The sequence below is a fragment of the Epinephelus fuscoguttatus genome, linkage group LG18, assembly GCF_011397635.1.
Source record: "Epinephelus fuscoguttatus linkage group LG18, E.fuscoguttatus.final_Chr_v1".
Taxonomy (NCBI): Eukaryota; Metazoa; Chordata; class Actinopteri; order Perciformes; family Serranidae; genus Epinephelus; species Epinephelus fuscoguttatus.
In genome coordinates, this window is record NC_064769.1 from 8,342,884 (window position 1) to 8,454,785 (window position 111,902).

General features: G+C 39.8%; 1 protein-coding gene and 1 long non-coding RNA gene across 5 annotated transcripts; one reads left to right on the forward strand and one right to left on the reverse strand.

The window, feature by feature from the left end:
- Positions 1 to 41,681: 41,681 nt before the first annotated feature.
- Positions 41,682 to 89,921, forward strand: tnca (tenascin Ca). Of its 4 annotated transcripts, XM_049604190.1 has the most exons (27): positions 41,682 to 42,020; positions 53,740 to 54,304; positions 55,591 to 56,904; positions 57,289 to 57,552; positions 59,803 to 59,918; positions 61,546 to 61,699; positions 68,504 to 68,773; positions 69,828 to 70,013; positions 70,107 to 70,196; positions 70,402 to 70,665; positions 74,567 to 74,842; positions 76,266 to 76,538; positions 76,706 to 76,978; positions 77,092 to 77,364; positions 79,611 to 79,919; positions 80,948 to 81,220; positions 81,494 to 81,616; positions 82,765 to 82,908; positions 83,053 to 83,172; positions 84,298 to 84,441; positions 84,540 to 84,670; positions 85,781 to 85,913; positions 86,288 to 86,439; positions 86,602 to 86,698; positions 86,791 to 86,952; positions 87,885 to 88,048; positions 89,787 to 89,921. In XM_049604190.1, the coding sequence occupies exons 2-27, from the start codon at positions 53,824 to 53,826 to the stop codon at positions 89,895 to 89,897; spliced, it is 6,297 nt and encodes a 2,098-aa protein (XP_049460147.1). In that variant the 5' UTR covers positions 41,682 to 42,020; positions 53,740 to 53,823; the 3' UTR covers positions 89,898 to 89,921. The 4 variants fall into 4 exon arrangements, with proteins under 4 accessions (XP_049460147.1, XP_049460143.1, XP_049460144.1 ...); XM_049604186.1 differs by lacking the exons at positions 76,266 to 76,538; positions 76,706 to 76,978; positions 77,092 to 77,364; positions 79,611 to 79,919 and adding exons at positions 71,032 to 71,433; positions 73,098 to 73,520; XM_049604187.1 differs by lacking the exons at positions 76,266 to 76,538; positions 76,706 to 76,978; positions 77,092 to 77,364; positions 79,611 to 79,919.
- Positions 89,455 to 92,321, reverse strand: LOC125905898 (uncharacterized). The gene is made up of 2 exons (XR_007451717.1): positions 92,117 to 92,321; positions 89,455 to 89,982 (listed from the first exon to the last, which is right to left on the reverse strand). It is a non-coding gene; the product is annotated as an uncharacterized LOC125905898 (long non-coding RNA).
- Positions 92,322 to 111,902: the final 19,581 nt, after the last annotated feature.

A 111,902-nucleotide genomic window follows, 5' to 3' on the forward strand; every position in this document is an offset into this window, starting at 1 on the left:
TGGCATTTTTTGACAGTTGATCAGTTTGAACTATTTTGAGGAGTAATGAAATAGTCAAGTGACAGGCTGCACGCCTCCAACTTAACCTTTGACTGTGCCCCACTGTTAGCAAACTCATGCTGTGTGCAGCATAAAGTCAGATACCAGTTGCTCATAGAATGATGGAAAAAGGTCAATTCTTGTCTGACTTCTTTATTTAAACCATAGTAATTTGTTGTGCTGCCGCCAAAACTCTGTGGCATTTAGTGTTAAATCTAGGGCTGTTAATGATTAATTTTTAAAATCATGAAAACTGCTGAATTTCAATAGTTGATTGCAATTAATCGCGTTTTTAATCCCATGTTAAAACTCCATTGTTTTGCATTTCAAAACAGTTTTCAAATCCATATTTAAAGCAATTCCTACCAGTGTCTTGATAGAGAATCTTACAACTGCAACTAACTTTGCATTATGATCTAGACTTGTAGATCTGTTTCTTTCAAATCAGTGCTGCACTGCTACAACAGTGTGATCTTGAAACCATAATCTAGAGGTAAGAGACAACTTTAATGTGCTTATTCTGTCAAATAGTGTTTCCTTTCACTTTTTCACTCTTGAAAGGATTACACTGGCACTGTCTGTGCCAATTGTCCTCACCTTCCTTGCAATGTCCCATTTCTCTGCAACTTCAGAGAAGTGCTGGGCACATTTTAGTGTCGTTCTTCTGTATGTCAAACCTTTAATGCAAAGGAGTGCAATGTACAATCAATGTCAGTATGGCGTGCAGTTACCCTGAGATAATTGTGATTACTCACTGACTTTCAGGACTTCCAGTTAGTTGTTTTCTCTGATTCATACAGGCCCTGTATGTGTGAGACTATTGTTCTTCATGACGATTTGGCATATGACTGGTCACAACATGCCATCCTGAAGAAGAAGAAGAGTCTCTTAGACTCAAGTTTTCCACGGTGTTGACTGGTCTGCTGTCAGTGGCCACCCATTTTTAGCAAGTTCTGTAGTTAAGTCATTCTCTTTAGTTTAATCCACACGTCTGTGGTGCTTCCTGCACTACGAAATAGCGCTTTACCAGCTTTGGCGATATGGTTGCCCACTGACATCAGTCTGATTAGCTGCACCTGTGTGCTTAGCTCGTAGGTGGTAACTCAAAATCGAAGTACTTACTGATATTCAAGTCCGTTTGACACAAGGTGCATATTACTTTTTACGTGTCAAACTAGCCATCTGGGAGTTTTTAAAAGTGAAATGAACCATTCAAAAGCACATGATGTTGTTATTTTCCATCACTGCTGCAGCAGGAAGCAGGGAGCCACTTCAGCAACTTGACTACAGTGCGTTGAAGGGACAAATAGCAGCACGTAATTAGCGTTATTAAAAAAATATATAAAAAATGCGTTATGTTCAGACCTTAATTGAATCACGATTAACACATTAATGCTGACAGCTCTAGTTAAATCTCATTTTCTGTTACCACAGTAACTACAGGAGTTGCCAGATCAACTAAGACTGGAATCTTTAAAACTGCCACTGGATATGAACTTAAAACCTTTTATAAAGACTGCCTTTATTAGACAGTAGTACCATCTTTTTTTTTTTTTTTTTTTTTTTTTTGCTTCTGCGCAGGGGACAGCCATGGCCCTAATGTGTTCAGGTTGTCCATCCTGCTCTTGTTATCCAATATTTCAAGAATACCTCGACGGAATTTCCTCAAATTTGGCACAAACATCTGCGTCAACTCAAGGATAAACTGATTCCAATTTGGTGGTCAAGATCACAGTAACCTTGCGTCTATATCATGTTTGTGAACATGATAACTCTGGAAATCCAGGAGGGATTTTCCTCAATTTTGGCACAAACCTCCACTTGCACTCACGGTTGAACAGATTTGATTTTAGTGGTCAAAGGCCACACATTTTTGCCATAACTCAAGAATTCAGAGGCTAATTAGGACACAAATTCACACAAATACCTAACAGGATAAAATAACAAAGTGATAACATTTCATATCCAAAAGGTCAAAGGTCAACTTCACTGTGACATCTTTATGTTCTGCAAAAACACATTTCTGCCCATTGCCAAACGTCATATCTCAGAAACAGATGGGAGACATTTGGTCTGATACTGAATTGGTGACTCTAATCTTGGGTGTCCACCTCAAAACTGTGCTGATTGTATAGATCTTCTATGCTGCCAGGTTGAAAATGTGTGTGAAGCATCCATGTTTCAGAATTTGTAGCTTCTTTGCAGCAACATCCATATTTGAAGCATTGTCTCCTGGCATGTTCTGGACATTTGTTGTGCAAAGTCGTGAAATCCAGAGGAATTATCCAGTCATCAATCAGAGTTGTTTCATGCTAGATCTAAACTGTTGTGTCTAGGCTTTCTGTAGTGATGATCTAATCTCACAACGACTGATTCATCAGATTGTTTTTATCATGAGGTTTATTCTGGCCTTAGTTTCCTTTCAAAAACTTGCTTACACTTTAGCTTTGTCAGCTCTAATTTATTACCTCTAAAAGTAAAAGTCTGGTGTTGCATGTGAAGTTATAAATTACAGTCACTGATTTCAGTGCCAAACGGCACATCTGCAATACAATACCAATGATTCCTGCTGGTGGGATAAGAAATCTTAGAGAATAAACTCTGCTACTGCTGGAGTCCAGCCATAGATGACTTATTTGAACAGCACAAAGAGCTCAGCATCATCTGGTACAATATTTTTACTATCATCCAAAACATGCAGCAGTATTATTCTTAGTCTAAAAGTTTACTGATTACCAAAAATGGAGAGTAGGGGGACTCTTGTCAGCAAGTTTTAAAGCATTTGCACTGATGCTCTGTCAGAGGTTTCCCTGGAAACCAAATATTTAAAGAAAATAGAAACATCAACCTTTAGGGATTTTAGCTTGAATCAAGTTCACATAGAGGCACTGGTGAGAAGTTACTATCTGGATTATGTCAAAACAAGTTAAGACCAGCTTGCCAGTTGTTTTGTCTGTGAAACAGAATTCAAAAATGTACAATAAAACACTTTAAGCATAAATTGTGCATTCAGTCTCCAGTTGTTCCCAGTATCCAGGCTTAGCAAAATGACAACATCCCTCAAATGAAACAGATCCAACACAACCAGTTTAGGCTTTTCCATGATTTTGCTCTCAGAGGGGGGAACCTTGAAGCCTTTGGCAGCAACGTTACATGCAGGCCTGTTTTCTTGTTTGACTGTGACCACTGCTGAAGTTACATAATACTAATGGATCAACATGCATGCTGCCTTTCCAGTGTGAAAAAAGAAATTGAAAAGCATAAAATAGTTTACTGCCTCAGCGTAAAATGTATTTCCTACATAAATGCTTTTACATCAAATCAAACTGCATCTCTCTCTTTCGCAAAATATGTCCATAGCTGCAGTAAGGAAACCTATCAATGGTCACATGTGTTTACCAATAAAAATGCACCAATCCCTCTTTTTTATGCCTCTGCCGGTGACAGTTGTGGCCAGAGGCATTAGGCTATGATTTAGGGTTGTTTGTTCCATATTCGTGAATGTGATACCTCAAGAACACCTTGAGGGATTTTCCTCAAATTTGGCACAAATGTCACTTGAACTCAAAATGAACTTATTAGATTTTGGTGGTAAAAGGTCAGTGGTCCTCATATCTGTCCCATTCTCATGAACAAAATATCTCAAGAACGCCTTGAGGGAATGTCTCCAAATTTGGAAAAAAAACATCCACTTGTACTCGTTGATGCACTGATTAGATTTTTAGAGGTCAAATCTCAAGGTCACTGACTTCAAAAACACTTTTTTGGTCATAACTCAATAATTTATACATTACAGAATTTCACACAAATCCCTTTAAATATGAAGTGATGACCTTTTATGTCCACAAGGTCAAAGGTCAGCTTCACTGTGACATCATAAAGTTGTGCAAAAACACATTTCTGGCCATTATTCAAAGTTATAACTCTGTAAAAGAAGGAGAGACATTTGGTTAGATACTGAATTAGTGACACTGATTTTGGGTGTCCACCTTGAAACTGGTTGTATAGATCTTCTGTGCTGCCGGGTGGAAGATGTGTGTGAAGCATCCATGTTTTAGAATATGTTGCTTCTTTGCAGCAACATCTATATCTAGATTACTAGGTGCATTACTTTCCACGTTTTAAAAAAAAATTATGTTTTTTATTTTTTGTGTGCGAATTTTGATTACTTTTGCACCAAAGTGGAGCAGCACTCCTGTTTTTGTTGCATTCAGTACTTTGACAATAAAGGCTTTCTATTCTATTTCTTTTTTTAATGCACATTTTCAGTCTGCTCATACAAAACAAAACACTAAATGTAATGCCAACATTTTGAAAAAATCTTGAAAATATCGCAAAAAAGTTTTTCTGCTTGAGAAGTGGAAAAATTGGTGTATCAATAAAAGGTAGATGCGACAGAGTGCAATAGAATCACATTCAGCAAATAAATAATGAAGTATCATTACCGTCATTGCACATGCCACTACAAGCTCTATTCATTGTCTCTGATTGGAATTTAACATGCTTGTGTATGCACACAGCACTGTTACCAAAACTCACCCGAGACAACATAGTCGTAATAACTCTCTTTTGATTGTCCAGTGTGCATTTCGTAATTATACATTCATTGTCTTCCTTTGTTTGAGGTTTGACTAGCGCTTTTTCAATTGCGTCACCTCGTTGCACCCTCTTCTGCAGTGGCACATGACTAGAGAAGTAGCACATCTACTGCTTATCTCCACGAACCAACTCCCAGTATTTGCATAACAGTAGTGGATGGTAAAACACATAAATCTGCATTTTGCAGATTTTCTGAAAATTTTGTTAAAATATGTGCTACGTTCAGATGGAAATCCAACTATTTCTTACTGCCACGGCTATATATGAGTCTAGACAGACATGGATGTAACCTGCAGCTTGACTGGTTAGCAGAGGCAAAGAACGGTGAGGTGATAATTCTGTTTTTTTCCTGATACCTACACTCAGGGTCTAAACAGCATGTTTACTGTTCATCCTGGCTACTGATCAGATACCATTGAATTGTTCATAATAAGAGAAAAGTGACAAATTCTGTCATTTGAAAGGCTGGAACCAGCATGGTTTTGCCTAAATAAATAACTACAGTTAATGCTGATTAATTAACAAAACTGTGCTGATGATTGTTGGTGCCATTCTAGGCCTCTCCAGTGTCAGCTACACTGATAGAGAAATCACTGGGAGGTATGGTGGGTGTCATGCTGTAGACACATGACTCATGCATGGAAATAGACTTGAAATTTGTCCATGTGTTCCTTTTAGGAACATGAAGTCAACTGATGATACTCTGAGGTAACATTTAACATCCTCAGAGTTCAAGAGAGAAAGGAAAACTGGTGAAAAAGACGTGATTTACTCATCACCTCCCTGTATCCAGATAACCCCTGAGGTGGAATAACATCCAACATTTACACTGAGAGAAGAGGGGAATTCTTCCTTTGGTCCTGGAAATTACATAAGTGTTAAACACTGGCAAACAAGCATAGAGGATTTCCCCAAGCTTTTTTTGTTTGTCTTGACTAGAGACATAACTCAGTGGGCCAAAGATTATCTTTCAAAGAACTCCTTTGGGGAAAAGCTAAGGAAACAGATCAAAGGTGCCATGTTTAACTCAAACATTCAACGCTTTAATTTCTCTTCAGCAACACAGAAGTTATGCGTTTTGATGTTAGATGGGTGGCAAGTCAAACCAAAGGTCAAAACATTTTTTCTTTTCCCTCTGGCCCTAAATCGTTTTTAAACTAAAACCCTCTTATTGACTGACCTTTAACTCGTCTTCATTCAGTCTTTTTAGCTTGCAATATTTTATGTTCAATCAGAAATAAATTGGCATTAATGGCCTAAATTCATTTCAACAATGTGATGTCATTGCAAATAATAAATAGGAGAATATTAATTTCCAAATGAAATAATACCCTTCATGTCATAAAGGCTCTTGTATGGCACGGTATTATGGTCAAAATGGCAAAAAAGTTGTGTTTCACCATGATCTTTTCCATTCTTGGGACCCATCGGCTGTACTGCCGCCTGACTTCCGGCAGACGGCAATACAGCCTCTGGGGGCAGATCCCCGATTCTTTGGCATTCTGGTTTGATTTGGGCAGAGGAGGCGAATTTCTGTTTCCGACTTCCGTTTATATATAAGTAAATATGCTGAACCATTGCTGTAGCGGCTAAGCCTAACACTTAAAGCCACTGAGGGGCTGCATAAACAGGCTAAAAACTTAATCAACGCGCTTGCTACCGTACGACTATAACTTGTGTCTAATGAAACGAACAGCGTCTAGTTGCGCGTCTTCATTGGATGCTTTCTTTATTTCTCACCATCTCCAGGATCTTCAATAATGTGCAAGAATCCATTTAGTGCAGATAAAGTCCATATTTATTTCACCAAACAAACAAGAAAACGTGACGGAGTGGAGCGGTCGAAAAACTGTGTGCTCCTCCATCTAGCAACACCTGACACCTGTCAGAAAGTTCCTACCTATGTAGGAAGTTACACCCAACACAATGAGGACACCGGCTGGCTCAATTTGGTGCTTACATACCTTCACATAGAAATGGCTCCTACACTTGCGATGGATTCAGAGTTTTCAGTGACGCCAATTATGTTCCGCCTCGTTAGTTCACCGCATGGACTGTTTAAACTGCAGCCGGCTCAAACGTGATTGGTCAATATCACGCAGACTACAAACAGCCTACAACTGGAAACCAAGGCTCTTCTGTTCTTCTTCTGGAGGCAAGATCTCTGGGGTTTGCCTACAGACTCTATATACAGACTCTACATTCAGTGAATGTAGAGACTAGATCTTTTCATGTTATGCACAATATTTTCAATGTCGTAATGAGATTTTTCTGAGTATTACTACATCATCACTTTATCTTGTGTATATATCGTGAAACTGCCGTCTTTAACAAAATCAGTGTTGCTCATTAAAACAAAAAACATCTGTGTTCGAAAAACATACTGAATTTTATCATTAAAGCAAAAGACTCTAAGTCCAGATTTTAATGAGAAAAACTTTTTCCCTATTTTAATCTTATCAACACTTAAAGTTAGGGATGTACTGAACTTCGGGCTACCAATACCAATGTTTAAAATAACAATTTGGCCAATATCCAATACCAATACTGATCTGTTTTATTATTGTTGTTGTTGTTAACTTTATTTTTCTTGTTATTTAGTCCCCCTTTTGTGCCAGGGAAACAAAGAAGTCATCAGTATATAAAAAAAAAACTTAACTGTTTTAAAGTCAATCAGCCTTTCACTACACTACCTTTGAATAAGCGCAACTTCAGTTGTACGTAGTTATGAAACAACCTTCAAAATAACTTCACACGAAAAACCTTTAGAAAAATTACTGCTTCAAAAGCCTCTTACTATATATAATATATGTTTGTATTATGATGTATTTGGGTTTCTCATCTAAAACTACATTTCACAAGGTAAGATTTGAACACATCATGAGAACTTTATCATTTACTTTTGCTTAACACTCATTTTTACTAAGTGCTTAAACGCATCATAATGCACCTCAGTGCAACCTCCATTAGCTGTTTGTTCTGGCGGGAACTGCCCATTGGTTCGACTGCCCATTGTTCCGACCATATTAAACTCATTGTTCCGAAGTCCGTTCTGAAATCATCATGATGCCCTGTGGTTAAGGTCTGGTTAGGTTTAGGCACAAAAACCACTTGGTTAGGGTCAGGAAAAGATCATGGTGTGGGTTAAAATGAAAAAGAAAGTGGCAAACACATAAGCTGTGAGACTGCTGCGCCTCAAGCCAGTCGCGGTGCACCATACGCCTGCCGCAAGCCGTTCAGCACCGCGGACAGTCAGACTAATGGGATGTCGAACCAATGGGCTGTCGAACCAATGACATGGACCCGTTCTGGCCACCGGCTGCTAACAGCTAACGTGAACCAGCTCTCCCCCTGCTGATTTCAACACTAATTTGTTGTTCACAATGTAGTATTATCAGGGAAAAATTGGGGCGTGTCCTCTGAAATGTTGATGGTGAGCTATGTCCTTTTGTCCAGATGGTGTCCCAGGGAAGATCTCTATCTCTCCCAGACATGCACTCTGTTATCCCCAGGGTGGAGGGATGCCATTGGTCTTCTGCCCTGCTTTTTAGCCTGCGAAAAGTTGCTGTGACAAAATGGAAAAACATCGGCCACTGCCATCCGTAAATGTTATCCTATTTACCGATAGGCTGATGACAGTCAATAAACCTAATATCAGCCGATACTGATATGATATGTTGCTGATAAATCGGTGCATATCTAGTCTCTGTGTGATAAAATATGTCAAACATATGTCATAAAACCAGTATCAGAGTATTTTTACATTAATATGCCTGTTTTCTCTTTCTGTAAAACAGTTTTAAATGTTTGATGACTGGTCGTGCCCACAGTGGCGTTTACAAAAGTTCATCTAATCAAATGGTTGTAGTGGCTAGCTAACAGAGCAATATGGAGAGAGATAGGAAGAGATGTATGTTTGAGTATCTGTGGGCAAAACCTTTGTTCTAACTGTCAAAACAATCTCTCCCTCAATCTCTCCCTCCAGGCCAGGGAAGTTTGAATGGAGCCAACAGTCCACTGCAGCTCTGTATGGCACTAAACTCTTAGCCTGCCCACTTTTAAACGGTCCAATCAAATGCAAAGGATTTAAATCCTTCTTGTAAGTGTACATCGCTCAAATATTCTGTTTCATTAGGAAAAACATCACAAAGCAGAATCTAAAGACACTCTAACTTCCATTTCACAGGGATGTAATCCTTTATAATCTGATAAATTGGAATGTTGTTTCACCAAAAAGCTTCTATATTATGTCTAAAAATTTACGTATTATTAATCTTGATTTGCTGTTTTATATGTTACTCATTATTTGTGTGCCTCTGAGTAATTATTGTATGTATTTTATGTCAGATTAGATTGGAAACAAGAGGCTGAACAGATTTGTTGATTTTGTGGAATAATGGGAAAATTTAAAAAAAAAAAATCATTAAAATATAAAAGATGTTGGTTATGTGTAAAGGAAAAAAAAGAAAAATTGCAAATATGTTTTTGTCATGGTGGCAATATTGCTGCAATATTTGAGTTCAAAATGTAATTACATGCCCATGAGAAATATTGATCTCATAAATGTCATTTACAAGAAACCTGACATGTGCATCTGTTCATGTGAAACATTTCAGATTAATTAAAAGATTTCATCAAATCCGTTTTAAATGATCTTATTCATTGACTAGCCCTGAAGTCTATTTGACAAAGTGCAACAATCTATGAACAAATAAAATAAATCAGCCATCTTTTACAAGCCATCCCAGTTAACTGGTGGAGACAGTAGATTATACAGAACGTGCAATAAAAGTAGAGATGTTTGGTATTAAAACTTCCATCCAAGTGCAGGACAGCAGCGTTCAGACTGCTGTACCCAGACAAGCGTGCCAGCTCTAATCCCTCTCTGTCTGGAAGCACTGACCTCTTTTGTTCAGTTGATGGCTTATTACCGGTATTGATTTTGGCTCCTTTATTTTACAGACTTCCTGCAGGGAGGCAGATGACCCAAGCACATATCAGCTACTGTTGGCTACACCAACAAACGTTACTAATTTCTTCTGCTCAAGATTAAGTCATTGTTTTGGCTTTTAGTTTTGCTTTTAACAACAGAATGAGAACTCCATTGATGGATAAAATGTCTCCTGTTGTGTTACTGGATCATGTGTGATGCTCTTGGATTTAATTCTGCATATGTTTTTGGCTTTGTCTTCTGGAGGACACAGTTTCATCTGCCCCAGTTGAATCTGAGCTGAAGTGGACAAAACGTCTTCTACTGTAAGTGCTAAGAAATGACTGGCTGACTTGTTTTTTTCTCCAATATTTTGGGTAAATGGACAAAATTTATATTGTTTATCATAATCCTTTGGTCTTACTCCGCTGATGATGTATTAATGCCATTGCTGAATAAATCTGAAAAGGAAAAGATTAAAATAAAGGATACATTTGTTCAGTGCTGTGTCAAAAAAATTGTACAAAGAATATTTAAAGATGAGTAAGTGTATGGTTATCCTCAGTTGTTGAATGAAATTAAGTACATTTACCCAAGTGCTATACTGAAGAGCATTTCCATTTTATGCAACTCTGTACCTGTACTCCACCACAGTTTGGTAGCTAATATTGTACTTTTTACTACACTAAATTAATTTGACATCATTAGTTACTTGGTAAAATAAGATTATTAATACAAAATAGAAATCAACTAATAAATGATGATGTAATGTTATGGGTTAAGCTATCCAAAGTAGCCTATATAAAGTAGATGAAATAAACTGCACCACAGTTACATGTTAATTCATCACTAATTAAAATGCATTGATATATATACTGTTTATCAGAGGTCTCAATGTTTTTCAGGCCAGGGACCCCTATAGCTCAAAGAGACAAAGCAAGGATCCCCTACTACATATATTGTAAAAAAATAAGTTGCAGTTCAGATAATTATCCGAATAATTTTAGTTCTCTTGTTTTTGCCCGTCTGTAACAGTTAAGTCAGCAGCAATTGTAGAATGGCTAGATGTGTTAACATCACTCTCTGCACATTCACTGGTGGTGTCTGAGGTTTATGGTCTTTTGCTGGTAAAGTTCCCAGATGACCTGTTGTGACTCACAAGAATGTCTGTACACTTGGAATAGTAATACAGCTAATTTGCATATGTTGCAATAGTAACTGTTGCTTACTTACTTCCCCTTTGCATTATAGATATGTGCTGTGCAGTGATTTAGTGTTAGCTGGCTCACATGGTTGCATAAGGATTATGGGTAACAGTTAGCCTGTCATTAATGTTGTGTACTGTAAATTAAATGTGTTTACATTTTATGAACGGGTTGATTTATCTTTGCTAATAATATCTTTTCTTCATGTTAACGTGTTTATGCTAACGTAACATTAACTGCCTTCTTCCATTACAAGACACACGACCGTTAAGCAGATAACGGCATTCTATTATGATAGCGGCCGGCAGAAACAGATTGCTGACAAGCAGCTGTTGTTCAAGGACCGTCTTTGTGAGCTGCTCTACACCTTCTCTCTCTGACCCGTTAGCATGAGCTAGGAAAGCACAACGTGATCTCGTCCGTACTCATCATATTTTTCCACTTGGCCAGAAGCCCAGCAGAAGTGGTTAACATCTGATGCTGGGCCATTAATCTTACACTGTCACCAAAATAGTTTAACTTTGATGTTCAGCCTGTCCCTAACAGTTTGCTAACATTAGTCATGTGATGCTAATAGTTAGCCCCACCACTGTGTCTGTGTGACTGTGTCCCAGGCACAGATCTACGGTAACTTTACTGTAGCAGAAGTTTCATGATAAAGATAAATGGAGAGAGAGGTAGGGCAGGCAACTGAAAGCGAAGACTACCACCACCCTGATGCAGGGCATCCATCTACAGAGTAAATATTAAAGCTACTCAAACACATTTGCTCACCTGACAACAAGACTGTAATTTCAGTTGTGGACCAAACCGCACACAAAGTACTTAGTAGAGTCTTGTACATTTTCATCTGCTTATTGTATAATGTTAGTAACATCAGGAAGTCTGTAGGTCAAGGTAATTTGTAACGACAATCGTGTCCACATTGGGCAAATCAGTCAAGTTGTGGGAAAATCACTTTTCTTCATTTTGTATACCAAATCCATCATGAGTTTCAATTTTCTGATTATACCTGCTGCCTGCAGGTTCATGCAACCTTTTAAGCAGTTGTTATATAGTCATGCTCCTGTATTTCCAATCCACACATTATATGGATTTATCACTTCCTGCCCTCCATCTGAATTTTGTGCGTCGTAAGAGTCATATGATTGCAAACAAGCTATACAGTGCGTGCAGCTCTACACTGACATGACATTCTACCCATTTTAAATAGTCAAATTTGCATTAAAGTTGCAGTGATTGGACAAAGTTCGCACAGATTTTGCAGCGGGCATTAATTCGCAACATGCCAACACCCTGAAGGGACTATATAACGCTGATAATCACTACTAACAATATTTAATAGTGCTAATAATCAAAACAGGTGTGACAACCCTGCTTTTTTGAGCTGTCTACTGTATTCAAGTGAAGTATTTGCACACCACAGTTTGCCTTGGATGGCTGGAAATACAAATTAGAGTGTTTAGAGGGCCCCCTTCAAAGAGGTTTTTATCTTAGATCTTAAGTTGCAAAATGTATTATTTCATAAGCTACGAATATTGTCAAGACAAACACCAGTACATCTGTCATTATCCAATGTCTAATGACTTAAAATATCCTATACTTTTAGAGAGTAGAATTATAGAAAACAAAGCTTTACAACACTTGATGTTTTCTAGTTAATAACATTATACAAGAACAGGGGAAAGTATAGCCCACAGCTGTACTGTAACTTTGTCTATTGTTTAGGAGTTGTTGAAAACAGCAGCTGGCTGATGTGTTCGGAACATCTGGTTTAGACCAACGACATCCTCCGTTCAGGCTCCCTGCCTCGCTGAGCTTTCCCCCAATCACTCTCTCTGTTTGAGATGTTTGTGTTTCCTCACCATGGTTTTAGAGACGGCAGTCGTTCTCCTGGAGATGAAAGGTGGCTTGACGCAAACAGAAAACGATGCTATATGTCACCCAGAAAGTATTTTAGAGTGCAAACTGTAGGGGTCAAATCTCAGTATTCGCAGGGTACCAGAAACCAGTTTGTCACTGTAACACTTTTACAGAATGAGAACTGGTAGAAATAGTATTCTACCAGCATACCAAGAAATTGTCAATAGTGGGCATTTATAAGAACAATGATAACTAGGGCTGCATTATTTTCATTTTTGATTAATCTGCTGATTATTTTGTCAGTGTGTGGTCTATAAATGACAGAAAACTGTATAAAATGTCACCCCCAGTTCCTCAGAGTAGATGGTCAGTCTGACCAACACTTCAAAACCCATGTTATGTTAAATGTACAATAAAAGCAGGAAACCCTTATATTTGAAAGTTTGAAAACATGACAGTCAACTGATTAATTAATCAACTAACTGCTCCAGCTCTTGACAAGGAAAGTGCACTCAGTAAAGTGCAGATCTCCACAAGTCAGCGGCTCAATGGTCCCAGAAGCTAATGAAAATACACGCCTCATCTATTTTTGATGGAGCCCCGGCACATTGCACGTTCTCCTGCTAACATGCACTGTTTGTGAAGTATAGATACAATTTTGTTATGAGGATGAATGTATTTTTAATATGTAAAACACAGCCACAAATCTTTCATCCATGTCGTTCATAATTGGACTTTTAATGGTAGTAACTTTGTCTGTAGACTACAGCACAACAACGTAGAAAAAAGTGATGTGAAATTGTTAAAGTTGCTTTCAGGTCTCCAATCAAAGATAATTTTCATGTTTTCAATTTTGGTAATTTTTTTTAAGCCTGGTCAGCCACTAAAATAGACTAAAATATCTAAACGACTACTTGATGGATTGCCGTGAAATCTTGCACAGGCATTCATGTAAATCCTACTTACTTTGGTGATGCCCTGACACTTCCTCTAGCACCACTATGAGGTTCAAAAATAACTAGTCAAATATGTTGACCAAATACCTGCAAAATTAATGACATTCCTGTCAGCCTAGGCTGTGCTTTATGTTTATGTTAGCATGCTAGCATGCTAAACTAATATGGTAAACATTTAAAACATCATACCTGCTAAACATCAGTATGTTAGCATTGTTATTGTGAGCGTATTAGCATCCCAACATGAGTATTTATTGTATACGTGAGACCGGGAAAAATGCCAGTCACTTTTTGTTAGAGCTCAGGATGACATCTTGTTTTGTCTGGCCAACATTCTAAACACTACTGTAGGCTATATATTAAATTTCAAATGACTTGACATGCTTTTATTCAGTTAGTTCTACTTATTGTGCAAAAATGCCAGATGAGTCACTATCACCTCTTTAATCATCCATTGCTTCAGCTACAACCTCAGCAACTCATCACTGAATGTCTATTAGAGGCATTATGTTTACCGCTGAGTCTCCCTTAAGTTCAGGTTGTAACAGGATGACTGAGTGAAGATCATCTATGAGTAACATGGAGATGTTCCACTTCCCACAGCCACCCACATCTAAAGGCAGCAGTACAGTTAGTTGTCATGGCAGCAGCAGATTGTTTTGGTTGGTTTGGGTGGGTGAGGTTGAGGCTTTTAATGAGGGAGACATTTTTATGAGTCCACTTTGTCATCAGAAATGTCTCTTCTAGAAGAAATAGGACACACTGACCTGATGTCAGTGTCACCACAGAAAACCTTTAATTCAAATAGTGTCATAAAACACTTAATACATTAATAATACGGTGGTTATTTATCCCCCAAAGTTTAATTTTATATACTTTTTTTTAATCCCTCTGATGGGAAATTCAATTTTTTCACTCTTTTGTCATTAACACACAGGTCCGAAAGACACACATGCACAAACAGGACCTATACATGCACAGGGTGGAGGGATGTCGGGGTGGTGGGGCTGCCTTGGTTGGGCGCCCCGGGTGGTTGGGGGGTTCAGTGCCTCGCTCAAGGGCACCTTGGCAGTGCCCAGGAGGTGAACTGGCACCTGTCCAGCTACCAGTCCACACTCCATATTTGGTCCGGACGGGGACTCAAACTGGCGACCCTCCGGTTCCCAACCTAAGTCCCTATGGACTGAGCTACTGCTGCCCCAATATATGCCATATAGATGTAATATATATATCATCTGAAAGCTAGGAACCTGGAGATTCAATTTGGATGTGGCTCAGCACTGTGTGTTAAGATTTTCTAGTCATAAAACTGTCTTTAACATGTTTTGGTCAGACACCAACTGAAATTTTGGAAGGGCTTAGAACATTATGATGGAAGTACATGATGGCCAGTGCCATGCTAATTTATGCCTCATACGTTGTTGCAGCATTATTTGGGGTGATACCATTTGTTACACAGTTTGGGTGATACATTTAAGCATGGTTTACCACTTAAGAATCCATACAGATGGTCAAAGATCCTTCCAAAATATTACATTAAGACATCAAGGCCTTGAAAAATCCATGCTGTGATTTAAACACTTTTGACATTTGTAAGTTTCTGTAAGAATAGCTTTTTTTTTGGCAATTGGATGTTGAGAAACGACTTTATTGTCCATATACCTATGAAAGCGATTCATCCTCTGAATGCCCAAGGTCTGTAGTTCGTGGTTGTAAAGTTTCATGAGGCTGTGATTATCCTAGAGGCCACAATAGGTCATTTTATAGGTCAGTGATGTCAGTTTCAAAGAAATTGTCTCACTACAATGAACTAGCTACTATAGGGGACTAACATCATCACACATGGATAAAAATGGCCTCGCTGAATCCACCAGAGTCTCATCTTTCCAGTCATACCCAATTTATGTAATTCCAAGATGGTTTAGAGACCCCATATGCAGAAATATTCAAATACCATAAGTGAAAATAACACATTTATACTAAGTGAAAAAAAAAAATCTTTCTCTATGTGTTGCTAAAATAGCTTAGCCTGGTGGCTCTGACAAACTGTAGCTCATGCTTATCATTCACTTGACCATTCATGGAATACTGCTAACCTAAAGTCCAGCTCACCTGCCCCTCCGGAGTGCAGACACACTGTTGCCATCTCCTTGCTCGTCACACACACCACAGGAAACGCTTCTGTAGCAGTGTCAATACAATCCACTTATCAAATCCAATCCAATCCACTTTATTTATATAGCACATTTTAAAAACATATAAGTTTATCAAAGTGCTGCACAGTGATTTACAATACAGAAAAGCGTAATGAGGATTAAGATAAAGATACAGATAATAATGATAAAAATAATTTATTATTACTTATTCCCGACAGTGTTAACATTTAACTTTGTTGTGTCCTGTATTGTGCCCATATGACTGACATGGCATCTTAACCTATACCAGCTCATTCTCATCTGCATTTCTCCAGGATTTGAGTTGTTTTGTCTCTGCTACTGGAATTACAGGGTTGATTCACGTCAGCCTGATTTGTTCCAGTTTAGTTTTAGTATTTTTTTCCTTGTACTTGGATTTTGTTTAACCTTTTCCTTCGGTTTTTGTTGTCTGTCTGTTTTTGTTTCTCTGGAATCAGCTTGCCAGTAAAGCTTGCCTTTTGTTCTGTCATCCTGCCTGCCTCATGCTCTGCATTTGGGTCCTTCTCTGAACTGTGAATTGTGACAAGTAAAGCATTTTCCTGGCAACACTCAGTGAGTAAAACAGTGGAACAATGGAAACAAAAGACTTGAAATGGCCATCGCTGAATAACAGACTCTTTTTAGTGGGTTAGATTGATCAAAAATGTTTGTTGGCTTCAGTTTGTTGTGGGTTAATTAGCATGAAGCATGAGTGAAGTAAGCCAGAGAAAGAGTTTGACGAGAGGTTTGTCAAACAGAAATTAACTTCACCACACATATTGGGCCCCTGGGTTGTGGTAAATGCCACATCTCATGATTCTGACAGTTTTGAAGAGGATTACAGTTTCTTGATCTGAGGTACAGATCTCTTCCACAAGGACTTTAAACTACTAAACATCTGACTTCATCTCTGGAAGAACTTCACTCGTGTACAGCAGGAAGACTCGGTGGTTTGGTGCCTGCCACAGTCTATGGCATGTTCACTGTTGCGTTTCCCTCCTTGCAACAAGGCTTGATTTGGCCCTGAGAAATGTATGAATTGGAACTTAAAGGTATTTGAAACTTTAAAGAATAGATTCACATCTTTTGAAGTCTATTTTATTACCAAAATCATCTGCCCTCATGTACACTGAAAGACTTACTGGTTGCTGTAATATTTCCCTCATGTCTACGCTCTTGTGAGGCCTTCCCTGACATCATGTCATGTAAAAATGCTGTCTGAAGTTCAACTAAAGCACACAAGGGGCCTTAACGTACGCTCACACATGCGTGAAACTGACATTGGTGAATAATCCACTCCTGTTTGCTTCCATTCAGCGCAAGTGAGGGAGGAAATAAAAACATTTATTTCCAGTCGCAAAGCAAATTTGCATCCTTGCATCATCTGGAGTTCAACTTTGGTGAACTTTGACTAGCAAAGTTGCAGCCTCAACCAATTGGCAAAGAAGTGTGAAGAAGGCATAGGTTGCTGTCTTGTCTAACCAGCTGACATTATATGATACTGGCCATTAAAATACAGCCTTCCCCACATGAGAGATGCTGCCTGACAGGCAGTGAGTTTGATAACATCATATTTCATCATCATATTTTGTGGTATTTATTAGCAAGCTAGCTAATATTAGCTACCAAGCTAGCTTTCTGTGTGCTTCACATCTGGCACTGCCCACATTCAGAAGAATATTGCATGAGCAGGCGATGGTCACTCTCTTGCTTTCGCTTCCTTGGTTTGTATCAGCAAGAGACACCGTGGATTGGCCCTCCACAGATAGCATGTGAGCTGTGAGGCATGCACAGAGGTGTCTGTGCTCAACCTAGTGTTAGTTGTAATATTCTCTGAAATGCAAGGCAGCGTACAAACAAAATATTCTGTGGGTAATCAAGAGGTCAACAAGTGTTACCACAGGGTCGTTACCAGAAAAGTACTGCATCAGTAATTCTAACTGCTACTTAACTTACCCCAGGTCACCACTGTTTCCTTGAGGGTGATTTTTTTATTTTTTACTTTTTACAGTGATCTGTAACACACCCTGTGGCAAAAAGCCTCTTCTTTCCCAAGTGTGGTGAGATGTTTCTCTCTAATAATTTAAGGCAATTTAACTGTCCCTGTTGTCTCTCAATGAAGAGTCATAGAGATGTCTGTACAGGTGAACTTGCTAGGCTAGTCTTCTCTCCGGGTTGAACTAAAAAGCACAGTGTGCTCAGTGAATGCCTAGTTAATAAAATTCAGAGGTGTAAGACCAAGAGTCGAAGAGCTGGAACAACTTTTGGAGCCTTCGCATTTGACGCAAAAATGGTTATATGGAATTTTCTGGCGTGCAAAGCTCACCCCAGACAGTACTATAAGTTAGCAAGTTTAAACACATCATTGGGCAGCCTCTAGCTCACCTGGTAGATTGTGTACCCCACATCTTGTAAGCTGAGTCCTTTGCGGCGGGCCGGGTTCGACTCCAACCCATGGCCCTTTGTTGTGTGTCACCTCCAGCCTCTCGTCCACCTTTCCTGTCAGTCATACGCTGTATTATCAGTGAAGGCAAAAACAAAAAACGCCCCGCAAAAGAAATAATAATAATAAAAATTTGTAATGACCAAACCGAATCACATGGGTGCCTTCCAAAATTACGGCCATTTCCCTCTTTCTGTTTCCCTGTAAAGTGTGTCTTGTTTCCAGATGAGCCACAGAGAAGGCACCATAAAGCTCGGCAACACTGTACTTAGGCATAGCAATGCTTTGTGCTAAATGCTAACATCAGCACACTATCATGCTCACAATGTTAATATTAACATGTTGACTCGTAGCATGTTAATGATCTGTCTTAGTAAATGGGATTAGTTTTGCAGATACTTGGTCCCAGAGCAAAGTATAAGACATAATGTAATATTGACATGCTGCTTGTGGCACTAGATGAAAAGTCAAAGGTCTACCAAAGTTATTACATTTCTTCCTGAAGGGGAACAATAATGAGTGCACCAAATTTTGTGGCAATCCATCTAACAGTTGTTGAAATTTTACTAAAAATAAATGTAGAGCTAATGTGGGTACCAGAGGAAAACTCAGGGGATTTCCAAAATTAGTAAGCTTTGTCATCTTGGGACCATACAAATTTTCATGGCAATTTCTCCAGTGGTTGTTAAGATATTTCACTTTGGACCAGTTGACACTGCCATTTCTTTTTCCAGCCTGCTGGCATGGCTAAAAATACATACTTTATTAGCACTGGTTAAACTTGGATTGGATTTTTAGGGCTGTGGCATTCATCTCACAGCAGCAGAAAGGATCTCTTCACTGCCAATGGACAGGAGCCACCAATAACTCTTTTAATGTAAAATAAAAATGTGAATCTATTCTTTAAGCTCTTTGCTTTCTTATCGTTCTGAGTGAGAGCCAAGTGATAATAGCTGTTTATAAAGTTTTGATTACATTCCATTTGCTCTCCAGTAATCAATCTGATTAATGGACACTTGGCACAGCGATGTTTAACCTAAAGTAGACATGTTTATCCAGTAGTTGACCTGATCTAATGTTTCCAGTGGCTTGTTAAGCATGACATCACCTCTCCTCTTCCCGGCTGTTGTGTTTAGATCACAAAGCAGCTGGGTCTTGATAACTCGCTGACCTCACTGTTTGAGCCATCCCATCAACAAAAATCCATCTTCATCTTAGCTCATATGTCTCACTCTGATAGTTGGTGACATTCTACTTGAAATTATTAGAGTTGTCTCTTTCGTATTTGGTATTAAGTACATGAAAAATCTCTTTAAGACAAGGATCTCTCCTGTAAACAGTAAAATGTCAACCAACTGTTTGAAACAATAACACTGAAGTCTAGTTTCCAAATTTAGAATTACTCAAAGGGGTAAAAAATATTGTTTATAAATCCAAAGCTGAATGTTTTATTGCTCCAGTTTTCCTACAAATGATGGTGACTGAGCATTTTTGAAGTGTTCATCTTTTGGTGAAAATATGTGGAGTTGGAGAGGCTTTCTGGAGAGTTGTATGTGGTTGTGGGGAAAATACCCTCTGCTGATTGGCACCCAGTTTTCTTTCTCTTTCTCTGCTAAATTTGTCTTGTTAATGACATGACCTCATGTTGTAAATATTTAGTTGTACCTCGATCTGTTGTTGTTTCCTACCTCTTTTTATACAAAAAGGATCATGAGCAAAAAATGTTCATGGCATTGACGCATCTAGGGTGCTGAAGTTTCCTCCTGTCGTGACTTTGACTCATTCAGGCTGCAGCCTCCTCTACCTTTAGGGCCCAGACACCTAAACTGGCTAACCCTAACTGGCATCAAAGAACTAATGGCGACGAAGACCGACTGCTGTTTTCCCTGTGTTTCAGCCAGAAAGTTGCACCTGGACACACTGCAGACTTCAGTCAATGGCAAAACCGTATGTCCATTCTGTGCCTGTGTGAGAAGAAATAACTCTCCATAGCAGCAGAAGGCAGTATTCTGCATCAGCATTAAAAAAGGGAAACCAGAAGGACCATTTTAAGATGCCAGTTAGCCAGTTAGAACAGTAACAACACAACCCGTTGCTAAAAAGAACAAAGCAAAGTTATCGTGCGCTAGCAAACAAGAACACAAACAATTACAAACCTTTTCTCCTAAAGAGCTCAATGGCAAAAAAAAAAGAAAGAAAAAATGTCATACAAGAAGTTTGATTTGGTCTCAAGCTCTCTTTGCTTTAGCTGTTTATTGCTTTTCTCACTTCCATTTTTCTTCTCATGCACTGAGTTGAACTGCCAATCAGAGTGATGTTATTCACAGACAGGCTCTGCTGTTTCCAATTCAACAAGCTGAATCAACTGAAAAAAAAAAAAAAAAAAAAAAAAACCTGACAAGGGCGGACTACTGCCAACGCCGCGGGACACACTGCAAAATCTAGGGTGACAGCACTCACAGATGGCCAGAAGCGGACCGATGGCTGACCGTAGGCTTGTTGTGTCAGGGCCCAAGAAGCTAATGCATTGATCCAAGGAGACCAGCTGACCAACTCACACTGCATGTATGCCATAACTTTTGAAGGAACAAAATAACATGTCTGAAGCTGCCAACACAGTAGAATCGACAGCAGATGAATAAACTGAAGAGAAGGATCAACTTTTGTACTTTCCTATTTAAGTTATGTTGATGGCATTTGAAAAGGCAGACCCTAGCCTTTAGAGCACAGTGGATGCCTGGACGATGTACATGATTCTTGTATTACCATACAGGTGCCACAAGTTGGCAGTAGCTACAGTATTGAAATACCATATGGGAACATAGTCACCCGTTGGTTTGTGGATTGCTGTTTTGAAGCCTCAAGTTTGGGATTTCAGCTGTCAGCACCTTGGCTTTTTAGGGCCAGAAGGAACCATACTTGGACGAGAAGTTGTAGCTCTGGATGGGCAAGGGGTGGATCTGACTCATAGACTGTAGCAACGCCTCACAGACAGCCACACTAAACAGCTTTACGCAGCTCGGGGATCGACTGTCACTTCAGTCTTCTCCAGAAGCGTCATCTGACTTGTATCATGATGTGTCTTTATCAGCTGGTAGTATCCCGGAGGCATGACCAGCCTGGCAATTCGACAAATTTGCCAGGCTGGTCACGCCTCCAGGAAACTTTATACGCTCAATCTATTTTGAGTAGACAAAATGAACCTAATTACACGTTCAGCTTCTGTAGCATCAGTGCTATGTGCAAAACAAAGTTAACACACAGCCTTGCTGTAACCTTCTGCAGTTGAGGTAAATAACTACTCTATTTGAGAATCTACTGTAATTAGTTTTGCATGACAACAGTGAAAGATCCTGTGGTTACTTTGTACCCATCATCCAGAGACCCAGGCTAACATTAGTGAAGTAGAGCACTGAACTCCACCTGCGCCTGTACAGCATTATGGATTATAACAATGGCTTTCCCCAGTCAAAAGTTCCCAGTAATTGTTTCCTTGGCACTAAAGTATAGTACAGTGCAGAGGCCAGACATGCTGTCATGTTTCCAAGTTGTCATAAATGCGTGGCTCAGTTTGGCTCCAGTGACTTTAGTGTATGAATTTGTAATACATTAGTAACTTTGAGTGATGTTGTGATGGTGATGCAGATGATGTGTGAAGTCGATGTCTTTCCTGCAGATGGACAGCGACTGCAAAATATCATCTCCATGTAATGTTTGCCACATTACATAAAGGGTTTAGTTTCCATTGTTAATCACACAGATGAACCAAATTTCATTCATCTCATCTGACAGAACATCTCATTTATGTGTCCTCAACCTTCTTTTATCGGACATAAAAGGATCTCCAAAAGATAATGATCAGTTGCAGACACCCCTGTCCTTCCTGTCAGAGAAATGGTTGGCTGTGCTGCCTCAATGTGACCTGACAGCTAGTTTGAAATACGCAGTATGTACATGATATATTTATTTTAGGCTGGGTGTACACTTCATGCCCTCGATGCAGCAGAGCCAGTGTTGACAGGTATTGATGGCTGGACGGCTCATCTGCACATCAGACGAAATAATTTACTTCCAACTGTTCTCAGTTGAATGTGGTGCAGTTGGTGTGTTAGTGCTGCAGTATTTCACTCCACTTAGCCATATTTACTGTTAGTATTTACTCAAAAATGGAGTTTGTCTTGGTAAGTCTTAGAAGTTAGCCCCAGATAAGGAAATTTCTATATAGATTGGCCGCAGGGATTTTTATTAGACTATTTCTCACATGGTAAAAAAGCACGGACCTCACAGTAAAAGACGTCACAGGAGTGAGAACGATCATTTCATGCTCCCACACATTTTCCATATGTTCTTGTCCAAGTGGAGACCGCAGAGTTCCTGCAGCTGTGTGCATGAAAGCGCTGAGTAGCTGCTAACTCAGGCCAGACTGAGTGGCCTCTGTGAAGAGCAGCCATCTCCCACAGTGGGGGAAATGTCAGCTGGATGGAATGAGGCAGGCCTGGAAACCGGGGAGGCCCTGCAGCTCTGCAGAGAGTACCAGTGTTATAACTTATCCAGGACTGATTTCAGCTGTATGCCGTAACTTTTGAAGGCACAAAATGACATGTTTGAAGCCACAATATTAAGCTGCCTACACAGTAGAATCAGCAGTGCATGAATGAAGTGAAGAGGAGGATTTCTGTTGGCTGCCAGGAAGATGTCCACCCTGTAATTTTAGTTATTCGTGTCTTTAGATACAAAAGATAGAGTACATCATATTATGGCCTGTTCCATGCTGGGTTTTAAGGCTGATAGTAGTATTAATATTTGGCTGATAATGATATATTGGCTGGTAGTAATTTTTGATCTTGATACTTTTTTTTTTTTTAACTATTATTTTTTGAATTGTGATACAGGTCAGAGTTAGCTCTAATGGCCAAGTAAGTGTGTGCACATACAAAGAATTTGACTCTGGTTTTTGCTGCTCTGTGTACATACACGGAAACAGATGCATAGCTTAAACAAAAAGAACATAGTTGAACAAAGGTAAAGCTATATAAATTTATATAAAAATTATCTGTATATTCATTCATCTTCTAACCGCTTCATCCTCTTGAGGGTCGCGGGGGGGCTGGAGCCTATCCCAGCTACATCGGGCGAGAGGCAGGGTACACCCTGGACAGGTCGCCAGACTATCGCAGGGCTGACACATAGAGACAAACAACCATTCACACTCACACCTATGGACAATTTAGAGTTACCAATTAACCTAGTCCCCAATCTGCATGTCTTTGGACTGTGGGAGGAAGCCGGAGTGCCCGGAGAGAACCCACACTGACACGGGGAGAACATGCAAACTCCGCACAGAAGGGCTCCCACACCCGGGATCGAGCCGGCAACCCTCTTGCTGTGAGGCGAGAGTGCTAACCACCAGACCACCGTGCCGCCCTATCTGTATATTCATATATTGTATATGAAACAACACCACAGGAGATTGAAAACAGTAATGCGGTAGTGAAATGCTGCAGAGAGAAAGGGTGCTGGAATAGATAAATACTACTATATCCCTTGTCCACTGTAATTATCATCTGTGTGCAGGAGAACCGTTAAAAATTCCCATTGCCAGCAGACGTACATGGCTCTGCAGTTTTGTTGTGGTTTTTTTTCTGGTGTGTCACGCTCTATGTCACAGACAGACTGGAAAACAGCTTAGTGAACAGTAGAAAGCAACATGTAGGCCAGGGAAAATGGCGGTGGGTTCTTCTTTATATATATATATATATATATATATATATATATATATATATATATATATATATCTATATATATATACATGTAAGGGATAATGTATAATGAGCCGGTGAATACTGGGAAAATAACTCCCGACAGGGGAATAGAACCCCGACGCGCAGCGTATTCACCGGCTCATTATACATTATCCCGCTTATTACACGGCTAATTATCAGTTAAATAAATAATGTTGTCTGCCTCTGCGAAGTGCATTAAAACCGACCGGATTCGACAACTTTTGGTGAAAGTTTTGTACTCAACAAGGCTTAGTGGACTGAACCGAGGCATAAAACTCGCGTAAAATGTCATTAAGCATGACTGCCGAGTGTGTATTCAAATCCGTCTTCTTTTGTTTTTGGCAGAGAAAGTCCGTAGGTATTCTTTTTCTTCAGCGGCATCCGTTAAAATCAGCCACTTCTGTTTGTTTTTTCCCTCGGAAGTTGTTTGACAGCTGCAGTGTTGCAGGGCAGCATCCCTAGCAACGCTGGGCTACATAGCAACTGTGTGTAATGACCGTTGCTACTAGCAGCGGTCATTACACAGTAATATCAGACCGCAGAATGCCGCTACTGACCAATCAGAATACAGCATTTAATAGAGCCGTGTAATAAATATACATACATAATATAATATACATAATATACATATATATATACATATATCCCTACGCAGGTGTCATATTTCCATCACAGCCGATGAAAGCCAATTGGAGCCTTAGCCGATTGTCATTTTTTTGTCATGGGATTATAACATTTTCCATTAAATACAAAAGCCAGATGTTAGTGGATGTTATCCCTCCAGCTTTACATCATTATATGATCTGCAAATTTGTATCTACTGTAACTTCTAGCAAGATCACACCCATTCTGAAAATACAGAAGCTTTACAAGTTTAAATGTAGATGCATTTTGCTGTAAAGATCTAGTCCTCTACTACTATTCAAGCCTGTCTTCTACATGGATAGTACTGTTTTGCAAAAGGAAGTATAATTCTTGCAAGTGTTACCTTCTTTTGCAGCTGTGTGCATATTGTAGAACCTGAAACTAAATATTTGCAAGTATATGCCCTGTATGTGAGCATTTTATGACTTGACAGACACATTTATTGTAAATGTTCTCCTCATTATGTATATAAGGCTACTTCCAAAGCTCACTTGCTGTTGTTGTTGTTGTTGTTGTTGTTGTTGTTATTATTATCAAATTATAAGGCTATTGGGGTATTTCCTGTTGTAACACAACAAAATTCAGGTATACCCTAAGTTTATAAGGATCTCCCAAAGGCTTGCAAGATAAATCACTTTGCTTTAAAGGGTCACACACCAAAAAATATTGAAACACTTGTTTAATTCATTCAGAGATATTGAAATATTGCTCAATACTATAATATTGCTGTTACTTAACAGTTAGAAGCTGAGTTGTTACATAGCAATATTCCAAACAGAAACAGAGACGCAGCAGGATTGCAGTTGGCATGAATGTCATCAACACCCGAGAGAGGATTACAGTCTAATGCAGTGATGTAAACACCAAAAGAGACGTTGGTATAAACGCGATATCTGAGTTGAAACATTCACAGCTTTATTCTGCTGGATTTTTTTTGTCTATCAGGACTCTGTTGATGTATTTTTGGACACTGTGCATCACTTGTTCTAAACAGCTAAGAAGATTTGTTGAGGGGAAAATGCGTGTTTCCACTTCTTGGGTTGGCAAGCTTCTGTGTAATTGTGGCAATATTTGGGATACTGTAGACTTGAGATTGCCAAAAAAAAAAAAAAGGAACTATTAAATCCGTCAATGTTTTCTGTAAAGATTATCAAGTTATTTCCCATTAAGATATCACAGCAAATGGAGTCAGAGGTAATGGGTTTATGTAAAACTTCTGTCTGAGGAGATTAGATCTACTGCTCAGTTGTCTCTCTTCATTTCAGGACACTCTTTGTGTGCTTAATAACCTCTGAGCATCTTCATTTTACAACACTGAGTTCACTGGAGCATGCAGCTTGAACAAAAGACTCTCCTAATGTAGTCGATGCATGTCTTTTATTTTTCTTTGTCTGTTTTAATTGACACTGATAATTTCCCCTCCAACTCAATAAGACCATTAACTCAACAAATTGGATTGTGTCGACTACAACAGGAGACACATGTTCCTTTTGTAGTTTGAATGTCGGGGCAATATCCTGAATCTGTTGAGCTGTTCAAAAAAGTAGTCATGATGTTATTGGAATATTTTTATGTGGAGTCCTTATCTAGTATGAATTAAGATAATATATTTATTAGCCATCACTTTGGTCCAAACTGAAATAGCTCAACAATTATTACATTTATAGACATTAAATTTTGTACAAACATTCCAACACATTCTCACTCCAACGTTATGTTATGTTATGTTATATGCATTGTCTGTTTTCAAAATACACTTCCCTTTTCACAGAAAGTGTACAGTTTCCATACAGTCTCTTTCAAAATAAATGCACTATGTTGGCACAACAACGCCAAATGATGTTTTTTCCCCTCTAACAACAAACACGTGGTTACGTTTGGCCAACACACACATGTAGTTGGACTTAGGCAACAAAAGCACATGGTTAGGTTTAGAAAAAAGAACAGGGTTTGGCTTTACAATCATACAGGAAGTGAACACTAGCCTCCCAGTTGAAAGTCGGTGTATGTTGGACCCATCCACAATCCCTCCTACTCAGACTTTCGCCCCCCTTAACTTACACTGTCATCCTGCCGCGTTTCCCCTGTTACACTGTTACACAATAAGGGTGACAGGCTGCATATCATGCCAGTGTCAAAGGGCAGCTTTTTTTTGTCTGTGTCTGACGCCAAAAGTCACTGCCTAAGCGCCGGTAACTGACAACTTTGGAGTGAGACCAGGTTGAAAATTCATGTTACCCAGAGGATGAATCAGCTGACTTTGGTGATCCCCTGGCTTTTCCTCTTGCGCCCCCATGAGGTTGACATTTGTTATTTTTAAAAGCTTTGTATGCAACATTCACAGCATTATATAACAGCAATCAATTTCAATTTCAATTTCAATTTTATTTATAAAGCCCAATATCACAAATCACAATTTGCCTCACAGGGCTTTACAGCATACGACATCCCTCTGTCCTTATGACCCTCACAGCGGATAAGGAAAAACTCCCCAAAAAAAAAACCCCTTTAACGGGGAAAAAAAACGATAGAAACCTCAGGAAGAGCAACTGAGGAGGGATCCCTCTTCCAGGACAATCCACTATTTAATATAAGATACTGTGGAGTAATAGCATCCTGAGCAGAGAATGAAGTCTATCCATGTCATGTGTTTGTTGTTATCTCAGTTATCATCTCTCTGTGATTTGTAGGGGTGAGATGGTCAGGATGTGTGTGATTGTTAATGCATGTATGCCACACTACATTGTAATAGAGTAACCACCTCCATGTTGAGAACCATGTCAAGACAACTCATACTCTGAATTTCAAACAGTTCCTATAAGTGAAGTGTCACATATACTCTTGGATGGATTGCCATGATATTTTCGTACACAAATTCATGTTTCCCTCAGGATGAACTGTAAAAACCATCCCAATTCCTTACAGTAACTTTTTTTAGAGCCAACATTAGGTCAATTTTCACTTTTTCCAACACTTTGGTTTGTGACCAAATACCTGCTTAACTAAAGACATTCCCATCAGCCTCAGCTGTACTGTTCTTTATTGCGTATTTGCCAGTACTGGCATGGTAAAATGCTAAACTAAGATGGTGAACTTGGTAAATTTTATACTTGCTAAACATGCTAATGTGTAGCACATGTAAACATGCCATCCCAAAAGAGGTTGATTGAATTAAATAACCTGCAAACTGAATGGATTTTTATCCTTTGTTGGAAGTATTGCTTCACAATATTGTAATTAACAATTAATTTGACAATTACTTTTTCCATTAGAACATTTATCAGTCAATAAAAATATTAGAAAGTGTTGAAAAATGCCCGAAATTACTTTTCCAGTTTGCTTCTCTGGTCCAAATCCCATCCAAAACCTAATGATAATCAATTTATTGCCACATAAAATTTAAAAAAAAGTGGTTAATACTCCAAGTTCAGAAACTTGAGCAGAAAAAATCTTTGACATTTTGATTGAAAAAATTCCCTCAATGAGTAATTGCTCTTCAAAATGTATCACACACTGTCCAAACCTATGGTGAAAGATCTACTTAGTAAGATATGACACCTAGAAAGGTGAACAATATTCAGATTTGAGAAGATGAAAGTAAGTGACGTTTTGGTCATTTTTGGAAAAAACCCTCACAAATGATTCACAAATGAAGGGCAGATCATGCTATTGCCATAATTGGAAAAATAATATGACATTCAGTAGGCTCACATGTTATTCTTAGAAGTTCTTGCTAATCTGGTCTTCTGGGCATTTTCCACATACACAAAATCCACATACTATGCAGTTGAAACACATTACCTGCTTAATTTTACCCCATGCTTATTATGAATATGTTAGTATGCAGTTGTGAACAGAACCGTTGTCTTGCATCAGTGAACATGTAACTTTAAACTTCACATAAACTTTGAATTGATGTCATCTCCACAGAAAGTATCAGCTAACTTCACAAAAGTGGTTACATATTAGTGAGTCAAGCCCCACTGAATGCAGCTGACTGCTGGCCTTATGTAATGCATTTGAAATACAAATTATATGTGTCTGCTTTATGAAAGATGAAAGCAGCTCTGTAATCCTTCTCATCACTCTGACATTAACTGCAGTGGGGAATGACTGATCACTGATCTTATTAAGGATATCGCACCCTGTGGTTGATGAAGCTCTAACTCAACCCAGCCAAACACAGCTGTTAACAGAGGGTCACATTCAGTACGGATCATTCACTAGTGTCACTGTAATCCCTAAACTAATGCCTGCAAGAGCAGATCCTCTAATCTGTAAAGCGCACAAGCTCATTAGAGCTACCACACTGAGACAACAAAGGGGAGCGATCCCCATGCGGAGTTTGCCGTCTGTGATTTTGGTTGAAGCCGCTCTTAACTGTGAATGCAATCAGAGGCTCTCAGCAGATGTGCTGGCGAGAACCAGGAGCGACCTGAGAGGATTTTGCGAGGCCTTCAGAGCCATATTAGTTCATGTTTGTGTGAGCTGTGACATCTCTGGTCTGTTCAGTGTCAGCACATGGCCTGTAGCTGACTCAGTCAGACTGATGAGGATGTAACACCACATATGAGGATGCATGGCTCTCCATCTTTCTGTCTTTTTTGCCTGTACCACAGTTGTTTTATTGTCGTTGATATTTTCAACATGATTAGATGTTAAACAGTATTTTGAGGTTTCTGTGGTGGAAGATGCACTCAGATCTTCTAGTTCAGAGAAGGTAGTAGTACCACAGTGTAGAAATACAAGTCAAGCACTCAAAATCTTACTTAAGTGAAAATGCATAAGTAATATACTTAAAGTACCAAGAGTAAAAGAACTCACTATGCAAAACAGGCCATTATATATTAAATTCCTGGATCATAATTATTGATGCATTATGTGTTCATTACTTTAATTTATTTGTTACTGTTGTTTATTTATTTTTTACTCATTTTATTTGCTGTATACACTGCTGGGTAGAGAATCTCCGCCCAGGGATCAATGAAGTTTTATCTTAATCTATAATGTCACTATGAATCTGCAAAGTAAGTTAAGCCATTAGATAAATGTAGTGGAGTAAAAAGTACAATATTTGCCTCTGAAATGCATCGGAGTAGAAATACAAAGTAGCACCAAAGTACCTCAGAATTGTACTTTATGTTAAGTCATGTACGTGTACAACTTGTAAGCTTGTAGCTCGCTGTCATTATTTCACAACCAGCTGTGATCATGAAACAAATTGTTGGCAGATATAGTTTCTAACAAGTGTCTTGCAAGTGTCACGGGTTTATAGTGGATCATTAAAACTGATGAGGTCATTTAAGAAGTAGCTTCTTGCTGTGTTGCTGCTGTGTTTATGAGATACTGACAGTTTGCTGGTAATAAATCTGGTGACCCCACACTGGAAAATAAAACACACAATCTAAAAGTCAGAGGGAAACAGTTATGAAACAATATGATCTCAGACTATGACCTGCTATTCTGTTTGGGTTTAAGTCATCAGATTAGCCAAAAGTATCTAACTCCCCCTTGGAAGTTTTCATTTTTATTGTTTTACATTGAATATATATAGTGTAATTAATGTGGCTTTTTTGACTCTGATTAATCTGTACTCTGTACTCTGCAATCATCTTGTCTGTGTTTTTTGCACATTTTCTGAATGCTTACATATATAGATAACGGAGCAGCAGCCTACCACCGGAAATCATGGGGACAGGACACAACCATTGGACATGACTATGTCATTCAAAAAATGACAGAATTGAGTAATATAGTAAAAATAATTTTTTGTTCACATGACGCATGTATTCAATAGCCTTACAGGGTGCTATCTACAATGCTGCCTCTATTAAAACGTACAATATTACAACCTCCTCCACCGAGGCCTTTTTTGTTCTGGAACTCTTGACTCTGTCCCCTGGTGCCATCTATTGGCTGTATCTATTTCATCACAAAGGACACATGGAGGTGTGAGGACGATGACGTTTACAACATTTGAAACAAATTTATCTATTTTTGTACAACAATGAAGTATGAATGAGTCCTAATGCTGTGCTCAAACTACCAACGACAACACAACAGCGTGACTAGCTATATTATCGTCTGATTGCCATTGAAGTATTGCTAAGCGCTTGTCAATGTAGTATGTAGTCATGGGTTTGTATGTGCCTCCTACTTGCCATGAAGCACCTCGACTGAATATCATCTAAAGTTTTTATCTTGTCAACAAATATTAGGGATGCACTGAAATGAAAATGTGTGGCCGAAGCCGAATAAAATTTAACGCTTGGCCGAATACCGTTGTTTAGTTTTTCATTAGTTTTTGCAGATGAACCCCCTCCAGATTAGTGTTGTCATGGTACCAAAATTGGGACCCACGGTACGATACCAATGAAAGGGTTCTGAGTAGTATCAGGATACCACAGCGAAAATGAGGCAGATGTGCCTTTTGTCATTTATAAAAAGATAAATCACTTTTCTATAATACATCAATGATATTTCAATGGAATAAATTACTTATTGACTTATTCATACTTCAAAAACAACATCAATGAGTGATGAACATAGGGGGGATCAAAATAAAATAAATAAATAAAATAAAAATCAAGCAGCCACCCTCTTCCCCTGACAAGTAAAGAACAGTCCCTCCATAAGTAAAGAACAGTCCCTAAAGTGCGGTGAGGTTTGTGGGCCGTTACCTGCCACAGAGAGAAATGTGAATGGCTCGTTTCTCCTCTGACACGTCACATACCTGTGTGCTGCCATGGCTCGGCTGTCCAGGTACTTTTGGGCAGTCATGACGCCAAGAAGAGGACATTATTGGAGCCGGACTTCTCCGTTGCCAGTAAGCCGTTATCTTGCGCCGCGGAGCACTATGGCCGCCGTATTTGACAGGAATACGTATTCCTGTCTGTGTCTGTGACCCCCGTTCAACCCACAACTGGCGGGATTCACCTTTCGTTTCTGCTGCTGGTTGAAATCTGTACTCACACAGCATGCTGAATGATTTATTTTGCTCACACAAAACTATTTTTAGTCGCAAATGCAAGTGCGGTGACGGACGGAGTAAAATATCGCCACACTGCCGACATTTTACTCTGTCCGTCACCGCGCGCTATTTGATTGCGTTATCAAAACACGCCGCTATTATTCGGCCTTGCTTTTCACTTATTCCACCGAATACCGAATGTGTAGTTTTTGGCAATATTCGGCCGAATATATTCTGTTACCGAATATTCAATGCATCCCTAAAAAATATCTGTACTATGATCAATGTCCGAGCCATATTTTAATGACATTTCCAATGGTCCAAGGACAGAGGGATGTCGTATGCTGTAAATTCCTCTGAAGCAAATTGTAATTTGTGATATTGGGCTTTATAAATAAAATTGAATTGAACTGACCCTGTTGCACCGCCATGCACAGAAAGCTAACTTCAGCTAACTGTATGAAGTTAAAACAAATAGTTTCTTTTCACAGTGAGGTAATTGAATGTTCTGGAAAGACTGGGAGTCCTTGGTGGCAACTTTCACTAAAGGGTGATCACACATTTTAATTATAGGAACTGCATATGCAATTCTATCGATTCATTTTTAGAAGAAACGTGAAACAAAAACCTTCCCCACTTATCAAAACTAACATAGAAACTAAAGACTATTCAATATTTTCAGCTGCTTTTACAACACAAAACACTGAAAGTTTATTTGCAAGTCAGACTGGTCCCCATTCTTTCTTCACCTTAGTTTTGTACTCTTTAACTTGAAAAGATCATTTACATTTACCTCCTACTTTAAAGCCACCCAGTAATCCTAGAGCTTCATAATTAAACATTCTGTTAGTAACCATGTAAATGTTTCACCTTAATCCATGTCTATATAAAAAAGACTCTTTCATTGTACAAGTCTTTATTTTTGGCAATGTAATTAGTCGTATGGCAATTTAATACTTCAACATTTTCCACGTTGTTACATATAAACATAGTATTTTGTACATATAAACTGATCAATTGTTTGGCAATTAATAAAAAAGTTTAATGGTCAAGTTTTCTCACTTTTTATTCATGTTTGAAAAAGTTAAACATTTGCTGACCTTACGGTTCATTTTAGGTAAACAGTTGAGACCAAAATAACCATGAGCTATTGAGCTCTATGATTACAACCCTGTCCAAAGGTCAGACTGGAGACACTTTGCTTTTCTTAATACCAGTTTCAGCCTGTTGAGATTACAGAGGACTGGACCAAGCAGCATGTCAGCACAACTGTATGGATTGGAAGACACAGCTGTAATTCTCCCAAGGTGTATAAACTGTGTAAACTACCAATAAATGTTTAGTCTTAGACAAGCTGTCAAAGCAAGGGGACACATTTATTGTAGTGCATGTAATAAGAAAACTTAATCTTTTCATTTTTTAAAAAGAATCCCATGCAGACTTTTCAAAAAACATTTTCATGAACTGAATAACTTGTGAGCGAATGTCTTTCAAGTATTGCTACAGATTATTTTTATTGCCAGTTAATCTGCTGATTATTTTTTCTGATCAATTTGTTGGTCAATAAAAATGTTAGAAAATAATGAAAAATGTCCAAGGCTGCATCTTCAGGTAGCTTGTTTTGTCCAAACCCAGTGCAGAACCTAGAGATAATTATTTATTATTAGATAAAATCATGAAAAAAGAGAGTAATTCTCAAAAATGAGAAGCAGAAGGGGAATTATTTGACATTTTTGGCTCATCTTGAGCCACAAAGTTATAACTGTTTCTTACCATTTCATGGTCTCGGGTTGTTTGTTGTACTGTATGTTAACGGGTTGTCCGTCCATGCTTATGTATGTATGTATGTTCGTCTGTCCGTCCCAGTCTTGTGAAGGTGATATCTCAAGAACGCCTTGAGAGGATTTTTTTTTTTTTTTTTTTTTTTTTTAATAATTTTGGGGAAAAAAAGTCCACTTGGACTCAACGACGAACCGATAAGATTATGGTTGTCAAAGGTCGCTGTGACCTCGCATCCATCTCATTCTCGAGTACACAATATCTCAAGGACACCTTGAGGAGATTTCTTCAAATTTGGCTCAAGCATCCCCTGGACTCAAAGATGTACTGATTCGAATTTTGTGGTCAAAGGTCACTGTGACCTCACCAAACATGTTTTGGCCATAACTCTAGAATTCATACATTAATTATGACATAATTTCACATCAATGTCAAAGGATAATGAAATGGTGACATTTTACATCCAAAATGTCAAAAGTCAGCTTCGCTGTGACATCATAATGTTCTGCAAAAGCACTTTTCTGGCCATTATTCAATGTTATAACAGAAGGCAAAACATTTGGTCAGATACTGAAGTGGTGACAATTGGGTGTCCACCTTGAAGCTGTGGTTATTGTAGTGATATTCTAAGCTGCCAGGTTGAGGATGTGTGTGAAGAATCCCCATTTTAGAATATGCAGCTTCTTTACAGCTACACTTTAAGCATTGCGAACTATCATGGCCACAAATGACCCCGGACAGACATGGATGTAAACTGTAACTGCAACTTGACTGGTTCACAGAGGCATATAACCGTGAGGCAGTAATTCTAGTTTCTGTTTATTTGAAGTGTTCTTAAACCTTTCATTTCTTTCTGCTGTACTGAAGCTTTAACCATGTTCAGACTGAAATCCACATTATTATTTCACTGGACTTGCATATGTCTGTATCTGGTTATGAATCAAAGCTCAAAATAAGGAACTGGGGCTTTAAGTTGGGGAAGATCTGTATCTGTAACACCTACTTTGTTAAACCAACACAGGTGCTCTTGTGTTTGAGATTAGAGGATGGTTTTGGTATGAGCCATCTGTTTGGCAGATTTTACTCACAAATGTGTTTGACTTTTATATGTTTTTACCTTTATTACCTCACATTTTAGCCATGCAGGCAGTGAGGCTGTAAGGATTGCAAGACTGAAATACTTCAACTATTTTCTGGGTGCAACTATTATTTAGACATTTATGTTCCCCAGAGGATCAATTGTATTGACACTGGTGTTCCCCTGACTTGAGGGTGGGAGGAGGGGGGGATATTTAAACACTCTTTTTGGGGAGTTCTACACTTACTTCTAGCTTGTCCTATTCGTACCTCAGATTGCATTTTGTTGCTTTCTTGGGATTCTCTAAACTATGCTGCACTATACTATACTAAACTTCACATTGCTGTATTTTTTTTGTCTCTTTCTCCTCCTCTCTAGTGCTCAGCTCTTTGAGCTGCATCAATGCTTATTTATACTCCCAATAGGTGGCACTAGTGGGCATGGCCAAAAGTTTCACACGACAACAAATGTAACAACAGTGGAAAGGGTTAGAAAATTATACCTTTAAAATAAAGGCAGCATTGTGGATGGCAGTGGTCTGTGCAGCCATACATCCTGACATGCAGCTCGGGAATTCTTTTCACTATATTAGCTCTGGTCCTCTCCATTATTTAAATTTCTTTGTTGTCTCTGACGGTTGTATCTTGCTTGAACTACACTACACTGCATCCAAGATCTCCAGTGGTACTGCTCCTTTTCATCCGTAAGCTTTCAGAAAATGTGCACAAGTACAGACAGAAGGCTTCGTCCATCTCTGTATCTAACGTTGAGTATAAATAAACCCATTAGTGTCCTTAGTCTGTCTCTTTGTGGCCCCCTCTCTCTTGTCTCCATGCTCGACTCTTTCCATTTCCCTGTTGTATGAGAAACGCCGTCTGAATGGCCACTTAAAGTTGACACTTGTAGCATTGGCTGGTAAAAAGCACGTCACTGCACATTTTACGAATTGAGCACCTCATCTCAGCATTGTTAAGTTGGAGCCACAGATATATTCTGATCCAGTTAGCCTAAAACATGTCTTTAGACTGCAGCTTTTTCCTCACTAACCGTTACTTTTTACGTTTGAGGAACCTGAGGATTAACATTGTTAAAGTTGACATCACTGGCAAAAAAGTACTAGATATGCGTGAATTGATGAAATTATGCGCAATACCAGCAGTCCCACACTGAAATTCAGGCCCTGAGCGCCACCAGCTGGTTGACATTTGTGCTTTGGAGTAAAATATCTTGACAACCAACAACTGTTTAGACAGTGCCAATTTTAATCTTTCCAACACTTTGACCTGCGAAAGTGACATTTCAATCAGTCTCAGCTGTACTCTGTGCAGTACTGATGTCAGCATGCTAACAGGCTAAGCTAAGATGGTGAATATGGTCAACATTATAGGCTACCTGCTAAACATCAGCATGATTACATTGTCAGTGTGAGCAGCTGTAGACTATTAGTCTTGTTAAGTAGCAGACATTGTTACATAAGTGTTTTTGTTCCAGCGGTGTTACACATTCTTCAGATTGCCTTGTAATCATAACTTCCATTTTGTTTATAGCTGCAGTAGCAATAACTTGCAAATGTTCTATGGTGTGTGCCTGAGCCCCATGAGCTATATTGCAGTGTGTGTAGTTCATGTGAAACACATGTGGAGTCTTAAATTAAAAGGGGGCCACAGTGTGACCTATTTACTTGGTTCCACACACATTGTCTCATTCTTCAGAGCCGAACCCTGGGGTCTTCTGAGACTGAGGGAAAGATTTGATTTAAAGAATGGTGACAGATTTTATGAGTTTATCCTCTGCCTCTGTGAGTGGACCCTCCTCACCACGTACTTGAACTCTGTTTCAGACATGCATATATTTCCTGTCCTGTAATACAAGATCTTGAGGCACAGACAGTTATTGCCTTTGTTGCCTGGTTTACCTAACCGACCACACGACCAATGAAAGGTGACAAATCTACTTAGCTGTTTTGTGCCGTTAGATTAGTCAGGATTTGTTGTTTTAGTTTGATGCTACTCTTTCCTGTCAGTTTCTAAAAACAAGGCCAGATCTAACATTTTTGATTGGAATTTGTTTTTCTTTAAGAATACAGAAATGCAGGTAAAATCTTTAGATACACATTTAACATTTTGTTGACAAACTGAGGCCATAATAATAATGCATTTGTATATTCGTAAAAATAATTACAAATGGCAAAACAAATCAGTGGTTATTTATTATCAAACACTGATTTTCATCAGACCTGAAACAATTAAGCAATGAATTAAGTGGTCGGTCTTGAAAGTCAATTAATTGTCATTTTCAAGTGAAATTATAAAACATGAGGGTTTGCTGCCATTTTTTGTCCCATTTGATAGTAAATCAAAAATATTTGGGATCTGGAGTAGGGATGGATGATATGGTCAGAATCTTCTGTCACGGTATTTGTGATTGTATATCACAGCAATCATATATATTGTGATAACCATACCATACTTTATCACATTCAGTGATTGTCATCTTTTATTTGGAACTAACATACAAACAAAAAACACCTGCCTCATCTGAGACAATACTTGACTTAAAAAGAATTCTTTCAAAATGGAAGCTTTAGGGTTCTTGAGAACAATAACTTTAACAAGTTTCTGCATTTACACCTTTACTTTCCTCCTCTGTGTCTGCCCAAATCACATATGAGGCAGATGGATTCATGAGATCACCAAGAATTATGCAATAATCACAAGATATGAGACTCCATCCTTGATTTGTTACAAAGCCTGCCCCATGGATGTATAAGGAGAACTGGATACAGTATTCATTTATATGAAGGTTGCACAGCGGTGCATGAGGCCAAAAAAGTTTGACTTTCAGGGTATAAAATTATCCAGCTCTTCTGTGTCGTTAGGCCCGTATAGGGCAAGCCCACTAGAGACTTCCACTGTCTCCTGTATCTTGTAAGTATCTTGGTTTCTTTTTAGATGAAAGTATGTCTTTTTTACTAGGTTCGTCAGTTCTAGCAGACTCAGCAAGTAGAGCGTTGGGAGGTATTATAGGTAAAACCAAAATGCTGAAAGATATGGGTTACTCTACATATTCAAAACTGTATCAAACATGTGTGTGTCCTGTTCTAGATTATATGTCAGGTATTTGGAGGTTCAAAGGGTTTCAAAAGAACATACACATTCATAATCGAGCAATTCGATTCTTTCTAGGTCTTAAATATGCACCTGTTTTGGCATTTAATGGAGATATGTGAAATGAGATGGAAAGTTAGTATGGTGAGATTATGGAACAGGTTATTGGATTTAGCAACCAACAGGGTTGCCAGTAAAATATTTCTCTGGGATTTTTTTGTTGGAGGAGAATGGGTCTCAGAAATATTTGATGTACTAGGTGAATGTGGACTTGAAGTTGATTACTTTAAAATGGGAGCTGTAAAGGTAGAGGAGTTGAAAAAACAAATCAGGACTTAACACACGCAGTCATGGGCAGTAGAAATCCTGCAAAACCAAAACTGAGAACTTAGGAAAGATTATAAATGTGAAAAATATGTTAAGTATAATTTGTCTAAAAGTAAGAGGTCACTGTGTGCACAGTTAAGATGTGGTATATTACCACTACATATTGAAACTGGAAGATACAGAGGTGTAACTGAAGAGGACAGAATCTGTGAATATTGTGAACTGAATGAGGTGGAGAATGAAATTCATTTTATCCTATATTGTCCTTTATACCATGATTTACGACAAGTTTTGTTTAGAAGTGTTTCTGCTCCTGATTTTGATTCATTTAGTATGGAGGATGGAGATTTAATTGAATATCTTTTTGATAATGTCTTTGCCTTTGCAGAATTTATTTTCAAAGCGTGGGACAGGAGAAGAAAATAACCTATAACAGATAAATGTCTCAAATCTTATCTTGATTTATTTAAATTTTGTTTATTTGTCTGGATACAGGATATATATTATTAGTTTATGAATTGGAACAATTATGTATTTATTTATGTCTGGTACTAATAGAACTCTTTTTTTTTTGTTTTGTTTTGTATCTTTGGATCTGTGTTTTGTTTTATGGTTAGGTGGCTGTGGGTGTGTTGATAGGTTGGTATATATCCTGGAGTATGATTTATTTGTGTGAGGCTTATGTATAGATATTGTGCTGTCCAATGAGCCGGAATGTTTGTTTTGTTGTATTTAATGTGTCTGTATAATCCCATGTGGGATGGGTCATGTAAATGTCCAGACACGAAAATAAAATATTCATTCATTCATTCATTCATTCATTCATTCATTCCACTGGCTAACTTCTGCCGGACAGTCTGACTTCTTCTGGGTAGCCCTCTGTTGACTTGAATGGAGATAAAATGATTTATTCGTGCAGCTCCTTTAGACTTTCCAAATGTTATCGGACTGAGTGGATCAAATTCTGATAGTGAAACAAGTCATTTCGTGGGAGTTGTGAGCTCGAAAAAATGTATCCACTGATTTACAGTTTAAGTGTTTGGGGAAGAACTCTTGTTAGGCCCCTTGGCATCACGGGACAGACCTGGAAAGAATAGTTACACATCGCTCGACTTTGAAGCCACTATATCAAATTGGCTTCAAAGTCTGGCGGTCTTCCTGAGGGCCTGTCCTGTCCTGAATAGCTCCAGCAGTAGACATGGTATTACTAAATCTCTACCAGTGGACACATTTCTACTGTCACACAGTATATATCATCAAAACGCTCAACCCTAATTTAGAGTGTTGGTTGGAAAGATCAGGCAATTTGTCAAATCAGCTTATCTTTTAATGCTTTCTCAGTTATTTCTGAAATTTTAAAGGGGCAATGGACACGTTTTTTGCTTTAACTTGTCATTATGAAGTAAATGTTGATTGCACTATTGGCTATAGATTAATGGCATCTGCATTTAGATTGGTTCCCTGTAAGCCTCACTTTTATATTGCAATTCTGTACTGTTCCCACCAGGTATGATTTCCTGGGAAAATGAGGGCTCAATTTACGGCGTAGAGGAAGTACTTCAGTCATTGCACAGCCAAAACAGGAAGAGGATAGCACTTTCTGTTTTCTCTGATAGCTATCGGTAGCTATCCCCAGTAATAAGGAGTATCAATGTTAGTTCTATGTGGATACTATCACCAGTAGCAGTAATGGCAGATAACTTGGCAGATAATAATGGAAGTAACCACCACTCCTTCTACCACTACTGTGGTTGTAGCAAGGCTCTGAGGAAAACTGAAAGCAATCCAGTTGCCTCTGTGCCAGCGGACCAAACTATGAATAGACAACCATCAAAATGAAAGGAATGAAGAAACAGCCCTAACTTTCCGTATGGTGGTTGTGAGTGGGTATCTCTTTTTCAGTGTAGGGCAGGGCGATAAGGAGAAAATCAAATATCACAACATTTTTAACCAAATACCTCAATATCAGTATTACAACAATTGTATATGGTTGACTGTTTGTGCTTTCACAAAATATTTATGTAATGAGATTTTTGATATTTTATTATCAGTGATGTGGCTAATAGGTGGATACAATACTGGGTAAAGACAAATAATAGAACAGCTAAAACAGTCTGGTAAGTTCAGAAAATTACATCACTTTATTGTAATGCAGCTTTTAAAACCAGGAAAAGACAACACTTATAATAGGATATCCAAAATCTAAGATGATATCTTGTCCAGTCCTAATTCATGGGCCCCTTTTAAACTTATTTTCCCTGTACTTATTTTTATCATTTTTTTCCCCATGCTTGTCCTGTCCACCATGCTGAAGGAAAAACCTCCAGCAGTCTTGTATTTGTTGTATGAAACAGTGAAGTGTAAATGTACAGTAGCCTCCATATGGTGCATTTAATATACGTCATGTTTTATTTCATTATTTGAACTTCCTTAAATGCAATAAAGTTGAATGGATACACTTCAAATCAAACATCTAAGAGCTGACGCTCCAAATGTCGCCAGGTCAACAGTTGGTTGATTAATTGATGAAGTCTTTTTTTTTTTTTTTCAAGCTAATTTTTTTCCTACTTTTTTTTTTATCTTATGTGATAATACATTGGTTATCTTTTGGTTTGGGACTGTTAGTTGGACAAAACAAACGATTGAAAATGCTATTTCGTATTTTAGGAAATTGAGATGGACAATTCTCAACATATCTCTGACATTTTATAAACCAAATGATTTATCAATTTAACAAAAAACATCTGCTAATTAATCAGTAATACAAATCTGCATGATCCTGCTCAATCTAAAGGTGTTTCACACTTTGCATTCACAACAAACAGTAAACAAGCATGTTGTAAACATCTTAAGCAGCCTCACAGACTCACTTTAAAGATTTAAGCCTTATCCTCATCTAATCATATTAATAGGATCAAACTGTGTGGCGACTGCGTCCGTATGGTGACATGCTGCCTGCTTCCCCAGTGGTCTTGTAGTTTAACATTCAGGTTTGGGAATGACTGAAATCACGTACTCCTTTGCAGCTTGCTTTCATTTTAATCCAAGTTGGCTGGATGCTAACAGTTAAAAATCTGTTTCCTGCTCATCCCATCTGTTAAATGTATGAGAATGTAACCGTGTCTGCACAAGAAATAACTGTGTCTGAGCAAGGAAACATTTCCTGCAGGAATTACAGATTGGCTTCACTGTTAACCATCCACTTTTTAGTCATTTTTATTTATGCATCATCAACTGGATAATTACTGTAACTCTTCAATCAGGAAATATGCCACAGATTTATTCAATTAAGAGCGCTTTGCATGCATTATAAAATGTGTTTCAGCTGCTGTAGGTATCCATCACTGTGACAGGGCTGCAGAAAGATTCACACTGTGAGGGATTAGAGTGGGAAATAAGTAATAAGTATGGAAAAAAGGCATGGTAATGATGAATGATCGAGAAGGGGATTTCCATAGATATACTACATTGAGTAAATTGCATAAAGATTATTCTTTATTTCTTTAGGAGACAATCATAAATCATTATTGCGAAGTTAATATGGTTGAAGGGGAAGCGTCTGTCTGCTGTCTACATTGTGACTTCACTTTCCTCTCATTCCCGGCTTTCCCCTCTAATTTTCCTGCACAACCACAAGCACCGCTTGCTCTGTCATGACTCCCAGTAACACTGGCATCTCATTTAAAGGCAGCAGCCCAGCTCTGCATCTATTAGTTTCAGCAGAGGGAGGGAAGAAGGGCTGTGGAGGGAGGGAAAATGACGGCTATTTAAGGGTTGGAGTTTAAGCAATGGGGGTCTGACCTAAACTACTCCTCAACACTTTAAAAGACATTTACTCCCACTCTTTCCCTCTCTCTGTGTGATTTTGACTCACTCTCTCTCTGTCAGTGAAGGAGCTGAACTCCAGCCTGAGCTGTGAACGGTGAGGGAAGATAAGGAAGCTGGCTGAGGGAGGGCTGACAGACAGACAGAGCTCCCACCTTGCTGGAGAGGCTGCAAGACGGAGCAGTGACACAACAGAGCAAAGCATCATTTTTCTTTGTTTCAATGAAGTGTGGAGACTTGGAGGAGTGCCTCATCTTACCTGCATGGGCTTGTGACAAGTAGATAGCATCTGTACAGGTAAGATGATTTATTCATGTGTATCTCTGAGAGAAATTTAGATTTCATGTGACAAAAATCAATTCTCTTTTCTATGGCTTTCTTTGAATAATTTTCTTCAAAATAAAGGCATTTACAGCATTAGTTAGCTTTCTCTTCTTCTGCCTTTCTTTAGCTGTAGATTTCTTTCTAGCGCAGGTTACTCCAACACCAGAAGACATTGATTATAGCTCATTGGAACTACATTCTTGGTGTATGCTGCAACTTCTTCCTCAGTCAGACACACATAGCAGCCAATGCAGGATCAGAGATGGTGATGAGGGCTGAGGGAGTTAACATGTGGAAGCTTTGATCATCTTAGTAGAGAAGGGGCCAGCAGCCAGCATGCTTCTTGCCAAAAAAGTCTCTCAATTTTTTGTCAGGTTGTACATCAATACTCCAAAAATAAAAACTGTCCATCTGTGTGTGTGTTTGTGCATGAAGGGTTAGTGTAAGTATCCTTCAGTCTGGTGAGGCTTTGCAGCCTGATGATTCATCACGTTACCTTCGGCAATGCAATTCAGTTTTCATTGTGTGTCATTTTTCCATCGTGGAGATTAAATTAAAGGGAAAAGTGAGTGGCAGGATTTGCCGGTGTGGGCAAGGAGAAAGAAAACTACCTCATCCATTCAGTCCATTAGCTCTGCTTAATTGAAATCAACGTCTGGCTTACGGTTGTTTTAACTTCTGAATGTTTCAGCTCACGGAGATTATAATCATTCAGTTCCTCTGATGTACTGTAGAACTCAAACCTTTTGTTTTATTTTACAACTGGAATCTAAATGCACATCATTTCCCATCGGCAGCTATTCAGTACAGGATGTTTTACAGCCTCTCTTTTTATGTGCTGGGAATCCTGGGATGTGTCTGTGCAGCAGAGTGACAGGGGTGTCTCACAAAATATTTAGTTTTTTGCCATTATTCTGAAAAAGATGATATGCCTACTAAGCTGTTTACATGGAAATTAATATTCTACTAATATTCCTCTTTCCATGCAGCTGCGCATAACTTAAGTTGACAGTGGCCAATGCCCCAACATATTGTATATCAAGTCAAAATATGGTGAAGTGGAACGGTTGGAGTCGCTCGTGTCATTTTGCTTTTTTTGCATCAAATCCGATTTTTTAAAACTTATTCACCAGTGGGGGACTTGTATGACCATGCAAACAGAGCCTCCGTCTTTCATTCCTTTAAACAGCTTCCTGAAGGGGTTGGTGTTGCGATATTTGCACATATCCAAAAACCTGCTGATATACAAGACTTTCATAATGTTTAGAAGGAGGCATGTTTCTCCCTCTGACCAGAAATGTTGGCTTTTCTTTTGGGCATGCATCTCTACCCCAGCATTGCAAAGTGTTGGCTAGCTGACTCCAGTTGAAACGCATATTCTGCGCTGTATTCATGTCCAAAGAATGCCCCTTAAACCTGGATAGTATCAGCATATCCAACATATCTCAATGCTACATTCAGAATAAGGCCTAATTTTGAATATGCAAACGGAATATTCTGTTCACAAGATCTGTTTCAAATTCAGAAAATTGTCATATTCTGAATAATAGTGGATGTGGATGAACCCAATGAAACAAACCTCTGCTGTGGGGACAGCTGATTTAGTGGTTGGAGCTCCCCCAGGGCTCATCCCACACTGTTTTCCTCTGTGTGACTTCTACACAAAGAGCCAGTGGTTGATCATAACTCATCACACGCCTTTGCATTTTATGTAAAATGTGTTAGATTTCAGGGTCAGTTGAGCTGCAGAGGTGTAGCTTGTCTAACCAGAGTGACATTGAGAGCTCATGTGGCTTTGTAAAAAAAAAAACATTCATTTGAATGTCTCTCCATCTCTCTTTTTCCTAAATCAGACAAACTAAATTAAGTCACCGTTTACATCATTTACTGTACAGAATACTCAAATGAATATACGTATATGGTTATATAAGGGTGCAGGTTCTGTGTCAGCTCTAACTGGGTCAGCGTTTGCTCTTTAACATTGTAAATCTGCCAGAGTGTCTAGAATCAGGTGTGTTGGTTATGAGGGGGACTGAACACAGATGGCTGTTTTGTAAGTAGTGGAATTCTCAGCTAATTAAAATCTGCTCTTATTTGCTTGGTCATTAACCAGTCGAAGGCTATCTTTTGATATCCTACACAGCATTAAATGCACATATGTATGATGAGCAAAAACTAGCTGCTTTACAATGAGTATCAAAGCTGTGGACAAGGGCTGCAAGTAACAACTATTGTCAGTATCCATAATTTATTAGATTAATTTCTCAGCATGTTAGAGGATCCCTGTGGAGGTTTAGACCTCTGGTGGTATAATGGAACTATTTCTATGAGGGGGTCCTTGTTTTGTTAATCTCATGTAGGTAACGTGATACACAGTCCCACCAGTGGTGTCACTTTATTCTACTGATCAACAGGTGGCAGTAACACGCCAAGAGGTGCTGCAATGTGCTGACAAAAGCAGGAAAGAAGACTGGAAGCTACTGAACACGATTGTAAACAATGCTGAATGTTAGATAATTTAAATATCAACTTCACAAATGTTTAATGAAGAAGGAAATACACTTTACACTTTTGTTTGTTTGTAGGAAAACTCCACAGTGGACCTATTAATCAACCATTCTGTCAATGAAATGTGATAATTTCTGAAAAAATGTACTTCATAATTTCCCAGAGGCCAAGGTGGCATATTTAGGTAGAATGATTTGTCAAAACTGGAGGATATTCAGTTCACTAACACATATGACAGAGACAAGCAGCAGACCATGACATCTGAGAAGCTGGAATCAGATGTTTTGCTTGAAAACTGACTGAAACAAGTCACCAGTTATCAAAATAGTTTAATTTTCTATAGATCCATTAATTGTTTCTGCTCCAAAAAAATCTAAAAAGTATCTTATTACAAGTATTCAAGCTTTTTCTCCTTGATTGAGGAGAGACCCCATAATTGCAAATTGAAACTGAAGTCTGCATCCTGTTGAGACTCACACGGGAACACATAAAGCTCAGGTTTATTATTCTTAAAGGACCACTTCAGGATATCTGTGCCGCAGTGGGGAAATTTAAAATCTGCTAATGGGGTGTTGCAGTTTCTGTTACTGTATCGGCTACAGTAACTAGTCAAATTAGGCTTACTTTTTTCTTGAGATGATTTCCAGCTGTTCCAGATGCTATTAGAATCAGACTTTGCCAAATAAAAAATGCAAAAATATCCCAGACGAACAAACAAGCAGATGCATGCTGACCAGAGTCCTGACACGCTGCTGTCAGCCATGAGTGTTTTCCATAAGAGAAGTGTGCAGACATGCTGCACTTCTATTGTTCTCATGAGTGTGAAATGAGGACATTGCTGTCTGTGTCTCATCAGCAGAAGCTGACTGATTGCACACACAGAGATGATCAGGGACAACAAATTAAACATTAAATAATGCATGCAGTGGTACTTTCAGTTTTGCTAAAGGTAAAGGACAAGTGCCTCAGTGCCTTTTTTCTTTCTTTGACTAGGCAAAACAGATGTCCTCAGTCTAGGGCCAACATTCCCAGTTTCTCTTTTCCACGCGGGAAAGTTTCCTTCTTGCTGCCAACATGGGGGAAGTGATCTAAAGCTACAGCAATTCTGGATTATAGCTTAGTGAACAGGTTATATTTATTTAAATTTTCTCTCCAAATTGTCTTCCCATGTCCCCTAGTCAAATTAGATGTCCTTGGTCAACCCCTGGTCCGCTTTGAATGATGTATTTGTGGCTTTTTACTAAACACACATCTACAATATCACATTTTGTATAAAAATCATATTTGAGGTATTTTGGAAATACAGACTAGCAACATTGCACCACTTTTTGAAGCTACCGCGAGCATCTTCACCTGAAACATGTGCCTAGGATTTTTAATAGATTCATTCTTCACCTCAGAGACTGCAAATTATCAGTCTTTGTGTCTTGTAAAGTCTTCTAGAAGGAGGTAAAAAAAACCATATTGACAGGCCTAGTTTTCAGATTTACAACAGCACTCATAACCTACCTTTATCCTACCACACACCAGATGTGCAAGGACTTGTGAAACTCAAACTCAGTTTTATATCTATGTGAAGGTGAAGGGGTGCAAAAAATGCTGGTGTGGGGGCGACATGAAGAAAGAGAGAGGTCGGATCAGAGGTCAGGACAGTAGAGGAAAGAAAAGAGGATTGATGAGAGGGGTTTAAAGGCACTGTGGTGACAGTAATGGAAAATATGTGCCATACCCATCAATTCAACTAAGAGAACACATCATGTAGCTTGTTATCCAAATATAACTAAATCAAGAACAAACTAGTAAAGGGCAGATTTCCACTTAATATGCATGCAATAGTGTAATGGTAACCAATTGTCCTGGGCTCGCCTAACTGTTTAAATTTAATAAGGAAACAATAAATGTTAGTAAGATTGCTACATGCATGTTCTGCAAGCTCTCTTTGCTAAGGTAATGTTCCTACACTTATTAAACAGAGAAATACAACTGAACACCCTCTAAGTTCAAGTTTATTTCTTTCACTGAACAAACACTAACGTTAGCTTAATTGCCTTATTAACTCATCGTAAAACACGCTTCATTCAGACTTGACAGAAATAAAATAAAACTCTCCAAAGCTGCCTTATTTAGCCTTTTTAGTCATCTAGTTAGTTAGTCCACCGTTCCAACAATCACCAGCTCTGGTTTGGTAGAAATAATCCCATAGTTCACTGAGGTAGATTTGAAAATATGCTGCTTTTCCCTGCTGTCTCTCTCTCTCTGCCGTTGCTAGCCAGCAGTTTAACGTTATCCCCACCTCTCGCAGCTGCTATGTTGCCCAGCTTAGCTGCCTGTTCCACCAGCAGAGACTGACCTCTGGTGGCACATAATGTAGGCTACACTACATAATACATCATTAATACAGCATCTGTGTATGAGTTTCATAGAAAGAGGAGGGTCTTAAATTGTACTTAACGGTATTGAAAATCACACAGTCTGTATTTCTTAATACCCTGGTACACCATAATACTGTGATACTGCCCAATACCTATTAGGTATGGAAATAATCTGCAGATGCTCTATTTCAAAATGAGACCAAACTTTTCTATAGATGTTATGTGTCGTTGTTTGCTATGTGATTTGATCATTTTCAGCCTCTAACAGCCAGTTGAATGGAGTGAGGACTCTGCAGTCAATGACGGTATAGAACTGTCACTAAATTGCGAATCACCAAAACCACAAGAGATTGTTGAGCATACAGTCATAAATGGACTTGAGAAATATCAGGCTGATTGGTCCAGTATTATGTAAGATTAGCTGCAGACAGATGCACATGCATACACACACAAACACACTGTCAATACATCATCCACTCCAGGCTTAGGCCTGGCGGAGATAACAAAAAAGGGAGATATAATAAAAGTGGAGGACAACATCCAGTCGTCATAGAGAACTCCTCTGATCTTACTTGCTGTATTCAAAGACTGTTGGCCAAACGCCTGCGACTTGTCACACTGTGGTCTCTTGATTCCTGCTTCTGTTTTAGTGATTTTTCCTCAAATATAAATCTTAAGCATTCCTCACAGGAAAATTCATCACAACCTGTGTAGAGCTCCCTCATATTTTGGACCAAAGATGAATACACACAGGCTCAACCTGCCCATTAATCCCAAACCTGCCTGTCTATAAGCTTTACAGCAAAAACAAGTCATGTGGAACAGTGGACAAGTGACTGTAATTTGTCACTTAAAAGTCTACTGAGACTCTGATATTCTGGATGATATTCAGAGCCTTTTTATACCTGGTATTAACATGAGTCTTGGGTGATCTGATCACAGGTGCACAGCGCCTAAATACAGGTGTAAACCTCCACCAAGCTGCATTGTGATGTGATCACTCTAACCACTTGCTGAGGTGGTCTTGGATGCATTTATCTACATATCTTATGAAGTGTACATAAAGGCATCCTAGTGTTGCCAAAAATATCGATTTATTTATACATACAGTTTCTGAATATTTGATTTGATTTCAATACTCATTTTCCTCACTATTGATACTATCAATTCTATTACTTGCTCTCTCATCTCTCCTACAGTGAGCTGACACACATTATCACATGTTTACTGCAGTTCTGCTGGTCTTTGCCACTAACCAAGATAATAAAGTTGACAGACAGAGGCACACATTATTCATAGGCCTGGGAGAACAGATAGGTCCTAAGCTTGACTCTAAAGGATGACACAGTTGCAGAGAATCTCAGATCATCATGCATTTTGTTCCTGAGAGTGGGGCCATAATGACTGAATACACCTTCAACAAATTTATTTTGGATCATGGGCACCGTTAGGAGACCAGTGTCTGATGATCTGAAGGTTCTGGGGGGTATGTAGGCTGTGAGCAGGTCAGAGATGTATCGAGGAGCCAGACCATTAAGTGCTTTGTGAATAGTGAGGAGTATTTTGAAATCAATTCTGTATTTTATCCGAAGTCAGTGTAGTATTTTGAGTATGGGAGTAATGTGTTCTGTTTTTCTAGTCCCAGTGAGTACTCTGGCTGCAGCATTTTGATTAAGTTGGAGTCGTCCCACAGTCTTTCTGGAGAGTCCAGCAAGAAGGGCGTTACAGTAATCTAGTCTGGAGATGAAAGCATGAACCAGTTTTTCAGCATCTGACTGAGACAGGATGGATCTAACTTTGGAAATGTTTTATAGGTGGTAAAATGCTGTCTTTGTTATACTTGTAATATGGCTTGTAAAGTTGAGGTCTGGGGCGGCACGGTGGTCTGGTGGTTAGCACTCTCGCCTCACAGCAAGAGGGTTCGATCCCGGGTGTGGGAGCCCTTCTGTGCGGAGTTTGCATGTTCTCCCCGTGTCAGCGTGGGTTCTCTCCGGGCACTCCGGCTTCCTCCCACAGTCCAAAGACATGCAGATTGGGGACTAGGTTAATTGGTAACTCTAAATTGTCCATAGGTGTGAATGTGAGCGTGAATGGTAGTTTGTCTCTATGTGTCAGCCCTGCGATAGTCTGGCGGCCTGTCCAGGGTGTACCCTGCCTCTCGCCCGATGTAGCTGGGATAGACTCCAGCCCCCCCGCGACCCTCAAGAGGATGAAGCGGTTAGAAGATGAATGAATGAATGAATGAAGTTGAGGTCTGGATCCATGACAACACCTAGATTTCTGACCTGTTCTTTGGGTTTTAGAGACAGTGATATCAGTTTAGGACTGATCTCTTCCCTCTGATGTTTTGTGTCCACCACAAGAATCTCAGTTTTGTCTTTGTTTCATTTTAGAAAGTTTGTGGTCATCCAGATGTTAATGTCACTGATGCAGTTAACCAGGTCATTTATTGGGCCGATGTTATTATGAGAAAGTGAAATATATAACTGTGTATCATCTGCATATGAATGGTAAGATACATTGTGTTTCTGTATGATGGAACCAAGTGGCAGCATATAGACGTTAAACAGTAATGGACCCAGGACTGAGTCTTGTGGGACCCCACAATAGATGTCAAAATTGCCAGATTTGTGGTTGCCAAGGGAGACGGAGAATGTCCTGCCAGTTAAATTGGAGGAGAGCCAGGTAATGATATTTCCAATACAAAACAAGCTTGTAACAGAAAAATATGCCTTAATGCAGGACATGGTGGTTCTTTGGGTGATACTTGGTGAGCAAGTACACAAAGTGTGGACATAATAGCTATGTGTAGGGCCCTTTGAACTACTAGTGTAAGTGACATAGGCAGTGATGAAATCTGAACATAAGTGGTCAACTGAAGATGCATGATAGATACAGGTGTAGACAACAATATGTCTCAGCTGTCCACTTGTGATCAGATCACTGTTACATGTTAATACCAGGTATAAAAACAGAAGCGTGATTGCTGTGAAATACTGTGGATTGACAATATATTAAATTTGGGTTTAATAACATTGTAAGTCACTGTATGGCTCATGTGAGGTGTTCATATTTGTTTGTTTTCCAGGCACGTCTTTAGTGAGTGTCAAATCAACTATGTAAGAGTTTCCCAGTTGTAATTACAGCTGGGATGTTGACGTAAATGCTATTTACGAGTCAGTAACACATAATTACGATAACTCTGATATGCCATGAACGCCACATTAGTCATGTGGTATGGGGTCAAAGAAGAGTTTTAATATTGGGAATGCAATATGAGGCAAAGCTGTGGGTATACTTTTGAGAAATTTCCTTTTATATTTGGAACATTTTCCTTTGCAAACGCTGGTCTAAATCTGGATTGGTTGCTGAATGATTGAGCAGATTTAGTTTTAAAATAAAGAATGTTGGGTTTTTTTTTCTTTCTTCATGTCACAACCAACAATGTGTTTTTTCTCTGTTTCTCTCCATGTTTTTGTTTATTCTTGTTTTTCATTACTGCTCTTTTCTTTTGCTTCTTTTCTTGTTCTGGAGCTAGTAGTATGTAGGCTTCTTTGTGTCTCACACGTTTTTTGCATTTTAATAGGTGTGGACTGCAATGCAAAATTTTTATTTACACTGAACAAAAATATAAACGCAACACTTTTGTTTTTGCTCCCATTTTTCATGAGCTAAACTCAAAGATCTAAAACTTTTTCTATATACACAAAAGACCATTTCTCACAAACACTGTAAATCTGTTAGTGAGCACTTCTCCTTTGCCGAGATAATCCATCCCACCTCACAGGTGTGGCATATCAAGATGCTGATTAGACAGCATGATTATTGCACAGGTGTGCTTTAGGCTGGCCACAATAAAAGGCCACTCTGAGATGTGCGGTTTTGCTTTACTGGGGGGGGGTCTGGGGGGGTCAGAAAACCAGTCAGTATCTGGTGTGACCACCATTTGCCTCACGCAGTGCAACACATCTCCTTCGCATAGAGTTGATCAAGTTGTTGATTGTGGCCTGTGGAATGTTGGTCCGCTCCTCTTCAATGGCTGTGCGAAGTTGCTGGATATTGCTGCAAATGTTTTAGATCTTTGAGTTCAGCTCATGCAAAATGGGAGCAAAAACAAAAGTGTTGCATTTATATTTTTGTTCAGTGTATGTGCAGAGTGTCATGAACTCCTTTGATTTTCTAACATCTGGAGTATAAAATGTCTTATTCATAAATCAAGTGGTTGCAGTCGTGGTTATATTAAGATGCAACAAACACTAAAGCTGAACCGTTGTTGAACATCTACTTTCATTACCTGATAGCTAAGTAACAGCATTGTCTCAATAAAAAACTTATCAGAAGTCTTCATGAGAACCTGAATCCAGGTGCACCACATGTTTATCATAGCTATCACTACATGAATGATGCCCTTCTGGAAATAATTGGTTTGCATATGCAAGCTTCTGCCAGCCGCTACCAATCAAAAAGTCTGGACAAAATCCTGCATCACTTACAGAGACGCAGCCCTCTTTTATAGAAGTTTGCAGGCCTCCCAGACATAGCAGCAGATGTGCATGTGAAACTGAGGGTGAACACCCTGTGAGGAAGAGACCATTGCACACATACAGTATGTCAGTTAGTCTGTGGGCCTTTATATTGATTTTCAGTATGCTGCTTACTCAGCTCCTTTGGAAACTCAACACAGTGCAATCCAAGTAGGCTTTCCCACGCTGAGGAAGAAGCTTGTCATTAGTTCTAGTTTAGTTCCCACAAATTATAGTGTTCATAGTGTCCAGCTGATGAAGTCATCGTGGGTGAAAAGGAGTCTTGTGTGTGCAGTGGTGTAGTGGTAGTTGATGAGGTGGGTGTACTTCTAGGTAGATGGGTAAGTTACTGAGGAAGAACTGGGTATACTGTCATATATAATATTCCAATGTTTTTTTGGCTGATAGGTGGGTATACTGTAAATGGCCAGAAAAAGAGGTGGGTTTTCCCCCTGTATGCCCTTGTATATTGATATACTCTTTACTCTTTATACTCTTTATGTCTGTTTCGTGTAAAACTGTATAATTTCTTTCAAATACATGTACCATGAAAGGACTTATTATGGCAGTACAGCTGTGGATTATCTGGTATTAAAGCCTTTTTTATATACAGCAGTACAAACACTCTTCTTATTTGGTTAACTCTACAGGAAGCAAGTGTAAATTCAATCTGATGTGGTGATCAGTCTGGGCTTTTAAGACTGGCTTTTTTTGACTGGCTTTTTTTCCCCTTTGTTGACCTTTTAAAAGTTCTGTAAATGTAAAGAGATGAATTACATCGCCACACTAACTACATGTTTAGATCCCAGTACCCACAGTGGTTTGTGGTAGTCAGTGACTCAGGTACTAATGTGGCACAGACAGTAAATAATCAGTGTGACTCATAAGAAAGACTTGTGTGAAGGGATCCTGGTACCTTTGACTGATCTCTGCTGTTTGTTCCAATGAACACATTTGAATGTGATTGTTGCAGTGTTGCACTGGGAGTTGGAAAAATGAAGTAAAATTTCCAAAAAGTGTGGGGGAAAAACCTTCATAGCTTCATAGTAGCCCATTGTTCAGTAAGGTGCACTGCAGGTAAATGATTCTCAGACTCTTCATATGTTTTTGTGAGTTTCTTGTCACACCAAAAGAAAAAGATACATTTCAGCCACTAAGATTAATTCTGCCTTAGCTATTTACCAAATAACTGGTGTTAAAGCTGTAGTTGGTTTGTTGTCTACAACATTTCACAACCTTTCTGGATTGTGATGAGCCATTAAAGCTGGGCTATGCAAAAATCTGTGTTTTAGACCACAGATAAGACAAGAATTAGTTGCTAGCCACCCCAAGGTCCTTCTGCCCCAGTTCTTCTGGCGGGGTCCATCTCCAGAGCTGCTGCCTGCTCTCCTCTCAGTAGGTGGTTTGTAGCAGTGGGGAGTGAGGCAGAGGACAAACTGTGATTTGAAACTCTTTTAACATTAGCTACATAAACAAAAACAAGAACAAGAATCAGCAGCTATGAGCCTTTAACTCCAGTTAGCAGAAGGCTAAACTGTTAGCAACATTTTCTCTTCATCTCTGAAATGCTTCACCGATAATGACACATTTTGTTTATTGTCATATTCTCTTTTTGATAAGTCCGTCTTCCTTTTTTTTGGGCTGCTTTGCATTTTGGCAGTTGTTTTCAATGCTGGAATAGCAACTTTGTCCACTACTGAATCAGACTTTCACCAAAGGGATGTGCATCTTTATTTGTGGAAAGGCCAATAGGAACAACCTCTCTCTGAAATGACCTGTGATTGGCCAAAGTGTCCGGTCACAGGTTACATTCTAGACCTTTACACCAAGGAAGTGTAAAGGTCTAGATTTCTTTCAGTCAACTTACAATATGCTCAAAGTGATTTTGCTCAATGATATCATATATGATATCAGCCTTAGCCGATTAATAATTTGGTCTATAAAACATAAGAAAGTAGGGAAATATGCCGGTTGATATCTGATATCCTAGAGCACAGGGTTACACCAATAAATGTCTTTTTAAAAAATGAATGTTTTTTTCTCTGACCTGCAGTCTAAAGCCCCTACAATATTCAGCTTACTATCAAGTCAGCAAAGCAAAGAACCTTGACCCTTAAATGTTTGCCATTTTTTATTGATGAATGCCTTACACAGTTAATCAATGATCCAGATAGTTAGTTAGTTAAGTTAGTTATTTTTCTCTCAATTGACTAATAATTTGACTGCTCATTTCATCTCTTACAACAAAACTGCATTTGTGTGATAAAACATTTTCTTTCTGTTTTCCAGAACCTTCACCATTACTGAGGATTGGCCTGTAATCAGAGGTTCAAACAAATATTTATTTCGCTATATCCACATTCCACATCTAGCATGGGTAGACAAGGGGTTCTGAGCTGCTGCCTCCTCCTGACTGCTTTGCTCAGCTTATCAAATGCTGGCTTTGTGAAGGAACTCCTACGGCATCGGCGACAGACTCTGGAGTCTCCTAAAGAAAATAACATCACCTTCCCGAGCGCGGACCGTCCTGTAGTTTTCAACCACGTCTATAACATCAATGTTCCTGCCAGTTCCCTGTGCTCAGTGGACCTGGATGCTCCAGAGAGCACGCAGCTCCATCCTAAAGATACAGCAGTCTCTTCAGGCCATCACACCACCGAGCACACCCTGGATGGGGAGAACCAGATCCTCTTTACTCACCGCATCAACATACCTCGGCAGGCCTGTGGGTGTAGTGACAACCTGCCCGGCCTGAAAGACCTCATGAGCCGGCTGGAGATGCTTGAGGGAGAAGTTTCAGCATTGAGAGATCAGTGCAATGGTGACGGACCCTGCTGCAGTGCACAGGTCACAGGTAGGCGTCTTTTTGTCATGCTGTGTCTGGTATGTAGATTACAGCCAGTACAGTTAAATATTTCTCTAAAATTGCATTGTGAAGTGCTGCACTAAGAATATCACATAGCACATCTGTTCCATTCATCTGTTGAGGAGTGAAGGAATTCAGTGTGGGTGTGTAATACTCCCAACAACTCTCCAGTTTGAATGAGGCTTTATATGGCTCAAATGCCATGGCATATAGTCGCTGAATATCAATGAACGTAGGAAGTCTTTTTCTCTAGTAGTTGCTAAAATAAGATGAATGATGCACTCTTAAAACTCCAGTGTGTAGGATTTAGGGGGATATATTGACAGAAATGGAATATAATATCATATGTATGTTTTCTTTAGTGTAATATTACCTGAAGTGTTTTTGTTACCTTAGAATGAGCCATTTATATCTACACAGGGAGCGAGTTGACATCTACGGAGATGGCCATATGGCACTGTTTCCACAGTAGCCTAGATTGGACAAACCAAATACTGACTCTAGATTCCATTTGCGTTTTTGCATTGGTCAGCATAGTTAGCATTAAAAAAACACTAATTTATTTGATGAAAAAAATGCTTTTTTTCATCAGCCGGTCCATTTCTTTTGGAGAGGGAGAGGCCTCTGCAAATAATTTGGCTCCCAGTAAATACCATCCTGAACATCTGGATCTTAAGTTATCGGTGTAAAAAGGTGAGCACAGATTAGCAGGTGCTAGGTTAGCGGCCTGTGTTCTGCATGCCAAACAGCACTGGGCCATCTGCAATGTGCTAAACAGGAAAGGAGAAACGCTGATTTACAGTGTGAAACTGCCTCTGTTAAGTGTTTTATGGGTTTTAATCACTGGGTGCATTTGTTTTAGAGAGGAAGAGACCTCTGTGGATACTTCAGGTCCTGGTGAAAACCTCCTAAACAATGAACGCTGAAGGAATTCTAGTCGCAATCTGTAATCCTCACTGCTAGATTCCTCTAAATCCCCCTAAATCTTACACACTGGACCTTCAAAGGAAGAGACTGACATTAAGGGGAATAAGCTTTTTCGCTTATTTCGAAATCACTCTCAAGACTTGAAAGTAATATCAATTTTCTCTGTTAACTCCCAATACCACGAATAATCTGTTGCTTTAGTGGCGGAAATTTTCAAGATGATGTATTTGAAAAAAACAAAAACTGACATTACTGTATTACAAAAATAATTTGATACCACAGAGATCATATTCAACAAAACTTTCTAATTAAATTGGTAAAACAGTGTCTTTACTTTCTTATTAAAGGTGCGGTGGGAACCAAACCTTACTGCAATGGTCATGGAAACTACAGCACTGAAACTTGTGGCTGCGTGTGCGAGCCTGGCTGGAAGGGACCCAACTGCTCTGAACCCGAGTGTCCCAATAAGTGCCAGAACCGGGGCCGCTGCGTTGACGGAAAGTGTGTGTGCTTCAAAGGCTTCACCGGTGAAGACTGCACACTCAAGGTCTGCCCTGTGGACTGCGGAGCGTACGGCCAGTGTGTGGGTGGTGTTTGCATCTGCTCAGATGGCTTCTTCGGCGAAGACTGCTCTCAAACCAAGTGCCTCAACAACTGCCAAGGCCGCGGTCACTGTGATGACGGAGACTGTGTGTGTGATGAACCCTGGACTGGCTCAGACTGCTCTGAACTCATCTGCCCCAAAGACTGCTACGACCGTGGACGCTGCGTGAATGGCACCTGCTATTGCGATGAGGGCTACACCGGAGAGGACTGTGGACAACGCACCTGCACCAACAACTGCCATGGTAATGGTTTCTGTGTGGATGGCAAGTGTGTCTGCGCCGCCGGCTTCAGTGGAGAAGACTGCTCACGGCTCACCTGCCTCAACGACTGTAACGGCAGAGGGACGTGCTTCAATGGGATGTGTATCTGCGATCCAGGCTACCAAGGCGCAGACTGCAGCCAGTTAGCTTGTCTGAACAACTGTAACAACAGAGGCCAGTGCATAAATGGACAGTGTGACTGCGATGTTGGTTTCCAAGGAGATGATTGCTCTGAGCTATCCTGCCCAAACAGCTGCCAGCACAGAGGGCGCTGTGTTAATGGCCAGTGTGTGTGTGAGGAAGGCTTTGTTGGTGAGGACTGTAGCATCAGGACCTGCCCCTCAAACTGCTACGGCCGCGGCGAGTGCATTGAGGGACGTTGTGTGTGTCATGCAGGCTTCACCGGTGAGGACTGCGCCCAACTGAGCTGCCCCAACAACTGCAGAAACCGTGGCCGGTGCATTGATGGGCAGTGTGTTTGTGACGAAGGCTTCTCTGGGGAGGACTGCAGTCAGAAAGCGTGTCCAAATGATTGCTTGGCCCGTGGTTACTGTGTCAACGGCAAGTGCATCTGTCAGGAAGGCTACTCAGGAGATGACTGCTCTGTGCACACCTGTCCAGGTAACTGCAACAACAGGGGGCGCTGCATCAATGGAAGGTGCTCATGTGAGAGTGGATATGAAGGGGAAAGCTGTGCAGAGCTAAGCTGCCTCAACAACTGCCGAGAGAAAGGCCGCTGTGTGAACGGTCAGTGCGTCTGTGATGAGGGATACATTGGAGAAGACTGCTCAGAAGGTAAGTAGCTGCTCAGTTCAGGGTAGAAACACACAAAAGAAGGATTTGGCAGTTCACACATCCTGAAATTTTCCATGTGTTAACTAGCTGTACTGTGAAATCAAATCCAGGATGATGTCATTTCCTCCTATTCTCAAAATTCACTCACCACCATCTTGAAAGAAACTATTTCAGTGAATATAAAAGAGGTTTTAGGTTTGTGTGTTGCCATTGTCTGCACTGTGTTTGCACTTTTTTTTGGCACTTCTTCACACCACAGCCAGATGTGGCTCTGGAGTTTGCATTAGCTCTGTCTGTGTGGTGGATTCTCTGTGATTGAGGGAATGAGAAACTCTTTAAGACAGCATCCTCAGAACTGCTTTTTTGCATCCGTTTTTTCCCCAGTGTCTCCTCCAAAGGACCTTACCGTTGGCGAAGTCACTGGTGACACGGTGGACCTGAGCTGGAACAATGAGATGTTGGTGACAGAGTACCTTGTGACGTACGTACCCACCAAACCAGGTGGTCTTCAAATGGAGTTCACAGTGACAGGAGACAAAACTTCAGCTACCGTCAAAGAGCTTGAGCCTGGCATCGAGTACTTCATCAATGTCTACGCTGTTCTGAGCAACAAGAGGAGTGTCCCTGTCAGCGCGAGGGTGGCTACAGGTACAATAGAGTCATCTGCTTGCTATTTTGTTGTGAATACCCAGTGATGGAAAAAGTGCTCAAAACTTTTACTTGAGTAAATGTAACAATACCAGTGTGAAAATACTCTTTTACAAGTAAAAAGACAAAAGTATTGGCTTCCAGATAAACTAAAATGTACCGAATGCAAAAGTATTCATTATGCAGAATGGCCCATTTTCTTACAGTGTTCATTATATTATTGGATTATAATTATTGATGCTTTAATGTGTTTATCACTTTAATTTTGCAGCTTATCAAGGTAGAGCTCATTTCAACTACTTTTTATACTGCTTGGTTTTCGTCATCATTTATTTGCGCATTGTTTTTGTATTATTGAAGCTAAAGTTGGTAACTTCTCTGAACATAATCTTGTCATTATTGTCACTATATTCTTAATGAAATACATTTGACCGATAGTCTGTTGCTCCCTTCACATGGCCTGTTTAAGGTAGGAAATTCACGCTATTTTTCCACCTCGACATCCTGTATAAAAGGCACAATCACAGAACAAGGGGACAGAGTTGTCCCACCTTTAAGCCAACAGAGGAGGTAATAACAGTGCCAAAACAATCTTCATGTAAAAGGGACAGTGGCCAGGATGGCACCATGGACAGGACTGGTGTGACGTTTTGACAATGTGTTATGTGTGTCACTCATCACACAGAGATTTATAAAGTAGCTGATAGCAGTTAGCAGCTAATTCAAATAAGAAGTACAGCGTCTGAAAATGTCTGCAAATTGGGAAAACAATGAGGTCCAGGTGCTCCTTACCTTCTGAGTAGAGGACAAGATCAACCACCGTGTAACTGAGACAGTAAATGATTGTTATTGCCATTGGTATTGTTTAGAAAGTGCTGCTGACGTGTATATTATATGTAACGTTAAAGGCTGACGCTGTTGTTTTACATGTGACACCTTTCATGTCCCTTTTTTTCTTCAGTGATGCTGGCAGCTGTCTAAAATCGCACAGTGGAGTGAAATAATGGCGACATCATTTGGCTGTGTGTAAAAATGCAAACACGGCATACGGGGGGACTTCGTAGTGGCCCTATAGTGCAATTTTTGTGCAAAAAAGGCTTATAAAAAAATCGTGTCCTTCTTTTTCCTACCACTTCTAATGGCATTCGCTAGAATCAGTCAATCTGCAGCACACACAGAAAACAACCAATCACAGTGGAGGAGTCTCTAATGAACTGCCGTCAAACTGGGCAGCGCTGATCAAATATGAATCAAGATTGTGTTACTGCATTGCCTATTTCTTGCCTTAAATGTTTTTATATTTTAGTGCACTGTTTTGCTGTAAAATGAGAAAGTTTGCCCTGGACGGAGAGCCGTGCTTGTTACTTTGGTCAACTCTTTCCAAAACGGCAGTCAGATCACAAATTTCTCATTCTACAGCTAAACAGTGCACTAAAATATTTCTGAGAACATCTGAGGTCAGATATAGGCAGTGCAATGACACAATCCTGATTCATGATTCCCAGTTCATGAGCAGTGACTGACGTGATTGACAGCTGCTCGACAAGACTCCTTGGCCCTGTTTGGTTGTTTTTGGCCATGTGCAGTAAGGCCATTACAATCACTACAAGGCAACAGAGTAGGCAGAGACGTATGAAAGTAGTGACAGTTTCAGCAAATATGAATGTAAGTTACCAACTACAACTTTAATCTGAATCTGCAAAGTAACTTGTAACTAAAGTTGTCAAATAAATGTAAAAATGCAGTATTTCCCTAAAATTTCCCAAAATGTAGTGGAGTGAAGTTTAACCTTGCAGAAAATTGAAATACTGAAGTCCAAGATACTCAAAATTGTAGGAAAAAGAGATGACTAGTTGCTCTGTATATTCATATGTAGATATGTAAAAATGTGTCAGGTGCTCTTGGAAAATGGGGAAAAAAACAGGATGAACCAGAATTCAATCCAGGCACTCGAAAATAAAATATCAATGAGGATGGAAATATTAAAAAGGTCCCTAGAGAAGACCTACAGTGGTCGTAACATGCTGGCTTTTTTTAATGATTTAGCCACTACAGTAAAGGCCTTTGTGACATTTCCTTCCCCGTTGATAGTGTGCCTTATATTTTGGAGTGCCTAGACTACCTCAAAATTGTATTTTAGTGAAGTACCTGAGGGAATGTACTTAGTTACATGCCACCAGTCTGAATGCCCATAGAAAAAAGTTTATGTGACCATGCTATCAGTGATTATTTTTGTTTCCATCCCTGCAGAGCTTCCACAGCCAGAGGGTTTAAGGTTCAAATCAGTGAGAGAGACCTCAGTGGAGGTGGTGTGGGACCAGCTGGACATCGCCTTTGATGGCTGGGAGATCTATTTCCGCAACACGGTCAGTTTGCCCATCGCTTTTGAAGGCTCGCCCAGGATTTTATTATATAAGTGACAGGGGGAAAAAGTGAGAGGTGATAAAAGCTATGCCAGCTTATTGGGAGTCTCAGCAAAACATGGATTTATTTTAGTGCTCACCATTAAAATTGCTTTGACATATGGAAAAAAAAACTCAGTGAGGGAAAGTCTGGATGTCATAGAACTGCGGGTAAATCTGCTGCTTCCAATCCCAGCCAGTAAGTCTTTCAGAAGAAATAACTGTGCCAGCTGATAAGTCGGAGGCCTCTTTTAAATTTTGCAGTTTCTGCAAAGTTTTGACCCATTTCTAAATATGAATGTCATTTCCTGACCATCATGTTAGTTTTGATATTTGGCTGTGTGATTTAGTTTACTGCATCTCACATTTCCCTATGCTGTGTAAACTGACAGCAGCTGTGTCTTGCATACATAGATCAGATCAATGTCAGTGCTCACTTTATTGTATGCAGCACTGAATGAAACTGTAATTATTTTCCTGTTTTTAACTGAAATGTTACACATCTCACAGCTGGAGAGATCATCTAAAATTCAACCATATGCCAACACAGTGAGAAGATACTGTCTTTATTCCCATTACCAAGCCTTTACTCTAATAAAACAATATTTTTATGTAACTTTGAAAGAGCTGTGTGTGACATTTAGCGCATTAATATAGCAGCAAAACACTATTTGCTATGAAAAGATAGTGGAATAATGGCATCCTGAGCAGAGAATGAAGTCAGGCTCCATCTGTGTGTGTTGTAAAATGAGCTTCTCTGTACTTTGTTTCGGTAAGCCGGTCCGGCTGCATGTACATGAGTACATGTGTGTATCCTGCTGGCTAGCCCACTGCTGCTGCTTTTCACTGTAGTCATGCTGCAGTTGGTTTGAATGATTGAATGAATGATTATTTACATATGGATACGTCAGTGGTATTGATCTTCTCCTCTAACTCTTGACAAGCAAGCAAATAAGTGTTTTTCCTAAAATGTTGAACTATTTCTTGAAAGGGAAAGTTTACCACAAAATCAAAAATACATATTTTCCCTCTTACCTGTAAGTGCTATTTATCAATTTAGTTTTTTTCTTGGAGTTTGGTGTGATATGACTGGTGGGTGTAGTTTGTTAGAAAGAAGTTCCTACTGTTGATCTTGGGTCATCCAGGTCAGAGTTATCTTGAGTAACCGGATCATGATTTCTGGAAAAAGAGACATTACTGTTAAGTTTTTCAAATGTACTTACTTGGCACTTTGAGCACCACAAGCTGGGTGCCATCTAGTTCCATTAAAGTGGAGAGAAGGCAGACATCTCTACAGCTGATATCTCCAACACTTGGCAACTCACACCAAAACAATCTAGACTGATAAATAGCACTACGGGTAAGAGGAAAAATATGTATTTTTGATTTTGAGGTCAACTGTCCCTTTAAGTTCAAATAAAATTAGCTTGAACTGGTTAAAATATTCTGGCACCAGAGGAATCTAAATACTGACCAGTTGGATATAAACTTGGCTTTGTGGAGTGATTAAGGCAACTGCAGTCAGTGTGTGTTAATCTGAATTTCTCACAGTGGTATTCTACATTAGATTATGTGTTTTGTGTCCTTACAGAAAGAAGAAAATGGAAAAGTCGTGAGCACCCTTCCACCATCTCAACACCAGTTTCTCCAGTCAGGCCTTGGTCCAGGACAGGAGTATGAAGTCTCTCTTAACATCATCAAGAACAACACCAGAGGACCCCAAACAACCAAAAAAGTCACTACCAGTAAGTCTCAGGCTGTAAACAAACATTTATTTAGAGTAAATTCAGATGTTTAAAATCATCCACTTTGTACCAAAGAAGAGTTCAGATGGTACGATTATGTCATTTCTTCTCCGTCTGGCAGCTATTAGCAATTTGGTATTTTTACTTCACTTGAGCACAGAGTAAAAAAATACATTAATGTCAAAGAGTGAAATTCCATAATGAAAAGAAGAGTAATAACAGGAAATCCCTGCTGGCTCTCCATAGTTCCATCTAACAGATTTTAACCTAAAGACTAATAACTCAAACACATGGCATCTCATCCTAGCATGGCCATGTAATAGTTTTTTTTAACTTTCACTAAATCTTACTCTTAACTCTTGTCCTCTGCTTACTGAAACTTTTATTGCAGTTTTACTCCATACATTATGTTGTTGAAAAACGTCCAGTTGCTTATGCAATCGATCTGGAATGCCAGGCTAAACAACTTTCATTGTGCATGGAAAAGCCATTTAGTTTACAAGTGGGTGTCGATGGCTTCCCTGGGTATTGCGCAGTTTTATTCCTGATGTCATTTATTTGTGTAGGCTGAAACTAGAGGCAGCTCATAGACATGAATGATAGAAGAGAAGTTAAACCTTTCGTACCCTTTTTACCCCCAGAGGTCCTTTCAGCACGGCTCCCAAACACAGAGAAGAGATGTTTCCTCCACATGTAAACACAGGAGAATAATCAGAGTGTAAACATAACATCCGAGTGAAAGGGAATCACATTACATTTCATAAAAGCCTTTCCTGTGTTGATCCAAGTATTGCTTTGTCTTATAAGAGAGCCAAGTTGAAGCTTACATGCTGTTTTATGTATAAAGGCTAAAAAACATATTGGTCCCAAACCAATGTAGACTCAGACTATGTGTTGTATTAGAAACTAAATAATTCCTACTGAGACACATTAAATCATTGTTATAGTTGAGAATAACTTTGCTGTTTAAAAACCTAAAGGAATAGTGCAACATTTAAGGAAATACACTAATTGCATAAGGAGAATTGCATTGATGGTTCACTTATATCTGTGGGCTAAATATGACGCCAGGAGCAGATAAGCTTAGCAGAGCATAAAGACTGGAAGCAGGAAGAAACAGCTTGCTTGGAAATTCAATTCATTTTAATTCAGTTTCCATTCCATGAATAATTTTTAAGGAATAAGACTGAGAGCTCTGTGAGGCTGTAGATGGGCTGTCCATCCCATTCTTGTAAATTTTAATTTAATTTTTAAAATTTTATATACTTATCCGAGCGGTTGGGGGATTCGGTGCCTTGCACAAGGGCACCTTGGCAGTGCCCAGGAGGTGAACTGACACCTCTCCAGCTGCTAGTCCACGCTCCATATTTTGGTCCGGATGGGGACTTGAACAGGCGACCCTCCGGTTCCCAACCCAGGTCCCTATGGACTGAGCTACTGCCGCCCCTAAAGGAGACATCTTAAGAATACCTTGAAGGAGTTTCTTCCGAGAACCGTCACCTTATCGTGGTGGAGGAGTTTGAGTGCCCTAATGACCCTAGGAGCTATGCTGTTGGGGGCATTTTGCCCCTGGTAGTGTTGGGGTCAACACATTAGGCTTCACACGGAGGCACCAAAAATGTTGGGAACATAAATTTGGGCTTCACACGGAGGCACCAAAATGTTGAGATTTAATTGGCTATTGGCTATTAATAATTATTATTAATAATTAATAATTATGTTAAATAATGTGACTTAATTAACATTAAATCACCTCGTAAGACACCATTCCCGTAAAAATGATATAATGATAGCCAGTTAAAGATATCAGTCTCATAAAATAGGCTGAACTATTAATTTGGAGTTTGATTAATAATTAAATTGATGACAACAACCAAAATTAATGGTAATGCTTGAAGGATTTCGGAGTTCTTGACGCAGCAGAGGTTGACTATTCATTCACTCTTGTGCAACATTAAACAGACGGCAGGTATGATTGCAAAAAATTATATTTATTCACAAACTAGCAAAGCAAACCAAAACACACAAATTCTAACTAACTATATACAAGCTTGCTGTGTGTGTGTGTATGTGTGTGTGTGAGAGAGAGAGAGAAAAGAGAAAGACAAAGGCGGGTGTGGTGATGAAGGAGCCGTTTGGCCTACAAAACAAAATGACTGACAACAGAGAACTACCAAAATGGCCAAATCAAGGCTAGCTTTAGGTTGGGGGAGGTGTTTGTCTGACCGTGTGGTCAGGACAAAGACCAAGGAAAAGAAGCGGGAACTCTGAGATGCCTGTTTGGGTGTAGCTCTGTTGAAAGCCTATTTGTTAATGAGTCTATGTGACTGTGATTTGTGTTGCAAATGGTCTGGATTAGTGCAGAGGTTGTTTAGTTGTGTGCAAGAATCTGGTTGTGAACAGTATTAGCAAACTAAACATTTAGCTTTGGCGAAGCCAACTAATCAATGACCTAACTGCAAACAATCACAACAATAACTCAGTAAACAGCATCAAATCACATACAACAAGTTAAACAGTCTTGCTTAGCCTGTAAAGCTGTGATAAGCTATGCCCACTTGTTACATTACTGATCCTTGAATGGATGGGAGAAAGAGTCACTTGGTGGTGTGCTGCTTTGTTAGCCGGCAGAAGAAGGCTGGGAAGATGGTTCTTCTGGGTCCTTTGTTGGGTCCTTTTTTCCAAAGGTGAAACTCCGAGGAAGCTGGTCGCTCAGGGTTTAGCAGAGTTAGACACTGGGTGCTAACTCACTTAGTTCCTTGTTGCTGGAAAGCTAGTTGCAAACCTTGTGTTTGCAAGAGAGTCTATGATCCATTGCCCTCCCTTTAGTGGTTTGGGGCTATGGAGCAAGGGTCTGGGCCTCTGTGCTGTTCCAGGCCCACCCAGAAAGAGGTGTGCAGCTGTTGAACAGCTGGAGCAAGAGAGAGAGATCTGTTGGAAGGGAGCAGATCTTTGCAGGCCTGTGACATCACAGAGTCACATGTCACTGTAAAAGTCCTGTCCAATCAAGTTGTGAGACTTGTGTCTCACTGAGGTGTGAGGTGAGACCTTCTGTGGAGATGGGTGTCACCTAGCTCTCTTTGTTTGAAGACAAAGAGCATGCAGAGGAAAAAGCCTTTAAATCTCCAGTTTAGAGTCTTACCAAATGACAAAACATCTGTGGTCCTGTGAATCCCAACAGTAGGGTTTCCCATGGCAGATTGATTCTGGGCGAAGGGTCAGATGAAGAATGGTTCAGAAGACCCTTCATGATGGAAAAAACAACAGGAGAACATGTACCCATCCTGGAAGGTTACCGGGGCCCCGCCCTGGAGCCAGGCCTGGGGTTGGGGCCTGTGGGCGAGTGCCTGGTGGCCGGGCCTTTGCCCATGGGGTCTACATGGGCTCGTCCCCCTGCAGGCCCACCACCCACAGAGGGATCCAGAAGGGAGTGGTGCATTGTGGATTGGGCAGCAGACCAAGGCGGGGGCCTTGGCGGTCCGATCCTCAGCTACGGAAGTTGGCTCTTGAGACATGGAATGTCACCTCTCTGGCGGGGAAGGAGCTGGAGCTTGTGGAAGAGGTTGAGCGTTACTGGCTAGATGTAGTCGGCCTCACCTCGACACATAGTTGGACTCTCTCCTTTGCTGGAGTTGCTCGGGGTGAGAGGCGGAGGACCGGGGTGGGCTTTCAGATAGCCCCCAGACTCTCTGCCTGTATGTTGGGGTTCACCCCAGTAGACGAAGGGGTTGCTCCCCTACGCCTTCGGGTCGGGGAACGGGTCCTGACCGTTGTCTGCGCTTATGCGCCGAACAGCAGTTCAGAGTACCCGCCCTTTTTGGAGTCCCTGGGACGGGTGCTGGACAGCGCCCTGACCGGGGACTCCATTGTTCTGCTGGGGGACTTCAACGCTCACGTGGGCAATGACAGCAGGACCTGGAGGGGCATGATTGGGAGGACCAGCCTGCCTGATCTGAACTCGAGTGGTGTTCAGTTATTGGACTTTTATGCGGGTCGCAGTTTGGCCATAACTAACACCATGTTCGAATATAAGGATGTCCATCGGCGCACGTGGCACCAGGACAGCCTAGGTCGCAGGTCAATGATTGACTTTGTAGTCGTATCGTTTGACCTGCGACCATATGTTCTGGACACTCGGGTGAAGAGAGGAGCAGAGCTGTCAACTGATCACCACCTGGTGGTGAGTTGGATCAGGTGGCAGGGGAGGACGTGGCGCAGACCTGGCAGGCCCAAACGAGCAGTGAGGGTCTGCTGGGAACGCCTGGCAGAAGAACCTGTCAAGATGATCTTCAACTCCCACCTCCAGGAGAGCTTCGACCACGTCCCGAGGGCAGAGGGGGACATTGAGTCCAAATGGGTCTTGTTCCACTCTGCCATTGTCGAGGCGGCGGTTGCGAGCTGTGGCCGCAAGCCCGCTGGGGCCAGTCACGGCGGTAATCCCCGAACCGGACACCAGAGGTTAGGGGAGCCGTCAGGCTGAAGAAGGAGGCCTACAGGGCATGGTTGGTCTGTGGGTCTCCGGAAGCAGCTGACGGGTACCGGCGGGCCAAGCGGAGTGCAGCAGCGGCAGTCGCGGAGGCAAAAACTGTGGCATGGGAGGAGTTCAGTGAGGCCGTGGAGAAAGACTATTGATCGGCTTCAGAGAGGTTCTGGCAAACCGTCCGGCGCCTCAGGGGGGGAAGGCGGCAACTTGCTCACACTGTTTACAGTGGGGGCGGGGACCTGCTGATGTCAACTGGGGACATTGTCAAGCGGTGGAAGGAATACTTTGAGGAGCTCCTCAATCCCACCAACACGTATTCCAGTGAGGAAACAGAGCCGGAGGTCTTGGGGGCAGGTCATCCAATTTCTGGGGCAGAAGTCGCCGAGTTAGTGAAGCATCTCCGCCGCGGCGGAGCCCCAGGGGTGGATGAGATTCGCCCTGGATATCTCAAGGCTCTGGATGTTGTAGGGTTGTCCTGGTTGACATGCCTCTGCAACATTGCGTGGACATCGGGGGCAGTGCCTCTGGAGTGGCAGACTGGGGTGGTGGTCCCCATCTTCAAGAAAGGGGACCAGAGGGTGTGTTCCAACTACAGGGGGAACACACTCCTCAGAGGGTCCGGTCGATAGTTGAAGCTCAGACTGAGGAGGAGCAATGTGGTTTTCGTCCTGGACACGGAACCGTGGACCAGCTCTTTACCCTCGCCAGGGTGCTGGAGGGCGCATGGGAGTTCGCCCAACCAGTCCACATGTGTTTTGTGGACTTGGAGAAGGCTTACGACCGTGTCCCCAGGGGTATCCTGTGGGGGGTGCTCCGGGAGTATGGGGTTGGTGGCCCCTTGCTAAGGGCCATCCAGTCCCTGTACCGAAGGAGTGCGAGTCTGGTCGCGTGGCCTCAGATGGAAACGGGTGGATTGCCCACTCCAGGTCGAGGGGGGGGTCCTGCCTCAGGTGGAGGAGTTTAAGTATCTTGGGATCTTGTTCACGAGTGAGGGTAGGATGGAGCGGGAGATTGACAGGCGGATTGGGGCGGCGCCAGCAGTGATGCAGGCACTTAACCAGTCCGTTGTGGTGAAGAGGGAGCTTAGCCAGAAAGCGAAGCTCTCGATTTACCGGTTGATCTACGTTCCAACCCTCACCTATGGTCACGAGCTCTGGGTAGTGACCGTAAGAATGAGATTGTGAGTACAAGCGGCCGAAATGAGTTTCCTCTGCAGGGTGGCTGGGCTCAGCCTTAGAGATAGGGTGAGGAGCTCGGATATCTGGGAGGGACTTGGAGTAGAGCCGCTGCTCCTCCACATCAAGAGGAGCCAGTTGAGGTGGTTCAGGCATCTGGTAAGGATGCCTTCCGGACGCCTCGCTTGGGAGGTGTTTCAGGCATGTCCAACCGGGAGGAGACCTCGGGGCCGCCCCAGGACATGCTGGAGGGATTACATCGCCCGGCTGGCCCGGGAACGCCTCAGGGTTCCCTTGGAAGAGTTGACGGAAGTAGCTGGGGAGAGGACTGTCTGGGCTTCTTTGCTGAAGCTGCTGCCCCAACGACCCGGATAAGCGGAGGACGACAAGTACGATTACGAGTTTCTTCAGATATGGCGCAAACATCCTGTTGGACTCAATAACGAACTGATCAGATTTTATAGGTCAATGGTCAAGATCACTGTGACCTTACTATCATTTCATTTTTGTGAACACAATATCTCAAGAACGCCTTGAGGGAATTTCCCCAAATTTGGTAAAAATGTCAATTTGGACTCAATGATGAACTGATTAGATTTTGGTGGTCAAAGGTAATTCAAGATTTCATGTGTTAATTATGACAACTTCACACAAATGTCTAATAGGATAAAATGATGAAGTGTTGACCTTTAATATTTAAAAGGTCAAAGGTCAACTTCACTATGATGTCATAATGTCCTATATAAACACTTTTCTGGCCATTATTCATTGCCATAACTCAGGAACAGAAGGGGAGACATTTGGTCAAATACAATAGGTGAAACTTATCATGGGTGTCCACCTTGAAACTATGCAAACTGTATAGATCTCCCGTGCTGCCAGGTTAAAGATGTGTGTGAAGCGTCCATGTTTTAGCATTTGTAGCTTCTTTGCAACAACATCCATACATGAAGCATTGAGTCAGACATGGATGCAACTTTAACTGCAACTTGACTGGTTTGTGGAGGCAGACAACTGCTACGTGGTGATTCTAGTTTTTATAGAGAGTCAGGTCTTTGGTCTGAATAATTAGATCACAGTGAAGAGGAAGTAATTTCTCACACATCTTTTCCCTCCCTCACTGTTGCCTCTCTCACATCACCCCAGAGATAGATGGCCCTCGGCAGCCGGAGGTGAAGGACGTGACCGACTCCTCAGCCTTGGTTAGCTGGTCTCAGCCCGTGGTTCCTATGGACAGACTCACTATGATTTATGGGCCCAGCTCTGACCCCTCGGATGAAACCAGCGTGGAGATTCCCCCCCCAGACAAGCAGTACAGCATCGACGGTCTGAGGCCAGACACTGAGTACAAGGTGTCGCTCATCTCCAGAAGCGGAGAGCTCACCAGTGACCCTGCCACCTCCACATTCACTACAGGTAGGCCTACAATGGCAGGAACTGCCGATTCATATTTTATTTATTTGTGTATGTTTGTATTGCATATTCTGTTTTCCCATATTGTCGACAAATCCCATGAAAAGACCAAAACCATAAATATATCAACTAACAAGTATTTTCTGTTAATCAAAGCCTCCTCTGTGGCCTACAGCTCCATTGTTGTCAAAAGCATATCAGTGAGCTGCACTGTTGCACAGGGTGACATGTTCCTTTATTACCACAAACACACTGTAGTTTATTTTGACTAAACCCCACATACACCACCCTGCTTCCACAAAGAGCACCAAATGTGGATGAATCCACTGCTGAAAATAGTCCCAACAAATGCACCATTTATCCCCGCCTGACAAGCTGACAAACTCAAGCATCCATAGGCTAATTATGAAAAAATATCACAAAAATGTCTAATAGAATACAATGATGAAGTGATGACATTTCAGGTCAACATCACTACGACATCAAAATGTTTTGCAGAAACACTTGGCCTTCATTCAACATCAGGCGCAGAAGGGGAGACATTTGGTCAGATACTGAGTTAGTGTCACTAATCTCGGGTGTCCACCTTGAAACTGTGCTGATTGTGTAGATCTTCTGTTCTGCTCAGTTGAAGATGTGGTTAAAGCATCCATGTTTTCGAATTTGTAGCTTCTGTGCAGCAACATCCATATCCTATTTAAAGCATAAAGCAAAGTCAACTGTCATAGCTACATATCAGTCTGGACAGATATAGATATAAACTGTAATTGCAACTTGACTGGTTCGTGAAGGCACATGACCATGAGGTGCTAATTCTATTTTTTTTTTTTTTATTTGACTGACAAACATGTTGTGTCATTTTGAATTTAGTGTATTAAATTGTGCTTTTTGTTGCCACTCCGCTCGTTGTTGTGCATGCAAACTGCAAATTGGAGCGGCCATATTCCGAATAATGGCCAAAATAATAAATTAAATGTCTTTGTATCAGTCTAAGGTTTTTGAGCAGAAAAATGATTCTCCTGACATGACATTTAATAAATTTATTTAACTTTATTAGCCCTGGATGCACCCACGAACCTGCAAGCTGTATCCCAGACAGACAACAGCATCAGTCTGGAGTGGACTAACAGTCAAGCTGATGTTAGCAGCTATCGGGTGAAATACAGTCCCATATCTGGTGCAACTCATGGTGAGGAAGTGTTTCCACGAGGACCAGGAGACACCACAGAAGCTACCATCACTGGTAAGGGTCAGTCATTTATTAAAGTATGACCACACACAACTTGTATTAGTCATATCATGTGGTGTATTTTCCCTCTATCCCTGTGTGTGGCAGGGCTAAAGCCAGGGACTGAGTATGGGATCGGTGTGACTGCTGTGAAGAATGAGAGAGAGAGCCTTCCTGCTACTACAAACGCAGCAACTGGTGAGAGACGCTGCCTGAGCAGCTGTCCAAACAGTCGTCCCTCACACCCCTTCATAAATACACAGACAACCATGTTTATTGATACAAATTGGCTGATGAAATGAAACTAATGTTAGGGATTGATTTATGATGTGTGTTGAGCATGCAGTAGAAGTGAAGAGAGATTTACCACCAGGCAATTTTACACACTTAATATTTCTTTCAGATATCGACCCTCCCAGAAATTTTGAAGAGCTGGAATCTACAGAGACCTCCCTCACCCTGAGGTGGCAGAAACCTCGGGCCAAGGTTGGCGCCTACCAGCTGGTGTACGTCCCCAAAGATGGCCAGGCCGAGGTGGTGGAGGTCCCAGCCACAGCAACTAGCTATGTCCTGTCCAACCTGACTCCTGGAATGACCTACACCATCACTTTGGCTGCGGAGAGGGGGCTCAAGAGGAGCACACCTGTCACCTTATCTGCATCTACAGGTGGGTGGGGGACAATTTTACCACAATATGATCGTAGAATAATGATAACACATCCCTTTAAAGGAGGATGAACACGTCATGCAAAATATGCTGCTATGTCTCTCAGAACTTCTTCAGTTCCTTTTTCTGTTCAGTTGTTTAGATTTTGGAGTTTAGAGTTCAGTAATTGTTTGTGTTCTACAACGAAGTCCATCAGTATTCAGCTGGTGTATTTTAAACGAATGCAACTAAACTTAAATTTAGAATTACTTGTGAAGCTGTAATGACTTGGGAATTAAATCTGCAGCCAACAAACACCAAGAAAATGAGATGCACTTACACCTACATGATGCTTTCTTGATTTGTGCCTTTTTGTTTTTCTTGTAGCCTCTTTCACATTTTATTTAGCTGACTCAGATGACCGTGAGCTAACGACTCCTACAGGCTCGGAGGACAATGTCATTAGCTTTGTGTATTTAGACCCCTTAGAGTCCCAGTTCCCAGTTGGGACGGAGCCCGAGGATGAGCTTGAGAAACTGACTATCTCAGGCATCGCGCCTGATGGATTTGACCTCTCGTGGAAGCTAGACGCTCACAGTGTCTATGATAGTTTGGCAGTAGAATGTAAAGACACTCAGCGTTTATGGGATGTGAGAAAGTTCCAACTTCCTGGAGATGCCAATGGCTCTAGAATCCAGGGCCTGAATGCATCGACAGAATATCAAATAAAACTTTATGGAATTGCCGGTAGCCAGAGATCTGCGCTACTTGAAGCTGTTGCAGTCACAGGTATAAGATTCTCTTTTAGTTTATTAGAGACACTTTATCCCGTTGTTTTTTTTTGTTTTTTTTTAACAGCTTCTCTCCTCAGTGGAAAGGTTCTGATTTATAGAGTTAGATCAGAGAATAACGATATGACTTGCATGCTGGTGTTTTACTCACTGAGATTCCCCAGCAAAGAAATGGGTTTTTTTGTTTTGTTTTGTTTTTTTTATTGCATCCGTCATCTGCATAACTTTTGGCATGACACAGTGTGAAGACAGACCCCATCAGACATGATTATGTTTTCATAAAGAACCAAACAAAGAAAAACAAAAAACTCTCATTTTCATCTCATCCCATTTGTCATCTCATGTGGCTTCAGTATCGCGGCAGAATGTTGCTTCACAAAATTCAAAGACAAGAAGAAATTTAATGTGGAAACTCTATCCCCCCCAGTGGTGGGAGAATTTGTCAGATCCTTAAATTCCAAGAAAAAAAGGTGGAATAATATTTTGAGAAAAAAATGCATTATTTTAAAATTAAAGTTGTAGTATTCTAAGTTTAAAGTCATAACATTTAAATATTGAAGTAATATTATTTCAAGATTAAAGTCGTAATATTTCGAGAAGTAAAGTCATAACACTTCAAGATTACAGTCGTGACATATAAAGATTAAAGTTGTAATGTTTCTCGATTTAAGTCTATATTGTTTTATAATATTTTAAGAAAACAGTCATATTATTTCAAAATTAAAGTCATAATATTCGAGTATTTAGCTCCTTCACTTAAGTATAAGCATAGCACTATAGCACTATATATTGTTTGTACCTGTAGATCTGTCTCACTCGGTTGTGTTGCACAGAGCACCAAAAAAATACATTTGAAAAACTCAACATCAATGTCTCTTTCCAGAAGTAATAACCCATATACTCAAGATAATCCACAGACCTTGTTGTGAGCAGTTTCATGAAGGAACCATTTTCTCTCCAGCTGATCCAAGAGGGTTTTTAAAAAATGTATTTAGCTTTTAAGAAACAAGAGAATTTTCTCAGCACATAAAGAAACGTTTCATCCTTCAGCTTTTCACTGACATTTAAAATCAACAGAGATACACTGATATGTTCAGATACAACTGGTTACAGTACACTGGCTGGCACGATTTCTTCCTGCATTTGAGCTTTTAAATGCAACTATTCTGCTCCCTGAAAGCCTGCTCCACTAATTTCATCCACATCATTCATCATCTTCAGTCCTATTTACACAATTAAATGATTCTCCAGCAGTCAGTAGAAAATTACAACGTATGTCACTGGCATGTCAAACAAGTGACTCAGAACAATCTGTCTTTAAGACAGCAGCAACAAAAACGGCTGTGCATGGCTTCATCATCTATTTGAAGACAACTGTGTACTTCCACTCTGGTGGACTACTCGGATGCTTCAAAAATTAATGGCACTGACTCGAGTGCCATTAATGTGTTAGCTGTTGCTTGGTGACATGAACCGCGGTCCTGGAAAACTGGGATGATAAAAGGCAAGAAAATAAGAGAATAAGGTATATCAAGGAAAGAATGATTTGATCTGAATACAGTATCTTGTATTTTAACCCAGTTTTTTCTTCACAGGTAATGTTTCAGTCATCAGCAGAGCCGGTAACAAATTCACTGTTTAACCTGCTTTTATTCACTGTAGCACCCAAGCCTACCTCTCCAGATGTCCTTTCACTGAGCATCAAAGATGCCCCAACTACCCCAACAACTGCCCTGGATATTAAAGTAGTTCAAACCCCAGATCCCTTCCATCATATAAACACTTCTGATACTGGTGCAGTGAGCTCTGAAACCTCGAGTCTGGATTTACTGGGGGACCTCACGGTTAATGTCACCTCCACCGGTGTGAGCCTGGCTTGGTCAGCGCCTGACAAAGCATTTGATAGCTTTTTGGTGGAGCTCAGTGCTCCGTCAGGGGTGACACAAACTCATGGGACCAGAGTACCAGGAGGTGTGAGGAGGGCTGAAATAGAGGGTTTGTCCCCCTCCACACACTATGAAATTACATTGCAAGGGCTGGTGGAAGGGAAGAGATCATTACCTCTCAAAGTGTTTGCTACTACAGGTACATGGAGCAAATATTTCTTCTTTTGTAGGCATTCATCACAACAAATCATCTTCACACCCACTTATTTTTTAAGCACTAAATATCTCAGGATTGCAGCACAGACTGTGACTCTAATTTACTGTGGAGTATTTGGACCACAAAACTGTGAAAAGACATTTTAACATTTAAATTATATTTCTAGAAATATTACTTCAAGATGATAATCGTAACATTTCAATATTAGTCTTGTACGCTCAAAAACAGTGTATTATTTCAAGATTAAGGTCTTAATAATTTGAGAAAAGTGGTCATGTTATTTGGAGATTAAAGTCATAATATTTCAAAATTAAAATTGTAAAATTTCAAGATTAAATTCACAACACTGAAAAATTTAAGAGGTACTATTTTAAGATTAAAATCACAATGTTTCATGATTAAATTTGAGAAGATTGACATCGTAATATTTCAGGATTCAAATCCTCATAATTTGAGAAAACATGTTATTTCAAGATTAAAGTTATAATTTTTCCAGAAAAAGTTTGAATATTTCAGAATTAAAGTCATATTTTTTCAAGATAAAACTCGTAATATTTCAAGAAAAAATTATTTCAAGAATTAAGTTGTAAGTTTATGAGAAACCAGACATTATTTCAAGATTGAAGTCATAACATTTAAAGGATAAAGTTATAGTTTGAGAACAAAAGCTGGAATATGTTAAAATTAAAGTTAATTAAATAATTAATTAGATAAGTTAAAGACAATTTTGAGAATAAAGTCGTAGTATTCTAAGTTTCAGGATAGTGAATTTTGAAAAAAGGATTTAAAGTATTCTTTTTTCCCTCCCAAATCTACTTTTTTTATGTAGTTTTTGTAGTTGTTTTTTTTTATTTTTTATCCTGAAATCTGTTTGGTTTTTTTTGTTTTTTTTTTCACTGACCCTGGCCCAAATACTCCACCGTACTTTTGTGATGAATTATGTGAAAAATCAAAAAGCTATATGAGAGTAATTTTTACAATCCATCTTGCCATTCATTTGACCCAACTCTGATCTGTCTATCTACCAGAGGAGCTGAGGCCCATGGTGGTGAACCTCACCATCTCTGACATTACATGGGACGGCTTCACTGCGTCCTGGAGCCCCACTGGTGGGGAATTTGACAGCTTTGTCATAGAGGTAACAAACTTGGACAATTTCGAAGAGAGCCAAAACCTCAGTCTGTCTGGAGACGCTTTCAGCCTGGGCATCTCTGGGCTGAATCCCAACACCAGCTACATGGTTGGCCTGTTTGGGATGTATGAGGGCTCCTTCCTTGAACCCGTGTATGCTGACGCCACCACAGGTACCTGCAACTTGCAGCGTTGCAGCGTTTTTGTCCTCTAACTCTTAATGTTCTTTCCTTCCTTTTGATTTTTAACTTTCTGTTTCAGTCGGTGTCTGTGAAGCATACACAGACCCTCTGTTGTCCCACTCACAGTGGAGTGTCCACACCTCGCTGCATGAATCAAGAACAGTATAACCTGATTTCTGTTTTGTCATCACTGTCCAATCCCCTGACTCCAGGGCACTGCTTCATCTTAACCAACATGCCATGAACCATTCTTTACCCTCCAGCCACTGTTTCTGTCTAGCTGAGAGAGGGCAGGGTGATGGGGACCTGTGCCGCATCACTGAGCAAAGCAAACGCCCCTCAAATGCCCCTCGATCTGCTCCCTTCGTCCCAGTTACCAAAGTGCATGAAGCCCCCCTCCCCCCTTCTCTACCATCCCCTGCATCGTGGTGAGGTTTGACGCTGATGTGCTGCAATGATTGCGAAAGCAAAACCAATAACTTTCATCCTCACGCCTGTCACACCATGACAGCGTGACCATCTCATTTCATCCCATCAACACTCATTCAGTGTATAATTGATTAACCTTGAGGGATCATTTGCTCATGGATCTGCTCACATGTGAGTTTTAGCAACATTTGAGCTCTGCGAGTTTGTGTGAGATAGTTTTGTCGATTCTTATTCATAGCGTCAAAGTAAATATCCTCATTTCCTTTTGAACTACTAGGTGGCAAATGATTAAATCTACTTGTCATTATCAAGGTAAAAAGCTAATAATATAATCTGAGGTTAACAGTATCGCCACCTTGTTTTACACCTGAATGACGACTAATTTATCTGCTGCATGTTTGCATGCATATTTCTCATTTCATGTAAAAAAGAAAAGGTTTTATATGTTAAGCTTTCTCTGTAGCTGTCCTGTTCTGATTTGAATTGCTCTGGTGCAACATTATGCAGCGTTGATCTTGTCCTCAGTATTAACACATCAAATGCATGATCAGATCTTTCTCCTCATGCATGAAAGACACTTTTAATCCTATTTCATTTCCTCCTCTGCCACATTTTCACATTAAAATCAGCACTTCATCCATTTCAACTTGCAGCCCAGAATTCTTCAGCTATTACTATGAGGGCTTTTGTGTTTTTCCCCTTGGCATTACATTTTTTCTATCTATTTATTATCATATTTTTTTATTAGGTAAGCATAATTGGTTTAAAATTAAAGCTGCTAAGTTAAAAACATGCATGTATTTAATCTTTTAAGTCACTTAGACTATCAGGAATTGCAAGTTGGTGGTGGTGAGTTTCCTGTAACACTTTACACGTTTTTACACGACAAATCAAAACAACCAGCTACCAGTAATTTATTAACTCGATCAGTATGTTTTTTCTTTTCATTTTAAAATTAAAGTCTAATAATGATTTCTTTCTCTAGTGAATCAACCAGTGCTTGGCAAACTATATATCTCAAACTTAACATCAGAGAGCTTTTCAATCTACTGGAATGGCACTGAAGGAGAATTTGATGGTTTTATCCTGGAGATAATTGATTCTGATTGGCTGATGGAGCCAAAGGAATATAACATATCCCACACTGTACAGTCCCATGACGTCACAGGGCTCAGGCCCAGCACTGACTATGTAGCCTACTTATATGGGACATACAAGGGATCCCGAACAAGTGCTCTCAGCATTGTTGCATCAACAGGTATTTTGATTTTGTGTATTACAAAGAATAGGCATTTTTGTTATGAGCTTTTAAATCTTCTTATCTGCACTGTCAAGTTTCCTTGGACCTGTATACATAGAGACAAATACATGCTTTCTATTTCAGTAAATGAATATATTTTATATGTTTCTCTCCCCCCCCTGTAGCTGAAGAGCCTGATTTGTCCAGGCTAGTTGTTTCTAACATTACCTCAGACAGATTTTCTCTGTCATGGCGGACAGGAAAGAAGGCTTTTGATAACTTTATAGTAGAAGTCAGAGAGTCTGCTTTGCCCTCGCAGGCAATGGGGCGCGCTCTGCCAGGAGATGTGCGCTCCACAGTCATGGCTGGGCTTAAAGCGAGCACACGCTACAACATAAAGCTGTACGCCAGCACTGGCGGCCAGAGCACGCCGCCCCTGTTTGATGTAGCTACAACAGGTATCACATTACATGCACGTCTTTTTACACTGCATGTAGCAAACACATGATGAACACATGATGTTTAACAGCACAACAATAACTGAGAAGTCATTTTCTTTTTTTTTGTTCAGAGGATGTCCCACAGTTGGGACCCATAGCTGCTTCATCTGTGAGCCCACATAACCTCAGCTTGTCCTGGAGCACTGTGTCAGGCCACTTTGATGGCTTTGTTATCCGGGTCAGTGACCCTGAGCAGCAGTCTGATACGCTGGAGTTCACACTGCCTGGTGAAGCCCGTAACATTACAGTCTCTAACCTGATGGATGCCACAGGCTATGATATTGAACTGTACGGTATCTCTCATGGGCGCCACACTCCCTCTGTGTTAGCCCATGCCATTACAGGTACTGCGCATTTTACTCATATCTTATACTCTCATCACTTGTAGCTGTAAATGGTTTGTAAAGAGGTTTTGCATCAATACTTTTAATGGACTAAAGTACCTTTAGGTTACTGTAGTCTCTCTCTCTCCTTGCAACTTGAAAGAATATGTGTTATCTGTAGGTCTAAAGCCTGAAATGCATTAAGAGCAAATTTGACACGCATCATTAGCACCTTCTATTTTCATAGTCTGGTAGCATTTTTATGCCTCCTTGCCAGTGAGAGCTGTGGCTGGAGGAATTATGGATTCAGGTTGTCCGTCTGTCCATCCATACATCCACCCATCCCATTTTTGTGAATGCGACATCTCAGGAAGACCTCAAGGGAATTTCTTCAGATTTGGCAAAAATGTCCACTTGGACTTACAGTAAACTGATTAGATTTTCGTAGTCAAAGGTCACTGTAACCTTATTTGTCTTGGAAAGGCGATATCTTAGAATACTTTGAGGGAATTTCTTCAAAGTTGGCATACACGTCCACTTGGACTTGTTGATGAACTGATCAGATTTTGGTGGTCAAAGGTCATGGTCACTGTGACCTTGTGTCCATCTTATTCCTGTGAACGTGATACCTCAAGCACCTCAAGGTAGTTCCTTCAAATTTGGCACAAATGTCCATGTGGACTCAACAATAAACTGATCAGATTTTGCTTGTCAAAGGTCAAAGTCATCGTGACCTAGCATCTGTTTCAAAAAGGCTTTAAGGGAATGTCTTCAAATTTGGCACAAATGTCCACTTAGACTCAGTGATGAACTGATTAAGATTTGGTGTTCAAAGGTCACTGGGACCTCACAAAACATGTTTTTGGACATAACTCAAGAATGCATATGCAAATTGTGACAAGGAATCACATAAATATCTTATAAAATACAATAATGAAGTGATACTTTGAATAAGCAGTTTATATCTACATACAGAGCACGTCCTCTTTAATGGAGTCTGCCATGTTGTTTCTACAGCAGCCCAAAACGGACAAATCAGACACTAGCTCTAGGTAGGGCCATTCGTGTTTTCACGTTATTGTATCGGCCAGTGTAGTTCTCCTATACACTTGGCACGTGGGAGAAGTTTCAGATCTGCAACCTCACCGATAGATGCCACAAAATCAAATACACCAGACCTTTAAGTAAAAGTGATAATATTGGAGTGTAGCAGTGCTCTCTTACAAGTAAAAGTAAAGGTATCAAAGTATTGGCATAAAATTGTACTTTAAGTACCGAAAGTAATACTAATCATTATGCAGAATAGCTCATTCCAGAACAATACGGTATATATTACATTACTGGATAATAATTTTATATGTAGTCATGATTACATCATTTTTATAATGTAACTTGTAAAGGTTGGTCTAACTTTAAGCACTTCATATACTGCTAGGTAGCTTTATTTATAACAACATAATAATTTAATTGTTGACTATATTTTGTCTTAATAATCTGAATCTGAAAGTAATTAAAGCTGTCAAATGTAAAAGAGATGTGAAGCACAAGTATAAATTATAAGAAAATGGAAATACTTAAGTCTGAGTAACTAAAAATTATACCTAGGTACAGTACTTAAGTAAGTGTATTTAGGTACTTTCCACCACTGGATAAAGAGCTGGCATTGATTATACTTTGATTTTATAGTGCACTTGTAAAAACATCAGCAAGTCATGCAGTAATCAGGGCTTAACCCTAAAGCCACAATTGTGTTACGATGCAGTACCACTAATGGCCGCTAGATGTCTCTGTTGACTTTTGCCATGTCATTTTTCTTTAAGAAGATCTTTGTCTTCACATCTTGTGATGTACGTCTTAATTGCCTTGGATAGCATCCTTGCCTTACTGACATGATTTCTGGTGGGGATGGTTTGTCATGTCCTCGCTCATTCTCAGCCCAAATCCAAGCTTCAAGTCCATGTGCATTGATTGCACTGTGATGCACTGTGATGCATGCAAAATTTGCCCCTAATGTGTTTTGGCCTTTAAATGTAGGAGATGTTCAGATCAGATGTTCCCTTCTCAGACATTTAAAACTGATAAGCTCACAGGAAGAACAGATTTTCTATTTGGTTTTGCAACCATTGCACACATTATCTAATGGAATCTTGTTCCCCCTCCCACATGTGTTCCCTTCTCTCACACACACACACACACACACACACACACACACACACACACACACACACACACACACACACACAAATCCAAATCCACTCCCCCTTCAGCTCCTTTGCCCAAAGTGGAAAACTTGACCATTTCCAACATAACCCCCTATGGCTTCCGTGTGTTGTGGGAGGTGAAGAGGCAGCAGCAGCAGGAGGCATTAGCCCCCTCTAGTGGAGGCTTCAGATATTTCCACATAGTGGTGACAGACTCTGGCTGGCTGCTGGAGCCTCAGGAGTTCACTGTACCAGGAAACCAAAGTCACCTGGACATCTGGGGCCTCATCACCGGCATAGGCTATGAGGTCAGGCTGACCGGGGTATCAGAGTCAGGGCTTCTCTCTCGGCCTCTGACTACAGTGGCTGTGACAGGTACCACTTACAGTGCGCTGCAAGGTCCCCTTGTCTGACTAAAGAGCGTAAACTACTGTACATGGATGAACATTAAACTTCATGATTAAGCTCTGTAGTTTGACCATCACAACCTGGCAGCTCTATAAATGGCATAATTATCTGATATTCTTGCTTTTGTATGGAAATTTAAAATAATACAAGACATAATTTCACAAAATTCACTTGAGCATTTGTACATTTACTGCCATGTTTTGATGGTGAAGCTTCAGTTACCTAACCCTAACTCAGATTTATAACACAACTCTTTTCCAGAATGATCTTACTTTTCTTTTCATTTTAAGCATTTGCTTCGTCACTGGGAGGAAGAGATGTGGAACTCCCCATCTGTTTCTTCTGTACCTCCAAAATATGAGCAAGCATATTTGTTTGTTTTCATATTTTAAAATGTGTTTTCCTTCAGATTTCTGAGTGGCATCACACAGATGTCCGTGGACGTCTTTTTTAAAGTTACTCTCACCATGCTGCTACCTTTATCAATCAGGCTGAAAGGGCACTGAATAAAACAATACTCAGACGTGGGAAAACACTGAAGAATCAACAAGACATTCTGAGCATGAAATGTCAGTTGATATAACTCCTAATCTCATTTGTTTCATTTTCTTTGAATGCACTGACTGCATCAAGGCTGGCCTTGAAGACGCATGGGGACCTCGTCTCAACCGGTGTCTGCTGAAATCCGTCCCAACAGACCCGTTTTAAGGAATGTGACCCTGTTAACTGGCATAAATAAACATTTACAAAAAGCCTCTTGTCTTTTTAATTCACCCAAAGCTTTGTAGCCCGTGTGCTGTGATCTTAACTGATTTATTGTACACTAACGGACGCCTGAGCATGGCCGGTCAGAGGTGGCTGGAGTATAACCCTGCCTGCCACCAGGGAACCTTCTTGCCTGATGGCTGATTTCTTCCATACTTCTTCAGAAGTTGATGAATATTTCTGGGAAAACACCAAACCTACAGCAACGTTCTGTTTCCTTGTCTAATCAGAGGCTGAGCCGGAGGTGGAGCATCTCTTTGTCTCGGACATCACTGCTGACGGTTTCCGTTTGTCGTGGACGGCTGATGAAGACTTGTTTGATAGATATGTGATCAAAATAAGAGACAGCAAAAGATTAGCCCACCCTCAGGAGTACAGCGTCCGTGGCGATGAACGAACCAAGGTTTTCACTGGACTCATGAGTGGCAGCGAGTATGAAATTGAGCTTTATGGTGTCACATTGGACCAACGCTCCCAGCCTGTTACTGGGGTTGCTCAGACAGGTATATGTATTAAAAAAATACAGCAAAGTGTTCAATTTTACTAACTATTAAACTTTTGGTGTTCAGTCTGAGAACTGAATCCACAGTCCCACTAATCATCTTTATTCCTCTGGTTCAGGCTTAACTCTGTGTCTAATGGGAAATGGTCTTTTGGGATCCTCCAAACTCACAGATTTCTTGTATTCTTGTGATGTTATGGGCCACATTTTCTTCACTTTAATTCACCTTTTATTCTGCTTTCCTGTCTGCGCATATCCTTGTGTGCTTTACTAGGCCTGAGCACTCCAAGAGGACTCAGCTTCTCTGACGTGACTGACTCCTCGGCCATAGTTCACTGGTCCATGCCTCGCTCTCCAGTGGATGGCTACCGAATCACCTATGTACCCTTTGAAGGAGGTGAGTAGCAAATCGGTTTGTTAGGTTTAAATATCATTTCCAACCTGAATTCAGTTGCTTAGTTTAGTTTTAATTATTTGGTAAGTATTTCAATCATGGTTTACCTTGAGTTGAACGTAGAGTTGTGTCTAGGGATGGCGGTCAGTCATTCCGCCATTTTGATCCAGACTAAAAAATCTCAACAACTATCAGATGGATTGTCATGAAATTGTGTACAAACATTCATGATCCCCAGAGGATAAATCCTACTGACTTTGTTGGTCTTCTTACATTCCCTCTAGTACCACCATGAGGTTGACATTCTTATTTTTATGCGTCGTTGCTGGCAGCAGCCATGGCTGGCAGCATTATGTTTTCGTGTTGTCTGTCCGTCCCACCCATTCCCATGAATGTGATATCTAAAAAGAGCCTTGTGGAATTTTTTTTAAATTTGGCACAAATATCCAGTTGGACTCACAAAACATGTTTTAGGCCATAACGCAAAAAATTCTGCACAAATTAAGACAGCATTTCAGCTGATCAGATGTCTAATAGAATAAAATGATGAGGTGATTTTTTTTCATGTCCAAAAGGTCAAAGGTCAGCTTCACTGTGACATCATAATGTTCTACAGAAACACATTTCTTGCTATTATTCTACATATTTCAGAAACAGAGGGGAAGACATTTGGTCGGATACTGACTTAGTGACACACATGGTGGGTGTCTATGTTAAGACTTTGCTGTTTGTATAGATCTTCTGTGCTGCTTGGTTTAGTTTAGCTTAGTTTTTTTAGAATTCATAGTTTCTTTGCAGAAACATCCATAAGAGTCTGGACAGACATGGGTGTAAACTATACTTTGACTGGTTGGCAGAGACATACCGCTGCGAGGTGGTAATTGTAGTTTTTTGACATTCATCTAGCACCACCATCCAAGTCAAATTTTGAATTTGTCTAGTACTTTAGTTTGACTAAAAACCTAAGATAAGAGTTTAATTATCCCCAATTTGGTTGTTGCAGCAGCACAAAGACAGAAACAAGAATACATAAATAGAGAAACTAAAGGATAAACACTTTTGTGTGTGGACATTGCACTGGTAGATGAAACCTGTCACTACAGGCACCTTTCTCATGTTTTATTTGTAAAATATGTTTTCTCCCTCCACAGGAAGCCCAATGACACTGACTGTGGATGGCAGCGTGTTTGAGGCTATCCTTCCCAATATGTTCCCTGGCAAACTGTACCAAGTGACTGTGAGTGCTGTGAAGGGTCTGGAGGAAAGTGACCCCAGCACTGACACTGTGATTACAGGTTGGCTTTTTTATTCTTCTTCTCATATACAGCCCCTCTGAGCCAGTCCTCCTGATTTGTACCGACGTTGGATTCAGTTCGTAGAAAATTGAATTGAGGCTGTTCTTCTCTTGAAGACTGTGTTCTTGTTTTTGTGTCCTCCAGCTCTGGACAGACCTCAGGGTCTCACTGCAGTTAATGTCACTGACACTTCAGCCCTGTTGCTGTGGCAACCATCTGTGGCCACTGTAGAAGGCTACACCATTACTTACAGTGGTGATTCAGGTGTGCTTCTGTTCTCTTCTCATTTTATTTACCTGCATTAGCCCTACGTTGAGGCACTTAATTCATCAAATCAGTCACACAAGTTGAACAGAGTGTATTTACGATCTAAAAATAGTACAGCAGCTAAAATATAGGAATATAATGTAATAGGAAATAAAATTCAAAAGTAAATTATAATACTGTGGAAGCCTGGTGAGAGATAGTGAAACACATGAACTGTAATGTAATCTGGGTGCAATAATGAAGTATGTATACCTAATGAGAACAGGTTGTAAAGGAGTATACATCTAAATATATATACTCTGTGATGGATAAAACTATTACATATATATACTGTAATGTGTACAGGTATAGACAGGTAGCAATAAACATATATGCTGGAATGGGTAAATATCTTAAAAACATGTAGTGAAAAATAAATATACTGAGATGTAAACAGGTTGTAAACAGTAAGTACGCAGGTGGAATCAATGCAGTAGAATATGTATGTACAAAACCATAGTACAAGAGACCTGATGAGGTGAACCTGATGACGCTAAACGCGAAACGCGTTGTTCCCTTCATTAAATTTCGATAGTAAAGACTATGTCAGTGCGCGGAGGATTTTTTTTGTATATCCCATAGTACAAGTATTGTAGTAGCATTAAAGCTACAGTAACTAACTCTTATAAAAACAACTTTTTGACTTTTTTGATATCCTGACAGTAGTACAGGAGAAAGCAACCCGTTCTCATTCTGTTTTTCTGTCTCCTCCTGGTGCTCCTAATGGCATTTGCAAGAATCCACAGCAGCCGAATGAAAACGACTAATCATAGCTCAGGGGAGTCTTGCAAATGCCATTAGGAGCACTAGGAGGAGCCAGAGAAACCAGATTTTTAATAGATGATCTGTCTCATGTAGTACTGTCAGGATATGGTTACAGTTTCAGCAATATAACAAAAATATTTTTTTTCTAACATAAAGTTTACCTACTGTAGCTGTATGTAGTAAAATCTCACCAGTAGAAAAGTAGGATTTCTTTTAGCCTCCCTGCTTTCTTTCCACAAAGTACTGAAGTGTGTTTAAGATACATTTTGCTTTACTTTGGTTGTGTGGTTTGATTTATTGATGTGTCCTGCCTTTCAGTGTCCCCAGTGGTGGAGACTGTTTCTGGGAACACGGTGGAGTTTGAGATGGGCTCCCTGGTTCCAGGAACCCACTACACAGTTGGAGTACATGCTGTGAAAGACTCTCAGAAGAGTGACTCTGCTGTGACTGAATTCACCACCGGTAGGCTCGTAGAGGGAGAAGACCTGAAGCTAAATCTTATACTGACCCTTGTATATTTTAATGAATGATAAATCTGCACTGTGATGTTGTATTTTCAGGTGTGGATCCTCCTCGTGATCTGACAGCTGTTAACATTCAAACTGAGAGTGCGACTCTCACATGGAAACCTCCGCAGGCTGCTGTGACGGGTTACACGCTCACCTTCTCCTCTGCTGATGGTGTAATCAGGGTATGTACATCCCCATCATTAGTTCAATCACTGACAATACTGATGTTTTATTATTTTGTTTAAACCCAAAAACCACAGAATGCGTAAGCTCATCATCACTGACGACCACTTTCCAAAGCATGCCATCAGGGTTTGGACTGACTTCCTTACTTCCTGGCAGCCATTGTTTTTTTATTTTGAGGGAATGACAATCAATTATAAACTTTACTTCTCTTGCATCCAAGGAAACTTAGAAATCCAAGATCTGCTACTAAAGAGTTACTCTTCAATGCCAGACACTACCAAATCACATCATAAATCTTACATTGTTAATGTTATTGTTTGTCTTAAAGGTTTGATTTTCTGTCACCATAGCTCATGAATCCAGTCTTTTTTTTTCTTTTTTTTTACCACCATCTCATATCTTAATATTATTACCAAATACATAAAGAAAAGCAAAATATATTTTACAGTGATGAATGACCTATGTCAAGCATGTTTTGGAGTCTCTTCTGGTTGTTTTACATACTAAAGTGATATTTATATGAACCAGAAACAACATTTTCAGTGCAGTCACCACGGATGGATTACTGAACAGGCCTACCAGGCACAGGCCCAGGGACCCAAAGTGCGAGGGTCCCCCTGGCCTTCATCTGCAAAATGTCTCTCAAATTACTGTAACACGAACAGACCAGGAAGAGACTCAAAATGACCACAAAGAGATACAAAGGCACTGCAAAGAGACAAAAAATAACCAAAGAAGTCCCAAAAAGACAAAAAACCCACAACAGGATGCATGAAAACCACAAAGAGATGCCAAAACAGCAAAGTCTGTGTGTCTTGCTCCTGACTGACTCATTTAAGTGGATAAATCACTTTATTTAAGTGGAAGAATTTGTAAGTACATTTTTTAGGGTGAATACATCATAAAAATTATGATAGACACTTGAAGCTTCATTTGTAAACCTAGGTAATAATAGGTAGCAGTGTATAAAAGACATGACATTCTGTACAGCCCTATTCGCAGTAATGCAAAATATCCACACTCTGTAGTTGTATCCCCAGTGTGGCCTTGCTCTTTGTAAATCCTTCGTTGTCTATATCTATATATGTGTGTGTGCATGGATTCAGGAAGTGGTGCTGAGCCCGACAGCGTCCTCTTACAGCATGGCTCAGTTAACCGGCTCCACAGAGTACAATGTCAAACTGCAGGCCATTGCCGGAGCCCAGAGGAGCCGTCATGTGACCACTGTCTTCACCACCAGTAAGGACGGACACATGTGCAAGCACACACCTCTTTTTTTTTGTTTTTTAATCCTGTGTGTATTACCTGGAAATGAAGTGCTGGTACTTTTTTTTACGCATTTAAAGAGGTGGTGACTTGTTATGCAACAGTCCAGATGCACAGTAGAAAGATATTCTTTTAAAGCACATTCCTTTCCTTTAATCTGATACTCCACCTGTGCTTATTTTTCATTCCGTCTGAGCTGCTCCGATGGAAAAACCCTTTGTTTTTCCTTTCTTCCCTTTTCTTTCCAAAGTCCTTGCTCTCACACGATACTGTATTCTGTCTTGAAGATAAAGCAGCTGTGTCGGCTGAAGTCTCTAACGTGATGTCTTTTTAATATGTGCTTCTAGTCGGACAGTTGTACAGACGCCCTAAGGACTGTGCTCAGATTTTACTGAATGGAGAGACAACCTCTGGTCTGTACACCATCTACGTGGGCGGAGAGGAGAGCCAGCCCATCCAGGTTTACTGTGACATGACCACAGATGGTGGAGGGTGGCTGGTGAGTGAATTAACCTGCTGAAGTCAGATTTAAAGGCAGTTTTGAAGCTGTAATTCACGTTGATTTCACATCGTTTCTCTAATGATAGACAGCAACCACGGTGACCTCTGCTGTGTTTGTTATGATTATTGTTCAGCTGTTGTGATACTCGGCCCTCTCCAGGTTTTCCTCAGACGCCAGAATGGAAAGCTGGAATTCTTCAGGAACTGGAAGAACTACACTGCTGGCTTTGGTAACATGAATGATGAGTTCTGGCTGGGTAAGAGCTCTCTTCATCTCGTCATATACACCTCACCTCTCTCTCTCTCCTTCTCAGTCCCTTCCCAACTAACATATATTAAATTATTACAGGTCTCTCCAACCTCCATAAAATCACAAATTTGGGCCATTATGAGTTGCGAGTAGACTTGAGGGACAACGGGGAATTAGCCTATGCTCAGTATGACAAGATCACGATTGCAGAGCCAAGAACACGCTATAAAATCTACATAGGAGCGTATAGTGGAACAGCAGGTAGGTAATACTTTAAAGGATCAGTTTGACATTTTGGGGACAACACTTATTTGCTTTTTTTTGCTGACAGTAAGATGACCAAAATGATACCACTCTCACGTCTGTTGAGTAAATATTAGGAGCTGGTTAGCTTGGCTTAGCATAAAGAATGGAAATGGGGAGAAACAGCTCGCCTGGCTCCGCCTAAAACTAAGAAAATCCACCTAACAACAGCTTTAAAGCTCACTGATTAACACTTAATATCTAGTTTGTTTAATCTGTACGAAGACTCAGAGTGTGATAACGGCAAGTTGGAGTTTCTTGGCTGGGCGCAGTAACTTTTAGGGCTCTTGTTGTCGCTGTGAGGTTGCCAACAAACCAGCAGAGGATCCAAAGCGGTGAAAATATTCAAAATATAGCGCACTCTTAAACTCAATAATATTTTTTTTTCTTTGGTGGGCCTTTTCTGGTGGCTATAAACTAACTAATTGAGGCAGCATTTGCTCAGCACTGTTCGATTTTATGTTTGTGATCTGGGGATTTTTTTTTGCGGAAGTTAATTGTAATTAATTAAACATTGTGATTCAGTCTACAGTCTGACACAGAACTCTTTTTTACACCTCAGCTTTTGCACGGATTAAATAAATGAGATATAATGTTGTCTTGCCTTAGAAGATGGATTTAATTACCTTTGGACCGAGCAAGGCCAGCTGTTTCCCTCTGTTTACAGTCTTTATGCTAAGCCAAACTGACAAGCTGATGTCAGATATGAAAGTGGTATCAGTGTTCTCATCCAGCTCTCTGCAAGAAGATGAATCAGTATATTCCTTCATCAGTTCCTGAAGAAAAAAAACACTGTGACATTACTTAATCTAATCTGTCTTTAATTAAATGAACTTATGCGTTCACAAGAGCTTTGTTTTCTGAGCTTCATTTGTCAATATCATCACCAGGTGACTCCATGATGTACCACCAGGGTCGACCCTTCTCTACCTACGACAATGATAACGATATTGCTGTCACCAACTGCGCCTTGTCCTACAAAGGTGCCTTTTGGTATAAAAACTGTCATCGTGTCAACCTCATGGGCAAATACGGTGACAACAGTCACAGTAAGGTACGTACAGTTTACACACGTTTCATAAATTCTCCGATTATTGAAGTAACACAAATAACAAAACAAACAGAGAAACACTCTGGGAAATAAATTCAGGAGCAGAGTGGGTGGATGGGGGCAGGGTGGCTTCTGGGACTTCAGCCCTGAATGTTTCTCAAAAGCCCCAAACCTGTGCTACTGCATTAAGAAGTCTAATATAATTGAGTGCCTAATTTTCAATTCAGAGTATTGAAGACCACATTTACCTGGCATTGTTGGGGATCCTTGATTTGCAATCAGAGCAGCTCAGATTATTATGGCATGGCCTGTAACAGGTTTGTCAGATAAACCTTCATTCTGTGAACTCTACTGCAGCACAGAATAACAAAAAGGTTTCATAATTATTAATGCTGTGTACGCAAATTCCTACCCTACCCATGTTATGTAACTTAAAAAAAGTAACATCAGACAACTTTTGCCTCTTTGTAGGTGGCAGGAGTAAAAATTATCCATCTTCAGCATTTGTTGTGTTTTGGTTTCAGAATGATGAAGACACAATGGAAAACATTTAGATACAAATTAGGGTGAAGGCACTAAAGGAGCATTTTTCCTTGGCAGTTATGTTTTTCCCAAAGATGTACAGATTTTTAGGCACTGAAAAATAGTGCATGTAGCTGTCATAAATGTCTAAAATGCTTAAATTAAGAATTCCATTTTATTATTTTATGGCCAAGGAAAATTTAATGGATATTTGTGATCATGACCTACTCTTTCTCAAAGCAGGAAATGAGAGCAGTAAGTCTCAAACTTGTGATGTAGGTTGTCGAGTCTGGAGCTGCTCCATAGACAGTGAATGGGAGCCTGATTTTGTGGACCCACGGAATATGTTTTATTTTTTATACCCAAAGGAGCTTTTTCTGTTGTAGTGTTCTCAGTTTTGAAACAGAAAACATATCCATATACTCAGAATGTTCCCCTGGGTGCCCTAAGTGCCATCTAGACCATCTTTCCAAATTCACTGTCTATGGAGAGAGCCCAGACTTTATACCTGATGACATCACATACTTAAGTTTTAACAAATTAATTTTTGGATTTGGGAAATAGTTGTTTATGTTTACTAACATATTAGGACTGTCTTAGATCACAGGAATGATATCTATGAGTTTTGAAAATGCGGGGAGTTCCCTTTTAAATGTGAGGTGTTGCCCCTTGACAGACATAGAACATTCATACAAACGTATGTGTGTATACATGTATATACACGGAGAGTATGTACAGTATGTGCAATGTCAGTGTAACGTAAGTATTTTTAAATTACAGTGCAGTAATATTAGCCATGGTGCTCTCTTCCCCCAGTGTCTCATTATAGCATTTTTACTGTTATTAACAATATTTTAACAGAATCATTACAAATAACACAAATAAAGTGCCACACAACTCATGGGAGTATATATTTTAGTACTTGCTATAACATTTTACACACTATTTCCCAAAACACAGCTTTTTTTTTTTTACATTTTCAAGCAAAAATGAGTGCTCTACATTAAATGTTCCACACTCTCCAATGTTTCTGATGTGTAAGCAACTGTTTACTTCTCATCCTTTTGTTGTAATGAAGACACAAACCAGATTTATTCCTGGAGAATCCCCTCCATGTCCACACATGGTATGGTGTGTGGTTTAGAGAGAGATGATGATGTGTTAGAGATCTCTCTATTGTGAGGCTCTTTCCCATGGTTTGTCTTCTGTATTTCTGCAGGGAATCAACTGGTTCCACTGGAAAGGCCACGAACACTCAATTGAATTTGCAGAGATGAAGATCAGGCCGGCCAACTTCAGAAATTTTGAGAGCAGGAAAAAGCGATCGTAGACCCAAGAACCCCGTCCTCATCACCTCATCTACATTCAACACCCTCCCACCCTCGGGCCTCATCGGCAGTCATGAACTTCATTCTCTTAAAAAACACACAAACAAAAGACAATCACACTGAATTTAAGTCCAATTCTGGTTGTGAGAAAAATGAACATGGTAACATTTACACCAAAGAATCGAACAGTTTTTGTGTAGCCATCCCAAGTTGGCACTGTTGTGTATGTGTGAGTATATATATTCGAAAGCAGTGGTGAGTTTAAGGAACGTGAATAGACATACAGTACATGTGTTATTGGGACCAAACATCTGTAAACATCATATGTAGAATTGTGTGTAGATGGATTCACTGAATCAGTAACATGTCACGGGCACATAGTCAGAAGACGTCACATCCCCTCAAGCAACGGGAAGTTAATTCAGTTTTGAAATAGTTCAATTCCTTCATCTTCAACTGAGTTACTGAGCAGGATAAATTAAGAAAGTGATAAATCTTAATGAATAAAATGAACTCTATGAAATGTCATGTAATTACTGTACAACCAAAAGACCATTTGGAAACCACTAAAACCACTGAATTCATATTTAAATTTTGGTTTGCTTATTTTGATAGAAAGATGCTCTGTAACCGTCAATACAAATAAAAATATTAGTTTGATAAAAGTGTGTGTGATCTCTTTTTTTTAAGACATTTAAATGACTTCCACCTCCAGTCCAGCAGATGGGAGTGTTTACACTCCATACAGTACTGCTCAGGCATGTATGCTGTACTGTATGTGTGCTGTTACAGAGCAAATGACTCTCAGTATCAAAAAATATTCATTATTTTTGTTCTTAAAAAGCATCAAATTCAGTTCCCTATTTATAGACTTATCTGTCCCCAGGTCATGTTAATTGATGAGCTATAGTAGGAATGTTATACAAAGCTTGGAAAATCAGACAAAAATCAGACATGAATGTCAATTATTTCATGTTCTATTTAAATTACTGTAGGCTTTAGTGTCCCTGCCTTTTTTTATGAAATTCTGTGACCTGCATGACAGTGAAAATGTTGTATGTTGTGTTAAACATTCTCAATTTTAATTTGGTGAACACTGCAGAAAACCTTGTACATGTTTGTCATCAGAAAACTCTCCAGTTTGAAATAATAATACAGTGTAGGTCAACTTTATTGCAGAAGGAGGGCTTTTACTCTCAACCAAGAAACTTGTTTGTAGGAATTAGGGGGATATATTGGCAGAAATAGAATATTATTTTCATAACTGTTTTCATTAGTGTATAATCACCTTAAACTAAGAATTACATTTTCATTACCTTAGAATTCATATTTACGTATGGAACAGGTCCTCTATGGATTCTGCCATGTGGTTTCTACAGTAGCCCAGAACAGACACATCAAACAGTGGCTCTACATACGGCTATTCACATCGGCCACTGTAGTTCTCCTACACACTCGGTACATGGGGAGAAGTTTCAGTTGGTTGCAATCTGCAACCTCGACACTAGATGGCACTAAATCCTACACACTAAACCTTAAAGCCACTTTCTGTTGACTAGCTTTCTGGGGACTTTTGTTAACTGACATAATACCAAGCATTGGTATACAAGTCTTCTTTTATAAACGTATTAAGCAGCCACTTACTGGCTTGAGTGAAGCCCAATAGTTCTGTATCAGGACCTCTTCCACTCTTTCAAAGTTTAGACTGAGGTAGACGGAGGTTACTGAGGAGGAAGTAGGTATACTTTGCTATATAACCCAGTGACTTTTTGACTGATGAGGTGGGTATACTGTAAATCAATTCAATCATCAATCAATTTTATTTATAAAGCCCAATATCACAAATCACAATTTGCCTCACAGGGCTTTACAGCATACGACATCCCTCTGTCCTTTGGTTCCTCACAGCGGATAAGGAAAAACTCCCCAAAAAACCCCTTTAACGGGGAAAAAAACCCCAAATTTTTTTGTAAATGGCCAGAAAGCAGGTGGGAATACCCCGTAGAGCTGTGCATACCCTCCACTACACCACTGCTCATTGCCTATATAACAAGGCCCGACTCTGGCATTGCCAACTTTTTAAAATCACAAGAGCTTTAAATGAGAGCTGATTTAATTAAATAAGACTGAACTCTAAGTGTCCTACTTCTCCTACTGCAAGCAATATAAGGTCATTTCAGTCTTTCAACATCTATCAGGTGGCCTAGTGATCAGATCTCACCTTGTGTTGATCATCTTGATCTGCAGCCTCATCAGCTTCCTCTCTGCACCCCTTTGGTACTGTTTGTTTGTTTTGCTGCCCACTTTAATGGGTACAGTTTGACCTCTTCTTGCATCCGATCCTCCTAGAGGTCAGTCAGACCCAGAAGTGAATGTTTGGTCCAGTCACGATCACAGCAGAAGCCTGACACTCTCAGCTGTCAAAGGTCTAGGATGTTGGAACATTTTGTTTGAATATGACAATGAGGAATGAGGAGACACTAGATGTCGGTTGGCACAGCGCTGGGAGTTTTCCACATGAAGTTCAAGATTTAGAAATAACTCTTGGCCTGGATTTCTACCTATGCAAATTGCTGAGATCAAATTTCTTCCTGAGATGTTTCTAAATACGGACTTGGAGGTCATGAGTCAAGTGCCCTTGTAATAACGCTCCAAAGAGTAACAGTACTCAAGCAAAAATCTTTCCTCTCTTACCCCTCAGTGATTAGAAAGAGATTATTGCCCAGCGCTTGTGTTTGTCAAAATCAGTACCACATTTCCCATGACCCTGATTACTTCCCGTAGTCAGGACGACAGATAACAGCCCCTTTGAAGAGATGATACAGTATGTATTGTGAGGGGTAACTTGCTAAAATACAAATCCAGCAGATTTTCCTGAATACTAAGGAAATGGCTGGATTTTAAGCCTGCTTTTGGTTTTGGCCTTGCTGGCGGTCTGGTTCTATGGATAGCAACGTCAGTCTGTTGGTCTGTAAGTCCACCACCAGATGGTATGCCATCAGATTTTGGGGACATTAATGTTCCCCAGAGGATGAATGCCAGTGATCCCCTGACTTTCCTCTGGCACCACCATGATGTTCACACACTTGGTTTTGAGTTAAATATCCTGACAACTGTTGGATGGATCACTGTGAATTATTCATTCATGTTCCCTAGAGGATGTAGCCTATTGTATTAACTTTAGCGATCCCTTCACTTTTCATCTAGCATCCATCACCAGGTCAAAATTTGAATTTGTCCAATATTATTACCAAATACTTGCATAACTAATGACATTTTTCTTAGCCTCAGCTGAACTTAGTGCTAATATGCCAGTATTTTATTACATTAGCTGTTAAACATCAGCATTGTTGCCTCATAGCAAGAGGGTTATGTGTATGAAACCAAAGGCCACCTGGGGCCCTCCTGTCTTTAGGTTAAGTGGGGACTAGTTAGGTTAAGTTAGGATTTAAAAAAAATCCATAAGAGTGAATGACTAACATCCGCATGTTAGTGCTGTCATTATGAGCATGCCAGCATGCTGACACTTAGCTGCTAGCGTGTTTGTAGCCTCTCAATGCTACATAGATGACACCAAATGTTAATTAAAGTGAAATGTGGATTTGACACCCATGAGCTCAATTTGACCAGATGTCTAGAAAGCACTAACTTCTAACAATTGTCTTGTCGTGGCTTTGCTGAAAAGTTATTTGATTTAAGGCTCAGGGTTCATTTTACAACACAGGGTTGCACAACAAAATGTAAGTTGTAGCCCCTTTACACTATATGCACACACACACACACACACACACACACACACACAGAACATAAAGTATATACAAATATTTATAGGCTATCAGAATAGAATACAATAAATCAATATAATTACCTAAAGGTCCAGTATGTAGTATTTAGGGGGATCTAGAGGTAGAAATAGAATATAATACCTCAAATAAGAGTTGTTGTGACTTTATATCTACGTTTGGTGTTGGTCCTCTAACACAGAGTATGCCATGTTGTTCTACATTCGCCCAAAATCAACAAACTCTAGCTTTACATAGGGCCATTTGTGTTTTGGCGTCGGCTACCGTAGTTAACCTACGTGTTTGGCACATGGGAGACGTTTCAGCTGGTTTTAAGTTGGTTGTAAATGGTGATCTCACCGCTAGATGCCACTAAATCCTACAAACTGAGCCTTTAAATAGATATATACTTGTAAAGGCCTACATATTTTTACATGTACAGTATGTGCAATGTTAGTGCAATATAAATATTTCAATTTCAAAATGCAATGCAAAAAGAAAAGACTGCTGGTGTTAGGATTTAGCTCCTAAATGTGCCTAAATACAAACTCACAGAGCTGTTAGCATGACTTGTTTACATTTAATTTAGCCACACTAGAAAGTATGTTAAAAAAACAAAAAAAAAAAAAACAACAACAACTGTAAAAACCTGCTGAACACCACTTACAAACTTCCTATAAGGTAATGTAGAACCTATATTCCAGGTAAGGCTGCAGTTCAACCAGGACCTGCCTCAATACATGTGAACCAAAATTAGCCAACAGTTCTCAGAACTGTCATGGTGTTGCTACACATTGTGATACTCTCAGTATTTGCTCAGTGTTATATCATTGTTTGCTCAAAGAGCTGCCTCAAATTTACACAGTCGACTCTCTCCTGCAGATACAATGACCCGAAGACAAATCTGCCTTTTCGCAGTCTGGTTTCTATTCACTTGGATTACATTTCATAAGGTTTTTTATATGTACTAATGCTGTGTGATTGGGTGCTGTTTTTCCAACATGTAGCCATACAGAAAAGAGTCTGGGAGTGTAAAATATGCTCTGAAAGCAACACAAACACTGTACTTTTACTTCATGAGGTCAAATAGGAGCCAAAATAAAAATGTGATTTCCGTATGTGCCAGTTGAGCAAAGGTTACTCTGTTGCCTAAGAAAACCTGTTTGCATTAGTCACGCCATGCAGCCTCGCTGAAACATGCTGGACTGCCATTAATCATGTTTTTCAAGGAAACTTTTTCCCAAGAGTCTGTGCTATATTTGAATTGGCTCTGCTCTCGGGTGCAGAGTCCCTGGCACTGTGTGAACATGTATCTAAATCATCTGCTCACAGCCCTGTCAGTGCACACCACACTACTTTCCACTCCACTGTTAGACATATGTAATTGAAAAATAGGTAATTTCACGCTGCGATTATTTTATATGCTGAGTGACTTCCTCATGCATGTGCTGTAAATTGAAGATGACTGTGGCATAAAGATCATGCTTTAATTTTGTATTTAAGGCTGCAGATATAATTTTAATAATTTTAATGCTATTTTTGAGTATTCTAAATTCCAGGTTTGGGTATTTGTCTTAATTGTTCTGAAAAAAAAATTGCAACAATTTTCAAAGTTTTTTTGCTAAAAGAAAACAAAAGTATAAAGCCCATACACAAAAAGTTTGACACCAGGCTGACTGCCCAACAAAGAGACATTGTACAACTTGCCTGCTCAAAAAAAAAAAAAAAAACTGTAGACAATGCACACACAGTACACTATAACCAAACAGTGTTGGACACTGATTCATGCTTCTGCTTCATATACTATAATGTGCTGCATTCAACAGCGATACTGCAGAAGAAAAGTCTGCTAATACAGTCGGACCCACTGCAGGGCTAGTTGAAGAAATCAAATGAGTATAATACAGTTACTTTTTGGGTGGCTGCTGACCACATTCTGTTGCTGTCACTGGCGGCTGTGCGTAGCTTATTTGTTTTAAAGAAGATTGTACTGTGGTCACCATGAACAACGTGGTTTAACTTCTACAGCACACATTTTAAGGTTTGCTTTTTGAAGAAAATCTTGAGATTAAACATGTTGGTGCCCACCAGCCATGATATATTGTTGAAGACCAAACTTTAACAAGTGGTTTTTGAGGAACATAGGCCAAAGACTAAGTACTAGTTTACCAGAGGCTCTTTTTGTTTTGGGCTTCCCGTGTTTTTTTATTTGTTGGAAAATATTTAAGGTGGCAACGGCCGTGATGCTGAACCCAAGGCTTTAAAATGGCTGTCCATAAACCAATGGGTGATGTCACGGTAGCTACGTCCATTCTATAGTCTATGGCATCATGATCTGAAATACAAAGGAAATACTTGATGGTTGGGCAACATCTGTGCATTACAGAGAGCGAATATCTTTTATGGCAGGTTGAAAATGTAGTCTGAAAAAATAGCGTGCTGTAGGAATGAATCCTCATTTTTGCTCTATTGGTTCCTTCGTCTCAAAGACCATGGTTTTTTTTGAATGGGTTTTTGGTTAGATGCCTAAAATAAGGTCTGTGGTTAACACAAGTGTAAGAGCTTAACGTTAGCTTAACATTTAGTTCTGTGACAGACAATATGTCAGTAAGTACCGCATTCATGTATTCTGAAGTTTTCATGCTAACAAGTGACTAAATGAGACCAGAGAATGTCATCATGTCGAACTCAGCTTCACAGCTTCATTGTTGTGTTGGCGATGTTGGAGGTCATTGTTGTTTGTTTATAGCCTAATGTTAGCTTTTTACTTCTAGCGTTTGCATTTACTCTTTTAAAATCATAAAAGTGGTGTTCATTTGTGAAATTATGCAAATTATCTCACTGAACATAAGCTTTTGTTTGTCAAAAAGCTTATTTTCTGCCATTACCTAAAATCCAATGGAAAAGTCCCATAGGCTATTTGAGGGAACAAGAGTGACGCTAACATCCACGTTGGCCTAGAGAAAAAACCTGCAGCACTCTATGTGTTATAATTTTCAACTGTTTTGACACAAGAAAGGATGTAATATTGCTCTCCATTTTATGGTAACTGCACCTCATTAATTTAACTATTAAAAATGATGCAGTGTCTTGGTGGGATATTATTTTCTCCATGAAATAATGCACAGCTTTTTATGTGCCTGATAGTGTAGAGTCACACACATAAACAGGAGGGATTGTGGTAAGTTATATCCCATTATAATCATTAATCATTGTGATCATCTGCTGACATCTGCAGGCTTCAACAATGGACGTAGCCATACAACATGTAATCAAAATTAAAGCGTGGAGAATGAGAGAAGTCACTGATCCCCCGCGTACATGCATGCAACATGCATGTGGGGGTTTATGACCTATCAAGATGGTGAGTGATCTCCTCTAATGGATCCCTATTTCATAAAAAGCTCATTTAGTTAATCACTGAGGATTTGATCAAATTTATAGATTTGATGTTATTGTCCATTTCAGAAAAGCAGAGCAATTACATGAAAAGCCCCGAGGCCAGATGTCAGACCTCCCGATTAAAAGCCAAGAAAGCAGAGCTGACAGCTACATTAAACTGAGTTATTTGAGCTTTGAAGCTACTTTTGATCTTTTTTGTTCTGTGCTCTCCTTCTAGTTTTTTGCCCAAATGAAGAGTTCTTGTAATCCTTCACATTACAGTGCATGTTCATTCCTCCTTTAGCTTTACATTGAGAGCATTAAGGCAAAATGCATTTCATTAGGTCGCCACAGATGTACGTGAAGTTGGACCCAGGCCTAAGAGGATTGTAGCTGTGTTTATAGCATGCGTGTTGAACCTCACATATGACTGGCCCAAGCTGCTTCATCGCAGTCCAACATACTACAGAGATCACAACCCCAATTTCTTTACCTCATCAAGTTGCCATCTGGACTTTCTGGGCCTTTTGGGTCCAAAGCTCCTTAAAGCAAATTCTAACAAATTCCATCAGCGTATACATCCGTAAATGTATAGTACAAGCCATGTATATACATAGAATTGGAATACTAGGGGAAATCCAGATTAAAAGCTTGTTTGGTATCTAAAAGACATGCTGTACTTTTCTACATTGCATTTTGACCTGGACGTGTAAGTACTTTGCTCAGGTAGTGCCCAAAAAAATCTCTGATTTTGCATGTTACATTATGTGTTCATCAGTAACTTCCTTATTAAAGGGAACGTTCACCACAATATCAAAATGACATATTTTTCTCTTTTACCTGTAGTGCTATTAATCAATCTATATTGTTTTGTTGTGAGTTGATGAGTGTTGGAGATCTTGGCCTTAGAGATGTCTGCCTTTTCTCCAATATAAGGGAACTAGATGGCACTCAGCTTGTGGTGCTCAAAGCGCCAAATAAATACATTTAAAAAACTCAATAGCAATGTCTCTTTCCAGAAATCAGGACCAGGTTACTCTTATTTACAAAGCTTGTTGTGAGCAGTTGTATGTGGGAACTATTTTCTTTCTATTGAACTACACCCGCCAACCAAATCACCATGCAGATGAAAGTGTGCATCTTTATTATTCTTTATGTATCACTCATGACTTACAATATGATAGCCACTTTGTGCTATTTACCTCAGGTTTAATATATCCTGCATATTTATTCCATACATGTGTATGTTTATTATTTGGTGTATATGTGTTATGAAAAGCTCGTTTTTATTCCCAGTGGCAGTTTGGTCAGTGGCCCTTGGCATCTGATTCCAACACACTAGGCACCTCTTATGGTGGAGATACGCTGGATCTGTCAAACACTGTCAAACTTAGCTGCGCTGATCAAAAATAAATCAAGATTCTGATACTGTATTGTATATTTCTCACCTCAAATGTTTTCAGAGCCGTATTTATTGAACTGTTTAGCTGTAAAAGAGAGAGTTTGTGACCTGGCAGCCATCTTGAAAACAGCTAGCTGACATATCTTCCCATTTGTTTGCCAGATTTGGTGAATCTCAACCATAACTTGCATGTAAACACATCTGTGGCAATAACTTAGTATAGTTATATCTGCTGTATCTGTATTATTTTGTTATTCATATTGGTCTGTATGCATATCCTATCTTACATATCCTTTATAGTTACACTGCGCAACTATCTTGTGTAATTCCCTATTTGTGCAATAATATTTACTACTGACTGTGCAATATTAAACATATTTTTCAGTATAAAGCTACACACCATGTGTGTATTGTAATTATTATTAGTGAAAGGTGAAAATAGTGTGCTGTTTAGGTCTATAGCTTTTATTTTATTTTATTTTATTTTATTTTATTTTATTTGTATTGTTTTGATCTTGTTTTATTTTTATTTATCACTCAATCACTTTTTTCCTCTTGCTTCTGGCTGTTGAGCTGCTGTGATAAGTGAATTTCTCTGGTGTGGGATTAATGAAGTTTATCTTATCTTGTTTTGTATATGTTGCAGAAAACATTTCAAATCAGGTCTGAAAATCCCTTTATGATATCTGTTGTACCTGCACATACTCGCTCTCATTTAATGATGGTTTTAGCTCGGCAGCTCAAACTGTGACATAACATCCCGGCTCAGAACAGGAGCACACGGGGCTCGGTGATGGGGATTACAGCTCATTCTTCAGAGCGCTTGGTTTATTTTAGGGTCTGACTGGATAAAACAGGATTAGCATCACAATGAATCCCCTGGCATTGGAACCCAGAGGTCAGCTCCTCCGTGGCCTTTGACATTTGAAATGTTTATAAATCTCCATCTGTGTTGTGATAGCTAAACATAGATTTGATCAGCTGTCATCCCAGTGAGGTATCCATTTTTGATAAGGGCCATGCTGTTTTAGAGGGTATGTCCGGTGGTGACATGTTTCATCTGCCAGCACATTTTCACTGCATTTCAGGTTGCTACACTGTAGCTGATTCACCTCAGGTATATTATATCTTATGGTACTTTTTATTTGTATTGCACTGGGTGTTGATGAACTTAACAAACTAAATTTCAAACACATCTTCAAAATAAGAGTTCTAGAGTTAAAAGCAAAACTTCTGAGCTAGCTAGACACAAGCCGTAGAGTGCCCAAGGAATGAGTCTTAAAATCCAGAAATGAGTTAGCATTTTAGCACTCCTGGTTCCCTCATCTCAAAGCCAAAGTGTTTTTTCAGTGGGTTTTTAGTTAGATGCCTGAAATAAGCTCTGTGGTTCACACAAGCTTAAGAGACTTTTACGTTTTGTACTACAACATAAAATTCGTAAGTAAATACCCCACTGACAAATTTTGAAGATTTTATGTGGTGGTTGCTAACAAGTGGCTAAATGAGACTACAGAACATCATCATGCCGACCACAGCTTTACAGCCTTGTTGTGGTAGGGATGGCAAATCATAAGACCGTGGTGTAGTTTGTTTATAGCCTAATGTTAGCTTTTTACTTCTGGTAAGTGCATTTAGGCTTCAAAAATCATAAAAGTGATGTTTATTTGTGAAGATTATGTTGCTGAACTAAACACGTAAGTATCATAAATTTTTGTGTTCCAAAGAGCTTATGTTCCAAAATCCAAAGGAAAAATCATGTTCGCTTTTTGACGAGGGAACCGTGGTGATGCTAACTTCCGCAATGGCCTAGAGAAAAACATAATTCCCGGAGCACTCTCCTGATTTGTGGCACAGACTAGTGTAAAGAGAGTTAAGTGCAACACACACCGCCGCCGTACGCCGCGCGTCAAAACGCCCGCCTCCATTATATTCTATGAACCAACCCACACTGGCGCCGGCCGACGCGCCGCGCCGCTCTGCTTCAGCCCCCTGCCCTATCCAGCGCGGCCGGCGCTCATGGCGGCGCTGCGAGAAAAGCCTTTTATGTACGTCTCGTCTCGTAGGATCAACTCCGGTTGTTTCGAATTTTTAATAAGACGACTTTGATAAGAAACTCACCCTTGAAATTCAAGTTGTTGTTGCCGCAAAGTTTTTCCTCTTCTTCTTCTGTTACTAGCAGTTGGCAACTAGTGTAGGTACAGCCACCTAGCGGGCTGGGGTGGGAAATACACGTCGACGGTGCCGCTGCGCGCCGCTGCCAGTGTGTGTTGGGGGGCGGCACTTGACGGCCACAGCGCCGCGTGTACTTTGAATGTAAATGAGATACCACAGTGCATAAAAAACATCAATATAGAGCTTGTACATAAAGAATGATCCCAGGGCAGGATCTCTCTCTCAACCTAATTTGGATGACAGAGGACCTGGTTTTCAGTTCATTTAGGTGCAGAAAATTCCTGTTTTGTCTATGCCACAGTACTTCCCAAAACCTGTCAACAGACTTCGATGCGACCCATTTTTCCAAATGGTTGACTAAAACTAGTGGGAAATTCAGCAGAAAGCAGTAAATGAGTGCATCTTAAGTTGTATTAAAGAAATAAAATCCAGATAGTGTATTTTTTATTATTGTTCATAAAAGAAACTGATTATAAATAGTTTTTTTCCGAAATCTCATAAAACCTGAAGCTTAACACTACTCAAAACCAGAAGGTCAAGGGTAAGAGTCTCATGATGACAATGGAAGAATATTTACTCTGATTGGTTTTTAAAATGTTTTTCACACAGGTGGGTAGGGTGTCTAGAGAGCAGGATGAGGATTTCATAAAGAACAGATGACAAAAGAATGAAGCTGTAGCGAATTCTCATGCCATTTGTAGCAATCAACCCAAAGCAGTAAATAGCAGTGCAGACAATAAGCAGAGATTGAAGAGGGGGAAACCAGAGGTTAAAAGTCAGCAGCATCCACCATGTTCACATATTTCCTTTCTGAAACTGCACAAACCACAGTTTCTCTATTTCTGGCTTCAGGGGAGCAGTTTGTGGCGACTCCAGGTCAGTTTATCTGTGACAGTTAAGCAAGCTTACAACACAATGAGAAATTTCCATCACGTCAACTGAGCAGGTTTCAAGCTCAAAGCCTGAGAGAGGAAGCTCTAATGTGCTCAAAGATGTGGCTCCTCTGCTAACTCCGTTAGCATCGTCATGATGAGCATGTTAGCATGCTGATAATAGCATTTAGCTCAAAGCATCACTGGGCCTAAGTGCAGCCTCACAGAGCTGTTAGCATACTTGTTGACTCAGTTAAACCTGCACTACAAGCAGTGGTGAAGTACATGTACTCAAGTACATGTTGTGGTACTTGAGTATTTTCATTTGCTGCTACTGTTTACCTGTACTTCACTGTAATTGGCAAATACTGTACATTTTACTCCACCACATATGGAGTGTGGGCTGGTAGCTGGAGAGATGCCAGTTGGCCTCATGGGCACTGCTGAGGTGCCCTGGAGCAAGGCACTGAACCCCCAACTGCCTGGGGCACCTGTCCATGGGCAGGCCCCTCACTCTGACATCTCTCAGTGTAATGCATTTTATTGGTCCTGTTGGTGCATGTGTGAATTTTAGGCCTGTGTGTGTGACAACAGAGTGAAAAAACTGAATCTCCCTCTCAGGGTTTAATAAAAGTAACATTTTGAATACTTGTAACTGAGTATTTCTATACTGTGGTATTGCTACTAAAGTGATAGATCAGAGTATTTCTTCCACCACATGCTACATGTGGCTTCTATTCAATCCTCATGTCGATTCACTTCATGTCATACCTGAAATAATAGACCAACCAGCTTCGGAAGGAAGCAAGCTCTAAGGAAGGGGTAAAAACCTGAACAAAAATACCATTGTCTTCAGTAGGCTTTTAATATCTTACTGTAAAGTTGAATCTTTGTTTCTGAAGCATCACAGATTCTTTTGTTCTTGCTGTTTGTCTTGTGACCTGACAGACTAGTTAATAAATGAAGCTGTAATGGAATCACAATTTATGGTCTGGCTTGCTTTCATACAGCAGCACTTTGACTTCCATCCACACACTTCTGCTAATCAGAGCTGATGTCATCGCAACTGGGTGGACCCTGCCTCGTCAATTATTGAGAGACCCATATTACACATTAGCAATTAGATAATCGCCCCAAGCATGATCTTTGAACATAGTCTGGAGACAGCAATATAGATTTACATTCCACTGTCTGGAACCTTTCTGGGTTTTTAACACTCAAACATTACGTCTTTCTCTATACCATTAAATATAATGACTAAATACGTAAAAACGTAGTTAAAAAAAATTGGGTATGATACTCCTATACTCAGATTGGTCTCACTTCTTTTGGGGGGTGATAATCATGCTTTATGTTATGGAACTACAGTTCCCATAATTGGAGGGCTTTTGGGGGATGTAAACAGGATATATAATGTTGCCATGCAGACATTTTGGATGTGTCATGTATATTTAACCTATATTTGTTTACATTTTTGTCAAATTGGCACCATTAAAACTATGCTGAATTAGCTATTAGCAGTTCCTGTTTGAAGTATACCCATGGGTGTACAGACAAAAAAAAAAACTGAAAAAAAAAGAGGATTCGTAGTCAAGTTCTGAAGCATCTTTTTTTGTGAATTCTAAGCAGATATGTGGATTATTATTTTATATGATTATATCTGAAATAATTATATCTTCGGACAGTCTAAGTCCCACTGAATGTAAAAATATGTGTATAATGTCTGTGTTTAGATTTGACTGAGTTATGATTCAGAGAAGGAGTAAGATTTTTTACGTGGAAATTGCAGCAATCGGGCGCTAAGGGTTTTAGAGCACCTTCATTGCCTCCATGAAATAAAATCCACTTCCCGAGAGTAGCTAACTTCTCAGGTCATATATATATGCACTTTTCCGTATTTTGACCCGTCTATTCAAGTTCAAGGACCTACAGTCACCTCTATCACCAGTTAAGATGACTGCAATCTAGATAGGCTATATGCTTTCATATCTGCCCAGACACCACATATTGCTCCGGCAAGAGTCGCTTAGTCAGGCTGATGGCCCTGATTATTGATTAACAATCTGAGTATTTACAGTGTGCACACTTCTGCAGGGCAGACACAGGGTGTGATGCACTCAGCAGCATGTGACTGAGCACTTAAGTCATCTTATTTCATTTCAGACATCCTGTAAGTGTGGAGGCTGAGGTTGTTTGTATGATTTTTCTCAGGGGCAGATATTTATACAGCTGGACACCTGGAGGCTTCCCAGTGTGATCACATGTTGGACACTGTGCCACTCAACAGGAAGCAGTATGTCTGCCCTGTATGTTTTTTTTTGTTTTTGTTTTTTTGGTGCAGATCATTGCGGACATCTGAGGGCGAAACTGACATTCCCAGATTGTTTTCACTACAATTGCCTTCAGTAGCAGCTAAAGTCTTTACTTAGAGGTTACCTGGCCCTTTTCCAGGAAGCAGGTTTCCTTAGTTATATAACCCAGAATATTTCTTTTTGTGTATCAGTTGATGTTCCAAACAGTAGCTGGTTTTGTTACGCATCAAAGTTATCTAGATAACTCAGTGAGCCTACTTCCTGGAACATGTCCATTTTCAAAAAACAGATTTGACTGTATCTCATCGAACAGGATCGACAGTTGACAAGTTTTTTGGTTTCACCTTTCTCATGGAATGTGAGTCAAACCTCCATGATGCTACGCGATCCTACATGATGGAGAATGAAAGGGAGATTATTCTGGCTATTTCTGATGGAAAAATATTGTCATCACTCTTACAGGAGAATAGTTCAAACACGCTTTATAGGAAAACAGCATGATGACTTTTTTTTTTCTCCCTGAAAATTTAGCTAATTGCTGAAATTCTTTATAAAATGACCAACTGATCGTATCAAGCTTTTTTAGTACTTGGTAGGGCAACGATTGATGGACTTTGGTTCCCAATTACTTCCCTGAGATCTCTTTCTGAGAGGTGCTCATCAATGCTTCAGATATAGCTGTTAAACATTAACAGGGTGCTGTGCAATGCCTGAGCCTGTGCTCCCTCTATCAGGGTTTTTAAAGATAAGCCGTCTGAACCCGTTGCCTTATCTTTAAACCTCATCCTTTACAGCGCAGTAACCGGTGTGGCTACATTACAGTCTGTACATCTGACCTAAAAGAGGAAGAATTCTTCTTCTTAAAGCAACAGAGACAAAAAAAGAGTCAAGTCAAAAGTGCATTCCCTTCATGGGAATACTTTGTATGGTGTCTTGCTTTGGCTGGTGGCCAACTGACAAGAAAAAGAGCCGTATTTCACTGTAATTGCTTCAAGCGAGTTGGCTTATAAAAGCTGAAGCACTGTATCATTTTCATGTATGATTTGCCTTATAATATCTTGACCCACTGCATCTGTCCTTATGTGAACTGTAAGCCATTACAAACCCCGTCATTAAACATTCCCTGCAGATTTTGGCCATTAATCACAGTTATAGGAGCTGTAAAATCACCATCTATAGTCTAACACAAAAGTAGCCTGTAATAATAGCACATGGGAAAAAAGCCACTTACACTGAGCCATGGTAATGCTTTATGTTATGAAATATTTGTGGTGGTGGTTGCTCTACACTTTATTTATTGATCCACACCGTGAATCACTTTTCACTAGAAACAAGTCTAGAACAGCTGCGGTTTACTCATGACGTTTCTAAACCTTACCCAACCTATATTGCTTCATTAACCCAGTGGAGAGTATTGCAGAGAAGTATTCACGCTGGCAGTACTTTTACTGTGGTAGTTGGTTGAAGTGGTGCTAATGCATGTGTATTTTACAGTATCTTATAATTATACTACCTCTGATGAACTTTCAAGCACAAAAGCCAGTCTTACTTGCTACATTTGTATGTTGAAACACAAATGATGTACTTAACATACTAAGTGCAAACATTAACATCATATGTCCTCAGTGAATAGGCACCTCAAGCTTCAGTGTTTATGGGCTTCCAGATCAGTAATTTCAAGTATTTAAAACATACAGTAACTGCTATTTACAACTGCCTTACATTTCTTACAAATCTATAGCAGTGGTGGAGAAAAAAAGGAGAGAAGTGCAGTAATTGAATTTTTAGTTACTTTCAAACTGTTCCAGTGTATTGAATAATGATATACTTTTCTATGACATTTTTTAATGACATACTGTACTATGATACTTTTTTAATGGCATTACTATACTACGACTTTATTTGTGGCATACTATACTATGACATTTTTTTATGACAGACTATACTATGACTTTATTATAATGACATATATTGCTAACACAGTTTTTGATGGCATACTATATCACTGCATTTTTTTAAATGACATACCATACTGTAACATTTTTATGGCATACTTTACTATTAAATTTTATTGACATACTAGACTGACATTTTTTAATTATAAAGATGTCATAGTATAATATATCATTATTAAAATAATGAATTTTAATGAATTATGATACTATGACTTTTTACAGGATATTTTAATATGACTTTATAGTATATTATAATTATAATATATATGTGTGTATATATGTACATAGTGAGCGTGAATGGTTGTTTGTCTCTATGTGTCAGCCCTGCGATAGTCTGGCGACCTGTCCAGGGTGTACCCTGCCTCTCGCCCGATGTCAGCTGGGATAGGCTCCAGCCCCCCCGCGACCCTCAAGAGGATGAAGCGGTTAGAAGATGAATGAATGAATGAATATATGTACATATATATATATATATATATATATATATATATATATATATACATACATATTATGACACACTATACCATGGCATTTTTTATTATTTATTTTTTCATGGCAAACTACACTATGATTTCTTTTGATGAAATATGATACTTTTTTATTCTTATTTATTTATTTATTTACTTATTTTAACATTTTTGATTACATTATTGTTACATACTATACTACTAATTTTTTGTGGCACATTATTCCATGACATTTTTTAAATGACAGACCATACTATGACATATTAATGACATACTATACTTAGACATTTTTAATGACATATTATACTATGACATTTTTCATAGTATACTGTAGTATGATTTATTTTATCATGGCATACTATATTATTACGTTTTCTTTGATGACGTACTATACTGTGACATATTTTTTCAAATGAATTTTTATGTCATATTTCAGTATTTGAATACGTTTTTAGGGGTGCCTGCTGTGCAACAGGAGGCAAAACCTATTACTATTTGTCATGTTTATTTCTTATTCTTATTCTTCATCTTCGCCTATAAACTCCTCCCACAGCGATGCCAACAAAGATTAATGACCTGTCTACTAGATCTGATTGCAAAGGGCTTTTATGTGTGTAGAAGAAAATTTTCCAGTAACATTTTCATTAATCATTTTACTTTTTAGCCACCCTGATGGCATGGCAAAGCCTGTCGATCCACCACTTTAGTCCGGACTGCAATATATCAGCCACTGTCGATTGGATTGCCATGAAATTTGGTGCAGACATTCATGGACTCTAGAGGATGAATCCAAATGATTTATTTGATTATCCCCTGTAATTTCCTTTAAGGCCACCAGCTGGTGAAATTTTCATTAAATATCGTAACCTCTATGTCATGTATTGGCACAAAATTTTGGTGATCCCCTGACTTTTTCCTAACGGTGTTTGACATTTTGGGTCTTTTAGTGAAATGTCTTATCAATTATTAGATGATTTGCTGTGTAATTTTGTACAAACATCCATGTCCCTCTCAGGAATAATAAGGAATAACATAAAAACGAATGGCATTCCCTCAGCCGTACTTTGTGTTTAGTGATAATTAGCAAATGTAAGCATGCTAATATATTAGGCTAGGATAATGAACATGGCAAACATTATACCTGCTAAACATCAGTATTTTAGCATAGTCATTTAGCCTAAGTACAGCCTCACAGAGCCGCTAGCATGTCTTCAATCAATCAATCAGTTTTATTTATAAAGCCCAAAATCACAAATCACAATTTGCCTCACACGGCTTTACAGCATACGACATCCCTCTGTCCTTAGGACCCCCTTGTTTGCAGTTTGGCAACAAAGACACAAATTGATGATTATTCAGTGTAACTGTGCAGGGGTGGAGGGCTCTTAATGGAAAGTGACATATTTACACATATTTAATTAATCCACAAACACCACATTGAATCCAATAGAGTTCATATTGTGTGTTAAGTAGTATGCTTGTTTTGTCACATGTCCAACTAATTTAACACAATAATAAACTCACTTTTAAACCCTGTGAATTTTCACTTCATCCTAAAGTGCAGAGAGTTCAATGCAATGCGACTTAAAGAGGTCCTTATCTTCATTTTCAAGATCATATCTGTATTTGAGGTTTCAACTAAAACATTTTCATATGTTTCATCATATTAGCAGCTGGATGTGGCTTTTTGTAATTATTTTTCATGAGAATTAAGCTTTTTACTTGCTGTTTTTGCACTGCAACACACCTCGCGTTTCTGCGCTCTCAACGCCTGGCTATGAACTCCTTAGGTTGAAAAAACGTCAGCTCAGAGCGATGAAGCACTCCATGTCACCTCTTCATTTTCTCATTGTCCAATCAGATGATTTGAGAGGTGGGCCTTCTGCGGTGGTAACATCAATAAGTTTGCAGTTGGTAAACAATGGAGGACAAACTGGTGGTAGCAGTTGTTGGATACTTAGAGCTATACGACGCGATGATAGGTGGCAGGTTGTCAAACTGCCAGTCATCCTAAAATGTGCCTGGAAGCGGCCATCATGGAGACGAAGCTCCTGGACCAACTGGTGGTACTCCTCGTGACCCACCCTCTTTTTTAGGGTCTCATGTACCCACACAGATCTCCGTTTCCCTGTGCCCGACAAACTATTTACTGACAGCCTCTCACCCTCAACCAGAGCCACAGCAAGTACCCTCTGCCTGTCTTTTAGGAACTAGCTACTAATTACTGTGAAAAAACAAACAAACAAAAAAACAGGTAGATTAAGAACACAGCAGAGGAGGTTGCCTGGCAACAATGTAAAGATGCAGCAAGCGTTTTTTTTTCTTCAATGTACTGCCTTCTTCTTTTATTTTTAATTTTATTCTTAATTGAATGCAGTGGCATTCAATTAAGAATAAAATAAAAACTTCCTATGTGATAGGGGCCTTAATGGTCAAAAAATACTTCTTTCTACTTTCCTCACACTATCTTTGCGAGAACACCTGTATTCACCCTCCGTCTGAAACACCCTGTTTTAGCACCTGTGTCTTTAAGCCCCCCTCCCAAAAAATCCTGGTCTGCTCTAATTAGTCAACGTTTACAGGTCTTCTGTATCTGAGCCATCTCTGTCTCTGCACCATCATCAGAGCTGGAGAATGATTGTAGGGGGAATAGCAGCACTCTGTACTCACTAATAAAAGCCCAATAAAAGGAATATGAACTGAAATTGGGGAGAAATTATTATCAGCAACCAAGATAACATGTTTTCCTGACACTAGCATGAAGCTATTCGGGGTGTAACGATCCATCAGTCTGGATCAATACATCGAATCAATGATCAGTGATCTAATATCATCGATGCAAAATAGCTTTAGCATATGTTTTTATTTTGAAAGCGTATGTGTTCTGTGTCACCGTCAAACAGCAGCAAGCAGCCAAGAGAAAGACAATGGGGATAACATCATTTACTCAGGGATAAATCAGAAGTGTGGAAATATTTAGATTTTTGGAGAAAATAAGGTCAACAGACAGAGCACATGGAGCGTGTAAACACTAACGTCACAAGATAAAACACGATGTAACGTAACCTGCCTAAACACCATCTCAACTTCTCACTACAGCAACATTTCTGCTGTTCAACACAACAATGTTGTGCTGAGAAAAAAAAAGTATACAGGCTGAAATTCAATCTGACTGTTCTGTTGGGAGACACAGTGACTCAAACCAGTGATGAGTAAGAAAAATAATAATGTTACATGTAATCTGTTAAGCTATGGGCAGAGGAAGCTTGTGATTGATTTACGGGGATTCCTTCCTTTCCTTTTCTGATCTCTGTTGCTTGTATCATAGTACAAATGGTATTTTCACAAAGCTGGACAAAGAAGTGGGAGACTTTCTATGACAACATTGAAGATGTAGAACACGTTTTCTCCAGAACTGCAGGTTGGCCAATCCCCTTTGACCGCTGATTCATTTTAAAAAGCCGCTCACATGGTAAAAGATGAATACAACACACACTCACAAATATGAATCAATGCAATGACACAATAAAATAGTTTTGCTTGTTTATTTTTCATCACTGTGAAGCGTGCAGCAAAACTAAATAATCATTTAAATATAGCAGCTGCAGATTGGCTGGTGCTCGTACACATGCTCCTGTAGCACTTGATTCTGGCGCCCCTTTCACTGTCAGTTTTTTTTGTCAAGATGCAGGGCGACGTTTTAAAGGACTGCCGCTGCTTTATAGTAGGCAACTGGACTTGCTTAAGTTTCTTGAGGATGTTTCACCTCTCATCCAAGAGGCTTCTTTAGGTCTAATGGGCTAGTGCAGAGTCGCGGGCTGTAAACCCTGTGTGGGTGTGAATCATTACAGAGGCGCTGAGGTCACATGTGAGCTCTGAGTTTCAGAATCAAGCCTTCATGATGTTATAAAGGTTGGTGTCTGCAAGAGACAAAGGGCTCTCACCCCTTCGTCCATGCTCCTTCATGGTTGAAGGGTTGGTGTCTCCATGAGACAAAGGTCTCTCACCCCTTCATTCGTGCTCCCTCTGGATCTTGGGAGGGTCGAGGTCTCCAGGAGACGAAGATCTAACACCCCTTCATTTAGACGTCTTCTTCTTTGAAGAAGAGTATTCAGTTCAGCAGATCTACCAAAAATATCATTCTACTAAACACCAATAAATATAAACTAAATTCTGCAGTGTTGTTTCAAATTAAAATTAAAGGTATTTTGGTCCCTGCTGTGCAACAGCAAGGCAGCTATTTATAATTGCTCACATTTAGTCATCTTCTTCGGTACAAATTTTGGCACGCCACTCCTCCCACAGTGTTGCATACACACCGGCAAAAAATGCACCAAAACATGTAGAAAATTAGAGAAAGTTGGATCTTGCTCAAAGATTCGCCAAGCCGTTTTTATAAAAATTGCAAAAAAAAACTGCGTAAAATTTCCCATTGATAGTGATTGGAGATCATCGAAAAACAACTTTAAAAGAGCTAAAATCATTCCTTTTTCCGTAATTGCAATACTTTGACCTAGAGAATTGACTCAAGCTTGAAACGACTCATGAGACTCTGGGCTTTATTAGGATAAATTGTTGTTTTTTTTATGTCTAGTCTAGCAACGACCACTGACACTCAAACTCACAGACAGGTTGGTGTGCGTGTGTCTCATAAATAACAGCAGCAGAGCCTCCATTTTGACTGCAAAGCTTTCAGTCTTATAAAGGCTCCTCTAATGCAAAGAATTACTACAAATGCAGTCAATTTTGTGCACAAGCAATTTAGAGAACAGGTAAAGCAGAGTTAATAAATTAAAATTGTGTTTTGCAAGGCAAAATCTCTTGATTACAGCACGTTACTGTACAGATATTTTGATTGTAACTATGAAAAAAGTGTATGTATTTCACTTAACAGGAAAATGTTCAAGAAGTAAATTACTTGCATCCCAACACAACTGAACATAAAAATTCAAATAAAATGTAGTTTTAGGTGATAAGTTAAAGAATGGAACATCAGTGTTCTAGTTTGTTGTGACATACTATACTATCACATATTCTTTATGAAATGCTATACTATAAACCTTTCAGGGCATTGTCATAACATAGCATACCATGACATATTTTAGGCTTTTTTTATGACATACTTCACTCTGACATTTTTTGGTATGTTGATTTTAATATTTTTATGAAATTTTTATGGACATTTTTTATGACATACTGTACTACTACTTTTCATGGCGCTTTTTGTCACACACTGTATACTTTGTTATTTTTATGATATATTGTTCTCATTACATTTTTATACCACACTATACTATGGCTTCATTTTTTAATCTAATTTTTCAGATTATATATTGTATAATGACATTTTTGGGAAATACTATATACACTAAACAAAAATATTAACGTAACACTTTTGTTTTTGCTCCCATTTTTCATGAGCTGAAGTCAAAGATCTAAAACTTTTTCTATATACACAAAAGACCATTTCTCACAAATATTGTTCACAAATCCGTCTAAATCTGTGTTAGTGAGCACTTCTCCTTTGCCGAGATAATCCATCCCACCTCACAGGTGTGGCATATCAAGATGCTGATTAGACAGCATGAATATTGCACAGGTGTGCCTTAGGCTGGCCACTATAAAAGGCCACTCTGAAATGTGCAGTTTTGCTTTATTGGGGGG

Bases quoted from the DNA above. Each gene is read 5' to 3' on its own strand.
- tnca (XM_049604190.1), top strand. From the start codon at position 53,824: ATGGGTAGACAAGGGGTTCTGAGCTGCTGCCTCCTCCTGACTGCTTTG. The intron at 59,919-61,545 runs GTCAGTTTGCCC...GTGTCCTTACAG, and splicing joins AGATCTATTTCCGCAACACG to AAAGAAGAAAATGGAAAAGT. The intron at 70,197-70,401 runs GTGAGAGACGCT...TATTTCTTTCAG, and splicing joins TACTACAAACGCAGCAACTG to ATATCGACCCTCCCAGAAAT.